Source organism: Eleutherodactylus coqui, chromosome 13 (genome assembly GCF_035609145.1).
Source record: "Eleutherodactylus coqui strain aEleCoq1 chromosome 13, aEleCoq1.hap1, whole genome shotgun sequence".
Taxonomy (NCBI): domain Eukaryota; kingdom Metazoa; phylum Chordata; class Amphibia; order Anura; family Eleutherodactylidae; genus Eleutherodactylus; species Eleutherodactylus coqui.
This window is the reverse complement of record NC_089849.1, coordinates 12,534,058-12,677,854: the sequence shown is the minus strand read 5'-3', so window position 1 is coordinate 12,677,854 and position 143,797 is coordinate 12,534,058. Positions and strand designations below refer to the sequence as shown.

Sequence of the window (143,797 nt, the reverse complement as noted above, 5' to 3'; positions counted from 1 at the left end):
ATCTGATGGATCTTGCATCCAGCACCAAGTAGCATCACTGAGCAGGGATGGATATCTGCACTTACAGCCCGTCGACGTGGACAGTGGAAACAGCGAGTCGATTATCGTGCGTTTCTGTACTTTCTGATAACCCAGTTTTTGTTCTTCAGAAAGCTGGCGTTTTGCCCATCAGGCTCTTCCACCGTTCTGCTTGAGCGCAGGTCATGTGACCACTAATAGCAGGACTCCCGGCAGGCGGCACTCGGTCGATTTTATCACTTTTTTTTTTTTTTTTTTTTTTTTTTAATACCAGAAGGACCATCCGTACATTCGTTGTTTCAAACACACCCCAAAAACAGTTAGAGAATGGCAGACTTTACACTAGGAAGCACGGGGAGGGCGGGCGGATGACTGGTCAGAGAGCAATGTGACATCTGAAAATAAACTATTCTGTACAGAACACAAGATATATTGGGGGTTCACCATTTTACCTCATGTCCCCCAGTTTCCTGGTGATGGCGGTGCCCATCGTAGACAGCGCAGCGGTGGTTTTCTGACCGGCAGTTGAAAGAGTCTCCTGAGTCTTCTTGTAGCTGAAAGATGCAGGAAATATAAATGAATACAAATGGCAATGACAGGAGGAGCAGCGAGAGGCACAAAGACCTTCAGGAGCCAAGGAAGACTGCCCTCAGCTCATCAATGTAGCCAATAGAAAAAAACTCCCCTCGGCTCCTGAACGTTGGCCAAGCCCAATACAGACAGATATGGTTGAAGCTGCTCTGACCACCCGGCCACCATGCTAGTTGGAGTAGTCGGTTAGCAAAGCAAGTTAAGCAGCAGGTTAGTGTAGTAGGGCAGGTTAGAAGATACAGATGGAAAGTCACCAGCCGTCACCTACATGGCACCTGCAAACACAACATTCATCCACCTGCAAACACCGAGCTTTCTTTCCAGGCGCAATACAAAGCATTCCATCCACATACACCTTATAGACCCCCATCTAGTAGCTCGTTGGACCTCTTTGGCCTTCAGATTTGCAGCAATTCGTCGCAGTGTAGATCCCATGGGGTGATGACATCATTCTGCAGGAATACTGGCTCCTACGGACAGGAAGCTTCTTGTAGTCGCTGCAGATTAGATGGCGGTGCTGACATGTTCTGACAAGCTGACAGGAAGGGGTCAGCGATTCATGCTGCTTGTGCCAAATTCTGAAAATGGTTTCCATACATGCCCCGCCCCCACAGTTCAACCCTATACTGCCAAATCACACCACAATCGTACAGACTGTGCCACCCTACATGGCGAAGCATAAGTAACGCACTTCATTCGCGAAACGCGTTTTGCGGCCACTACTAAGGGAGGGGGGGCAGCAGCTGCAGAGGGACTCACACATCAGACTGCGTCATTTTCTCGTTCCACTCTCCAAATTTCTCTGATGTTTTAACGTAACTGAAACAAAATGGACAGCGGGATCTTAATGAGAAAGCCGAGTACCATGCAGACGTGTCGCCCGGCTCGGTGTGCGGGGGCGGACACTGAGTCTTCACAAGGCAGGGGGTGGAGGATCAAACACGTGCGCCGCTGCGTCGCAGTCAGAAGCGCAGGACTTCAGTACTGCGGCACCATAAATCATGATACAGGTCAGGAGGGAGAGGCTCGTGCAAGAAACCGGCCAACACCGGGGGAAATTCACACGCAGCAGATAAGTCGCAGGAATCTCCGACTGTTCTGATCATCCAAATGCGGCTCGTAGAAACCACTGCAAGAACGGCCACACGGACGGACGGACGGACGGACGGGGTTTACAGCCCTTGAAGTTTCTGCAATGAAATCTAACGCACGGAAATATCTCTAAAGTCGCCCAAAAGCTTCCAACCGTCGGACATAAGAGCTTTCAGTCAGTGAACGCTACTGCATAATATGCGGCGCCTTTGTCCAGTTTAACCCCTAATGGACCGGACACTTCAGGGATTTTACGGACTTTTTCTTCTTCCTTCAGCTACCAAAATTATTTCTGCAGCGTTTTTTTCTCCGTGACCTATAGGGCGTTTTTTAAAAAAAAATATATAGTTTTTAATAAGTAGTATATTTACGCTAAAATAAAGCATGGGTCTGGGTACCTCATTGTTTTGGATGTTTTAATATATAATATGTATAGATTTTGATTACAGGGCGCATCGTTTCGGTTGGCATTGGCGGTCGGTCATTTTTATTTTACTTCTTTAGACTTTTTTTTTTTTTTTTAACTATCTGTGTCCCCCATGATGTCATAAGACCCCTGGGGGTCATTCATATTGTATTTCTTTTCAATTTCATACATTTCTCCTGTATCATCCATAGGAGCCCCAGTTACAGGGGGAAAACATCCCCTGTAGTCATATTTGCTAGGACCCTGCAGCTCTGATGTAACAGGGGGCACCTGGTGGTCATGTGATTGGTGGGTCACGTAGTGGAAGCAATACTTCCACTCTTTAGTACATAGCACTCATCGAGTGCTACGTCGCCTCGAAAAGGAGAAGGCGGAAACTGTTAAAACAGCTTCTCCCTTCTCCTCCGGATCCTCGGCCGTGTCTGACAGCTGAGGACCCAACCTGCTCCTGCTTGATTGCAGAAGCAGAGGCTTTAATACCTTGCTGTACTTCTGCTATCGGCCAGGATTAAAGCCCAGGACCAAGCGTTGTATATTTACCATGCTTGGATCTTAAGGTGTAAACTAGGGCCACAAGACCACATGCTGCACGATATCACGTTTTAGAGCTCTTTTGACACGGGACGAGCTATCGGGCGCAGATCATGACCGGTCGTCCCAGAGATAAACGTTAGGCTACGGTGCCTAAGGGGCAGGGAATGTGAAGTCCGGGGATGTGCTTTTTATACTAAGGGCCCTTTTACACGGAACGACCTGTTGGGCGCAGATGCTTATACATGCAGGAAAGAGCAACACCAGTGAATGGAGGCGCAGTGGGCGGGGATTGCTCCGGTCCGCCCACCTCCATTCACAGTAAACAGGCCATCGTTCATAAATGAATGACTACATGTTTACACGAGCCGATCCGTTCTATGCATGCAGAAACTGAACGAGAAGTGAATAAAATACTAACTGAAGTCGGGGCGGCACTTACACTGAACGATAGTTAGATTCCCTCAGGGTCAGGAATCTGCAGGAGTTATCGGTCCGTGTAAGACGGCCCTTACATCTGCAGAACCCCTTTAAGGAGTCATGTGACACTCCAGGGACAACTCACGCGTTAGACATTTGGACTTCATGCAGACTCTTCGACAGGTTGAGCTTGAGTTGGTTGAGGGGCGTCTGGCCCAGCTTTCTCTTTAGCTCCGCTGCGTGACGCTCCTTGGCCCCCAGAACCTGACGCAGCGTGAGGATCTCCTCCTCCACCTGCAGAGGAAAGACAACAACCACCATCAGACATCTAAAGGGGGAGGGAAGAAACTCCAAAGAAATGCAGATTATTTACTACAACGTCACCTCCATAACAAACCTCCAATGACTTGAGGGTCTCTGATAGAGGACGTCTGGGTGCAATGTGTAAAATGGCCACTAGGTGTCAGACTCTTACATAGACAAGAAGACTTCTACTACGCTGTGGAGGGGGGCGCTAACTTCTCAATCATCCCATCAATCGAGATGGTCCGTGTCCGTCACATCGCAGTCCAACCAGCTTCCAGTTACCATAGTGACCCCCGACCCGCATTATGTACAGTACATACACAGTCTAGTCGGGTACTGCCGGGAGAGGCAACAGTGGACTCCACCCAAAAGCAGCAAGTCCGGCTTCCGGGTGAAGCCCTCCTTTAACCCCTTCACAACTGCCGGCTATAAAAAAACTTACAATTAGGCAGTCATAAAGGGTGTACGGAGCAGAGTCCGCCCCACACTCAGCTGTCTGACGTAGCTGATAGTCGCCGGTAACTGCTGATCGCGGCAGGTTATCCTTTAGATGTCGCTGTTAAAGCTGACCGTGCGTTTAAACAGTCCGTAGGGAAAGGAGGAGGGGGGGGGGGGGGTCCTTCCCTGCCCCTTCCCTGTGTGATGGGGGGAGGTCCAATGGGCTAGCATGGCCCCCCGGAATCTACTGATGGCTTCCAGGGCAGCAATGCACAGATGCCCATCAAGTCCTGCCCGTGCCAGTGAAACATTGGTACAGCATGTAATGCAACTATAATCGTAGTGACCCACAAAACGAAGTTCATGTGTCGTTGGTACTGCATTGTGAACGCTGTAGGAACTAAACCCCCCAAAAATGTATTTTTTTCATATTTCTTCCCATTTGAAAAAGGTTTCTCTATACATTATACTCTGAATTAAATGATACCATTAAGAAAACTACAACCCACCCTGCAAAACAAGCAGCGCTCGTACGACCATGTCACTGGAAAAGTTATAAAGTAATGGCCTCTGGAAGGCGGGAATAAAAGAAAGAAAAATCTCCGGTCCTGAAGAAGGGCCTCACTCTACACCCCCCCCCCCCCATCCAAATCATCACCGTACGCACCTTAAGCAGGTCGCTGCGCAGTTCCTCGGCTTCATCTTCGGTCAGCCCCTCCGGCAGCGCTCCTCCTGCAGCGTCAGCTGGCATACGCGTTCCTGCTGGGCACACCGGGACGTCCGTCATGTTGTCCGACAGTAAACCTTTGTTGGGAGAGTTAAGGTTGATGTCTGTCAGGGGAGGAGAAGGAGAGTCAGAGGGAAGGGAGCGAGCAGAAAGCAAGCAGGGACCATCAGAGCAAGCGGCATACAGGTGCAAGCGGGAAGGGGAAAGCGAGAGCAAGCTGGCGATGAGCAAACCCCGTAAGGCTAATAAAATGGACACAAAGCATTCTCCGAATAGTCTCTTCAATGGCGCAAATAAAGAGCCTTCCCCAAATTAGAAAAAAGCCAGTTGTAGTGATTAACCACAAAACTACTCACACACCTGCGGAGGCGAAGAGTAATGGGGAGCCAGACAGACACCATTATAGTCACCAGCGTTCATCTGGCGCCATCGGACAGATCCGACATCCCGTTTTCCTGCTCCGACATAACGGAGCAGGAAAACAGAAAGCTGAACCCAACCGATGACTACTGGCTGCGCCAACCACAAGCTGCGGATCACGACAGCCCACTGGGAAGTGGCAGATGGCCACGTAGGAGGACGAGTGTCAGCCCTGCGCCCCTCCGAATACTGCAATTATTGGCATTGAATACATTAGAACTACAATGCTATAAAAGCTATGGAAACCTTTGATCAAGAATACATAATCTTTATTTGTATAGCGCCAACTTATTTTGCAGCACATTTGATGTATGGGGGCATGTGGGCAGCGGGTGTACATGATGGGCAGGGCACTGAAGTCAAGGGAGTTTGTATGCTTCTTTGAAGAGGTGAGTCTTTAGGGCACGTCTGAAGTTTCCTGCATCAGGGATGATCCAGATGTTCTGGGGTAGAGTGTTCCATAGGGTCGGTGCAGCTCTGGTGAAGCCCTGTAGCTGAGCATGGGAGGTTCGTTTAAGGGGAATGTCTAGTCTGAGCGTGTTGGCGCAGCGCGGCCTAGGCGACATATGGACAGGAGGGAGGTGATGTAAGGTGGCGCGGCGCCATGGAGAGCTCCGTGGGTGAGGGTGACGAGTTTGAATTGAGTTGTGCAATGGATGGACAGCCAGTGCAGCGACTGGCATAGTGCAGAGGAGTCCGAGAAGCAGCTGGATAGGAAGAGGAGCCTAGCTGCTGCATTTAGTATGGATCGGAGTGGAGCGAATCTGGTGCAGGGAAGGCCAATGACCAGCGAGTTGTGGTAGTCGAGTCGGGAATGGATGAGGGCGACAAGTGTTTTTAGCGTGTCCGTGGTGAGGAACGGCTGGATTTGTGTGATGTTCCTGAGGTGCGGGCGGCATGTTCGGGCCAGAGATTGGATATGGAAGGTAAAGGAGAGGTCAGAGTCCAGTGTGACCCTGAAGCAGTGGGGATGCTGTCTAGGGGTTATGGTGGTGCCAGATACTGATATGGAGATGTTGGGGGGAGGTTGGCTGGTTGATGGCAGAAAGACCAGGAGGTCATTTTTTGAGAGATGGAGTTTGACAAAAAGGGAGGACATTGTGTTAGAGACAGCGGGTCAGACAGTCGGTGATGTTTTGAAGGAAAGGTGCAGAGATGTTGTGGGAAGAGGTGTATAGTTGGGTGTCAACAGCATAGGAGGTGATGTTGGAGGTCAAATCTGCAAATGATTACCCCGATTGGGGCTGTATAGATAAAGAGGAGGGGCCGAGGACCAAGCCCTGGGGTACCCCAACAGCAAGAGAAGTAGAGAGGAGATGGAGCCAGCAATACATACGCATCTTACTACGCCCCTACAAAAAAAAATTAAAAAAAAGTTACACTTTTTTTGCATTGAGGTTCCATTCTCATGCATTTAAGAAAGCCTCATACTCTTACATTCAAGTTTCCAGCTTCTGGGTGTTACTGGCACTGATCAGCTGGTTTCTCAAGAGGGTGAACAAGCTCAGCATCTCCTTTCAGAGGCTGTGTAACATAACCACACCCACTCAATACTACACAGCTATCTCTCATCCTCTTGCTGGTGGCCACCCAGAGTGAATTACAGCCCTTTGTAATAGTAGCTTTTTCTCCTCTCCATCCTCCTAATCTCCGGCACCATCATACAGCCCTCTGTAATAGCTTAGTGAAAAGGCAGTAAATGGATGTTCATAACAGGGGAGGAGCCGTCAGTTGACTCTACAGACTGGAGGACTGAAGTCTTAGCAAATTCTGTCAGCGTCTTGGAAAACACTATGAGCTTAGGAATCAAACAGTCAACTTTTATACACATTATATGCTTATTTGCTTTCTATCACATGGTGCAAGATGACTGCGTGAAGACTGGCAACATGTCATTATTTGCATGGATTAAAAAAAAAAAAAAAAAAAAAAAAAAAAAAAAAAAAAAGCAAAAAATACAGATGAAACAAAAAATAAAAAAGCATATATGCAAATATATACCCCCCTCCCCCCCCCAAAAAAATAAACTATGCAGCAAAACCACAGATTTTACGGCCCAAATATGCATTTGCCCGTGTGACTGAGGCTTTAACCTGGCATGCGACTCGTATGCACACAGTAATACGTCTGCCTTCTACACGCACACGTGGCGTCCCGCGCGCTGAGGGTGCGGCAAATAAAAAGCAACAGCATTAAACAAAAGGCAAATAAATCACAAAGTGGAGAGCAGCGAGCGTGCAGGCACAGAAATAAGACAAGGAAGAACTGCCTGCGGCTTCCTTGCGCTCGGCGACACTGACTGATTACGCGCCGTCACATGTATGATAGTTTCCACGTGGATTTGTTCTAGTAGACAGCATAAACTTTTAAAAGTTCATCCAGAACTTTTGAGACTTCTCCCATCAATGAGCCATCCTCAGGATCCCTGCTGATCAGCTGATCGCCGGGACTGCTAACAGTACAGACAGCGCTGTCCATATTACAGTGGTTCGGTTTGGTACTGCAGTCACCATCTGTGCCTCAACTACCAACCTGGCAGAGCTATCTGCTTACAGCACTGTACACAATGGCAGCAGACCCGGTGGGCAGCGGACCCCGACGATCAACTGAGGATAGCTCACCAATGGGAAAGTCTCAGATAACTCCCTTAAAGCAAATCTAAGGCTGCATAAACACGGGCCGGCGCAATATATCAGTCCGAGAAACTCACAACGATAACCGTTCTCAAATCCACGATTTTGCCTGCGAGTGCGATGGATTTGTAAGAAAAACGCATCGCGGCACACGAAAATTGTATGTTTCAGTAGGAAAAGTTTCAAGGTCGCATCACGCTTGCGTGTACACGCACATGCAATATGATTTTTAAGCTTACCTGTAGCAAATTCAATTAATGGGATTGTGGTGGCTTTTTTTTTTGCTTGCGCAAAAGTTACAAAACTTGCACTTGCTACAGTGCTTACGCTCGAGTGACACCGGCTATTTTTCTTGTGCGCTGCAAGGTACACGAAACGCGAATGAAAATAGAGACCTTTATTTTATAATAGGTCTCGTTACACATACAATCTTTCTCTCGCAGCAAGAAGGAAACGTTACAGCGTGTCCGAATTATCTGTGATTCCACAAAAAAAAAACCTGCGCCAATTATCTCCTATGGGCAAGTAAAAAAAAACAAAAAAAACAAAACACACTAACAGTTGTATGTTTCACAAAACGCATCACGCTTGCGCGGTCTCGGTCCGCATTGCTTGGACCAATATCGCGCCCGTCCATTTAAATCCGGCCTAAAGGTGGAAAAAAAGGAATCCGCTCGTGCCGACTACCAAGACACAGATTTTTGCAAACAAAGCACTAACTTTACGACCGCTGCGCTAGGAGTCGCACCCGTCCCATCGCAGACCGTGAACTTCGGGAGCTACCTACATAAACAGGAAGCGGCGCGCTATCCGCAGCGGATATGGAGCGCGGTCTGATGGGATCACGATGGGTCTAACTATCAGCAGACGAATTCTGAGCCACGAAGGAAATTAGATCTCCCTGAATGACACATCCGACAAGACGCAGCGGCAGATAAGAGCAGATGAGCTGACTCAGAACAAAGCCAATGACAGGAAACCGGCGCCGGACGGCGGAGCACCAGGAAGGTCAACCGCCCATTAATATGCTGCTTGCACGCTACAGAAGGACGGGGTGGTTACATACAGTATAACCTCATTCACGGACCCCCTACAGGCTGCAGTATACAGCCAACGTGTTCCTATAGGCCCCGGGACTATATGGTGCCCACTTATGGCGCTATATTGTCCCTCAAGCACGACCAGGGGGCAAATTACAGCTTCTCCATACACAAGGAGGAAAGTTCACGTTTGCCAGCGTATAACACACAGCTGCACTACGGACCGCCAAGTGCAACCCGGAGCTGCGGTTTACAGCATTTAGAGGAATTCTTTACAGCAGCCTCGTGGGCCATACACAGTGGACAGGAGGAGATACATTGACTTCTACCGGAGATAGTTGTGGGCATGCTCTGTGGGCTGTGATATCACCTCGACTTCTATGGGAGAAAGTTGTGGTCATGCTTTGTGATGTGTAGGGAGGGGGAGGAGGTGAGCTGTGATATTACCTCGTTTTCTACGGGAGCAGTTGTGGGCATGATCTGTGATGTGTAGAGGAATTGAGAAGAGGCAAGATCTGACCATCACATATCCACTTCTATGGGACAGTGTTGTGAGCATGCAATGTGATCTGTGTGAAGAGGAGGAGGAGATGAACAATGACCATTACTTACAGACATCTATGGTAGAGTATTGTAGGCATGCTCTGTGCAGAGAAGGGAGGAGGTAAGCTGTGACATCACCTATAAACTTCTATGGGAGAGTGTGGGCATGCTCTGATCTGTGCAGAGAGGAGGAATTGAACAGTGACCATTGTATATAGACTTCTATAGTAGAGTATTGGACATGTTCTGTGTCCTGTGCAGGGAGAGAAAGAGGTGAGCTGTGACATCACCTATAGGAGAGTGTTGTGGACATCATCTGTACAGGAAAAAGGAAGGCGAGATCCAACCCATCATTTATTCAATTCTACGGGGCAGTGTTGTGGGCATGCAATGTGATCTGTGCGAGAACGATGACCATTACCTATAGACATCTATGGTGAAGTATTGTGGGCATGCTCTGTGCAGAGCAGGGAGGAGCGAAGCTGTAACATCACCTATAAGCTTCTATGGGAGAGTGTTATGGACAGGCCGTGTCCTTTGCAGAAAGGAGGAGGTGAGCCAGACCATCCGGCACAGCCCGATCAATGGGCACAGTTATAACAAATATGGAGCGATACCCCGCAGGATACCATACAGAACCTGTATACCTCCATGCTCACCCGTATGACATCTTGTATCCAAGCTAGAGGTGGTACAACAGGGTACTAGAGCCTCCATGCCCGCCTGTATCACATCTTGTATCCAAGCTAGAGGTGATACAACAGGGTACTAGAGACACCATGCCCACCCGTATTACATCTTGTATCCAAGCTAGAGGCGGTACAACAGGGTACTAGAGCCTCCATGCCCGCCTGTATCACATCTTGTATCCAAGCTAGAGGCGGTACAACAGGGTACTAGAGCCTCCAGGCCCACCTCTATCACATCTTGTATCCACTCACTCCCTGATGAAGGGCAAGTGCAGAGCAGAGGCCGGCGTGGAAGTTCGCAGGTAATGTCGCACCCGCTCACAGGTCTGGAGCTTCTGTGTCCATCACTAAAGGGCCCCTTGGCACCGGTCGGGGTACCTTCACAAGGATGGCTATCCCCGAATTATTGAAAGCAAATGCAAACGGCCGTCACTCAGTGTGAACAAGACCCCAACGCAGCGAGCGGCAGTAACACGTTCCGTCACTAGTGTCATTTCAGCTTGCCTATAAAAAAAGGGGGGGGGGGGGGGGGCGTCCTTTGTATTTGAACGACCAGCTAATAAATTGGCGCTGTGTAAAAGCAAACGAGCGGCCGTCTTCGTACACTTCATCGATTATGTGAATATTCGCTCCACGTAACGGTACTGTCACTACAGACACCAGCGGAAGGGATAGGGCCCGTCCACACTGGCTTCTGCACCCTCCAGAGCTCGGAAGTGTGCCCAGCCTTACCTCAGGCCTCTGAACTCGGAGAATCAGACCCATGGTGGGTTCATTCTGCTACATTGTAGCCCTCGTTACGTTGACACACACACACACACACACACACACACGCCCCACCGCTGCCTGTCATCCAGCAGGATTCTCCGCTGCGGCCCCCCAGCTCACAAGAGCAATCACTCTAATCCTCCGCACGGCACTAAATCCCTATCTGTATCCCATCTGCAATCAGCGGCGGTGGGGGGGGGGGGGGGGAAGAGGGGGGACCTTCCAGATTAAAACCCCTCTCCACTACAAGTCACCAGTAAACAGACATCCTCGATGAGCAACATATTCCACGCCCGGGTAAGATGGGCTTCTAGTAAAACTGGGTTATAAGACCCTCCTGGAGTCCTGAGCAGCAAAGCTGCCTGGTTGTGATGTCACACTGCTATCAGAGCATGCTGGGAGTTGTAGTTTTATGACAAAGTGGCATAGATAGAAGAAGAGTGGTTTAAAGAGACCTTCTGCTCTTAAAGGGATTGTCAGGTTATAAGTTATTGGTTGGTTATCCTCAGGATTGGACATCATTCGTCAAATGGCCCCCAGAGCAATTGCACTGAGCAGATTCCTGCAGGAAGCTGACAACTCCGTTCTTACTGCAGTGGCCAGTTGTGGTATTGCAGGCCAAGTTCCCATTTATTTCAACAGGCACTTGGCCAGCAATACCAAGCCTGGCCACTGCAGTGGGAACAGAGCCGTCTGCTACCTGCAAATATTAGCTCAGTGGATGAGCGCACGAGCAATAGTAGACTTCTGATTGCTGGGGGTCCCAAGGGATAGACCTCCGCTGATCTACAGTTGATGAATTGTCTTTAGGATAGCCCACCAGGACAAAAACTGGAGGGACCTCTTTAAGTGCCTTCTGATAGGTCAATGAGATATTAGAGACGCCCGTTACCAGTCCAAACACCCTATAGGGGAACTCTAAGTTAGTACACGGGCCCCGCAGTCAGGGCCCTTTTCTATCAGCCAGCGAGGTGCGCAGCTACAAGGCGAGTCCCTGAAGGGTCCGCATGTCTGCATCGCAGGGGGACCGTGTAATAACGCACTAGGGAAGATGAAGCATAATATAGTCGGCTTGTAACATCACAGAGGTGAGATAACGCTGCCCTGCAGACGCCAACACCCAGGGAGCCCCGCCCTGATAGTGCGACAACACCCTCCGAATGTTAGCACGGAGCAAACCGCCGGCCGTAGTACAAGCACCGCGTGCAGGGAGGATCCTCAGGATGAACGGACAGCACTTTGGACTCCCAGCAATCAGCTGTAATATGTGGGCAAAGCCAGCAGCGCCCCCACAGGGAAAGGGAGGCATGACAAGGTGATCAAAGAAATCAACGGGTCGTCCATGGAATGTAGAGACGCAGCGCGCTTCTCAGCTCCAACGAAGGGAATTTGTAAACCAGACAAGACACTTATTGCTTGTGGGGTCTGCATGATGGCCGCCGGACCCCAAAAAGAGGTGAGTGGGCTGATAGGCTGTGAAGACAATGATGTGAGCGGGAGAGGACAGGCAGCGGTCAGATGGGAATGGGGTAGCGGAGTAAACCAGTGGAGATGCCCCCCAATATAATGCCACCCCTACAAAAAAAAAAACGACATTCTCCATTATGACACCCCACAGCCTCCCCTCTGATGTCACATGGCCCTCCTAAAGATCCCCCATCCAGAGCCCCCACCACCATCACATGACACATCTAGAGCCCCTCCACTAATGTCACATGACATGCCTCCCCTACAGCCCCCATCTGCCACAGCTCCCCTTCATGCCACCAATCCAGTCACATGACACATCTAGAGCCCCCCCCCCAGTCACATGACACATCCAGAACCCCTCCACCATCACATGGCACATCCAGAACCCCCTCACCAAAGTCACATGACACATCTAGAGCCCCCCCCCCAGTCACATGACACATCTAGAACCCCTCCACCATCACATGGCACATCCAGAACCCCCTCACCAAAGTCACATGACAAATCTAGAGCTCCTCCATCTGACACAACTCCCCTACATATCAACCCCCCAAAGTTAAAAAAATAATCACATGACCCATCCGGAGCCCCCTCACTAATGTCACATGACATGCCTCCCCCCCCATCTGACATGCCACATCTAGACCCCATCACATGACACCCCTACAGCCCCCAGCCTATGTCACCTGACAGCCCCGCATCCCATATCAGGACACAGCTCTAATGTGACAGCTCCCCCCGTACAATGTCACCCGACTCACTAATCCGCCTCCCCGCCAGGCAGCTCCATGTATTAGGTGACTCCCCGCAAAGCAGCCACAGCGCCCCCAACCGCAGTGGTGAGGCCAGAGCCAGCGAGCAGCCCCCCACCTCCTGCTCACCCTGCCCGCCGGGATCCATCGCTCCGCTTCGTTGACCGGAAGTTGTTTACAATTCTGGGCGGACCCGGGCGACGGAATATTAACAGCTGAGCGAGTGTCGCATGTCTATGACGTCATGCCTGAGAGATGTCGCCGAGCAGGGAGCAGAGACGCCATTGTCTTGGTTGTTTATGTCAGTGATTACAGGTCGGTGGTGTCTGTAGGACGACCCTGACAAAGCAGTAACATCTTTATAACATGTTCTATCCATCTGACAACTACTAGGCCCCCCCAATAACACTACATAGCACCTCCATGTAGTCAAATAAATGTACCACCCCTCCCCCACTGAGCAGATGAGCTGTAGGCACAAAGATGGCCGTCTTATCAGCCAAATATTCTGATACATACCTATTATATGCAGCATGACATCCAACTGAAGGAAGGTATCCACAGGCCAGTGTTGGCGGCCATCTTGTCCTGCATGATGCTTGTTGCTAGGCAACTCTGAAGACTTGTCTTTTGTCTAACAAGACTTATTCGCAAAGACTACAGACTCCCTGTAAATATTTCTGTTCAGAGACTCCGCTTTCCTTTACGAAATTTGCACAAGTTGCCCTAAAATTGTTGCCATAGTGCGGCTTCAGTCCCTTGACATGGAAGAAGAGAATCGCGGGAAGACATCCTTACCGGTGGATAAACGTCTGACCACTGGGACCCCCAGCAATCTTGAAAGCGTCACACACAAATGCCCCATGTGAACAGAGAGTGGCGGTGCGTATGCTCAACAGGATGGAGAGAGAATGACGAGCGCCTTTTCTCCCTCCATCCAATAGAAGTGAATGGAGCAGCAGTCGGACATGAGCGTCATATCTCCATTGGGGCATTCGGTAGGCCGTCGTGGGATTTCTGGTCTCCCAGCGGTTGGACCCCCAATGATAAGACATTTTTTTTCTATCCGGTGATGGGATGAATGTCTTTATTAGGAAAACCCCTTTAGGGGCCTTTTCCTAGGGGGCGACCTGTCAGGCGCAGATGCTTGATAGGTCGCCCAGCAATACACAGGAATGAGTATCTCTCAGTGAATGGTGGCGGAGCGGACCGGGGATCACCGCAGCCCACCCGCCTCCACTCACAGTTTACACAGCTAATCCCTCGTTTTGTTTTCAACATGTAGAAATGCCCGAACGCTGGATGTGGGAGTCTAAACGATGTATTGGGCCGTGTAAAGGAGCCCAAAAGCCATCCTTCAGTTTCGGGCCAAAATTCTGGAGGGTGAAGGGGTATACAGGGTTATTACTGATGATTTCCCGATGTGAAGCCCCCATAACTCCTGTTTGATGACTCTCAGATACAGAAGTTTAATATCCATGGAAGCAGAAACTCAAAAACATTTCTTGCACAACATCAAAAATGTTTTCCCTATCAGATGTGTCAATGTGGCCCCCTTTGTCACTGATCACACATGGAGTCTGTAGTCTGGTACCTGCCATACATGTTGTAGCGGATCCAGACTGACGGATGCAATGACTTCTCGGATGCCGCAGATCATGGTGGGCGGTAAGGAGGGCAGGTAGACTCTAATCACAAGGTGTAAAGTTCTGGGAACGTGTAGGCCGAGGAAGAAGTTCACTATTGTCAACACCGACACGGCCGATCCATCTGTTTGGTGGTCAACGCTTACTTCTGATTCCATTGTGACAATGGCGGGCACCCTGTCCAGTTGTGATTTGCTGTTTTGGCAGCAGCAGGCGCCATATCTGTAGCGTCCAGGTACGAAATCCCCAAGATTGGTTCCTCATGAATTGAGAAGGGGTCAGACACTTTCCTGCAGGTTATAGCGCAAAACACATTCACCTTGGGGAAGTTACCCGGATGCTCCACGTAGACCGGTGGGTTCCCCTCCCTCACATTCTGACGTTAAGTTTGTTGCCTGCAAGGTGGACGGTGACTTCATCACTAAAGACTCCATGAAACCGTTGCTTTCCATTACAATCCACAGACTCTCGCAGAAAGAACGTCGCCGCGCTTTGTTGTCCGTTTTTTAAGGCCGTTAGCAATTGCAGTCGGTAGGGATAACGTTGCAAACATTTGCGCAGAATCTCCCACACAGTCGGCGGCGGGATGTCTCATCTCCACTTGCTCTGATGAAGGATTTCTGAAGACTTCATGTGTTACTTGCATGGATGCGCCGCTATTTCCACGCTTACTGGTGGACGGACGGAAGATTTTTGCTTACAGATGCAACCTTTTTCCTTAAAATCGGAGTACAGCTTACGAATTCTGCATCTACTGGGCGGCACTTCATCAAACTGTGTTAAAAAATGACATTGCACACTAATAACAGACTGGGAGACGTGAAACTCAGGGACGCAAAACGCTCTACTGTCTTCTTTGGCAGCCATTTTGTCTCATATCCCCCTAGCGATGACTACGGCAGAATAAAACTTTTTGGGCATCATTTAGCAAAACGGTCTACCAGTAGGACGGTTCTTGTTCTAGCAACCAATCACAGCGCAGCGTTCATTCTACCTGAGCAGCTTGAGAGATGAACGCTGTGCTGTGATTGGTTGCTATGGCCAACAAGAACATCTTACTGATAGACAGTTTTGCTAGATGAAACTTTTTGAGTTTCTGTTTTCATTAATATCAAATTTCTGTGTCTGAAAGTGATTAAACGGGTGTTATGGTGGTCACATCGGGGGGGATCATCTATAATAACCCAGTATTACCTGTAATCGTCTCTACGGTCTCGCCGTTCCTCCGGTTCTGAGTCCCGTTTCAGACTGCCACCATCTTCAGACTACTATCGGTATTTACCTACAGTGCATAGGTAGTATTAGGACCTGCTCTCTGATTGGAGTGCACTGCTCATGTGAAGATCCCTAGCCAATCACAGAGCAGTGCATAGTGTAGTTAAGGAATAGCGTCAGCCATCTTGGACAACCGAAAACAGGACCTGGAACCGGAAGAATGGAAGTACAGCCAAGAAGATCAAGTAGAAGTAATATACTTCCTCCTCCTTTGGGTCCCATAAACAAATTTTGTACCAAAATTCAAGGGCCACTTTAAGGCTAGTGCAACATGGGAACTTTGGCCTTGACACATTTTGCGCAATAACCTGATGCTACATGTCAACTTAAGGGCGCATTCACATGTACTGGATTTGGTGCGGATTTTCCAAATGTGGCTCAACAGCAGACTTCACACCTTCAATTAAAACAGTGAAATCTGAGGTGGATCTGGATCAAAATCTGCACCAAAATCCACGGTGCAAAATCTGCTGTGGATTTTGATGCTGTTCAGAACCAAAATCCACCACATGTGAAGACAGCCTTGTGAAAGCCGATGAGGTTACATTGTAACTTACAAGTTACCGCAACCCAAAAATCCTAAGAAATCCAATACCACATCTGACGCTTCAAGACACAATTTTATTTTCTACATGGAATCCATCATTCATATTTGTCAAGTAAAATGAAAGGCACGAGGAGATACAGCATAGGCCCATAAATATACTTTACTTTCCTCACCACTATGGGTGGTATGTGTCTTCTTCACTTTCGGGTCCTCTACCAGAGGCCTGGGAGTTTGACAGTTTTGTACAGAATCTTGGCTTTTCCTAGTAGTTCCAGATTTGTTCCTAGATTTGTTCCAGCCGTTCCCCCAGCTTAAGAGTTATAGCCCCAAGAGCTGCCGACCACCACTGGGACCACTTTGGCTTTCACTTTCCACATCTTCTCTAGTTCTTCTCTCAGGTCCTGGTACTTCTCCAGCTTCTCATACTCCTTCTTCCTGATGTTGCTGTGGCATAGTACTGCTACATCTATCACCACCGCTGTCTTATGGTCCTTGACCACAATGTCTGGTTGGTTGTCCAATATCTCCTTGTTTGTATCTGGAAGTCCCACAGGATCTTAGCTCTGTTATTCTCCACAAATCTCTGTAGAGTCTCCAATCTGGATTTGGTAGGTTTAGCCCATATGCTGGGCAGATGTTCCTCTACACAATGCCCGCTACTTGGTTGGGCCGTTCAGTTGGTGCTCCTGCTTGCATCTTACCACCATGTGTCGGACTGTCTCTGAGGCCTCTCTGCACAGGCTGCACCTTGGATCCTGTAGATCCCTGTTTTCATGGAACTGGAGCTTAGTGCATATTCTTCTGCTGCTATGATTATTGCCTCAGTGCTGTCTTTAAATCCGGCCTTCTCCAACCACTGGTAGAATTTACCAATATCAGGCACTGATCTTGACATGGTCCTTCTTCCATTTGTTCCTCCTTCCATGTGTGCTGCTGCAGCCTCAGGCATTCTCTCATCAGTTCATCTTATTGATGTTCTCTTGGATGTTCTACGTTTCATTTAGGATGGTGGCTTGGACCCCCATCAGACCCCGTCCACCCTCTTTCCGCTTGGTGTACAGTCTCTCGGGTATCTGATGACTGACAGGGCATACATGTTTATGACATGGATCTTCTTGCCATTGAGCTGGTTCCTTAGGCCCTCTCTTACTCTTTGGTGTTCCTTAGATGTTGCTTGGATACAAGATGTGATACGGGCGGGCATGGAGGCTCTAGTACCCTGTAGTACCGCCTCTAGCTTAGATATATGATGTGATACAGGTGGCATGAAGGCTCTAGTACCCTGTTGTACCACGCCTACCTTGGATACAAGATTTGATACAGGTGGCATGGAGGCTCTAGTAACCAATTGTACCACCTCTAGCTTGGATCCAAGATGACATACGGGCAGGCATGGAGCTCTAGAACCCTATTGTACCACCTTTATCTTGGATTTAAGATCAGATACGAGCAGGCACGGAGGCACTAGTACCCTGCTTGGCCGCCTCTAGCTTTGATACAAGATGTGATACGGACGGGCATGGAGGCTCATGTTCCCTGTTGTACCGCCTCTAGCTTGGATACAAGATGTGATACAGGCAGGCATGGAGGCTCTAGTACCCTGTTGGGCCACTATAGCTTGGATACAAGATGTGATACGGGCAGGCATGGAGGCTTTATTCCCCTGTTGTAACACCTCCAGCTTGGATACAAAATCTAATACGGGCCGGCGCGGAGGCTCTAGTAACCCTGCTGTACCACCTCTAGCTTGGATACAGGATGTGATACGAGTGGGCATGTAGGCTCCAGTACCCTGTTGTATCACTTCTAGCTTGGATACAAAATGTAATACGCGAGGCATGGAGGCTCTAGTTCCTTGTTGTAAAGCCCCTAGCTAGGATACAAAATGTGATAGGGGCGGGCATGGAGGCTCTAGTACCCTGTTGTACCACCTCTACCTTGGATAAAAGATGTGATACGGATGGGCATGGAGGCTCTAGTACCCTGTTGTATCGCCTCTAGCTTGGATACGAGATGTGATATGGAGAGCATGGAAGCTCTAGTACCCTGCTATACTAGCTTGGATATAAGATGTGATATGGTGGGCATGGAGGCAGACATGTTACATATGGTATCCTCCACATTTGCTGTAACTGAGCGAACAGTTGGTCCCAGATGGTACGATACATGTTCTATTGAAAATAAATCTTGCGACCAGCAGCCATGGAAGTGTAACAATGTTGTGGGGGCTTCCTGTGACCCCCTTGTGTGCGGCCGAGCATTATCCTGCTGCCTCTTGGAAGCCAAAATGAGAGACAATTCATGTGGCTAAAAGATGTCCTGAACATATCGCTGAGGATTGAGGCACTCACCCCGAGGTCTCCAGAAATGAAAACGGCCATCGTCAGCGGCCAAACAAAACCTGGACTCATCGCTGAAGACAACCCGGTTCCCCTCCGTAGCGTCCAGTTTCATCGTTCACGACATCACTGTAAACGGGGGGCGACAGTGTAATGGGGGCCATGAGATGAAATGTCCTTCAGTCAAGTGCCTGAAAATGGTTCCGACAGACACAGGGGTTTAACAATGGCGCCCCCTGTCTCTGGATGGCGGACAATGAAACAGATGGAGCTGCTGGTGCTTGTCGGACGATCAGACGCTCCTCTCTGCTGGTGGTCTGTAGGGGGCATCCTGAGCCTGGTCACCTTGTGTGCCCTCACACATCCACTGGTCCCAACACCCCCTAACAGTCTGGTCAGATGCTCCTCTCTACTGGTGGTCTTTAGGGGGGTCCTGATCCCGGTCACCTTGTGTGCCCTCACACATCCACTGGTCCCAACACCTCCTAACAGTCTGGTCAGATGCTCCTCTCTACTGGTGGTCTTTAGGGGGGTCCTGAGCCTGGTCACCTTGTGTGCCCCCATCCACTGGTCCCAACACCTCCTAACAGTCTGGTCAGAACGGATGGTGGGGGACAATTCATCGCTATGACCATCCAGCTTCTCACATCCCAATAATGCGCCCCCGTCTGGTAATGGGGTGAAATCTCTTCTCTGCGTTGTAGAGTTGTCTAGTGGTCAACAAGCTCTACACAAGCAGAAGAAGAGGTCACTACACACAAGGAGCCTCCGAGAGCCTCTTATAGGCCAAGGGGGGAACCACTTTTAGGGCTGCAGGTGACAAGACCGTTCATCGAATCACCACAACTCTCATCATTTGTATATCCCCTTGAGATGGAACCGCAGGACGGGTTCTTCTTCGAAAGGGGAGGAGTTTACAAAGAATTTATATTAGAAAGCTGGAGAACTTTTCGGTCTTCAGTGATTAATCCTTATTAACTGAAAACGAGACAATCGTTCTACCATCTCTGAAGGTTTTTCATCATGTCAGCCCTTTACCTGGAGGCTACAAGTGACATTCCTCAAGTCATCTACCGTCGCACCTGCTTTATGTTTATTCCTCAAGATGATATTCTGCCTCGTCTCCTTAGAACATCCTGACGTTCCTGACGTCCAAGGCTCGTTTCCTGGATTTTTCTATATCTGAGGTTCCCTGCCCTAACGCCACTATCAATAACAACACTCACTACTGAAATATACCAGCTTTAACCACTAGAGGGCGGTAGAGCAAAGAGAATGGCGTAACATTATGGCTCTCCTGTCTCCATCACATCTCTGGGCGTAATTGTCAAGAGTTATATTTTGCAACTACAGATCAGAAGTAACCACCGGCGAAATTTGTAATCCTATAGCGCATTTTATACAGTTGCCGCCATTTTGAGCAAAATTCAACAGTTTCTTGCAAACTGCATCGGAAATCAATTTTACCAAAACTTTGGGAGTTACTTTGACTGATGTTTATTGGACCTGTCATTGCCTCCCTAATGAGTCCCCGGACGACTTCTACCAGGCAAAGCAGGGTCGGCATTTACCAGTTTGATTCTTTTTTTGCGGTTGAGATAAGCGGCGCCGGCATTATTTGGAAGCCAATTGTTGTTTTTCCTCTTAAAATAGAATGCAATGATTTTAGTACATAGGCTATGGCAGAAGAGCTGACACTCTAATTCCTGTAAAAAGATAGGAAATAGGAATTATCGTCTTGTGGCAGTGAAACGATCGTCACGCTGGGCTTTTATATAACGGCAAATATAAGTTCCTCATTCTCTAAGCAGGTGAAGAAGCGGGGGGTGGATGGGGGAGACGCAAAATGGGAATAAGCTGTTCCTCTTTAGGCCTTTGCCAGCCCCAGTGTTCATATCCACATGGTCTAACCGAAAATCCACCTTCCCCTTTCTGGCGCCCTAAAAAAAGAAGGTGACAGCAGGTGGGTGGTGGCGAGTTCCTCTTCTCTGTTCCCTCACTTCTCCATACTGGAGGGCCGGGTACCTGCGCTAACCCCTTCATTGCTGATCACACGCTGGACTTTTTTGTGCAAGATATTAACATGGTACCGAAAGCGCTGCGGAATAAGTTGGCGCTATACAAATAAAGATTATTATTATAAAGATTATTATGGTAGGTCATGTATATCTGGCATCGTGAGACCGTGTCGTGACAGTCTATACCCACCACCATGTGACCCTGCCGTGACAGTCTATACCCACCACCATGTGACTGTCGTGACAGTCTATACCCACCACCATGTGACCCTGCCATGACAGTCTATACCCACCACCATGTGACCCTGCCGTGACAGTCTATACCCACAACCATGAGACTCTGTCGTGACAGTCTATACCCATCACCATGTGACTGTCGTGACAGTCTATACCCACCACCATGTGACTCTGTCGTGACAGTCTATACCCACCACCATGTGACCCTGCTGTGACAGTCTATACCCACCACCATGTGACCCTGTCGTGACAGTCTATACCCACCACCATGTGACTGTCGTGACAGTCTATACCCACCACCATGTGACTCTGTCATGACAGTCTATACCCACCACCATGTCACCCTGTCGTGACAGTCTATACCCACCACCATGTGACCCTGCTGTGACAGTCTATACCCACCACCATGTGACTCTGCCGTGACAGTCTACACCCAAACTCAGCATGACCACCTACACCCATCTCCCACCTATCCTAATCATGATCATCCAGCCATTTATGACCATTTATTGATAAAATATACACCAAGCAGAATGCAGACTATCATGACCATCTCTACTTGGTACTATGTAACCCCATTCTGGTCTGCCCTCCCATCCCCACAGCTTTATCCGCCCCTGTGTAAGCCCATCCTGATTATATACACCTGGCTCCATTAGTACACATCATGTTGATGGCGGGAGGCTGATGCAGCACATTACGTGCAGCCGTATCTATATTCTGCTCCTAAATATGACTGAATGAGTCCTTTATTCCGTAGTGTTCAGCACCGGCCCACCTCCCCCTCCCCACGTCCTGGAGGTACAAATCCTCCTTTGACCCTGAGAATTCCTGACCTGCTCCCCTCCCTCCAGGTGTGCCCCCCCCCACCCCGTGCAGAACAAAGGGCAAAGCCCGCACCACCCCCACACCTACTGCCGCCATAGGTGTGTCCCCCTCCCCACACTTCACCTATTGATCTCTATGAGGGTGCATTGAGGCTTTACTTACATGGTCAATTTTATTGCGCAAGTTGTATACATTGCGAGACGCTCAAAATTCGCATGAACTTAGCAGCCATTATTTGCAATGGGTCTAGTTACATGGATGTTTTCATGCTTTTGCAGAGATGCGATACGTTTTTCTCCTAATCGCAGGGAAAATATCGCAAGTGCGATATCAGTTTCTGTGCGCATGAAAATCATGTTCGTTCTATAGCAACTTTCATACTTATCCATCTGCTGCCCGAAAATCTTAGGCGCAACTTTTTAATCATCCGTGTGAAAGTAGCCTAAAGGGAAAAATAAAAAAAATCGCATAAAAAGTGTGATATGATTTTTTTTATTGCTCCCATAGAAAAGAATTATCCGTATCGCCCTAAAAAAACGGACATGTTGTGAATTTTCTATCTTGCAGCAGTATTGTGAGAGCAAAATCGCCCATTTAAATGCATGCAGTACAAATAAGGCCGGGCTCACACGGATGGATTTGATTTGCGTATTCCGTGATTGGCATACGCACGGACGATACGCAGTAATACGCGGCTATTGAAAGACATGCAGTTTCACAGATTCGCTCAGATGTGGTGGGTAGGAATTGCGTATTCTGTGAGCGGAAGAAAAATCGCAGCATGCTCTATGTTATCGCGGATTCCGGACAGACGGCCCCCCATTGAAGGTAATGGATGCGAGTGTTCCGTCGCCCAAACACAATTAATATTGCGTATGAGCGGCAGAAACACTCGCAACTTCAAATACGCTTATGTGAATGAAGCCACTGAAATCAATAGGTTTTATTCACTGCATATTGCGCAAGCAAGACAGGAATTAGGCTGGGTTCACACAGGGTGGATTTGCCGCAAAAAATCCGTGCGGGATTTCGCTGCGGCAAATTCTCCTGCGGCCGCTAATCCCTGGGTTAGCCGGACATGTGGACGAGATTCGTCAGATTCCTCGGCCGCAGCATGTCTATTTTCTTTTTTTCCGTTGCGGTCAAACTGCTCTTTATGGGAGTGCCGGCCGCAGCGGAAAAGCATATGGCCAAGCAGCTCCAAAATCTGCGACTAAGTGCCGCGCGTCTTGAAGTTGCGTTTTCCCAGCCGAAATCTCGCGGTTGTTCGCTGCGGCAAGACTGCAAGATTTCCGGCAGGATTCCGCCCTGTGAGAACCCAGCCTTAGAGTTCCAGGAAATCTGTTACAGAATTTCTGTTGCGTTACTGCAGGTGGGAGGAGTTAATAAGCTTAGCGCAATTTGCTGCATTTATTTATTGCTATTTTTGAATATATATTTGCATTTTTATGTATGGATTTTCCGCTGCGGAATGCGTTGTGTTATTGTGATTCTGTAGTTCCTGCTCTGAGGTCAAACTGGCAAACAAACATCATTAAACACAAATCTTCCAACTGACTAAAGTGGAATTCACGCATAAAATCCCGTAGTGAACTGAGCTGTGTGAACACACCCTTACACATGGGGTGTAACAGAATAGCAACCACAGATGATTGGGGCCGCAAGAAGAAGCGCATGCTGACACTTGGGGTGACATTAAAAGGATACGCTGATAGTTGAGGGACAATGATGTCTGACACATTTCGGGGGGACAAAGAAGCATTGACACTTAAAAGGACAAGGATGCGCTGACACTTGGGGGGCTGGGCAAAGATGCACTGATAGTTGGTAGGCAGGGACAGGTGGACACCTGGGGGAGAAAAACATAGAGTGACTCTTGGGAGATATGACTCACTCACAAATAGGGGGAAAGGATGCGCAGGCTCTAAGGGTGGACAAGAAAGACTGACTCTTGGGAGGAGACAAGAAAACACTGACTCTTGGGGAGAACAACAAAGCGCTAACTCTTGGGGAAGACAAGAAAGTGCTGACTCTTGGGGAGAACAACAAGGCGCTGACTTTTCGGGAAGACAAGAAGGCGCTGACTCTTGCGGAAGACAAGAAAGCGCTGACTCTTGGGGAAGACAAGAAAGTACTGACTCTTGGGGAAGACTAGAAAGCACTGAGTCTTGTGGGAGACAAGGACGTGCTGACTCTTGAAAGAGACAAGGAAGCGCTGACTCTTGGAGGAGGAATAAGGAATTGTGCACGCTTGAAGGACACAAGGAGGCAGTGACTCTTGGGGGGATAAGGAAGCACTATTGCGGGGGAGGGACAAAGAAAAGCTGATTCTTAGGGGAGACAACAAAAGCGATGACTCTTGGGGGGAGACAACAAAAAAGCACTGACTCTTGGGGGGGACAAGAAAGCGCTGACTCTTGGGGGAGACAAAGAAGCGCTGACTCTTGGTGGGGGACAAGGAAGCTCTGATTCTCGGGGTAGACAAGGAAGCCCTGACTCTTGGGGGAGACAAAGAAGCGCTGACTCTTTGGGGGGGGGGGAGGAAGCTCTGACTCTCGGGGGAGACAAGGAAGCCCTGACTCTTGGGGGAGACAAGGAAGCCCTGACTCTTGGGGGAGACAAGGAAGCCCTGACTCTTGGAGGAGACAAGGAAGCCCTGACTCTTGGGGGAGACAAGAAAGCCATGACTCTTGGGGGAGACAAGGAAGCCATGACTCTTGGGGGAGACAAGAAAGCCATGACTCTTGGGGGAGACAAGAAAGCCATGACTCTTAGGGAAGACAAGGAAGCCCTGACTCTTAGGGAAGACAAGGAAGCCCTGACTCTTAGGGAAGACAAGGAAGCCCTGACTCTTGGGGGAGACAAGGAAGCCATGACTGTTGGGGGAGACAAGGAAGTGCTGCCTCTTGGGGAGACAAGGAAGTACTGACACTTGGGGAGGGACAAGGAACCACTGACTCTTGGGGGGGGGGGGGTGCTGACGCTTGGAGGAAACAAGAAAGCCCTAAATCTTGGGGGACTAATGAAGCACTGACTCTTGGGGTGGGAAAAGGTAGCTCTAACTCTTGAAGGAGACGAGGAAGCACTGACTCTTAGGGGGGGACAAGAAAGCACGACTCTTGGGGGAGACAAGAAAGCGCTGCCTCTTAGGGGAGACAATCAAGCCATGACTCTTAGGGGAGACAAGGAAGCTCTGTCTTTTGGGGGAGACAAGGAAGTGCTGACTCTTGGTGGGGATAGGGAAGCACTGATTCTTGGGGGGAACAAGGAAGCCCTGACTCCTGGGGGAGACAAGGGGGCGCTGACTCTTGGGGGAGACAAGGGAGCGCTGACTCTTGAGGGAGACAAGATAGCGCTGCCTCTTGGGGGAGACGAGAAGTGCTGCCTCTTGGGGAGACAAGGAAGTGCTGACTCTTGGGGGGGGGGACAAGGAACCACTGACTCTTGGGGGGGAGGAAGTGCTGATGCTTGGAGGAAACAAGAAAGCACTGACTCTTCGAGAGATAATGAAGCACTGACTCTTGGGGTGGGAGAGATAGCTCTGACTCTTGAAGGAGACGAGAATGCACTGACTCTTGGGGGGGACAAGAAAGCGCTGACTTGGGGTGGAAAAGGAAGCGCTGCCTCTTGTGGGAGACAATGAAGCACTGCCTCTTGGCATTAACAAGAAAGCGCTGCCTCTTAGGGGAGACAATCAAGCCATGACTCTTAGGGGAGACAAGGAAGCACTGTCTTTTGGGGGAGACAAGAAAGTGCTGACTCTTGGTGGGGATAGGGAAGCACTGATTCTTGGGGGGAACAAGGGAGCGCTGACTCTTGGGGGAGACAAGGAAGCGCTGACTCTTGGGGGAGACAAGGGAGCGCTGACTCTTGGGGGAGACAAGATAGCGCTGCCTCTTGGGGGAGACAAGCAAGTGCTGCCTCTTGGGGAGACAAGGAAGTGCTGACACTTGGGGGGGGGGGAAAGGAACCACTGACTCTTGGGGGGGAGAAGGAAGTGCTGACGCTTGGAGGAAACAAGAAAGCCCTAAATCTTGGGGGACTAATGAAGCACTGACTCTTGGGGTGGGAAAAGGTAGCTCTAACTCTTGAAGGAGACGAGGAAGCACTGACTCTTGGGGGGGACAAGAAAGCACGACTCTTGGGGGAGACAAGAAAGCGCTGCCTCTTAGGGGAGACAATCAAGCCATGACTCTTAGGGGAGACAAGGAAACTCTGTCTTTTTGGGGAGACAAGGAAGTGCTGACTCTTGGTGGGGATAGGGAAGCACTGATTCTTGGGGGGAACAAGGAAGCCCTGACTCCTGGGGGAGACAAGGGGGCGCTGGCTCTTGGGGGAGACAAGGGAGCGCTGACTCTTGGGGGAGACAAGATAGCGCTGCCTCTTGGGGGAGACAAGGAAGTGCTGCCTCTTGGGGAGACAAGGAAGTGCTGACTCTTGGGGGGGGGGACAAGGAACCACTGACTCTTGGGGGGGAGGAAGTGCTGATGCTTGGAGGAAACAAGAAAGCACTGACTCTTCGAGAGATAATGAAGCACTGACTCTTGGGTTGGGAGAGATAGCTCTGACTCTTGAAGGATACGAGAAAGCACTGACTCTTGGGGGGGACAAGAAAGCGCTGACTTGGGGTGGAAAAGGAAGCGCTGCCTCTTGTGGGAGACAATGAAGCGCTGCCTCTTGGCATTAACAAGAAAGCGCTGCCTCTTAGGGGAGACAATCAAGCCATGACTCTTAGGGGAGACAAGGAAGCACTGTCTTTTGGGGGAGACAAGAAAGTGCTGACTCTTGGTGGGGATAGGGAAGCACTGATTCTTGGGGGGAACAAGGGAGCGCTGACTCTTGGGGGAGACAAGGAAGCGCTGACTCTTGGGGGAGACAAGGGAGCGCTGACTCTTGGGGGAGACAAGATAGCGCTGCCTCTTGGGGGAGACAAGCAAGTGCTGCCTCTTGGGGAGACAAGGAAGTGCTGACACTTGGGGGGGGGGGCAAGGAACCACTGACTCTTGGGGGGGGAGAAGGAAGTGCTGACGCTTGGAGGAAACAAGAAAGCCCTAAATCTTGGGGGACTAATGAAGCACTGACTCTTTGGGTGGGAGAAGGTAGCTCTAACTCTTTAAGGAGGCAAGGAAGCACTGACTCTTAGGGGGGACAAGAAAGTGCTGACTCTTGGGGGAGGCAAGGAAGCGCTGCCTCTTAAGAGAAAATGAAGCTCTGCCTCTTGGGGAGGACAAGAAAGCGCTGCTTCTTGGGGAGACAAGGAAGCGCTGCCTCTTAGGGGAGACAATCAAGCCATTAATCTTGGGGGAGACAAGAAAGCGCTGTCTTTTGGGGGAGATAAGGAAGTGCTGACTCTTGGTGGGGATAGTGAAGCACTGATTCTTGAGGGGAACAAGGAAGCACTGACTCTTGAGGGGGATAAGGAACCGCTGACTCTTGGGTGAACAATGAAGCCATAACTCTTGGAGGAGACATGGAAGCACTGACTCTTGGGGGAGACAAGGAAGTGCTGACTCTTGGGGGAGACAAGAAAGTGCTGACTCTTGGGGGAGACAAGAAAGTGCTGACTCTTGGGGGAGACAAGAAAGTGCTGACTCTTGGGGGAGACAAGAAAGTGCTGACTCTTGGGGGAGACAAGAAAGTGCTGACTCTTGGGGGAGACAAGAAAGTGCTGGATCTTGGGGGAGACAAGAAAGTGCTGACTTTTGGGGGAGAAAAGAAAGTGCTGACTCTTGGGGGAGACAAGGAACCACTGACTCTTGGGGGGGGAGTGCTGATGCTTGGAGGAAACAAGAAAGCACTGACTCTTGGAGAGATAAAGAAGCACTGATTCTTGGGGTGGGAGAGATAGCTCTGACTCTTGAAGTAGACGAGGAAGCACTGACTCTTGGGGTGGACAAGAAAGCGCTGCCTCTTGTGGGAGACAATGAAGCGCTGCCTCTTGGGGTTGACAAAAAAGTGCTGCCTCTTAGGGGAGAAAATCAAGCCATGACTCTTAGGGGAGACAAGGAAGCACTGTCTTTTGGGGGAGACAAGAAGTGCTGACTCTTGGGAGGAGACAGGGAAGCGCTGATGCTTGGGGTGGACAAGAAAGTGCTGACTCTTGGGGAGGACAAGGAAGTGCTGACTCTTGGGGAGGACAAGGAAGTGCTGACTCTTGGGGGAGACAGGGAAGCCCTGACTCTTGGAGGAGACAAGGAACTGCTGACTTTTGGAAGAGACAAGGAACTGCTGACTTTTGGAAGAGACAAGGAAGAGCTGACTCTTGGGGGGGACAAGGAAGAGCTGACTGTTGAAGGAAGCAAGGAAGCACTGACTCTTGGGGGGGACAAGGAAGTGCTGACTCTTGGGGGAGACAAGGAAGCCCTGACACTTGGGGGAGACAAGGAATCGCTGACTCTTGGGGAGCAAGGAATCGCTGGCTCTTGGGGAGCAAGGAATCGCTGACTCTTGGGGAGCAATGAATCGCTGACTCTTGGGGAGCAAGGAATTGCTGACTCTTGGGGGAGACAAGGAAGTGCTGACTCTTGGGGGAGACAAGGAAGCGCTGACTCTTGGGGAGCAAGGAATCGCTGACTCTTGGAAGAGACAAGGAACTGCTGACTTTTGGAAGAGACAAGGAAGAGCTGACTCTTGGGGGGGACAAGGAAGAGCTGACTGTTGAAGGAAGCAAGGAAGCGCTGACTCTTGGGGGGGACAAGGAAGCCCTGACTCTTGGGGGAGACTAGGAAGCCCTGACTCTTGGGGGAGACAAGGAAGCCCTGACATTTGGGGGAGACAAGGAATCGCTGACTCTTGGGGAGCAAGGAATCGCTGACTCTTGGGGAGCAAGGAATCGCTGACTCTTGGGGAGCAAGGAATCGCTGACTCTTGGGGGAGACAAGGAAGTGCTGACTCTTGGGGTAGCAAGGAATCACTGACTCTTGGAGGAGACAAGGAAGCGCTGACTCTTGGAAGAAACAAGGAAGCGCTGACTCTTGGGGGAGCAAGGAATCGCTGACTCTTGGGGGAGCAAGGAATCGCTGACTCTTGGGGAGCAAGGAATCGCTGACTCTTGGGGGAGACAAGGAAGTGCTGACTCTTGGGGGAGACAAGGAAGCGCTGACTCTTGGGGAGCAAGGAATTGCTGACTCTTGGAAGAGACAAGGAACTGCTGACTTTTGGAAGAGACAAGGAAGAGCTGACTCTTGGGATGGACAAGGAAGCCCTGACTCTTGGAGGAGACAAGGAAGCCCTGACTCTTGGGGGAGACAAGGAAGCCCTGACACTTGGGGGAGACAAGGAATCGCTGACTCTTGGGGAGCAAGGAATCGCTGACTCTTGGGGAGCAAGGAATCGATGACTCTTGGGGGAGACAAGGAAGTGCTGACTCTTGGGGGAGCAAGGAATCACTGACTCTTGGAGGAGACAAGGAAGCGCTGACTCTTGGAAGAAACAAGGAAGCGCTGACTCTTGGGGGAGCAAGGAATCGCTGACTCTTGGGGGGAGCAAGGAATCGCTGACTCTTGGGGGAGCAAGGAATCACTGACTCTTGGGGAGCAAGGAATCGCTGACTCTTGGGGAGCAAGGAATCACTGACTCTTGGGGGAGACAAGGAAGCGCTGACTCTTGGGGGAGACGAGGAAGCGCTGATTCTTCAGGGAGGCGAGCAAGCCATGAATCTTGGGGGAGACGAGGAAGCCCTGACTCTTGGGGAGACAAGGAAGAGCTAACTCTTGGGGGGGGGGGGACAAGGAAATACTGACTCTTGGGGAAGACAAGGAATCGCTGATTCTTGGGGAAGACGAGGAAGCCCTGACTCTTGGGGGAGACAAGAAGTGCTGACTCTTGGGAGGAGACAGGGAAGCGCTGACGCTTGGGGAGGACAAGAAAGTGCTGACTCTTGGGGAGGACAAGGAAGTGCTGACTCTTGGGGAGGACAAGGAAGCGCTGACTCTTGGAGGAGACAAGGAACTGCTGACTTTTGGAAGAGACAAGGAACTGCTGACTTTTGGAAGAGACAAGGAAGAGCTAACTCTTGGGGGGGGGACAAGGAAGAGCTGACTGTTGAAGGAAGCACTGACTCTTGGGGGGGACAAGGAAGTGCTGACTCTTGGGGGAGACAAGGAAGCCCTGACTCTTGGGGGAGACAAGGAAGCCCTGACTCTTGGGGGAGACAAGGAAGCCTTGACACTTGGGGGAGACAAGGAATCGCTGACTCTTAGGGAGCAAGGAATCGCTGACTCTTGGGGAGCAAGGAATCGCTGACTCTTGGGGGAGACAAGGAAGTGCTGACTCTTGGGTGAGACAAGGAAGCGCTGACTCTTGGGGAGCAAGGAATCGCTGACTCTTGGAAGAGACAAGGAAGAGCTGACTCTTGGGGGGACAAGGAAGAGCTGACTGTTGAAGGAAGCAAGGAAGCGCTGACTCTTGGGGGGGACAAGGAAGTCCTGACTCTTGGAGGAGACAAGGAAGCCCTGACTCTTGGGGGAGACAAGGAAGCCCTGACACTTGGGGGAGACAAGGAAGCCCTGACACTTGGGGGAGACAAGGAATCGCTGACTCTTGGGGAGCAAGGAATCGCTGACTCTTGGGGAGCAAGGAATCGCTGACTCTTGGGGAGCAAGGAATCGCTGACTCTTGGGGGAGACAAGGAAGTGCTGACTCTTGGGGGAGCAAGGAATCGCTGACTCTTGGAAGAGACAAGGAAGCGCTGACTCTTGGAGGAAACAAGGAAGCGCTGACTCTTAGGGGAGCAAGGAATCGCTGACTCTTGGGGGAGCAAGGAATCGCTGACTCTTGGGGGAGACAAGGAAGCGCTGACTCTTGGGGGAGACAAGGAAGCGCTGACTCTTGGGGGAGACGAGGAAGCGCTGATTCTTCAGGGAGGCGAGCAAGCCATGAATCTTGGGGGAGACGAGGAAGCCCTGACTCTTGGGGAGACAAGGAAGAGCTGACTCTTGGGGGGGGACAAGGAAATACTGACTCTTGGGGAAGACAAGGAATCGCTGATTCTTGGGGAAGACGAGGAAGCCCTGACTCTTGGGGAAGACAAGGAATCGCTGATTCTTGGGGAAGACGAGGAAGCCCTGACTCTTGGGGGAGACCAGGAAGCCCTGACTCTTGGGGGAGACCAGGAAGCCATGACTCTTGGGGGAGACCAGGAAGCCATGACTCTTGGGGGAGACCAGGAAGCCATGACTCTTGGGGGAGACCAGGAAGCCTTGACTCTTGGGGGAGACGAGGAAGCCATGACTCTTGGGGGAGACCAGGAAGCCATGACTCTTGGGGGAGACTAGGAAGCGCTGACTCTTGGGGGAGACGAGGAAGCGCTGACTCTTCAGGGAGGCGAGCAAGCCATGAATCTTGGGGGAGACGAGGAAGCCCTGACACTTGGGGGAGACAAGGAAGAGCTGACTCTTGGGGGGGACAAGGAAATACTGACTCTTGGGGAAGACAAGGAATCGCTGATTCTTGGGGAAGACGAGGAAGCTCTGACTCACGGGACAGACGGAGAACCCCTCCCTTTTGGGGGAGACGAGGAAGCCCTGACTCTTGGGGGAGACGAGGAAGCCATGACTCTTGGGGGAGACCAGGAAGCCAGGACTCTTGGGGGAGACAAGGAAGCCATGACTCTTGGGGGAGACGAGGAAGCCATGACTCTTGGGGGAGACCAGGAAGCCATGACTCTTGGGGGAGACGAGGAAGCGCTGACTCTTGAGGGAGACGAGGAAGCCTTGACTCTTGGGGGAGACGAGGAAGCCATGACTCTTGGGGGAGACCAGGAAGCCATGACTCTTGGGGGAGACCAGGAAGCCATGACTCTTGGGGGAGAAGAGGAAGCGCTGACTCTTAGGGGAGACGAGGAAGTGCTGACTCTTGGGGGAGACGAGGAAGCCCTGACTCTTGGGGGAGACAAGGAAGAGCTGACTCTTGGGGGGGACAAGGAAGTGATGATTCTTAGGGAAGACGAGGAAGCTCTGACTCTTGGGACAGACGGAGAAGCCCTCCCTTTTGGGGGAGACGAGGAAGCCCTAACTCTTGGGGGAGACGAGGAAGCCATGACTCGGGGGAGACAAGGAAGCCATGACTCTTGGGGGTGACGAGGAAGCCATGACTCTTGGGGGAGACGAGGAAGCCATGACTCTTGGGGGAGACGAGGAAGCCATGACTCTTGGGGGAGACAAGGAAGCCATGACTCTTGGGGGAGACGAGGAAGCCATGACTCTTGGGGGAGACCAGGAAGCCATGACTCTTGGGGGAGACCAGGAAGCCATGACTCTTGGGGGAGACCAGGAAGCCATGACTCTTGGGGGAGACGAGGAAGCGCTGATTCTTCAGGGAGGCGAGCAAGCCATGAATCTTGGGGGAGACGAGGAAGCCCTGACTCTTGGGGGAGACAAGGAAGAGCTGACCCTTGGGGGGCACAAGGAAATACTGACTCTTGGGGAAGACAAGGAATCGCTGATTCTTGGGGAAGACGAGGAAGCCCTGACTCTTGGGGGAGACAAGGAAGAGCTGACTCTTGGGGGGGACACGGAAATACTGACTCTTGGGGGGGACAAGGAAATCCTGACTCTTGGGGGGGACAAGGAAGTGCTGATTCTTAGGGAAGACGAGGAAGCTCTGACTCTTGGGACAGACGGAGAAGCCCTCCCTTTTGGGGGAGACGAGGAAGCCCTAACTCTTGGGTGAGACGAGGAAGCCATGACTCGGGGGAGACAAGGAAGCCATGACTCTTGGGGGTGACGAGGAAGCCATGACTCTTGGGGGAGACGAGGAAGCCATGACTCTTGGGGGAGACGAGGAAGCCATGACTCTTGGGGGAGACGAGGAAGCCATGACTCTTGGGGGAGACAAGGAAGCAATGACTCTTGGAGGAGACAAGGAAGCCATGACTCTTGGGGGAGACAAACAAGCCATGACCCTTGGGGGAGACAAGGAAGCCATGACTCTTGGGGGGATAAGGAAGGCATGACCCTTGGGGGAGACACGGAAGCGCTGACTCTTGGGGGAGACAAGAAAATGGTGACTCTTGGGGGGAACAAGGAAGAGCTGACTCTTGGGGGGGGACAAGGAAGAACTGACTCTTGGGGGGGACAAGGAAGAACTGACTCTTGGGGGGGACGCGAAGCGCTGATTCTTTAGGGAGGCGAGCAAGCCATAAATCTTGGGGGAGACGAGGAAGCCCTGACTTTTGGGGGAGACGAGGAAGAGCTGATTCTTGGGGAAGATGAGGAAGCTCTGACTCTTGGGGGAGACCAGGAAGCCTTGACTCTTGGGGGAGACGAGGAAGCCATGACTCTTGGGGGAGACCAGGAAGCCATGACTCTTGGGGGAGACTAGGAAGCGCTGACTCTTGGGGGAGACGAGGAAGCGCTGACTCTTCAGGGAGGCGAGCAAGCCATGAATCTTGGGGGAGACGAGGAAGCCCTGACACTTGGGGGAGACAAGGAAGAGCTGACTCTTGGGGGGGACAAGGAAATACTGACTCTTGGGGAAGACAAGGAATCGCTGATTCTTGGGGAAGACGAGGAAGCTCTGACTCACGGGACAGACGGAGAACCCCTCCCTTTTGGGGGAGACGAGGAAGCCCTGACTCTTGGGGGAGACGAGGAAGCCATGACTCTTGGGGGAGACCAGGAAGCCAGGACTCTTGGGGGAGACAAGGAAGCCATGACTCTTGGGGGAGACGAGGAAGCCATGACTCTTGGGGGAGACCAGGAAGCCATGACTCTTGGGGGAGACGAGGAAGCGCTGACTCTTGAGGGAGACGAGGAAGCCTTGACTCTTGGGGGAGACGAGGAAGCCATGACTCTTGGGGGAGACCAGGAAGCCATGACTCTTGGGGGAGACCAGGAAGCCATGACTCTTGGGGGAGAAGAGGAAGCGCTGACTCTTAGGGGAGACGAGGAAGTGCTGACTCTTGGGGGAGACGAGGAAGCCCTGACTCTTGGGGGAGACAAGGAAGAGCTGACTCTTGGGGGGGACAAGGAAGTGATGATTCTTAGGGAAGACGAGGAAGCTCTGACTCTTGGGACAGACGGAGAAGCCCTCCCTTTTGGGGGAGACGAGGAAGCCCTAACTCTTGGGGGAGACGAGGAAGCCATGACTCGGGGGAGACAAGGAAGCCATGACTCTTGGGGGTGACGAGGAAGCCATGACTCTTGGGGGAGACGAGGAAGCCATGACTCTTGGGGGAGACGAGGAAGCCATGACTCTTGGGGGAGACAAGGAAGCCATGACTCTTGGGGGAGACGAGGAAGCCATGACTCTTGGGGGAGACGAGGAAGCCATGACTCTTGGGGGAGACCAGGAAGCCATGACTCTTGGGGGAGACCAGGAAGCCATGACTCTTGGGGGAGACGAGGAAGCGCTGATTCTTCAGGGAGGCGAGCAAGCCATGAATCTTGGGGGAGACGAGGAAGCCCTGACTCTTTGGGGAGACAAGGAAGAGCTGACCCTTGGGGGGCATAAGGAAATACTGACTCTTGGGGAAGACAAGGAATCGCTGATTCTTGGGGAAGACGAGGAAGCTCTGACTCACGGGACAGACGGAGAAGCCCTCCCTTTTGGGGGAGACAAGGAAGCCCTGACTCTTGGGGGAGACGAGGAAGCCATGACTCTTGGGGGAGACCAGGAAGCCATGACTCTTGGGGGAGACGAGGAAGCCATGACTCTTGGGGGAGACGAGGAAGCCATGACTCTTGGGGGAGACCAGGAAGCCATGACTCTTGGGGGAGACCAGGAAGCGCTGACTCTTGAGGGAGACGAGGAAGCCTTGACTCTTGGGGGAGATGAGGAAGCCATGACTCTTGGGGGAGACCAGGAAGCCATGACTCTTGGGGGAGACCAGGAAGCCATGACTCTTGGGGGAGAAGAGGAAGCGCTGACTCTTGGGGGAGATGAGGAAGTGCTGACTCTTGGGGCAGACGACGAAGCACTGACTCTTGGGGGAGACGAGGAAGCCCTGACTCTTGGGGGAGACAAGGAAGAGCTGACTCTTGGGGGGGACAAGGAAATACTGACTCTTGGGGGGGACAAGGAAATCCTGACTCTTGGGGGGGACAAGGAAGTGCTGATTCTTAGGGAAGACGAGGAAGCTCTGACTCTTGGGACAGACGGAGAAGCCCTCCCTTTTGGGGGAGACGAGGAAGCCCTGACTCTTGGGTGAGACGAGGAAGCCATGACTCGGGGGAGACAAGGAAGCCATGACTCTTGGGGGTGACGAGGAAGCCATGACTCTTGGGGGAGACGAGGAAGCCATGACTCTTGGGGGAGACGAGGAAGCCATGACTCTTGGGGGAGACGAGGAAGCCATGACTCTTGGGGGAGACAAGGAAGCAATGACTCTTGGAGGAGACAAGGAAGCCATGACTCTTGGGGGAGACAAACAAGCCATGACCCTTGGGGGAGACAAGGAAGCCATGACTCTTGGGGGGATAAGGAAGGCATGACCCTTGGGGGAGACACGGAAGCGCTGACTCTTGGGGGAGACAAGAAAATGGTGACTCTTGGGGGGAACAAGGAAGAGCTGACTCTTGGGGGGGGACAAGGAAGAACTGACTCTTGGGGGGGACAAGGAAGAACTGACTCTTGGGGGGGACGCGAAGCGCTGATTCTTTAGGGAGGCGAGCAAGCCATAAATCTTGGGGGAGACGAGGAAGCCCTGACTTTTGGGGGAGACGAGGAAGAGCTGATTCTTGGGGAAGATGAGGAAGCTCTGACTCTTGCGGGAGACCAGGAAGCCATGACTCTTGGGGGAGACCAGGAAGCCATGACTCTTGGGGGAGACCAGGAAGCCATGACTCTTGGGGGAGACGAGGAAGCGCTGACTCTTGGGGGAGACGAGGAAGTGCTGACTCTTGGGGGAGACGAGGAAGTGCTGACTCTTGGGGGAGACGAGGAAGTGCTGACTCTTGGGGGAGACGAGGAATTGCTGACTCTTGGGGGAGACGAGGAAGTGCTGACACTTGGGGGAAACAAGGAAGCCCTGACTCTTGGGGGAGACAAGGAAGAGCTGACTCTTGGGGGGGACAAGGAAATACTGACTCTTGGGGGGGACAAGGAAGCGCTGATTCTTAGGGAAGACGAGGAAGCTCTCAGTCTTGGGACAGACGGAGAAGCCCTCCCTTTTGGGGGAGACGAGAAAGCCATGACTCTTGGGGAGACGAGAAAGCCATGACTCTTGGGGCAGAAAGGAAGCCGTGACTCTTGGGGCAGATGAGGACGCACTGACTCTTGGGGGAAATGAGGAAGCACTGACTCTTGGGGGAGACGAGGCAGCCCCGACTCTTGGGGGAGACAAGGACGCACTGACTCTTGGGGGAAACTAGAAAGCGCTGACTCTTGGGGGAGAAGAGCACGCGTTTACTCTTGGGGGAGATGAACACGCGCTGACTGTTGGGGGAGACGAACACGCGCTGACTGTTGGGGGAGACGAGCACGCGCTGACTCTTGGGGGAGAGGAGCACACGCTGACTCTTGGGGGAGACGAGCACACGCTGATCCTTGGGGGAGACGAGCACACGCTGACCCTTGGGGGAGACGAGCACACGCTGACTCTTGGGGGAGATGAGCACACGCTGACTCTTGGGGGAGACGAGCACACGCTGACTCTTGGGGAAGACGAGCAAGTGCTGGCTCTTGGGGGAGACGAGGAAGCACTGACTTTTGGGGGAGATGAGGAAGTGCTGACTGTTGGGGGAGACGAACACGCACTGACTCTTGGGGGAGATGAGCACACACTGACTCTTGGGAGAGACGAGCACACGCTGACCCTTGGGGGAGACGAGCACACGCTGACTTTGGGGGAAACGAGCACACGCTGACTCTTGGGGGAGACGAGCAAGCGCTGGCTCTTGGGGGAGACGAGCAAGCGCTGGCTCTTGGGGGAGATGAGGAAGCGCTGACTTTTGGGGGAGACGAGGAAGCGCTGACTCTTGGGGGAGACGAGGACGCGCTGGCTCTTGGAGGGGAGACGAGCAAGCGATGGCTCTTGGGGGAGACGAGCAAGCACTGGCTCTTGGGGGAGATGAGGAAGCGCTGACTTTTGGGGGAGACGAGGAAGCGCTGACTCTTGGGGGAGACGAGGACGCGCTGGCTCTTGGAGGGGAGACGAGGAAGTGCTGACTTTTGGGGGAGACGAGGAAGCGCTGACTCTTGGGTGGGGACAAGGACGTGGTAAGCTAAATTTTGAATAAACTTCTAAGACAGTCCGTGTTGCAGACCCCAAATCCCCCATATATTGTCACTCCCTGCTTATAGCTCATGTGCTCTGAGGCAAAATGCAGAACTCCTTGCAGCTGACCCCCAGTGTTTGTCATGTCTGCGCCATACAGCAGAGCTGACCTGGTTTTCACTGTGTGATAGAGGAATGTAGCACTGAGCTGCGGAGACACCTTTACAGGCTGGAGATGGCAGTGCCAAGGAGGGGAAAGGACGTGATGTTTGCAGCTAATGCCAGTCCCCCACCCACCACGGCATATTGGCGCTACCCCCCACCTAGTGCACCCTGTGAAGGAAACTGCAGGGTTGGCAGCAAATGGAAGAAGGGGGTCAGCAATGCAAGCTAAACCAGGAATAGAAAGCCAGGCATGAGGATGGGAGGGGGCTGCTAGGGGAAGGAAGGGGGGAAACAGCCCCAGGGAGAGATAAGAAGGGGGTGGGGAGAGGAGAGATATTAGTAGAAAGGTCAGAGAGGGGAAGAGAATGGGGGAAGGTAGAAATGGGAGATGAATTAACCCCTGCCAGTCACCAACCAGTCTGCCTCCACAAAGATGGGGGTGTAATGCAATTAGCTGGTGTCTGTCTATGGGGAGGAGGAGGGGGGAAAGGGAGTGGAGGAAGGACAAAGGAGCAGAGATAATATCCAGATATAGAAAGGTGAAGTAGACAAAGGCTGCAGATACAGACATAGTCAAGTGTCCCCGACGCCAGGACAGGGGCGCTTCCACAGTCATCATTTATTTCCCAGCATATATACGTAGTATTCACCGCTGCACCTGTTTAGCTGCACAGGACCAGTCTATACATACTGAACCGTCACCACCAGGGAGCAATTATATAGGTGGCTGTCTGCGTATACAGTATCCCCCATATATACCGTATTATCACCCCCTCCCCTATATACAGTATGCCCAACACATACCCTATCATCACCCCCTCCCCTATATACAATATCCCCATACATACCCTATCATCACCCCCTCCCCTATATACAGTATCCCCCAGCTTGATACTGTCAAAGCTGATACTGGCATGGATATCAGACAACTGAAAGAAGCAGTGCAAAACCGAAAAACATAGAGGGAGCGCGCCTTTAGTGTCGCCAAGGGTCGTGAATGACTAAACGGGTTAACAACAAGAACAACCATACATACCCTATCATCACCCCCTCCCCTATATACAGTATCCCCCATACATACCCTATCATCCCCCCTCCCCTATATAATAATAATTATCTTTATTTGTTTAGCGCCAACTTATTCCGCAGCGCTATATACAGTATTCCTCATACATAGACTATCATCACCCACTCCCCTATATACAGTATATACCATAGGTGATCAGAGGTCACCGGTTCATATCTCCTGTATACAGTATTCCACATTCATAGCCCTCCTATCAACCCCCCTCACATACAGTAGCTATACCACAGCCAATCTGTATGTGGTATCCTCCATACATACCTTTGGAGATATATCAATCTCCCCCACCCTATACACAATATCTTTAGATCAGGGATATCAATTTCCTTTTACACTGAGGACCACATCAGCCTTATGGTTGTATTCAAAGGGCCAATTGTAATTGTAAGTCTGCATAGTAAGGGTTCGTTTACACAAGCGTATTCGTGCAGCGATTTTTGGTTGCACAAATACGCAGTGTATTTGCATAAGGTGACTAGACGTCCTGATTTAGGCAGGACAGTCCCGCTTTGGGACCCTCTGTCTTGACAAACATTTGTCTTTTGGGAATTCTGGTCACCATTAAAGTGATTACCAGGCGTGGTGCCATGGCTCCCCGGCCGGTAATCACTCTGTCAGTGTGCGCCACAGCCGGATGCGCACACTGACAGCAGTGTATGCATCCGGGATCCTCCTCCTCTCCTCCCCTGACCTCTTCTCCTTAGTTCCACAGGAGAAGGGAGGAGGCGCTGCTGTGGGTGCACAAACTTCTACCTGCAGCAACACTAAGAAGAGGAGTGGCGGCCCTTGGAAGACCATGAGAAGGTAAGTATATGCGGGGGCTCTGTTACTACTGGGGCTACTGTGTTTGGGGGGGGGTCACTGTTACTACACAGTGGCCTCAGTAGTAATGCTGATCCCATAGTGGTCTCATTTGTAATAGTAACCCCCACAGTGGCCTCAGTAGTAATATTGACCCCCACAGTGGCCTCAGTAGTAATAGTGTCCCTAACAGTGGCCTCAGTAGTACTAGTGTCCCCTAAATCAGCCCCACTAGTAATAATATTAGTACTGAGCCCACTGCAGGGGTAACTACTACTACTGAGGCCACTGTTAGGGATACTATTACTACTGAGGCCACTGTGGGGGTTACTATTACTACCAAGGCCACTGTGGTGAACACTATTACTACTGAGGCCACTATGGGTGTCACTATTACTACTGAGGCCACTGTTGGGGTCAGCATTACTATTGAAGCTACTGTGGGGGACACTATTACTACTGCGGCCACTATGGGGATCAGCATTACTACTGAGGCCACTGTGGGGGTCAGCATTACTACTGAGGCCACTGTGGGGGTCAGCATTACTACTGAGGCCACTGTGGGGGTCACTATTACTACTGAGGGCCACTATGGGGGTCACTATTACTACTGCGGCCACTATGGGGATCAGCATTACTACTGAGGCCACTGTGGGGGTCAGCATTACTACTGAGGCCACTGTGGGGGTCACTATTACTACTGAGGGCCACTATGGGGGTCACTATTACTACTGAGGCCACTGTTGGGGTCAGCATTGAGGCTACTGTGGGGGACACTTTTACTACTATGGCCACTGTGGGGGACACTATTACTACTTAGGCCACTGTGGGGGTCCACATTACTACTGAGGGCCACTGTGGGGTCTCTATTACTAAGGGCCACTGTGGGGTCAGTATTACTACTGGGGCCACTGTGGGGGTCACTGTTACTACTGAAGCCACTGTGGGGGTTGCTATTACTACTGAGGGCCACTATGGGGGTCACTATTACTACTGGGGTCACTGTGGGGGTTGCTATTACTACTGAGGCCACTGTGGGGGTCACTGTTACTACTGAGGCCACTGTGGGGGTCAGTATTACTACCTCACGCCCTATATCTAGTGCCGCCATATAAATAGATGACCATAGATGGCGACTAATAGTCCTTTACACGGGCCGAATTCTTGGCTCTGTGTCATGAGTGCCAAACAACATGCATGCAGATCAGCGCTCGTTTCATTTCCTTATACGCAGTCTGACATTCGGCTTATCTGGACGAACGCTAATATGATGTCCGTCCCCAGAGGCTGTTCTGCTTCATACGGGGGGATGTACCGCCAATCAAACAGTATGTTTATGCTTGCAGAAATGAGCAGCGAATGAGCGTTTCCTTGTTTTTCAGCTGATTGTTCCTCCCTTTTCCACGGACTGATTGTTAGGCGAATAACAGGTGTTTACAGGCAGTACGGGCGCAAAAATTGGCTGGCATAAAATGACCGTAGATGTGATGCAGCAGGCATGGAGGTTCTAGTACCCTGCTGTACCGCCTCTAGCTTGGATACAAGATGTGATACAGATGGGCATGGAGGTTCTAGTACCCTGCTGTACCGCCTCTAGCTTGGATACAAGAAGTGATACAAGCAGGCTTGGAGGCTCTAGTACCCTGTTGTACCACCATTAGCTTGGATACAGGATGTGATATGGGCCGGCATGGAGGCTCTAGTACCCTGTTGGGCCGCCTCTAGCTTGGATACAAGATTTGATAGGGGGGCATAGAGGCTCTAGTACTCTGTTGTACCACCTCTAGCTGGGATACAAGATTTGATAGGGGGGCATGGAGGCTCTAATACCCTATTGTATTGCCTTTAGCTTGGATACAAGATGTGATACAGACGGGCATGGAGGCTCTAGTACCCTATTGTACCACCTCTAGCTTGGATACAAGATGTGATAGGATGGGCATGGAGGCTCGAGTAACCTATTGTACTGCCTCTAGCTTAGATACAAAATGTGATACAGACGGGCATGGAGGCTCTAATACCCTGTTGTACCACCTCTAGCTTGAATACAAGATGTGATACAGGAGGGCATGGAGGCTCTAGTACCGTGCTGTACCGCCTCTAGCTTGGATACAAGATGCGATACGGGTGGCCATGGAGGCATACAGGTTCTGTATGGTATCCTGTAGCTTATCGCTCCACATTTGCTATAACTGAGCCCCTAGATCCTGCAAACTCGTAGGCTGTCACAGTTTGCGTCCCAGATGGTCCCATACATGTTCTATTGGTGATAAAGATATCGGTCAGGCAGCCACGGAAGTGGGACAATGTTGTGGGGGCTTCCTGTAACCCCCTTGTGTGTGTGGCCGAGCGTTATACTGCTGGAAGCCGCCATGAGAGGAACACATGTGGCTGCAGGATGTCCTGAACATATCGCTGGGCTGTCATTGTCCCTCGTACCACTACTAGCAGAGATCGGCTGTCGTATGCGATGACCCCCCAGACCGTCACACCAGCAGGGGGTAGTGTACCGCTCCACAGCAAAGGCAGGATTGAGGCGCTCACCCTGAGATTTCCAGACATGAACACGACCGTCTTCAGTTCCCAAACTAAACCTGGATTCATCGCTGAAGACAACCCGGTTCCTCTGTAGCGTCCAGTTTCATCCTTCATGACATCACTGCAAATGGAGGCGACGGTTGGTGTCAGAGGCCGAACATGTAATGGGGGCCAGGAGATAAAATGTAAGGCCAATAGGACATTTAGACGCAGAGGCTGCATGTGATCCAGGAGTTAAATGGTTAATATAGTTGTCTTGTTACCTGGATTAGGAAGGTGCTTGTGTAACTTACCTGTTCTGAGAAATCATTTCAGGGTCAGCGGAGGAATCCTGGAGCACTTTCCAGAATATTTGCCTGGATCAGGTGGCTTGGTGACAGCGCTGGATTGGCTGTCCAGCAGCTGGCGGGAAAATCTGCAGCCCATAAGAATAGGAGAAACGAGACCCCGGCATCCAGAGGTGGATTGAAGACTGGACGTCTCTCAATGCCATGGGGGACCTCCTCAGGCAGCTGATCATCCGCGCTGAAGAAGCCGGTGGTGGAGAATGTCTGAAACAGTGCTTAGTGGCGCCACTTCTCCCCCTGCAGGAAAGCACCAGAGTTGGCACTGGGACTTCGCGGAGGTCGGTGACCTGGAACCAGAGGTAGATGACTTCTGCATCGAACGTGCTGAAAAGAGAGTCAGGGGAGAACTGGGCCAGGTGAACACCCCAAGAATGGTGAGATCCCTGGCGGTAAGTTTCCGTCCGCTGGCAACGCTATTTCCTCCGCTGTTCCTACTACCGTGTTTCCCCAAAAATAAGGCACCCCCGAAAGTAAGACACATTAAGAAATTTGCAGAAATCGCAAATATAAGGCACACCCCGATAATAAGGCATACTAAAGTGTGCAGCCAAGTCGAGAGGCCTGTCCCCTACTGCCATCACTTCAGTACACTTGCAATCAATGGGAAACCTTGCATCACACTCGCATGCACCTTGCACGCCGTGCTATATGTTTTCTGGCCCTATTGAAAGCAATGGGCAAGGCGTTTAGAGGGAACACCCAAAAATAGGATATGCTGCTCATGTGTATGACCCCATTCAAAAGAATGGGGTTCATATTCGTGCAAGATTTTCTCAGCCATGTGAAAATGTCCTTAAGCTAATTTCATATGGGTGAGTGCGATATTAGGTTTTGAAACTCAGCCCAGTATTGCGCTCACCAACATGCGATCTCCCCATGGATGCAAGGCATTTTTGTGTCAAAAATGCCTCTCAGCAATTCAGAGAAATAGCGATCCTCCGGCATAAAGACTGGTAAGTGTTTCCCATTGTTTTCAATGGCAGACCTCGCACACTGTACAATGCTTTTCCCGGACCCATTGAGAACAATCGGTGAGGCGGTCCAGGGGACGTGCTTCTCTCATCCGTGTGAAGGTTCTTGGTGTAGTCGGCAAAAGAACTTGCGACAAAGTCCGACCAGGAAAATGTGGTGGATATAGTATATCTTGACTTTAGTAAAGCATTTGACAAAGTATCTCATACCATACTTATTGAAAAAATGACCAAATCTGGGATTGACAAGGAACTGTTAGGTGGATTCACAACTGGCTGAGTGATCGTACTCAAAGAGTGGTCATAAATGGCTGCACATCCAAGTGGAAGAATGTATCAAGTGGGGAACCACAAGGCTCTGTCCTAGGCCGAGTGAAGGTCAACATTGTTATAAATGATCTGGAGGAGGGAATTGATTGGAAACTGATCAAATTTGCAGACGACACAAACCTACACAGAGAAGCTGGGTGTAAAGTGGCCTTTGCTGGTTTCTGTAAAATTGCGGATATTTTTGGTATCAATCAGGCACACGAGAAAACAGTCTTCCCATCTGCTTGTTTGGGATTTTTCGGCATTGCTATTGATAGGCATACAATGGAATTTCTTTCGCCACAAGACAAATTACCGCAACTACGTAATATCTTGAGTTCAGCACTATTTCGTAAAAAGATTACGTTAAAACAACTGCACTCTCCCTTAGGCCAATTGGTCCGATTGTTTATTTCTACTAAGGGCCTTAAATCTTCTTGTGCATTTGTCTCGTATCTTGAAGGAGGACTTAGCAATTTAGTTAGAATTTCTGTCTGATTTTAGCAGTCATTCAGTTCGGCGGCCTTTTTTTCGGAAGCTTCAGTATGACATATATTTACTGCTGCATCAGATACTCATGGATATGGCGTTTTCTGGGATGGATATTGGTCGACCGAGCCATGGCACATTTTCTGGGTCAAAAACAGTGTGACTAAGCATTATGTCTTCCTAGAGTTACTTCCTGTGGCAGCGGGGGTGGTCCTTTTGGGGGTCAGGACAAGCGTATTCTGTTAAATAACAATGACAATAAAAGTGTTTTTGCCATTCGCTGTTTTTCTCTATCACATCAACTTTTTAAGATACAGGATACCCTCCATTTTTCTCAAAAACCATACAAAATGTACATACAATGGAAAATCAAAAAATTACTTGAATATAATGTTTATTTACAATTATCTTTTCTATAAAGGATATATTCTTTTCTTAGCAGGTAAGGTAAAAATTTACACTTACAGCTTTTCCTGCAGTGTTCAATCTGTGGACAATCTCACCTGATGTTCCAACAATAGTCGGCCATCATATGTACAATCCATCCAGACTGATACCGGCCCTCCATGACCTTCAAATCTTGGAGGAAGCCTTCACCATGCTCATCACTGATTGCACCAAGGGTTGCCGGGAACTTATTCTTTTGTAGTTCTGACATTGTCCTGAAATGTTCATCTTTAATGAGTTGACGAATTTGTGGACCATGAAACACATCGGCTTTTATTTTTTCAAATGACCGGCTAGGAAATGCCAAAATGAGGTACTTGAAACAGTCTCCTTCAGTTGGCAAAGTTTAACAAATTGTTTCATGAGACCCAGTTTCATGTGCAGAGGTGGGAACGTAATGTTCTTTCTGTCAACAAGTGGCTCATGTAGAAGGTTTGGATCACCAGGTTTGAGGTCAGATCTTGGAGGCCAATTCCTTTCCACCCAATGTTTCTCACAAGCTCTGCCGTTCCACAGGCACAGATAACAGGGATACTTGGTGTAGCCACGTTGCGGACCAAGAAGGAAGCAGACCATTTTAAGGTCAACACAGATGATCCAGTTGTGTTTGTGATATTGCAACAACTCAATGACTTTCTTTATGTCTCTATATTCTTCACAATGAGAAACTGAATGGCCAATTGGGACTGCACCGAATAAATTGCCATTGTGGAGGACGACACACTTTAAGCTCCGCTTTGAGCTATCGATGGAACATTTTCCATTCAGTTGAGTTATAGATTGGATTTCCCAACTCCAACATTAAACCATGATGGCAATACACAAAGCCACTGTCACTTCTAAAGTATTGCAGAAATGCAACTTCTCTGGATGGAAAGTAGGATACCTGCTCTCCTCTACCAAGCAAGTTTTTCTCATGCAGTCTTGATGCTAGGAGTTCTGAAACCTTTTTTGATAGTCCCAAATCTCGTGCCAAATCATTCAGTTCATGCTGATCAAATCCCCTACGAACTAAGTCATCTTCAATTTCAAAATCTTCATCATTGCTGTCACTTCGTTCTTCACCATAATCATGTTCTTCAAGAGAGTCTAGTTCAACGAAAACTGACACTGGGATTTCAGCTGAGACACTGGACACGTACAGCTGAGGGTAGACTAGGGCGTACAGCTGATGGTAGACTAGGACGTACAGCTGATGGTAGACTAGGACGTACAGCCGATTGTAGACTAGGGCGTACAGCTGAGGGTAGACTAGGACGTACAGCTGATGGTAGACTAGGACGTACAGCTGATGGTAGACTAGGACGTACAGCTGATGGTAGACTAGGGTGTACAGCTGATAGCAGACTAGGACGTACAGCTGATGGTAGACTAGGACGTACAGCTGATGGTAGACTAGGACGTACAGCTGATGGTAGACTAGGACGTACAGCTGATGGTAGACTAAGACGTACAGCTGATGGTAGACTAGGACGTACAGCTGATGGTAGACTAGGACGTACAGCTGATGGTAGACTAGGACGTACAGCTGATGGTAGACTAGGGCGTATAGCTGATGGTAGACTAGGACGTACAGCTGATGGTAGACTAGGACGTACAGCTGATGGTAGACTAGGATGTACAGCTGATGGTAGACTAGGATGTACAGTTGATGGTAGACTTGGATGTACAGCTGATGGTAGAATAGGATGTACAGCTGATGGTAGACTAGGATGTACAGCTGATGGTAGACTAGGATGTACAGCTGATGGTAGACTAGGACGTACAGCTGATGGTAGAATAGGATGTACAGCTGATGGTAGACTAGGATGTACAGCTGATGGTAGACTAGGATGTACAGCTGAGGGTAGACTAGGACGTACAGGTGATGGTAGACTAGGATGTACAGCTGATGGTAGAATAGGATGTACAGCTGATGGTAGACTAGGACGTACAGCTGATGGTAGACTAGGATGTACAGCTGATGGTAGAATAGGATGTACAGCTGATGGTAGACTAGAACGTACAGCTGATGGCAGACTAGGACGTATAGCTGATGGCAGACTAGGACGTACAGCTGATGGTAGACTAGGACGTATAGCTGATGGTAGACTAGGACGTACAGCTGATGGTAGACTAGGACGTACAGCTGATGGTAGACTAGGAAGTATAGCTGATGGTAGACTAGGGCGTACAGCTGATGGTAGACTAGGACGTACAGCTGATGGTAGAATAGGATGTACAGCTGATGGTAGACTAGAACGTACAGCTGATGGCAGACTAGGACGTATAGCTGATGGCAGACTAGGACGTACAGCTGATGGTAGACTAGGACGTATAGCTGATGGTAGACTAGGACGTACAGCTGATGGTAGACTAGGACGTACAGCTGATGGTAGACTAGGAAGTATAGCTGATGGTAGACTAGGGCGTACAGCTGATGGTAGACTAGGACGTACAGCTGATGGTAGACTAGGACGTACAGCTGATGGTAGACTAGGATGTACAGCTGATGGTAGAATAGGATGTACAGCTGATGGTAGACTAGAACGTACAGCTGATGGCAGACTAGGACGTATAGCTGATGGCAGACTAGGACGTACAGCTGATGGTAGACTAGGACGTATAGCTGATGGTAGACTAGGACGTACAGCTGATGGTAGACTAGGACGTACAGCTGATGGTAGACTAGGAAGTATAGCTGATGGTAGACTAGGGCGTACAGCTGATGGTAGACTAGGACGTACAGCTGATGGTAGACTAGGATACTCTATTTCACATTTATTTTTCTTGTTACATCCTGAAGTTTTCACTATATAACAGTAACAGTCACTGGAATGATCTCTCGGCTCTCACTCAATCATACATATACCAAATGCCAACTTATCACATGTTCCCTTTGTGCACATCTGTAAACTCTCGACACACTGCTTGCTCATCTTGTGAGGGGCACAAGACTTAAAGGGGTTGTCCCGCGAAAGCAAGTGGGGTTATGCACTTCTGTATGGCCATATTAATGCACTTTGTAATATACATCGTGCATTAAATATTGGCCATACAGAAGTTATACACTTACCCCCTCCGGTGTTGGCGTCCCCATCTCCATGGCGCCGACCAAAGCCGCCTTCTGCCTGGATTAGACGCGCTTGCGGAGTCTGCCCTCTTCTGTCCGGCTCCGGCATGCTCGCGCCGCAGAGGTCTTCTGCACATGCGCAGAAGACCTGTGCGGCGCGAGCACGCCGGAGCGGCCCCTTCAGCGCAAGCGCGTCTAATCCAGGGAGAAGGCGGCTTTGGTCGGCGCCATGGAGACGGGGACGCCAGCACCGGAGGGGGTAAGTGTATAACTTCTGTATGGCCAATATTTAATGCACGATGTATATTACAAAGTGCATTAATATGGCCATACAGAAGTGCATAACCCCACTTGCTTTCGCAGGACAACCCCTTTAAGGCCCCTTTAGACGCAACGATCATCGATCAAATTTCGTTGAAAGTCTCGAAGGTGAGTGATAGTTCTGCTTTTAAAGACGACCGTTTAAACATAACGATTATCATTGAAAAATAGATGATAAACGATAATTGACGATTGCTTGAATGGTGTGTGCATCAGTGAAGGTAAAAAAAATAAGGTAGAAATCCTTAAATGACTGAACGATTTTCATTTAAACCAAACGATAAGCGAACTAGCAAACGATCGATTTTAAGTGGACTGAAAGACAACGATGATCCTTGCGTCTAAATGGCCTTTATCTTGATCACCAAGTTTAACTTTGAACTATGCAAATCAGCTTGCTGGACAAATGCTCTGATGTTCGCCCTTTGACTGGGAATAGTGAGACTGCCACAGATAAAGCAAAAGGAATCTGGACTGTTTAGGCACTTACAACAAGAAGTAGTGGATGCAGACATGATCTGAAGGAAAGGAGAGAAGTGTGTAAATATAAAAATAAATGGTACTAATTGATTATATAGAGCGGCACACAACTCCTCACCACACAGCTTAGACCAGACCTGGGCAAAGCACGGCCCGCGGGCCACATCCGGCCCGCTGAATAGCTCGGACCGGCCCGCAAAGAGTGTCCTGGTGACTCACCAATGAGTCCGGTGTCAGCAACGGGAAGCAGCGAAACTATGCACTCCGAAGCCTTGTCCATTTTGTTCACTTCTGTGCTGTGCTAATAGTTATTCAGGCCTTACTTATTCAAGCACCTCTACCAATGACGTAGGCTTGAATAACTTTATTAAACAGCACATAAGTTAACAAAATGGACAAGGCTTCGGAGTTTGTAGTTTCACTGCTTCCCGATGCTGAGTAAGTGATGCCACTGTAACTTCTGAGTGCCAGGATGCTCGTTGCGGACCTTGGGGAGTGCCAGGACAATCGTTCCACACTCGTCATTGGTAAGTGTCAGGACTTTTGGTCTGGCCCTCTAAAACCATTCCAATTTCTCATGTGGCCCCATGGGAAAATTAATTGCCCACCCCTGGCCTAGACATATAACCATCGGTCATCAAGGTCATTCTCGATCCGCTCCCCACTCGAGTGAGGTTCGCTCTCAGCCAGTTGGAGAACACAAGTGCTCCACTAGACCCAGGCTTGAGTAATCGCATTAGGATAAGCTGTAGATAAAAAACCTGACATGATGGAAGAAAACTAACTGCATTTTTGAAATCAGCATGCCTATTTTAGTCGAAATCAACAAAAATTTTGTTCAAAATCGTTCCCTAGTGAATCGGTCACTCTTAGATGAGGGCTTTGGAGAGGAGCTATATGGAGAATCTTGCACTGGATGGCTCTAGATTTCACATTTTTTTGGGAGCGATGTTCAAGGTTTAACATGGGGCAGGGTTTTAGCTGAGTTTAAGAGTAAGAGGGGGATCTGGCCCAACTTTGCCATTTTAATTTTGCACCCTTGGGGAATATGAGATTGGTGAGGGTCATACGTTGGAACTCTTTGGGAAATTAAAAGAGACTTCTCAAATCTTAAGGCTATTTTTCCACAAGTTGTATTTTGTTTTTCTGTAATTGACCCCATCTGGTTTGGTCCTTTCCTGACTTCTATCTGATTGAGAATATTTGGAAATGATTGAACAGGGCAATTAAAAAATTTTTGCTATCCTGTGGAGGTTTTAGTTTTTGGTACTATGAGATGAAAGAACTTTTGCCTGGCTTTTACAGAAGCGACTGAGTCCATTTATCAGACAGCAATAGATATATGTAATGTCGATCTTCAAACTATAATTGAGAAGGTTGCGATGTTGGGGGGGGGAGGGGGGGTGGACTTGCTATTGTTGTTGTCCTGGCTGGTGGTAGGTTGTTGCCTGCTTTACGCAGGTGAACATTGTTTCAATAGTTTAATTCAGTTTTGGACTTGGCAATCTTGAGTGTATATGTCCGAGTCTCTGGACAGTTTTATATGTTATAGATAGATAGATAGATAGATAGATAGATAGATAGATAGATAGATAGATATTGAATACTAATAAAAGCTTGGTAACCATTTAAATAAATACTGAGGCCTTTTCTAATCCAAATTTTGGGGTTTGTGTGTTTAATACTGATTATTGGTATTTTATTATTCATGCGTCATGATGCATAGGATCCCATGTCCATCAACCAAGTAGCTGGAGATGGTTCCAACAGACATAGCGGCCTTTAATGATGGCGCCCCCTATCTCTGGATGGCGGACAATGAAACAGTTGGAGCTGCTGGTGCTTGTCGGGCGATCAGACACTCCTCTCTACTGGTGGTCTATAGGGGGCGTCCTGAGCCCGGTCACCTTGTGCGCCCTCACACATCCACTGGTCCCAACACCTCCTAACAGTCTGGTCAGAACAGCCCGGTGGGGGACAATTCATTGATATGACCATGCAGCTTCTCACATCCCAATAATGCGCCCCCCTCTGGTAACGGGGTGACATCTCTCCTCTGTGTCGTAGAGGCATCTAGTGGTCAACAAGCTCTACAAGCGGAAGAAGAGGTCACTACACACAAGGAGCCTCCGAGAGCCTCTTATAGGCCAAGGGGGGAACCACTTTTAGGGCCTCCGGTGACAAGACCGCTCATCTAATCACCACAACTCTCATCATTTGTATATTTGCCTGAGATGGAACTGCGTGCCGAGCTCTGCAGCAAAGCAATAACTTCTTCTTCGGGCGGGATGGTTTTGACAAGGAGTGTATATATCGTAGATAATCATAGACTACCTAAGGCAGTGATGGTGAACCCTTTAAAAACAGAGTACACAAACCGCAACCCAAAACACACTTATTTATTGCAAAGAGCCAACACGGGGGGTGGGAGGGAGCTTATCACGGCGTATGATTTTACCTAGGTTGTTATTAAAAGGACAGGGCTGCTTCAAAATACAAAGGAAAGAACTCCCTGTGTTTTCTCCGTAGCTGGAGCGCTAGAGTACCATTGGTGCGGATTTTGACTTGTAAATCAGCCGTGTACCCGCAGCTGATGTCATACTATGCGGCGTACCCCTCACCTCCTCTGAGGGCTTCCTGCTGTTGGCGCTCCCCGTCTTCTGGTACCCCGCGGCCTGTAGTATAGATTTTGACTGTTTTTGGGATGCGGAAATGCTGCGGAATTTGACGTGGAAATTTCCGCTCTGGACATTCCGCAGCATTTCTGCCACATGTAAACATACCCCAAGTCAGCTTGGGGAATGCTGCCACGTGCAGAGTGGCCTCAGTAGTAATAGTGACCCCAACACTGGCCTCAATAGTAGTAGTAGGGTCCTCTATATTGGCCCCAGTAGAAATAGTGTCCCCTATATCATACCCAGTAGTAATAGTGTCCCCTATATCATACCCAGTAGTAATAGTGTCCCCTATATCAGCCCCAGTAGTAATAGTGTCCCCTATATCAGCCCCAGTAGTAATAGTGTCCCCTATATCAGTAGTCCCCTATAGTGTCCCCTATATCATACCCAGTAGTAATAGTGACCCCCACAGTGGCCTCAGTAGTAATAGTGTCCTCTATATTAGGCTTAGTAGTAATAGTGTCTCCTACAGTAGCCCCAGTAGTAATAGTGGCCCCATAGTAATAGTGTCCCCTACAGTGGCCCCGTAGTAATAGTGTCCTCTACAGTGGCCTCAGTAGTAATAGTGTCCCCTACAGTGGCCCCATAGTAATAATGTCCCCTACAGTGGCCTCAGTAGTAATAGTGTCCCCCACCGTGGCCCCAGTAGTAATAGTGTCCCCCACAGTGGCCCCAGTAGTAATAGTGTCCCCCACAGTAGGCCCAGTAGTAATAGTGCTCCCCACAGTGGCCCCGGTAGTAATAGTGTCCCCTATATCAGCCCCAGTAGTAATAGCGCCCCTCTGAAACTAATTTAGTTACCTCCTGCTTGTTTTTAAAGCACTGCTGCTCCTCTTCTCAGCGCTGCTGTGGGCCGAAGTGTGTGCGCCAGGACTCCTCCTTCCTTCTCTCCTCCCGTGGAATCAATGAGGAAAGGTCAGGGGAGGAAGCTCCCAGGTGCACACACTGCTATTAGGTTGTGCACCTCTAGCAGTAACACTGAGTGATTACCAGCCGGGAAGCCATGGGACCTGGCTGGTAATCACTTTATTGGTGACCCGATGTCGGCATGTGTGCCCAGAGAGGGCTCCGAGTGCACCCTCTGGCTCGTGTGCTACAGGCTCACCACCGTAAATTTAAGGCCTTATTTATCAATTGCTGTCCATAGCAACCAATCACAGAGCAGCTTTCATTTGTGAAACTGTGGAGGTGAAATGAAAGCTGTGCTCTGATTGGTTGCTAGGGGCAACAGACGGGTTCTCTTGTAGGGTATGATCACATGTAGCAGAAATGCTGCGGATTTTCTGCAGTGAAAACTTCTGTGGCAAAATCCGCAGCATTTACACACCAAAAACTCCGTCATAATCTGCAGCATTGATTGACATATTGACTTGAAATCCGCTGTGGATTCGCTCCTCTCACCTCCCGATACAGAGAGCCGCAGTATCCTGAGCGCAGCGCCACCGGCAACTGTTGGGCCGCTCTCACACTGCGCGTTTAACTGCGATTACCGTAGTGTTTTGAACGCCGTGATAATCGCAGTATAACGCTCCCATTGATGTCCATGGGGCCTCGCAGACATGCACTCCATTTTCTAACATTTTTTGAGCGCCGTCTGCTCTACTTTACCGCACCTCATCACCCAACACAATGATGGGGTTCACTAAATTCCACTGCCAGAGACAGGAACCTGCGTCCAAAAACCAAAGTAAAATCACGGCAAAACGCAGCGATCTAAATCGTGGCATTTTGCCGGCCGCATTTGTGTGAGAGGGGCCTAACTGAACACCGCTGCCGGCGTTCATGCGATGCTCCAGTCATGTGATGCCGCAGCGCTCAGTAGCAGTTGCTGGTGTGCTTGGCGCTCCGGGTACAGTAACACGCAGTCTTAGGAGACGAGAGGACTGCAGGGCAGGCTGAAATTAGTTGCGGATTCGCAGCGGATTGTGGGTCAAAATCCGGAATTTGATGGGGATTCTGATGCAGAAATTATGTAGATTTTGCGTTTTCCGCTGGGGAAAATTCTCAGCATTTACGCTGCGTGTGACCAAACCCTCCGACAGTTTTGATAAATGAGGCCATATTAGTGTATCAGGCCACTTTTAGAGATTCCGTCACAGATCCGGCACAAAATACTGGAAAACGGAACCCCCAATGCGGACGTGAAAACAGCCTTCCCCCCACTATAGTATCTCCAGTACCTCCAAATGTACAGCAGGTGACTGCAGATTGTGAGTAATGACCCTCTTTATATATGGTAGATGATCCGACTATGACTAAGTTACTACCCCACCACCACTTGTCCTTTTTGCGGCTTCCTTCTCGCGCGTCGTCTCAGTCTTCCCCTAAAGGGACCTTCCCAAAGTCACACGTCTGTGACTGTGACGATAAGGTGTGGGGGTGGGATGAAGGTCATTTTATCATCAAAATCCCCCTCCTGCTACCCTCCACGGTGAAGCCATCCTCTTCACAACGTCTCCATACCAAGAAACTGGAACCAGATCCTCGTACATTAACCCTTTCCGGGTGTAGTAGGTCACATATGGGCGGACAATGAGTTGTATTTTTTTTAATTTACGGGGTTTTTGTTTTTTTTTGCCGTCGTTTTCATGGTAATGATGGAGTTAATGGGGAAATTGCGTTCCCCTCCATCTGGTAGAGGTAAGGCCTCCCACTTCTCCTTGCAGAAGGGGGTTAGTTTCCTCTCTCCCCCACCTCTCTTCTCTCTCTCTCAAGCCATCTGTCATATAGAATATCTTCCTAATCTGCCCTCATCCTGGCACCTTCTCAGTCCCTGGCGATTAACCCTTCTGTTGCAGGAGGGGTAGATCCTATATTTGGATCCTTCTTCTTCGTGTTAATCGGGGATTGCATGTAAACGCTGCATTCGTTTTTTTTCCTTATTGCAGCCTATACAGAAAACAAGGTTAGTCCCTTATAACGCATCCTAGGGCTGACTCGGGGGAAAATAATGGCCGTAGGCGAGCAGGTCGGTCCACCGATGCAGCCCGTACTGAGCGCTGCTAGCATTAATCCATGCTTCCATGGAAATAATTCATTCCCAATCTGTTCCATTCGACGGCGGGAACATTTGTCAGTCATCGTTAAGAAGCATTTCACTTTAGGCTACATTCACATGGCATCTTCACCTCCGTTCAGGGATTCCATCCAGCATCTAGACGGAGCCTTGGACGGCGCTATAGCCTGTTAGAAGTCAAATGAAGACAAAAGCTGCAAGTTTTGGTCGCACTTTTAGCAGATTACCATTCGATTCTGACATTTTGGCCAGACAGAATAATGTAGTCAACTTTATCAACATCTCAATGTTGGGTGATGGCCAATGATGGCAGCGATGGAGCGCTCATGGAGGATTGTCATCCCGTCCACCAGATATCCTCATGCCATAATACATTCTATTCCGGTATATGCAGGTACCGATTAACCATGACATTAAAACCACCAGCCGACTGGTCTACAACTTTGCCAAACCATATAGGCAAGCTGCGATGTCCTGCATGATCTGACACCTTCCCAACATTGCCCGCAGGGACTTTATTAGTAACTTGTCCTACAGTTGCTTATTAGTAGGATCGGACCAGATGGGCTAGCTTTTCCTACCTTCGTGCCTTAATGAGCCTTGGGCGCCGGTTTTACTGGTTGTCCTTCCTTGGATCACTCTTGGTAGGTACCAACCATTACATACAGGAAATGCCCCATAATAACAATTTCATCCTTGTCAGAGTCGCTCTGTTCCCTACGCTTGCCCACCCCTTGACTGGTGCCATTATACTGAGCATTTGTCACTGCAACGAGGAGATGCAAACATAGTCAATTAGGGAGAAATGCACAAGCCCAGTTTGTGAATATAAGGAAAACTGACTACTACTTCTGGAGGGGGGAGTGCAGGCCGAAAATGGTAACCTGATTAAGAGAGAGGTGACGGACAGATAGAAGACAGGCCAAGGCATCAGAAATGAGTGGATGAGAAAGTCTGGTTGATAAGCCATGTATAGGGGCTGTGTGCCTAATGCTGACCATATGTGACATGTATAGTAGATGTGTCAACCAGGTCACCACTCAATGCTCCACTATGAAGTGTATAGTTGTCGGGTAAAGTGCATGTGGCTGAGGGTCATCCTAAAAATAAGAGTGCGTTACTTGTCACCACATGGGGTTTCCCACTAAATACAATTATAACATATCAGTAGGTTATGCCATAAGTGTTTTACCTTGGGGCTCTCAAGCACTGACACCCCATCCAATGTATGGTGGCCTTCCACCTTTGGCCATGAGCTGTTTGCTTCCAACACGTCCTTACACAAGCACACTCAGTTTGGCTATACATACATGTGTTCAAGAGGAAGAAGGGAATATGCTGCCTCCATCCCCTATGGTGGGTGGTTTAAGGTGCTTTTACACAGCTACCCATGCTAGCTTCTTTTTGCCAATATCTGCTCTATGGAGAGAGTCAGGATACCTCCATACATCAACTTTTTTCTGGTCCGGTGGCCTCATTGTCACATTGAACCGCACCCAAGGGCCACAAAAATACTTAATGGGATCTTACTGTCTGAGGCACATATGGTCAGATATCAAAAGTATATGACATAAATGTCTTGTAGGTAGCAGTTGTGGAAGTGGAACCTGCTCCTATCGAGATAATGGTGGTTGTCTTCTTCCCCAATCAACACTCTTGAGAAGAGGGGGCCCCTTCTATGGTTGTGGTTCTCTCCATTGTAGATAATGGGTCTTGTGGTAACTGGCCAACATTTCACAAACGCTATAAACTGCAATGGAGAGCCGCTTGTCTAGATGGCCACTGGTAACTCATATGCTGCTTTCTGGAGTGCCAAACAGGGATCAAGGGATCCTGTTCCATTGATATAAGGGGGCCTAGAGATGGTTACACCAAGCATCGTTAGTACTTGCTGTTCTGTCCATGCTCTTGAGCTGTGTGACCTGGAAACTACCTGTGTCCAGATGATTGGGGGCCACACAGAATGGCATCCTGGGCCAAATGTGGCCCAAGTTATGCACCCTTGGTCTAAAGTGTATGGCCACCTTATGATGAGCTTCTTTGAACAGTTCCTGTTGTCCATGCCAAACATCACTAAGGTAACTCAAGATCGGCCTATGTGCTGTAATGGGCAAGCACTTGTTTCAATTGTCCTAGCATGGTACAAATCATTGCAGCCATGATGAAACAATCATGAAAGCTCGTAGTTTGCTCTCACAGCCCGTTATGGAAATGACTGCAACAGTCAAACAAGTTTTTTTCTGCAAGCGATTATCTAAATTTTATTACCTTGTTTTATTTAGGTCCAAAATTCTGTGCTGATTAATTTCTTATTGGAGGAGTCAGAGCTCCATTTTTTCATACAGACTTCCAAATCCCCCATATAGATCTAGAGTTACATGATACAATTCTCACTACCTGCAGGCACCACTAGAGGGAGCTCCCTGTATACTGTGCTATTATTGAATTCAATTTTATAAATCTGTATGCAGTGAGCTCCCCCTAGGGGTGACTGTGAGCAGACAAAATTTTATGATGCAGCTTTATGTCTATAAAGGGGATTTGGAGCTTTTTACTGCTATAATAAGAAATGACTCCACATGAAAGTAAAATGGTGGGGAGGTTGGACGTTCCCTTTACGACAGAAATGAAGAAAGTTGAGCAACTGGTGAGACCTTTTTATGACCTGTTTATACCCAGGACTGCGACGGTAACAAGAGGACATCTGCTAAGTCTAGAAGAAAGCAAGTTTCATCACCAACACAGAAAAGGGTTCTTTACTGTAAGAGCAGTGAGACTGTGGAACTCTCTACCTGAGGACATGGTGATGGCAAAATCCATAGAGGAATTTAAGAGGGGACTAGATGTCTTTCTGGAACGGAAGGATATTACAGGATATGGATTTTAGGGGAGCAGCGGGTTGTTGACCTGGGCCTTACAGACAAGTAGGAACTAGATGGACGTTGTCTTCATTTGGCCTTACATACTATGTTCCTATGTTCAGCAATATCTAAATTACTTACCAAATCTAGTATCTCCCCCCATTTAGCCATTAAGCTGCTCCATGGGCTCCCTTGCCAGCATTTCTCTCACTGTGCCACTCTTCAAGCAGTCGCCGAGATGGACCTCACAAAGAGGAAGGGTTTTACTTCAGGGTTTTACTTCATAACATATTTCCCTTTAAATAAGAACTACCCCAAAAATAAGCCGTACCCTGATTTTTCTGGGAGACTTGAAATATAAGTCCTACCCCGAAAATAAGACCTAGTTCTTCACATCGAAAAAGAGATAGATTACCTCACAGGCTTGGTCCGCACTTCTCCCGCTGCTTCCCGAAACTCCGGCAGGCTTCCTGCAGTTCTCAGCCGCCCACAGAAGATCGCTTCCTGGTTACGGAATTCATAAATCCCACCTCCACAACATGATGGCTGTGATTGGTTCATCCAGCGCTGCATTGATTGGCTGAGTAGTGCGTGAAAACCAATCACAGCCCTCGCTTCCTGGAGGCAAGATTTATAAATTGGCCAATCAATGCAACGGCTCAGCCAATTCATAAATCCCGCCTCAACAACGCGATGTCTGTGATTGGTTCATTGAGTGTTGCATTGATTGGTTCTCAAGCTCTGCTCAGCCAATCACAGCCATCGTGTTGTGCAGGCGGGATTTATGAATTGGCTGAGCCATGGCATCGATTGGCCATTATTTTGGGGGCAAAAATGTATATAAGACAGGCTCTTATTTTCGGAGAAACACAGTAGTTGCAACTTTACAAATACTTTGCCTTAGGGCTCCTTCACATGAATGTATGGTCACAAGCGTATTATGCATGCGGTATATGCGTGCGTAATACGCTGTACCAATCTGCCATAGGCTCCCATGTTGCCGTTCGCACATATTGCGCAGAATATGCACCCAATAACGATCACAGCATGTTCTATCTTGGTGCGTTGATGTGCATGGCGATTGGCATCGCCCAGCAAGTACGCAATGTCATTGCGTAATTATGCGCCGTGCAACTGTCAAGGAGGCGGTACGCAGCGAGTTACGCTCGTGTAAAGCTGCCCTTAAAGGATCTCTTTCAGGATACAAGTTATCTTATGGTGCTTTCATCCACACCAAAATCTGAATGTTTAACCTGCGGATTTTGATGCAGAAATGAAAATGATGGGATTCTTCCAGGAATTCTGCGTCAAAATCCACATTTAGACCGGCAGATTTGCGTGTGGATTTTGACAGCTAAGTATTCCACGGCGTCCTGCGTAATATTCTGTCCCCTTCAAACGGGCAATAAGCAGAGAATAGCACCCACTCATTTGGGCTTATTCACATTTCCATATTTTTCTAGCGCATTTAGGTCGCAAACAAAATGTAGCACACCAAAGGTTCCCATAGAAGTCAATAGGGGGAGCAAAAATGTGCGCGCAATACACAAGGAGATGCGTAATACTCTGCATACCCATCTGGAAATCATTAGACTAATTAGCCATCTCAAGCGGAGCGTCCTTGCAGGTGGAAAAATAATAGTATAATAAGCCAATACGTGCACAAAAAAGCCTCGATCAGTAAGCAAAAAAGTTGCGCAGAGTCCGCGCAAATGCTCATGTGAATGGACCATTAATCAGGCCAGACATTTTAGAGCGCAGTCAGAGCGGAGCCGCGTTCTTCTGCCGTAGAGTTGTACATGCAGGTGCCAATCCTTTAGGGCGGCTTCAGACGAGTGGTGGCACAGTTACGCTCTTGTTTGAAGAGCCGTGTAATCAGGGTGCTGAACGCATTTCAGCTCTTATTACTGAACTTTTTGCGCACGCAGGGTCAGCTCACACGCGCATGATACTATCTTTCCATGTAATTGACTGCCTGCTAAAGCATGCAACGGTCCAGCCGTCTTCTTTTTCTGCATTTTGCGCAATGGAACACCCTTCCTCTTGCATAATTTCGCCCCAGCCATAGACTTTTGCACAAAATGCAGGATAATAGAGCAGGTCCTATTTTTGTGTCATCCGCATTGACGGTAGCGTAAAATGCTACAGATTCTCTGCATCTAACTCTGCTGCGTAAAATGTGCAACATTTCTGCTCCGTGAGATCAGACCCCAAAGTACTTGTCTGAGAATGGAAGCCGAAGGAACTGGGATTTTCCAAAAAGCAAAATAAAAAATTCCAAGGGCACGGATCACGGACACGCAGGCTGCTGCTCTGCAGAGCGGACTGGGAATAACCTGCCAGGGGTCCCTCAGGTGAGGAGCGGAAGCCGTAAACAAGCCACCGCTCCCTGACAACAGACACCCCTGTGTACGGTACCAGGATCAGCCCCCAAGGGTCAACGCACCTCCTAGAAGAATAGTGTTTTTGTTACTGGACCCACACATTGTCAACCATTGTCTGTATATACCCGGACTGACCGCCCCTTTATCAGCCCCCGTCTAGTAGCGCGTTGGACTCTTCTGACCTTCAGAACCGCAGCAATTCATCATGCTCTTTTGCCCGCTGGAGTCTTTCTGTTTCTCTTAGACACAATGGCGCTGGAACTGGTCATCCGCTGTTATACCATCCGTGCGGAGGAACGGCGAGTTGTGCGTTCGGACACGTTAGTTGGAGCTCCAGTGTTGTATTCAGCTGACTGTGCAGCCTGTTGGTCAGAACGATTCCTGACATCCTCCTCCGACCCCTTTCAGTGATGAGTTGTTTCCGTCCGCAGGATCCCCTTTGGTTGATATTTTCCTTGATCGCGCCATTCTCGGTATACTCCCCACACTGTTACATGAGAAAACCCCCCGCGGTTGGCAGTGAGCCCCCAGCTAGTCTAGCACCGATGACCCGGCCTCGTTGGAAGTCGCTCCGATCGCTGGATTTTCCAATCTAACGTGGATTCACACTGAAACTGATCTACGGAAAACTTGTCACGTGATTTTATGCCGCACTCCGGGGTCACGGGGAGAATTACCATACGGGGAATCCTGAATGGACCCCGAGGTCTAATAAAGGGCTTTTAATAAGTGTCCATTCAGTGTATATGGCTCCTCTCTGTGATCAGCGGCGCTGGAGGGAGTTCAATAACATCGGGGGGAATTGCCGATGTCTTTAGGGCTCAGTAGGGATCGCCGTGTATCTGTGGGGCTCTTGGGAGGTTCGTTATCTCAGTTAAAGGGGATTTCCAGCACCGGAAATATTTCTAAATCCGCGACTCTCTGCACTCCGCAGGCGTCCGTCATACGGACCGCAATGTACAAGACACGAAATTCCAGGGAGTTCACCGTAAAAATCCCATACAGAGAACTTCTTGAATCCTCAATTGTCAAATATTCTGTTCAGCCTCCTCTGTTTCTGGGACAGCTGAGTGATAGCCATAGAGCCTCTCGGGATGCGACCCGGCTTTCCTGGAGTCCTGAAGGGTACGCGGCCGATTTGGAGAGGGGACATGTGGCGGCCGCTCAGGATAGCAGTAGGGCCATGTTCATACGGGGCGGATTTGTGTCCGCAGAAAATCTGCAACGTCTCCCTGGGTAAAATTTGCTTAAGGTCCCCCTGTACACGCAATGCAATACGCAGAGCATAGAAACCATTGATTTCAATGGGTTTGCTCACAAACACATATTTTCCTGCGCATTTCGGTTGCGCAAAAAACGCAGCAAGCTCTATTTCACCTGCACACACAAAGTCATTGGGGATGCGCAAATGTGCGAGCGATACGCTAGGGGATGCGAGAAACATATCCGGAACTCATCAAACTAATTAGCTATTTCAATCGGCGCATATTTTTTGGCGCACACAAATGAACATGGCTTGCGTTGTGTATGGATAGCGCTACCCATGGAGAACAATAGGGCTGTTCGTGCGTAATACGCGGTGAAATAGAGCACGCTGCGATCTTTTTCACGCTCGTGACTACACGCAATATATATACGCTAATGTGAATGGATCAATGAAAATCAGTGTACTTTTATTGGCTCAATTCATACGAGCGTATGCGCAAAAACGCTTGCACCACCGCAACATATTTGTGCATGAACGAGCTTGGATGAGGTACATTTGTGCGCGTTTCTGCCCATATTACTGTACTTTTTGCGCTCACATGGCCAATACACACCCAACACACCCTTTCCGGGGATTAATAGTCTACTTAGCCTAATGAGCTCCAGATGTGTTCTTTTCCCCGCGGTTTTGCGCAACGTTTCACGCTTCCCCTTGAATATTTGCGCTCCTCCCATAGACTTCTATGGGAGCCTTAGCTGCTCAATTAAGACAGAGCAGGTCCTACTTTTTTCCATGCCGCAAAATATGCGTACAGAACCCGCTGGAATCAATTCGGTTCTATTTTCTGCTTATGCGCGCAAAAGCATGCACAAATACGGTTGTGTGAAGAAGCCCCACGTTGCTGCGACTATAAGGGCTTCCAAACATGGACGTATTTATGTGCGTATTTGCGCACGCAAAATATGCATGCAGAATATGCAGCGAACAGAACGCATTGATGTTTTTTTTCCACACGCATTTAAATCGTACGAAAAAAGCAACGTGCTCTATTTTAGTGTACAATTGCGCACCGATGGCCCCCGTCTGCACGATATCGTGTCTTGGATTGGCTGGCCCGCCTACTCAAAAATGGCGCTCTCGGGACAGCGCTGATGTGAGCGGTCCGGGAGTGAAAAAGTACAATAAGTAGCTCAGATACGGGCATGATAGCACATGGTCACATGCCCTGCATAGTGAATATACGTCACGCTATCGCGAGTGTACATGCCCTTACGCCCGTTTGCGTCCGCCCTAAATGGATTTCTAGTGTAGAAAATCTATGCAGAAAAATTTGCGCCAAAATTGCCCACATGACCACGGCCTCCGCGCGTCCAGTGACGGTCAGTGGTGCCGCTTTGCGACCCAACACGACCGTGACCCCACAATGGCAAAAAAATCCAGCTTGGTTGCATATTCCTTGCGCGTCGACTTTTCCGTCTGTTTTTTCTTAATCGCCTTATCACGTCAGTTGCGCAGCAGCATGTTGCAGACATTTTTTTGTTGTGCTTTGCCGTGTAGCAATAGCCCAACGGTGGCCATCATGGCGGTCACCCAGCTTTCGATAGTATGGAAAAATAACCGGGCGCCGTGATTTACCGTGCAGCTTTATTCTATGGAAGCCGCTGTCGCGGGCGCCTGTTCTTCGCCTCGGTGCTGATCCGTGCGATATTCTGTATCATCTCACCCCCCCTCGCTCCCACCATGTGACGGAGCGGGGAGGTGGGAGTCATTAAAGTTCCCCTCTGGATATGAGATGTCGGGGAATAGGGAGGATCCCGGCCATCTGGCTGCCAAGTCCAAAAACCACCTTTTTAATTTTGATACTGAGGAAAGCGGCCCCTCACCCCCTCCATGTTACCTCCTGGGGACCGAAGAGGAAACCGCTGCCAGCTTATGGGGTGGAGGGACAAGGAAGGGGGTCAGGAGGGGTGGAAGCTGAGAGGAAAACCCCCACAGCAGGAAGAGAGTGGGGGATGTATATATATATATATATACATGAAGATGGACCGCGCACGTCTCATAAGACATATAGTCCATAAACACCCGGCAGCGCAGGGTGGTCTTTCCTCTTATTACACGCCAAACCCAAAAATAACCGTCCTTGGAGGAGATGGGGGGGGGGGGGGGTCTTGGCTGATTATAACAGGAGACATAGCGCCGAGAGGAGCGGATGATACTCTAATACAGATGATACACACAAAGCTTCCTTTTTCATAGCATCCTCTGTTAACCCATTCGCAGCCTCAGACGTACCCCTAAGGGGCTCGTGTAACCTGGAAAGAATAGGATGAGGGAGGGGGTGGACATATGGTTGGACTAGGATAAGCCTGGCGAAGCTCGCAGCCTGTTACAGACCCCCTCCTCTCTGTAAACCCCATCCCTTCCCCCTCTAGAAGCTTCCACGGTTACCTACGGAGCCTAAGAGGTAGCACCTGTGTTAATTGTGTATACAGGTGAGGGGATATAGACGGCGCACTCACCTGTATACAAAGGACCTGCTAATAATTGATGAAGGGGGTCCGGAGGAGCTGAAGCGCACGGAATACCCGGACTATATATATGGAGGGACCGTTGGGTGCGCCAAGGAAGGGTTCTTTGAAACGGAGTGACTTGCTCTGGTGGACAAGTGTTGATCTATGAGATCGGTGCTTCTTCACACGGCCTTCACATCATTCCCGCCATCGTATCGGCGGCACGTCCCCAATTCACATGGGGGGATACACTATAGATGCGAGCAGACGATGAATGAGCATTTGCGCGCTCGCTGTATCGTGTGCAGTTTTAGGTTAGCGTTAATGTTTTCCGTTCTTCGGAGCCGAACAGAAAAAACGGAAAACTGGATGATGACTACAACAGGGCACATCGGCTTCGGACGAACCGGCAAAAAGTTTCCCAAAGTAGGACCGCATGCTGCGATATTTCATGCTGGGTCAGCGGTGGAGGCTCCGAACAAATCATCCGACACACATGTAAACATCGCCGGTCAACGACTAGTCGGGCATACGAGTGTTCATAGGAATGTTCGCGCCCGATTGCCCGGGTGTGTAAAAGGGTGTTAATGAGGTTGCCAGTGGAGTGATAATAGTAGCCGTATTCGCCTGTTTGCTCCCTCGCGTCTTTTGTTTACAAACAGCTACCGCCTTACCGCTGCAGCCAGTCAGAGGATGCGCTGGTCATGTGCCAGTCTCGTGGCATTATGGCTGCCGGCGTCTGAGCTGCGATCTCAGGAGAACAGCTCGTAACCGCTGCAGCAGTAAGGTGGCGGCTATTGGCGCTGGATGCCAAAGGAACGTAAAAAATGACCCCCATCAGGACATCCCCTTTAAGACCCTGTTAACGGCTGCATTCGAGGTTCCGTTTTTAATGGATCCGTCTACATGAAAGAAAGGTTAACTAAGTTCTATGGTTTTTTTTTGACGGATCAGTTAGACCAATCCTTCCAAAAACGGAGAGATTAGCCTCAGTTTGGCGTCGGATTTAACTGATTTTTCTAGTTTCTTCTTGATTATGCGCAAAAGAAAAAAACGGATCCATTAAAGAGAACAAATAACAGATACCAATGGAAGCGTTTTCATTCGTTCCCAATTGACAACGATGTATAAAATAACAAAAGGCCGCTCTGACTCCGTTTTTTTTCCCCTTTGGATGAGGAAATGGCGCGGCAAAATACACTATTTATGGTGAGATGGAAAAAAACGGAGGAAATAAACGCGAACGGGGATAAACTTAGAGCGCTAAAAACCCATCGAAACAAGTGGGAAGTTAAACGGCGACATTGGTTTACGTTTTTCTGTCTACATCATGAGACAAACTGGGCGCAGGTGTGAACGGCGTCTGAGGGGGCTTCATATGGGGCAACTAGCAGTCAAAAAAAATCACGCAAACAAGCGATTTTCATCGACGGCCGTCTCATGTACCGCGGGACCGGATACGGTGCTGCCTGTTCGCAGGGAATGGAGGCGGCTGGAAGAGATCTAGCGCGCTCCGCCTCCGTTCTCTGAACGACTATGGCTCCCGTGTAAAAGCATAGGAGTGATGGTCGTTTAGAAGCGCAAAAGTGCCCAACAGTCGCCCCGTGTAAAGCCGCCCTTACACCATGGGGGATAAAACATTTTCAGGGAGATTTACCAAAACCATTGCCCCCGGCTTGTGTCCTGAAATGTGACTTTTCTGGTCTGGTCGCCGTGCGCCTGATTTACGAACCTTGCGCACCTGTATATTAGGTCGCGCCATTTTCATTTCAGTGTAAATGTGTGTTTGCGATTTACGTGTTGCGGTCGGTTTAGACCTGGTTGATAACGTGTGACTAATTCACATAGACTACTCCAGTGCCAAGGAGGCATATTTTCAGCACCCAACTTCCCATCACGGACAAAGGAGTATTTGCGCCTCATATAACATGCTGTGTGCGACATTTCGAAGAACTGCGCACATCTAAGGCAGAAGCAGAGCCAAAAAGCTGCAACAGATAACTGCAACTAAATAGCGGATGTGATAAATCCCCCTCTTTATGCCACTTTCTGGTGTAAAAAAAAGTTACAAAACTTTATGCAACTTTTGGCAGTTTGCGCCATCGCCCAGCACTTTCCCAAAGGGTGGCACGTTGGGAGGGGGCGTGGCCACACTTATATATAGTTTATACCAGAAATGTACAGCAGCTCAGACCCATTTCTGTATGGGCGCACAGATGCACCTAATAAATGACGCATGCACCTCGTTATATATTACGTGCATCGTGACGCTCTTAATAAATATCCCCCAAGGCGCGCAATTTGACCTTAATTAACTGGATTTTTCAGACCCCCCCCCAAAAAAATTATTTTTGGATCACACCGGTCAGGATTTTGCTTGGCGACAGCGGGCGACACCATAAAGTGACGTCCCTGATCTCTGAAGTGTGGTTACCATTACGTTTTTTCATGGTGCGGACAGGATGGACATATGTATGTGTGTATATATATATATATATATATATATATACGTGCTCTGCAGCTCGCTGGCATCATACAAAGGATACTATTATTATCATGCACACAGGTGGGTTAAAGGTGGGTATGTGCTCATCTGAAGCTGGTAATTAGCCTGGCACACCCTCTCCCCTCCCGTCAGCCCTCTCTCTCCCTCGGCGCTCTGGAAAATTACAGTTGTATGTGGCCCTCCCACAGCCCCAGGAATCCACAGTGATCCCTCCAGTCTCCAAACTACCCCCCAGCTCCCACCCTGTAACCTTTCTCCCACCCCCCACCTCCCCAACTACTCCCAGCGCTCAGTTAACCCTCGGTGTTCTGCTGACGCTGCCTGGAGCCCGGGCCAAAAATACTATTTACACAGACACAAAAAGCCTTGTTACTTGTAAGCAAGTGCAAGCCGCGACCTAAAACACGAGATCCTACAAGCACATACGGTGCGCAGGGATCCTAGACGTGATCCAAAACGGATGCGTGTAATGACGGGGGCTCTGGGCTAAGGCAGAGTATATGTATTCAGACCATGACCAAAGAAAACCCCAATATTTAGTCCAGATATCACTTTCTTACGCGTTTCGAGCCCTTAATTGTCGTGCAACAATGCACTTTTTTAGCAAATGAATGCAGATATTGAAATAGTTGGTAGTTAAAGGGCGTTTCCCCCAAAACATAGATGACATATTGGTTATGTCATGCAGATGGGTGTGAATCCGCCTTGCCGCACATCGGTTTGACTTTGGGCTATCTGTGTGGGCGGTAGCACCTGGGGAACCCCATTTCTCACCCTTGACCCCTTGAAGCAGGATTTGGTCTTTGCTGTGGGGTCTCCAAGCCATTACTCGCACGGACAGTGGTGTGGCCGCTGGTGCTGCGCTGGCCGAGGCGCGTTACCTGATGGTGTGAACAGGTGCGTATCTAGAGTACCAGCTATTGTCATGGCTGGTGCCACAGGCGCAACAATAAGGTCCAGGCAGAAGGTCAGTGCAAGCAATGAGGAAGTCTGGAACCGAGGTCAGGAAGCACAGAAACCAGATGGTCAGGAGCAGAGGCAAGGGTCAGAACCAGATGAACCATACAGGGGCTTTATATCACAGTGGCTAATGAGACCAATTGCCTAATCATCCTCCATAGGGGGGAAGGATGTCTAATATAGCAGGAAGTGGTTGGTGGGGACCTGTTAGGAACGCGCGCACTGGCAGTTTAAGTGAAGGGGTGGGATCGCCTTTGCATATGGGCAGACAGCAGGGTGCCAGCGGTGGAGCAGTCGCAGCGTGTAGGCCGATCCAGCAATCCCTTTCTTCAAAGTACCAGCAGGTGTTCCCATCCATTGGGCCATTTTTGATAACTAATGTATCATGGCGCTCCCCCATGGACCCAGCAGCAGGTGAGCTGTGGGTGAGGCAGCAGCGTACCGTGACAAGTTAGTTAAGATCTATAAGGGACCAACCAATGGGAACCCCGCTGACACCCAGAAGGAATGGACTGCTGCATTGGCCTTTTTGGCTTATTTCTTGCAAAGGACCAAACTGCAAGGCCGGATTCACTGTGTGCATCACACATAGCACACACACCTCTGCTACATGTGCATCGCACACAGCACAGGAGGCTGTGCTTCATGCATGTGACACACAGCACACACTGCTCTGCTACATGCGTGATACTCAGCACACACTGCTCTGCTACATGCGCGTAACACACAGCACACACTGCTCTGCTACATGCGTGACACACAGCACACACTGCTCTTCACATGCGTGACACACAGCACACACCGCTCTGCTACATGCGCGTGACACACAGTAAACACTGCTCTCCTACATGCACGTGACACACAGCTCTGCTACATGCACATCACACACATCTCTACAATATGGGCGTGGTGCACACTGTTCTGCTACATGCACGTGACACACAGCTCTGCTACGTGCGTGTCACATACGGCTCTCCTACATGCACGCGACACATAGCTCTGCTACATGCGCATGACACAGCACACACGACTCTGCTACATGCGCGTGACACACAGCACACACGGCTCTGCTACATGCGCGTGACACACAACACACGCGGCTCTGCTACATGCGCATGACACACAGCACACACGGCTCTGCTACATACATTCTTTATTGGTCTGTGCTGGTTTAGGATCTGTGATGACATCACCATCATGTGATAAGGGGGATGGCGCTAAGAACGGATGACTGATCACATGAAAGTGACATCATCACAGGTCCTGTCAGCACACGACTGCTGTCTGGCTCTGCTGTTTTTTTATAAAGTGAAGCACCTGTCATGACGTGACAGCCATGATCAGCGGCGGAGCTAAGAGCTGGTGACTGATCACATAATGGTGACATCATCACAGCGCTTGTCAGCACACGGCCGCTGTCAGGCTCTACGTTTTATGTGCTTTAGGACCTGCGATGACGTCAGCGTCATGTGATAAGGGGCGGATCATGTAACTCACTCACGGACAAGCGGTCGTTAGCACTTTGATTACTTGCCCTATCCAGTCCTGGAGCAAATTTTGTCCCTTTGACCAGAGGGTCACTTTATGTTGGATCACTTTGATGATATTCCCCATGAAACCGCTGGAGGGACATCCCATAAATTCAGCAGGAGAGGGGTTGCAGGATGAACCTGTTATGTCTTCGAATCGGGCCAGTGGTCTGCAACTTTGAGAAGTGCGACCATTGAAAGCAGCGGAGTCCTGTCTCGGAAGAAGCAGTGACTGTCAACCTGCCACATCACATGACCACAACAATGCTACCTGGGCAAGCTTGTCACGTTGCTATCTGTGTGGTAGACCACCATCCCGGTGGCAATGACTGCAGAAGGCCGATGTGATAATTACACATTGCGGTTTGGTCATTTTTTTTTGCCAATCACGGCAAAAAAAACCGAACAAAGTTGCACTGCATGATGATGCTGAGACACCGGCGTTGTTGAAGGACCTTCATAGATACCACATGACCATGTCTAGTCCGGTCCTCAAGCAGAACAGCTACACAGAGGGTGACAAGACGTAGGGTTGTTCTACAGTGAAGAGTGTAGGGACCTTGAAAAGTAACTGCACTTTTTAAAAAACTTTTAACGCCTCTGAGGCACATGTCAAAAGTTTTGATCAGAGAGGGTCTGGGGAAAGGGGGCGGGGTTGTAGAGATCTCCGCTGATAAGGGGCGGGCTGCAGCGATCTCACAAGCATGCTGCGCCCCTCTGACTGTCATCGTTGCTTGTTGGCATCTCTTGCAGCTTACGATGGACCTGTAGAGATCTGTAGACATCTCCACATACATCTTCAGGAGCCGACAAGCTGGTCCGGGGTCTGGCTTCATTTATGGGGTCTGCTAGTTTGTAGTTATTTTGGGGTCTGTATTTACTGTCTGGTGTGAGGTGTGTAGTCTGGGGTCTGTACTTATTCTGGGGTCTGTAGTTATTTTGGACTCTCAGGTCTGCAGCTATTTTGGGGTCTGTAGTTATTTTGGGTTCTGTACTTTGCATTTATTCTGGGGCCTGGTCTAAAGTCTGAATTTATTTGGGAGTCTAAGGTCTGTATTCTAGGCAATGGCAGATTACCATAGAGCACCTTGAGTAGCCTCCTGGGGCCCTAGCTTCATGAGGGGCCCATGGTCACCCAGAATGCCCATCCTGTGCCACTGTGCTCTTTTTTGGTCTAATAGATATCAGCCAATATACTCACCCTTCTCGTTTCCTGGATCCTCTTCAGATCGGCGACCGCACAGGGTCTTGGTCCCGACGCCGTCCAGCATTAGGCTGTAGTCCGCGGCCGCTGATCTGGATTAATTTAGGATTCTGATCAGTATTTGTGTCACTGTGCAGGTTGAAAGATGGTTGCAGAGGTAAGAGGACAAAGCTATTTTGGCCGCAAACTTGTCGTGGTGGTCTGGGCCAGATGGAGGAGAAAAGGAGAGAACATCCACAAACAGAGGTGAGGTCATTGGTGATTGCTGAACTAGTTTAGGTGTCTTGATTTGAGATCTATATTTGTATTGCTATGCAAGTTAGAAATGGCTGCGGAAGTGAGAGGACAAGGATATCGCTGCAGCAAACTCTGCAGTCATCAGAAGTTGTCATTGTGGTCTGGGCCAGATAAAAGAAAAAGAGAACAGTGATGACGTCATTGGTGATCGCTGGACTTATGGAGGAGCCATGACATGATTATAGACCTGGCATGGCAGGGTGGTGAAGGGGGCCCAAGTTTGAGTAACAGCCCCGGGCCTAATCCCCCTGGTATAGGATCTGTATTTTGGGGTCACTAATTACATATGGTGCCATGACCCCAGACCACACCCATTTTTCCCCACTCATATTAACCCAGATGGTGTCTTTTGACGGAAAGGTGAATGCGACTGCAGGGCTACAGGCTGCCACGAGGAGCCGCTGTGGTTCTGTGCCACCCTGCGAGCCCACAGATGGCGCGTATCGCTGTTTCGGCAGATCCGTATGACGTAAGGGCGGATTCGCACATGGCATACTCATTGCGGAATTTTTTTTGCGTAAAAAAAAAATCCGCCATTGATTCCTGCAGCTCTACGACTGCGCACCACAGCCGGCGCTCACTCAGCGCATCCCATGACGTGACATGACATTCGCACTCCGTAGAACTCCGTGGAAATCGCATCTCTTGTTGCCTCTTTACAAATGGCGTTCCTGTCCAGGGAGGGTCATCAGCGAGAGTGGGGGCAGCTCCCAGCGATGGGGCACACAATGACCACGACTGCTAGGCGACACTGACCCTGAATGGCATTTCCTTAGTCACGTGCTCCTTCTCTCCCCCACGTGGTCTTGATTCCCGGCTCCCGCCCCTTGCAGACAGCTCCTCCTCCCCGAGCGCCTGACACGTGGGCGGGTCTATGAGAATTAGCCCGCTGCTTTAGCCAATAGAACGCAGTACGTGGGCGTGCCAGCAACTCGGCCGCACCCTTTAGCTGCTTAGCCACGCCCTGTTACCTACTTCCCTTCCTTTATTGGGCGGAGATGAAAAGCGTCTAGGGGAGGGGCTTTCCGTTCTGTCTGATTCTGTAGACAACACGCCCCCTGCCGGCTGTAAGGGGAAGCCCCGCCCTGGTCTCCGCCCCCCGCGCCGTCTGACAGTGTCGGGAGCGCGCAGCAGAGACAGACACCGACTGACCGGAGACTGGACACAGGTACGGGGGCAGCGGCGGCGCGGAGAGGGCGAGACGGGCTGCCGGGGTGGGAGCTGCGATCGCTGGGGCCGTGCTGTGCAGAGTCACACAGCCATGTATATGGGGACATATATATATATATACACACGGGGGGCAGAGCGGGTTACTATATATATATATATATATATATATATATATATATATCTATATATATATCTATCTCTGACAGGCTGCTCTACAGATATATACCGTATAGATACATATATGCAGGTGTGTATATATAATGTATATATGTGGCCACCTGTATATGCTATATATATATATATATATATATATATATATATATATATATATATATATATATGCATGCTTGCTGCACTTTCTATACCGCCCCGGGGTTGCACACGTATCGCACACCTGTGTCTCCCCCTATATGCTCCCTTCCTATAGGCGCTGCTGCATTCTAAAGAGATGTACGATGACCCCCGGTCACCATTGCCGGTCGTAGGAGCTGCGTACGTTCACCTGCGTTCCATTATTGGGGGGGCAGGTGTCTGTATACTCTGCTGTATACCAGGCGTCGTATAGCGCCAAGTACTTTGGAGCAGAGTATGGATTCTATATGCAGCAGAGCTGAGTTTGTCATCTGTCACTTTCTATCTGCACGATGCAAGATCCATACCCTTCTATGTGTGTTTGTAAATATATATATATATGTTACACACCGGTGGGCGGGGGTCTGCCGCCCCATAGTGCTGCAGAGCCCCCTGCAGTCTGTGGGCTTCCTGTGAGGGTCTCGAGGTACAGTTGGGTATTTTGGGGGGATGTGGCCTCGCTGTGACGTTATATATTATATCGTTCCTCTTGATGTATTTCTGCACTTGTCGTCGCTAATCCCATCGATATTATGTGCTACATCTGTGGAGATGGCTGATAACAGAGAGCAATCAATGGTGATCCCCTTGTCCTAGTCGCCTCTTTCCTGCCCTAAGATGGCTGATAACAGAAAGTAATAGACCGTGATCACCTTGTCCTAGACACCTCTTTCCTGCCCATAGATGGCTGATCACAGAGAGCAATAGACCGTGATCACCTTGTCGTAGTCTCTGAGATGGCTGATATCAGGGAGCAGTAGCGCATCCAGCTGCACAGTAGATCAGCAGCCCTTTAAGTTGATACAATGTAACACTTTAAACCGAATGGAAAGTTTGTGGCGACCGGGGCTGCGGGGGGGTCTCTGCCCGCGGGTCGCCGTATACTGTCTATTCCACCGTGAGAGAGCGCCTGTTATACGCAGACCACTTTACGAGGGGCACTTACAGGGTACTGAGACCCCCGTGTTGCCCCCTTTCAGGACGCACGGATTGTCGGGTGCCGCTGCCAACTGCACGTTATTGGCCAAGTGTATAGATCACACTTATTCCCCTCCCCGGACATCTGTGCCAGCTGCAGGGCATGTGGGCACTGTGTCAGTGTGTTGGTGTGACAGCGGGTACAGGTCCAGGGTTGGCACCACCTGTGCCCTCACATGCAGAAGTTTGCGAGCATCTATTTTTGGGGCGTTGAGAAAGGTGTTGCCTCCCTGGGCAGGGCACTGAATGCTGCGCTTTGTACAGAGGTGGTTGCGTGCCAGGGCAGAACCTCCTCCCTCTCTTCTTCCTCCTTGCCCCCCCCCTGCCCGCACAGCCCCCCTCTTTACTTTCACCTTTTCCCTTGTTTCCTCTTTTGTCTCGGTGTCTTCCTTACCCTTCCTCCCCGTCCTCCTTCCCTCCTCCTTCCTGTAACCTCCAAAAGGGGAGTCTGCGGAGCTGCGCCGCACGCTGTCCCCCAGGGCTGCGCAGGAGAGGGGGGCACCTAAGCTGCTGCCAGCGGAGAGAGCAGATCTGCAGAAGCCACACAGGTGGGGGCGCTATACATGGAAGCGCTAGTGGCTGACAATGGAATGACACAAAGTATCCGAGGAGCTTAGATATGTTCTCAAATGCTCGGATACTCCATTCACTGGTGAGCCCAGCCGAAGTAAGAAAGTTGGTAAAAGTACACTTCCCCTTTAAGAGCTGCTATTTGGTTGCAGCGAGCCGCCCACGGGGCAATGTGGGGGAAAAGTTGCTGATGATTTGTGACAGTCGCCAGAATTTTGGCCATGGTGCCATTGTTGCTTTCCTTGCCGTATGTCGGCGCGAGTTTCCCTAATGGCGTTATTTTACCACAACTCACAGGTGGTCAAACAATGTCTGATCTGAGGGGCCTGGAAGCCCCCCGTACCTGAGTGAGGGGGAGCGCCAGGGAGGAACGGGAAATGCCGCGCTCACAAGACCGTGTGGTATACAAATCTACCCCTATAACAGATGGCGGGCTGTATACTTATATACTCGCCCCTATAGCGGATTGTAAGCTGTATAGGTATACACGCAACCCTGTGGCGGACGGCGGGCTGTATACGTTTAGTATAGCCACCCCTATGGCGGACGGCGGGCTGTATACGTTTAGTATAGCCACCCCTATGGCGGACGGCGGGCTGTATACGTTTAGTATAGCCACCCCTATGGCGGACGGCGGGCTGTATACGTTTAGTATAGCCACCCCTATGGCGGACGGCGGGCTGTATACGTTTAGTATAGCCACCCCTATGGCGGACGGCGGGCTGTATACGTTTAGTATAGCCACCCCTATGGCGGACGGCGGGCTGTATACGTTTAGTATAGCCACCCCTATGGCGGACGGCGGGCTGTATACGTTTAGTATAGCCACCCCTATGGCGGACGGCGGGCTGTATACGTTTAGTATAGCCACCCCTATGGCGGACGGCGGGCTGTATACGTTTAGTATAGCCACCCCTATGGCGGACGGCGGGCTGTATACGTTTAGTATAGCCACCCCTACGGCGGACGGCGGGCTGTATACGTTTAGTATAGCCACCCCTACGGCGGACGGCGGGCTGTATACGTTTAGTATAGCCACCCCCCTATGGCGGACGGCGGGCTGTATAGGTATACATGAACCCCCATAGCGGACGGCGGGCTGTATACGTTTAGGATAGCCACCCCCCCCCCATAGCGGACGGCGGGCTGTATAGGTATATACTCACCTCTGTAGCGACTGTGAACCATATAGGTATACACGCACCCCTATAGCGGACGGCGGGCTGTATAGGTATATACTCACCTCTGTAGCGACTATGAACCATATAGGTATACACGCACCCCTATAGCGGACGGCGGGCTATATACATATATACAACCCCCTATAGCGGACCGCGAGCTCTATACGTTTAGTATAGCCACCCCCTATAGTGGACGGCGGGCTGTATACGTTTAGTATAGCCACCCCCTATAGCGGACCGCGAGCTCTATATGTTTAGTATAGCCACCCCCTATAGCGGACCGCGAGCTCTATATGTTTAGTATAGCCACCCCCTATAGCGGACCGCGAGCTCTATATGTTTAGTATAGCCACCCCCTATAGTGGACGGTGGGCTGTATACGTTTAGTATAGCCACCCCCTATAGTGGACCGCGAGCTCTATATGTTTAGTATAGCCACCCCCTATAGTGGACGGTGGGCTGTATACGTTTAGTATAGCCACCCCCTATAGTGGACCGCGGGCTGTATACGTTTAATGCTGATCCCTGTCACGGACTGTAAATCACATTTGCAATGCACTCTGGGTAATCTATGTTGGGAATGTCTATAAGACTGTAGGCTCCTGTGTGCGTTCCTTCACCTATAGCTCCTATAATGGACGCCTAGCAGTGGTCTCCAGTTGTGCTGTCAGGCCATGCTGGGAGTTGTAGTTCTGTTACGGTTGGAGGCCGCGGGTTCTCGCTGCGCCTGGATGTTTCCTTCTCTTAGAGCAGGTGGTCATGTGACCGCGGTGTCTTCTGCTGCGTTTTGCCTTTTCCCGGTCCTTGTCCCGGCTTGCATGGCAGGCAGCTGCCCGGGCAGAAGGGCTGTCCTGGGTGTGGCAGCTGCTGGCTGTGCCCTGGCATCTGTATACTATGATTTAGGCAGTGGATTGCCAGGCAGGCATCTTGTGCCCGTGTGTCGATGGCTCTCCGGTGGCACTACGACCCCTACCGATGTGACGTCCCCTCGCCTTATCAGCGGTCGGCGAATGACTCGGGTGAGGAGACATTTTTAGAATTCCTCTAGATAATGGCAACACTTTGCGGGCAGAACAATGGCTCTGATTGGTTACGAGGGTCCCTTCTTGGCGGTTGGTAAACACTGGGCGATTTCCCCCCCCCCCCCCACCTCCCCACATGCGTTGGCCATAAACATATCAGCGAAAGCCTAGTATCGCCCTCCGTTCTCCATCGACGACTACATTCCACGTGTGTCAGCTCGGCCGAGCAACAGCGATCAGTGGCGTGCGGCTGGGACCGCGTCGTACATCTCCAATGAAAACAATGGCCCATGAGAAGCTGCGCAAAATGTATTTGTAGTCTGTAACCATGGCAACACATAGTTCTGCACACAAAACAGGAGGTTTTTCAAGATTTCTTCCTTTTTTGTATATACGACTCCCTAGACAAAACCTATATGTCTCCATGGTGATAAACAAAACCCCTCCAAGTAGGTGTGGAATAACACGACTGCAAGATCAGACTACTCGAGTTTATTTGTAGTCTGTTACCATGGAGACACATAGGTCTGCTTCGGAGCTGTACACACATTTTGTTTATACAGCCCCATGACAAATCAAAGCCTCCGAGAAGAGGGAGAGGAGTAACAAGACCAGACTCCATTGGGTTAATTTATAGTCTGTAACCATGGAGACACATAGGACTGTATAGGAGCTGTATACACAGAACGGAAGGAGATTTTTCAAGAACTCTTAGGCTACTCTCACATTGCCGTATGTAAAAACGCACAGTTTTACTGTTTTTGTGCGCGTTTCTGTTTTTACTGTGTTTTTTTGCGCAAAAATGATGCAGGCAAGCAACTGATGTCCCAATTCCCCCCCCACCCGTTGCATAGCAACCTGCGTAAAAAGTGCAATAAAATGCAGTATTGCAATTGCATATTTACTGTGTTTTTTTTACGCATCCCATTCACTTTAATGAGCGATTTCTACACACTAAAACGCCAAAAATAGGACCCGCTGCGTGTGTAAAATACGCGGCGCAAAAACGCTATTGAGTGGCCTTACTGTTTTGTGTATACGGCCCCTAGACGACGACATGACAACAAACACAAACCCTCCGATTAGAAGGAATGGAGTAACACCGAATCAGACTACGCAAAGTTTATTTGTAGTCTGTTACCATGGAGACACATAGACCTGCCGTGAGCTGTAGACACAAAACGGAAGGAGATTTTTGTAAATCTGGTCAGGTCTTATTTTGGAGGCGTTACACCTCGGAAGTCGTTCCACCGCGCTGTCCGCACATGTCGGATTCTTCATTCACAAGGGTGGACCTAAATCTGCGTGGTTACCTACAGGTCTACCGGGCCTTGAGGCAGCTGTGAACACGCCACGTTCTGCGGTGTTTATAGCGTTTTCGAACGCGTTCAGCGTTGCAATGGGTGACGAAGTGCGTTTAAAATGGCCGAAGCGCACTAAAATAGAGCGTTAGAAAATCGTGGCGTTAGAAGCGCCGTACTCCAACGCTTGTCTGGGAGCCATCATTAAAGTCAACGGCGATGGTTTACAGCGTTCAACGCGGCATTTGAAACGCCTCGCTAAACACGTAAAAAAAAGTCCCGTGTGACAGCGGCCTCACTGTTGATGACCCGCCCTCACAGTAGACCATGATTGGTGGGGGTCCTCCTATGAGTTCCCCTGGCCTGCTGTCAGCTCGCTGCGCGGACCCCTACCAATCAGCCGTCCATCAATAGTTACTGCCCGGAAAACCCCTTTAAGATACAGAATCTGTGTCAAGTACGCGATACGTCGTTTTTTTTCGGTTTTTTTTACCACACCGCGTTTGGTCGGCTGCGCGGATTTTTCCCCCGGCGGTTTGTGGTGATATTCATACCCTACTTGTGGGGTCTCTGCTGTTAACCCCGTCATGCACCTGCTCTTCTCTGGCGGATTGGACCTGGACGGAGCACGCTATTAGGGCGGAGACGCGCCGGAATAAGCGACTTTTCCTCGGGTGCGTGTAACGGCGACTGCCGGTTTATAGATCCATAGAGCCTCGTACGGGGATGATGGATTAAGTGGATTGCGGTTTGTAAGCGGAGAGGAAAGTGGGCCAATTGCGCGGCGCGGGGCGGATATCTGGGGCACTTTGTTCTCTGATGGTTCCTGTAATTTTCCTGCTCTGATTCCCTCTTATATTACGACGCATCCTTAAAGGGGCGGCGCGCACACGGCTGATATCGGGCTGGAAAGTAACGTGTTGCATGAATCCTCGTTTCCTGCCAGTCGGGATGCGTCAGATTACATGTTGCGCCTCAAGAGAAAACGCAACTGAGCTGAAGGGGGCGGCCGCCATCTTCCTTTCCATGCAAGAAAAAAACCCCACAAATGCTTTATATGAGAAAACCTTTTTAAGTTCCGCTCGTCCGCAATGTGATATTTAGCTGCTGACAGAACTCGGCGGCCATATTGGTTGTTGTCCGCTTCTAGGAAAGCTGGGTAACAGAGGGATGTATTTTGTCTCTACGACCCTCCATATGTAACAATGGCGCATATTTACTTAGATCGGCGTTTCATACAACGGTCTAGGTAGCGTTTGCGCCGGCGTAAGTGCGACAAATGTATTATAAGGCGTTCGCCTCTTTATACTTCTGTCATGTCTGGTGGCATCTGCGAGCTAGAGTTGTGTTTTTTTTGTTTTTTTTTTGCTGTAATTTATGCAGTTTCTGGTCCATGAGGCCACTCCCACTTTTAGAAAAGTGTCGTAGGCTGGCGCAAAGAGTCCAAAAGTCATGAATTATGGTTTTGTAGGTGTCGTAAATCCACCGCAATAACTCGACGGTCTCTCTTCTCCACTTACTGAATGTAATCTATTGTTCCCTGTTATCAGCCATCTCAAGCTGAGCATTGTAGTATTCTGGACTTCCTGTCTCCCATTGAAAAAAACGCTCCCTGACCGCCATGATCACTGCTACCAGTGACTGATGTCAGCCACTCCTCTTAGAGCGCTCCTGCACTATTATAAAACGATGCATTAAAGGTTACCGGCCCTTTAAAAAGATCCTCACAATGTGCTGCGTCGTCGTCCTACCTGAATGACGCACCGCGTCTCATTCTGGTCACACAGATCTCGGCATAGACTTTCAGTTCTCTTATGTCGTAGGTGCCGGCGGCGGTCGGTGAGTAATGATATAATACGTGGGAGGACGAAGCCTTTATAGTGACGGTATAAACGTCCGTCCGCGGTGGAGCTGCGCCGGCTTTCTTCCTTGCTTTGCGGCGAAAGTGTTGTAAATACTGCGCCATTGTTATTTGCCAGATGTTGTCTGTGCCTGTTATCTGCTCTGTGATTGGCTGTTGCTCCTGATGATGTCATATATTAATACTGGCTGTTCTTTCCAGGGGTACGGAGACCTGCCGCTGTCTCGGACATCATGCCCGCTGCTCCTCTGTCGCTCTGTCACTGTCAAGATTGCTAAGGAGCCGTGAGATTACCTCGACGCACGGTGAGTCCTTGGCGTTTACGCAGTTACAGCCCCCTAAAACTCCTGGGCTGTCGGAGCATGCTGGGAGTTGTAGTTTCACAACGGCTCGGGAGCTGCGGGGTGCAGACTAATGTCAGACTGCTTTATTGGTGGACTGACGGTAAGTGTGTGCGACCTCCATTCCATTCACTTCTATGGGGTGAAGGGAGAATTGCCGAGTGCATCAATCTCCCTACGACCCATATAATGGAACGGTGCTCACGTATACGTACAGCCGCTCCATTCGCACAAGGGCACCCATTTTGGGCTCGCTGAGGGTCCCAGCAGTTGGACTCTCAGATATCAGATCGAGAGTAAATGTCTTTTAAAGTGACAGTCCAACATCCTTACAAGTACGGGATCGTGTGGCAGGCTAGGATTTTCCTGCACTGCTGGTTTATCCCTCCCAGTGGCTGATAACAGGGAACAATAGATCGTATCAAACCTCACGAAAAGTGCATTGGATTTAGTATCTTATAGCTCCCTCCAGTTTTTGGGGAAGTCATTATGACTCTTGGACCCTATAAAGGGCTCCTATGGAATTTCTTTGTGAGCCTGTAAATGGTCAGACGTCGTGCCCATGCTCTCATCTTGGCACCCTGCCGCCATAACCCCAATGCACCGACCCACCTCCGCTCTCGGCACCAGCTGCATCTCACCTTCCTCTATTAATAGTGCAAATATCATTTACACCATCGGTGCAAAGCATTTCCACCAAAAAGCCCTGGCGAGGGAGCCGCCTCCACCCGCAGAAGTGCGAAAACCACGGTGACTCATCCAGTGACCAACGTGCTCTGCACACCAGCAACGCTTGTGCCCCCCTCGCCGCACCCTGTAGGTGTTGATGGTGGGGAGGTCTATAAATAGGAGGGTTGCCTTTACTAAGGTGGGCACTTACCCCTGTACCTACACAGTGCCATGTCTGTGTATAGCTCCTTACTCAGTGGGGTATTGGTTCTCATTGAGGAGACATATATATTTTCTGGCAATGCTTCTTGGGGGGAAATTATGCAAATTAGCTAATGTTAGCCTTTTTCTTTTAAAGGGAGAGTGACCCATTTGTTGACAACATTGTTTCGCGTTCTCACCCCTCGTCGGGTAGATATTTAGTCCTGGGCTAGGTGGTGAGGGTAGCTGTCTGATGCCTGGTGGGCGACTAATTACAATCTCTAAAGGGTCCTAGAACACTGCCCCAACATTGACTTGTATGGCCTTTTATAGGGTCCTGAGAGGGAGAACCCCCCCCCCCCTTCTATCTACAGGGGCTTTGTCTCAAAAAAGGAAACCCCCCTAGCTATCGATCGGGCGACGTGGATCTGTCAGCCCCCTGCGCTTGTGTTTTCTTGGACTCGTCTCTCTACACTCGGGGATTGACACTAATCTCTGGGATTATTGAGACCAGGATTTCACCGCCGCCCAAAGCAAACCCCAATAGGGTGCGGGTAGAGTAGCGGGGGAGGGGGAGTGACCCCTTTGATGTTCTCTAATGTGGAATGTCCTCTGAAGTTGGATCCAGCCTCTTCAGCTCTTTTTGATCTTCAAGGGGAAAGATTTGTGCTTGTACACCGGAAACCATCCCCCTCTCCCTCCCTCCCGCCGCCGCCGTACACCTTGCGTTTTTTTTTTAATGCTTTTTAACTTTTTTGTCTTTCCACTTCTACATAGAGCATGCTGAGACTTGCAGTGCACTTCATGGAAAGCCACTTTCAAAATGATGTAAGAATAGAATGCCAAAGCTCCAGTGACTACTGACACCGTCCCTATTTCTGCTCTCTTTACAGTTTTGTGGGGACATTTAAAAACCAAAGACGTCCACAAATGAATAACCGTAAAGAGGACATGGAGATCCCGTCCCATTACAGGCAGCTTCTGAACGAGCTCAACGAGCAGCGGCAACATGGAATCCTCTGCGACGTCTGCATCATCGTGGAGGGGAAGATCTTCAAAGCGCACAAGAACGTCCTGCTGGGCAGCAGCCGCTACTTCAAGACCCTCTACTGTCAGGTACAGAAGACGTCCGAACAGACGACAGTCACCCAACTGGACATCGTCACCGCCCAGGGCTTCAAGGCCATCATAGACTTCATGTACTCGGCCCATTTGGCGCTGACCAGTAAGAACGTCATCGAGGTGATGTCGGCGGCCAGTTACCTCCAGATGACGGACATCGTCCAGGCCTGCCACAGCTTTATCAAGGCCGCCCTGGACATCAGCATCAAATCCGAGACTTCTGACGAGCTGGTAGACTATGATATGGGCGCGCCATCCAGTAGCGCCGAGGCCTTGCTGTCCGCTGTGGTGGCCGGCCGTAGTATTTCACCTTGGCTAGCCAGAAGGACGAGCCCGGCCAACTCTTCCGGAGACTCCGCCATCGCCAGCTGTCACGAAGTCGGCAGCAATTACGGCAAAGAGGACGCCGAGCAGAAAGTGGACAGTCAAGACGAGGTGTCTTCTGTGTGGCCGGGAGACGTGTGCTATGGACCAATGCGGATCAAGGAGGAGCAGGTCTCCCCGTCCCATTATATAGGCGGCGGCAAGGGGGATTCGGGAAGCATCTATATCGACCAAGGCGACGGCTGGCAGCACTCGGGGCGCAGGAAGAACCGCAAGAACAAGGAGACCGTTAGGCACATCACACAGCAGATGGTGGAGAACTGCAGAACAGGGTCCCCGGAGCCGTCCTTCATCTCCAGCACACAGTGGCAGTACAGCAACCAGGACAACTCCGGTAAGTTCTGCGTCGTATGGTGGTGTGCCACTCTGCTGCAGAGAGGGAGCCCCTCCGCTGCAGAGAGGGAGCCCCTCCCACTTGTATCATTGCTGCTTTGTACCTGTTGGGTGACAAGTGATGTGACAACCATTATGGCTCCCACAGAGGTGAACCAACCCGTGATCATTGGGGTCTGTATGTATAGGACAAACTGCAATACCTTCTGTGGAAACCGTGAAGCTTCTCCCACGCTGTGTGCTAATTGGGGGTCCCAGAATTGAACTACCCACCTATCAATTTTTTTTTTTTTAAGCAACCCCCCCCCATTCCAGGATGGAATTTGTCTGGGGATCGGGGGGGTGGAAATTACATTACCCGGTGCCGTCCTCTTTGCCCCCAATCCCCTTGTTCCTGGGGCAATTCTTCCATGATGGCCGTGGCGATTCTTGGGGTATGTCCAGCGTGGCGGAATCCACGTCCGAGTTTTCTGCGTGGATTACGAGCGCCAAGAAAATGCAATAGGTGAAAATATGCACTGAAGATGCGCCAATTTGGTGCAAAATTGCGCTGAATGTTTACGCAACAGAAAATGGCTATGCCTGTGTGAATGCGCCCTTTATCTGTGTTGGAAATCCGTGGCTTAAACAGTGGAGTTTGCCGTGCAGAAACCACGACAGGTCAGTGGATCCGCATGTGCGTTTATCCCTAGCTATGGGCAAAATGCGCTTACGGAATTTCTGACGTGGATCCTTGTTAAGCGACGCGTCTTTCTCTATTTCTTGATGCAGATTTGAAATCCACGGTGGAGTAATCTGTCGTGAAGACGACGCGGCGGCGCGTTCTAATGACTGGGACATGTAGTGTAAGGCATCTGTGCCTAAATCCGCTCTGTGGACTTATAGTTACGTTACGCTTCTGCGGCAGAGTTCGGATTTTTCTGCATGGAGTACGCCTCTGAAAACCGCAACTCTGCGCGTCTGCACCGCAAATGTACAAAATCTGCACACGGCAAAAAAGCTATGCAACTTAACATATTTTATCTTTCACTTCCTTGTTTTTCAAGATCTCTGCTTTCTGCCTGTGAATGGTCTGTTCCTCACATTAGTGTAGGGTTATTACACTGTAACGAGCCCCGCACCTGTATGAGCAGCGCATGACCCGGTTTTCAGTCTGTAGTTGTACATGTTAAATCCATCCACTGACCGCAAGCAGAGATCTTTAAAAGGTGAAGGATTAAACTACGAGTTATGTCAAAGTTTTGGCTCTTGGACGTGTTTGGTCGCTACATTATGGTGCGCGGTTAGCGGCGAGGGGTTGGCGCGCTCAGTACCGGTCGTGCGGCTCTGCCTGTTCTGCTTCCTATTGTTGCCTGGTTATCCGGTTGCGTCGTCTTTCGCCAGGCAGCCGCTCATTAGTAACTGTTACTAAGTACTTCTTGGACGCTCTCGGTATCCGCCTGTGGACGGCACGCCGCGCTCAGCCCCCGGGTCACAGCGACCTTGCAGCTCTCAGCCTATTGGTTTCCATGGAGATTCGGAAGCCTCGGGCGGCGTGTTCAGCTTCAGATGTTACAAGACGTCTCCGCAGGGCTAGTTAGTAAAGTTCTTCTCGGGGATCTCGTTAGGATAATGCACTGAAATCCCAGGATTATGTTGCTAACCAGGGCTGCGCAGGGTTTAGAGAGGATGGGCAGGAAGACTTGGGTGTCCTCTACGCCCGCCACCCATCGCCCGACCTCCCTCACCCTCATTATGCCAAACGAAGAGTAAATGAGACTTGCGTGTCTGGAGACTGATCCGTCCCCAATTACTGCCAGTCAAGACGCTCGGCTCCAATCCCTAATCCCTTTACGTATGCTCCTCTCCGGCCGGGAAGGCTTATTAGTGATTTTCCGAGGGTCGGTGTGCCATCCTAACAAACCCTGCCTCACTTCACCAAGTAGATGGTGGTCAAGCGCCCCCATGCAATCGGGATCGGCCAGTATGGGCTATGCTTGGGCGGACCCCCTGGAGACCAGCGCTGTTCTTGCCCTTCTCCCGTTATTGCTGGTGGAGCCTTGATCTAGCTTGTTAGTAAAGATTCTGATTGCGCCATTCCCCGAGTACCCTGTAGGCATCCACTGATTAGTAGGGTGTTGGCTGGTAGAGGGCATTTTTAAATAGTTGCCCTTTAATGAGGGGAAACAGTTACCCAATCCAGTACGGTCTAGCGGTGCCGTCACCTCCAAGTTTCTACACCCAGTAATGCGGTATAGAGATTTCTCTACCTTCCCGGTGTTGGTGATCTTATCGGATGCCAATATTGGCACTTCCAATCCGACATCTGCTACTACGGTATAGAGCTTCCTCCACCCTCCGACCATTGGTGACATCGGAGGTGAAATATCCGGTCTAACGTCTCCAACACCTCACTTCCAATCCAATTCCGACATCAGGTAATGCGGTATAGAGCTTCTCTACCTTCCCGTCGTTGGTGATGTAATCGGAGGAGAAGTACCCAGTCCAACAGTGATGGCACCTCCCACTTCCAATCCGACTTCTGCTAATATGGTATAGAGCTTCCTCCACCCTCCCAGCATTGGTGATCTCATCGGAGGTGAAATATTCGGTCGAGCGGTGACTGCACCTCCCACTTCCAATTAGATTCCGACACCGGGTATTGCGGTGTAGAGCGCCCTCTACCTTCCCAGTGTTGGTGACATCATCACAAGGGCTGGTTTTGTTGTTGACATGAAGCCAGTTCTCCGTGGTGATACAAGCGCCTGGAAGTGATGGTCGCTCCCCTTCCCCCCACTCAAGAATTAAAGGGGTTATCTAGAAAGGAAAATATTCGGTCCAGCGGTGACGGCACCTCCCACTTCCGATTCTGACAGCTGGTCATGCGGTATATAGCGCCCTCTACCTTTCCAGCATTGGTGACATCATTGAAGGGGACTGGCTTTGTTATTGACACGAACTTGAAGAGCCAACCCTCTGCAATGACGTCGTAGCACTCGGAAGGTGGTGGTCATTTCCCTTCCCCCACTCAAGAATTAAAGGGATTATCCAGAGAGGGAATGCATTTACCAGATCCAGTGGGGTTACCGGTCGCAGCGCCTCCACTTCCGTCCTGAATTAAAGGGGTTATTCAGAGAAGGTAAATCTTCTATCCGGTCCAGCAGTGCTAACCCCCTCACACCCCCGGCCTGGTTGTGAGACGTGATATAGAGCTCCCTCCACCTTCCCTGGGGGCTGACATTGTTATTGAAATGTGCTGACTAGCCCCCAGCGATGACCTTACCGAAGTTGGAGGGAGCTGTATTCTGCGGGCCGGACCTGGCGGTGTCAACACTGCTGGACCAGGCTGGATCAGATGTTTCCGCCCTCTGGATCCTACAAGAATTTAAAGGGATAAACCCTTTAATTCTTGAGTGCAGGAACGAAGTGAAGACCCCATTCCACTACACTGCTGTATGGGGGTGTGTAATGCATATATATGTACCATAGGGGTAGTTAAAGTATTAATGGGTGGTGAGAACCTGCGCTGGGATGTGGTCTGCACAAGAGCCACAGCGAACGAGAGTGTGGAGAACATATTTCTGTCCTGGCTGGTTAGATGTCTGCTGGTGTCAAGCAGCTTCTGTAAAGGGCCTAATTTTTTATCGTTTCTCAGTCCTGTGTCCATATCGTAAACAAAGTCGTCTCCCTCATCAGGAATATTATTTGTTTCACTGTAACCCTCCTGAATTTCATCTATCTGTCTTTAAAACTGGCCACTCATGAATATTCATTAGGGGACCCTGCCATTTGCAATATATAATTTAACTTCCTGTCATGTGCTGAGCAACAGTAAATGTGAATTTTTTTTTTCTTATTTAACCTCAAGCACCACCCTGAGGCTTCCCATTAACTGCTGAGCAACAATAAATGTGATTTGTTTGCATGTCCACTTGCTCCGCCCCTGAGGTTTGCTTGGTGTAGCTGGACCGCCCCTGAGGTTTGCTTGGTGTAGCTGGACCGCCCCTGAGGTTTGCTTGGTGTAGCTGGACCGCCCCTGAGGTTTGCTTGGTGTAGCTGGACCGCCCCTGAGGTTTGCTTGGTGTAGCTGGACCGCCCCTGAGGTTTGCTTGGTGTAGCTGGACCGCCCCTGAGGTTTGCTTGGTGTAGCTGGACCGCCCCTGAGGTTTGCTTGGTGTAGCTGGACCGCCCCTGAGGTTTGCTTGGTGTAGCTGGACCGCCCCTGAGGTTTGCTTGGTGTAGCTGGACCGCCCCTGAGGCTTCCTATTCACCGCTGAGCAACAATAAATGTGATTTGTTCTTATAGAATGTCCACTTGCTCCGCCCCTGAGGTTTGCTTGGTGTAGCTGGACCGCCCCTGAGGCTTCCCATTCACTGCTGAGCAACAATAAATGTGATTAGTTATTATTGAGCATGTCCACAAGCTCCGCCCCTGAGGATAGGTTGGCAGCGACTGTCCAGCTCGCTCATGAAGCTTCCAAATCCTTGCTGAGCAACAATAAGTGTGATTTGTTCTTATTGAGCATGTCCACAAGCTCCGCCCCAGAGGATTGGTGCAGCCGCCCCGCCCCTGAGGCTTCCCATTCACTGCTGAGCAACTGTAAATGTGATTTGTTCTTATTATGTGTCCATAAGCTCCACCCCTCAGGCTTTCTCGGCGGTAGGCGGACGGCCTACCACTCGGACACCCAAAATGCAAGGGAAATTAATGGATTAAGCACAGTAAAGGGAATATATTATAGATGGACTTTCCTAATGATTATAATTAATACCTTGTAGACAGTGGAGGGGGGGGGGGGGGTCTGCGCCTTTAATGAGGAAGGATGGCATTTCTCCCAGGACTTTAGACCCTTTTTAGAAAATCATTAAAAAGTCATTGAGTTGGAGGCTGAGCCTATTAAATCTAGTTGGATTAGAGGAGCTGTCTGGCCTAAGGCTTTTTACGTTTCACTACCTCCAGCAAATCCTCCCGGCAACGGGGTTCGTTGAGAACAATTATCCGGCGTGTGGGAGGTGGGAGCCGATGTCACTCGTCCGCTGGTGTCGGGTGGAGTTCCTGTTTGTTTTCTCGGTTTCTAGTAATTACTTGGGATTTTTTGCCATGCTCATGACTTCCTTTCTGTTGCCTTCTTAAAGTCCAGGGCCGTCCGGAGAAGAAAACGTAAAAGGGTCATCGCCCTATAACGTTCTGATCACAACTCCTGTGTCGTTAGGGGGGATTGCACTTGTTCTGCTCTTTGCATCCCCTTCTCCCTAATGCCAACTGTCAGTGTCACCTCTGCACCCCCCAAGGCCAACCTTCTGTCTCCTCTTCTTTCGCCCATTATCCCTAGCACCAGCCCCAGGCCACCTCCTTTGCACCCTCTTCACACCCCCTTCCCCTAATGCCAACCAGTGGTCTCGCCACTGCACCCCAAGCGCCAATCATTAGTCTCCTCTTCCCTCCCCATTCCCCTAATGCCAACCGTCAGTCCCCTCTTTGCGCCCCCTTACCCTAATGCCAACCGTCAATCTCACCTCTGCACCCCCCCAGCGCCAACCCTGTCTCCTCTTCCCTCCCCGTTCCCCTAGCACCAGCCCTTGGTCTCCTCTTTGTGCCCCCTTCCCCTAATGCCAACCGTTGGTCTCGCCTCTGCACCCCCAGCCCCAACCTTCTGTCTTCTCCTCCCACCGCTTTCCCCTAGCACCAGCCCTCGGTCTCCTTTTTGTGCCCCCTTCCCCTAATGCCAAACGGCAGTCTCGCCTCTACACCCCCAACGTTCTGTCTCCTCTTCCCTTCCTGTTCCCCTAGCACCAGCCCTCAGTCTCCTCTTTGCACCCCCCTTCCCCTAATGCCAACCATCGGTCTTGCCTCTGCACCTCCAGCCCCAATTTTCTGTCTCCTCTTCCCTCCGCATTTCCCTAGCACAAGCCTTCGGTCTCCTCTTTGCGCCCCCTTTCCCTAATGCCAACTGTTGGTCTCGCCCTCTGCACCCCCTAGCATCGGCCCTCGGTCTCACCCCCTGGCAGCGGCCCTCGGTGTCTCGCCCTCTGCACCCCCTGGCAGCGGCCCTCGGTGTCTCGCCCTCTGCACCCCCTGGCAGCGGCCCTCGGTGTCTCGCCCTCTGCACCCCCTGGCAGCGGCCCTCGGTGTCTCGCCCTCTGCACCCCCTGGCAGCGGCCCTCGGTGTCTCGCCCTCTGCACCCCCTGGCACCGGCCCTCGGTGTCTCGCCCTCTGCACCCCCTGGCAGCGGCCCTCGGTGTCTCGCCCTCTGCACCCCCTGGCAGCGGCCCTCGGGGTCTCGCCCTCTGTACCCACGCCCACATAGTGAGCTGATCATTGACCATTCACTTCTATGGATGTGGTGTTCTCCTATAGAAGTGACTGCTGAGAGCCGCATACATGTGACTGTTCCCCACCAGGTGGGCCGGGACCCCTGATCTGCAGCTATATGTGGATGGGAAGACCCCAAAAGCATTTCCACAGCCAGCAGATTCTTCCTGGATGGATCTAATCCCTGAATTAATGATCCGCTGCGGATCTGACCGGTAATCGGAGGGTTCTGTCTAAATACATGTGACTCTTCCACGTTTGGGGCCGGTGCCTCTGCTCGCCCGCCGCTGATCCCCTCCTGCTGCACTCGCAGATGGAGGGAATTTGAGGGTTTAATTCTGTTTTCCTATCCCCACCCTACATTGCTATTCCCCCAGGCTCCAGATCTGCCCCCCCCAGCTCGCTCCGCACCCCCTCCCTCTTTTCCCTATGGTAACCGCAGTGTCTGCTTCAGCCGCTTTAACCCTTCCACGCCCCTATTGTTGCACCTGAGAGGCACTTCCATCATAGTCCAGCTGCGGAGTCGTATCTCCATACTGGATTGCAAGCTCCTCGGTCAGCAATGCATGCTATGTGCCTGTAACACGCCCGGCAAGTGATGCGCTCCGGACCGCCGCCATCTAACGCACGTGTAGCTGCAGACTAGGAGTCGCTGCAGCAATCGTTGCCCCCCATAATGCAGTTGGCACCCATCTGTCAGTTTTCGGCTGGTGCTAAACTATAACCCTCGGCATGCTGGGAGTTGTAGTTTTGTAACTGTTTGCAACTTCATTTCTGAGATCTGCAAACTCAGAACGCGTTGTGCCACATGGGCGAATATATAGATGGCTGACCAGAGCCGAGGAGTGGCATTAGTGACGCGATGTGCCGGGCAGATATGGTCTGGCACAATTTTGGTCGATGGACCGCGCCGGCGTCAATCCCTCCCCCGTCAGATAACCAGATGAGACCTCACCTGCCGCTGGGCCAGTAGGCTGGTAACCAGGGCACAGGTGAGATATACCTGCCCAGGTGTAATGAGCAACTTGGCCCCACCCTGGGTGACAGGAGATCTTATCTGAGGACGGGTGGATCTGCCAGATGCTGGGTGCCTGTAATAACCCATCCAGTTCTCAGCTTTGTCTGTATTTTTCCTACTGCACGCTAATACGCCCGATGCCATCCACTAATAGCTGGCATCACTGTGCCCGTTGGAACATCGCAAGAGACCATAAATATCCGTAGGATGCTCAATTGCGCCCTCTTGTCTTCTGCTCTGCTTGTGTGTCAGTCTTTACTGCATTTCTGATGTTCTATTCATGAACCAGGATGATTATATTGTGGATTTGTGAAGTGCACAGGAATCGGGTTTATCTCTGTTTGCAGATGAGAGCGGGCACACCAAACTGGGGGTCATTATTCTAGGGTACCCTTGTGGGGGGTTATGTATATTGCAGGCTGCCTAAACTGCGACTTATTTCCCAGCCCTTCAGGGTCTTTGCTGTAAGGTGGGGGGCGGACAGAGCGCTGATCCTAAAAAGATAAACACCAACCCCACATTCCTGACCCTGAGAAATCCTCCCTTCCCACAGACCCCCCAGCGCCTCCCACAGGCCGTTCTCACATTCCCCGCCGCTGGAGCGCAGTACGCCCGTCCTCTCTCACCTGCTCATCATTCCTGTAGGGCGCCCCCTGCAGGAGGTCTGTCTGCAGGTGGAGAAGCTGGGGTGTGGAGCTGCTCAGGGATTGTCACCCAGAATAACAGGTGGTGATGTGTGTCCCAGCCGCTCGTTGTGGGGGTCCCCGTGCTGCCGCTGCGCCGCTCGCCTGCGCCGCTCGCCTGCGCCGTGCTCCCATCTGAACATGATGCAAATAAACTTATAGACAGATAAGTAAAACAGTGTAAGGTTGTGACTGTGGGGGTGTTGTACCCCCAAATACGGCAAGTTTGTAACCTCATCTCCCCCATGTGCTTGTATAGATGTTCCCGTACCCTCAAATCCCTGTCGTACCCCCCACTTGCGCCCCAGCACCTTATGTCCTTGCCCCGGTATCATTAATCTTTTTGGCTTCCACTTTGTCTTTGAACCTCATCTCTGAGCCCCTCTGTAGCCATCGTCTCCCCGAACTTGTACTCCCACTTTAACCCTCAACCCCATATTTACACTCTGCCTTAATACCCCATCTTTTACCTTTACCCCCAGCTATACCCGCGTACCCCAATTCCAACCCTCAGTCTCTTGTACACCAACATTAACTATCAATTGCTTCTCTGCGCCCCAGCGCTAGCCTGCAGTCGCTTCTCTGCGCCCCAGCGCCAGCCTGCGGTCGCTTCTCTGCGCCCCAGCGCCAGCCTGCGGTCGCTTCTCTGCGCCCCAGCGCCAGCCTGCGGTCGCTTCTCTGCGCCCCAGCGCCAGCCTGCGGTCGCTTCTCTGCGCCCCAGCGCCAGCCTGCGGTCGCTTCTCTGCGCCCCAGCGCCAGCCTGCGGTCGCTTCTCTGCGCCCCAGCGCCAGCCTGCGGTCGCTTCTCTGCGCCCCAGCGCCAGCCTGCGGTCGCTTCTCTGCGCCCCAGCGCCAGCCTGCGGTCGCTTCTCTGCGCCCCAGCGCCAGCCTGCGGTCGCTTCTCTGCGCCCCAGCGCCAGCCTGCGGTCGCTTCTCTGCGCCCCAGCGCCAGCCTGCGGTCGCTTCTCTGCGCCCCAGCGCCAGCCTGCGGTCGCTTCTCTGCGCCCCAGCGCCAGCCTGCGGTCGCTTCTCTGCGCCCCAGCGCCAGCCTGCGGTCGCTTCTCTGCGCCCCAGCGCCAGCCTGCGGTCGCTTCTCTGCGCCCCAGCGCCAGCCTGCGGTCGCTTCTCTGCGCCCCAGCGCCAGCCCGCGGTCGCTTCTCTGCGCCCCAGCGCCAGCCCGCGGTCGCTTCTCTGCGCCCCAGCGCCAGCCCGCGGTCGCTTCTCTGCGCCCCAGCGCCAGCCCGCGGTCGCTTCTCTGCGCCCCAGCGCCAGCCCGCGGTCGCTTCTCTGCGCCCCAGCGCCAGCCCGCGGTCGCTTCTCTGCGCCCCAGCGCCAGCCCGCGGTCGCTTCTCTGCGCCCCAGCGCCAGCCCGCGGTCGCTTCTCTGCGCCCCAGCGCCAGCCCGCGGTCGCTTCTCTGCGCCCCAGCGCCAGCCCGCGGTCGCTTCTCTGCGCCCCAGCGCCAGCCCGCGGTCGCTTCTCTGCGCCCCAGCGCCAGCCCGCGGTCGCTTCTCTGCGCCCCAGCGCCAGCCCGCGGTCGCTTCTCTGCGCCCCAGCGCCAGCCCGCGGTCGCTTCTCTGCGCCCCAGCGCCAGCCCGCGGTCGCTTCTCTGCGCCCCAGCGCCAGCCCGCGGTCGCTTCTCTGCGCCCCAGCGCCAGCCCGCGGTCGCTTCTCTGCGCCCCAGCGCCAGCCCGCGGTCGCTTCTCTGCGCCCCAGCGCCAGCCCGCGGTCGCTTCTCTGCGCCCCAGCGCCAGCCCGCGGTCGCTTCTCTGCGCCCCAGCGCCAGCCCGCGGTCGCTTCTCTGCGCCCCAGCGCCAGCCCGCGGTCGCTTCTCTGCGCCCCAGCGCCAGCCCGCGGTCGCTTCTCTGCGCCCCAGCGCCAGCCCTCAACTTCTGCTCTGCCTTTCCGCCTCAAATCTAACACTCTTCCTCTGGGCCCCCAACTCTGAACTTAACCCTTAGCTCCCCCTCCTCTACACCCCTTTCTGCCTTCTATCAAGTTTTTTGCAGCCACCCCTGTGACTTCCTCTCGGCAGACCTGTTGGCGTGGTGATGTGGCGCTCCCTGCCTCCTCCACCCCCTCGGTAAATCCGGTTAATCCCTAATTGCCCCCTTTCTTGTGGCTCACACCCAGAGTGTCTGCTTGTCGCCCGGAGCTCGCCTTCCCTCGGAGGCACCTGTGCAGCTCTGTTACCTCCCTACAGAGAAACTCTCCAACATGCTGCCCCCCTGGGGGGAAAGTAACTCCCACCTGCGGTTCCAACTTCCTAATTATAGACTTGGCCGCCTTACAAGCCCCAAATCCCCCAACGTGTAAAAAGTTCTACTTCACGGAGAACCGAAGTGCTAATTGGCTCCACCGTTTGCTACAATGTATCGTTTATTACAACTTTGTTTCATCTTTGTTACTTTTATGGTTTTAGTTTTGTGTTGATTTTATTAGACTGAAGTTCCTTTTAATTCGGCGTTTGATGGTCCAAAAACCCGAATAATCCGGCGTTTGTGTTGGCGCAAAACTACAAAATGCGAAATGTAAGAATTGGCGCAGAAGACAAAGCGGAGACAATCAGACAGCAGATTGGCCTTTGTCCTTTCAAGTTGGTTATAAGGAGTTTTCTACCTTCATCCTATGATCCAGACCGTCTGGTAATCCGCTATCTACCGGCCGCCATTGCTGAACTAAAGGGAGTTCAGAAGTCTATGGAAGGTGCATCAAACCGCGTTCACGTACACTTGGCGAATGTATCCTTGATCAGAACGCATGCAATCGATTCATCTGTTAGGAACAGCGAGGCATATCATGCCTCATGCCTCGCTGGCAACTCTAGCAAATTGGCTAGTCTCCGTCGCGTTGAGGCGCCCGTTTCCTTTCCTCCTCCTCGTGGAGTCCGCTGGCGGTCGGGAAGAACGCGGCTCGCTATTTTCAATCTACCACGAGGATGAGCCGCCCCCTCTCTGCCGTGTATCATGTACCTCGCGCTCGCTGCTTTAATGGGCTCGGACTGTTCTATAATTCATGGCTGAACTAATCTGACCAGAGCTATCTCCGGTTAACCCTTGCCTACCTGACCGTGAAATGCGCCTGAGATTCTCCGAAGGCTTGCGTCATGTTTTATGTATATTGTTTCCTGCTGCACAAGCAATAGGAGAACTTACGGCAAGTCCGACACGGGCACAAATAAATGGCGTAACGAGATAATGGCGGCAAGGGAAAGCTGACAATACAGTGATACGACGCACATTCCCGTTCTCCCCCCTCCCCCCAATACAATAACCAGACAAGATGCGAGTTCTTGGTGGATTTAGTTTTGGTCTTCGACATATACAGCCTTTTCACGGCCCAAAACTGTATTTCCTGCATTTTTTCCCCCCTCGCCCATGGCAAGTAATAGGCGTGTTTTCTGCCAAATATCAGAAAAATAGAAAAATCGCACATGTAAATGGACCCATTGAGAACATTGGGGTCCGTTTCCTTACGGGTTTTGCGCATCTTCCAATGTGTATGGGAGACTCGCCCGTGTAAACACAGCCTAATGATCATGCCAAGATCCGGGACATTTGACTCTCCTCACCCATCCTACTCGAGGGGCGTGACGAAAGGCGGGGTTGAACCAATCTGGGCGCCGGGAGGTCACGTGTGTAGATTACATGACGTAGGCGGGGTATTTGATATCCCATGAAATTTGTAAGCAGAGGTAAATTCTAGACTCTGGGTTCTTGAACGAAAGAACCCAATGTAATTTCCATACCATGCTGCAGAATATGTTGGCACCATCTCGGAGAGTAATGAGAGTTTACATATTCGAGGTCTGGGTTGCAGTAGTCCAGGTGGGAAAGGCCAATAAGTCTTCTCAGGGCGTCATATAGCATTGGATAATCGGGAAACCAGAATAAATTGGGCACCGTATGCAAATACAGCAGCGCTCTCGCCACGCTGAGCCTGCATGTGACCGCACAACTAGGGGAAATGTTGACCAGGAAACTCTATTGCCCGCATTATCCACCATGAGACCTCGAGAGTCATTTACATTCAGCACACGCTTCGTTCTGGTGCTCATTGAGGCAGGGCAATCTGTACCCGATATGGTGACTCTTCCCTTCTCTTGCTTTAACCTCTTCCTTTCTTGCTCTCTTTCAGGTGATGACGTGACCGTGATAGAGCCGGGCAGCTCTGACAGCCGGGAGGAACGTGTAGACTTGTACTCCCAAGGAGAAGAGTCCTTACAAGGCGGGGAGCCCAATTACTTACCTCACACGCTGAGTCTGGAGAAAGACAATCACCCACGGGTCACCAGCGTCTCCAACCTGCGCAGCGCCCTCCTGAGCAAAAACAGCCTGCTGTCTCTCAAGGCCGATGTCCTGGGCGAGGAGAGTTCTTTGCTTTTCGAATACCTGCCCAAAGGTACCCACTCGCTCTCTCGTAAGTTCCTCTCTTCTTTCTCTGTCCTTCTCGTCTTTTGCTAGATCAGTGGTGCGTAGGCCAATCACAGGGGGTCTTGTCTCCATTATTAGCGGGTCCCTGGTGAACCTCTGTAGTGGACCAGTAATTCAGTAAAGGGTTTATTGGTGTTTTGGAGGTATACTCCTGATGCCTGCAGCTCCTTTCCTCCTGTTTCCCTATGACAACACTTTTCACCTTTTTTTGGTATGCAAGCTAATCGCAGGGCTCCTTGTAAGAGAACCCTTGCAAGGACCCCTGTGGTAACTGGGGGACCATTAGATGGTCACCGAGGGACCTCCTGTAACAGATCAGTCCCTTTAACTTTAGATTAAAGGGGTTATCAGTGTTTGGTGTTACAGTCCTGATGGCTGCAGCTCCTTTCTTCCTATGACAACACTTCTCAGCTTTTAGTACATCAGTGGTGTGCATTTCAATTACTGGGTCCTAGCAAGAGAATCCATCCTCCTCCAATATTAGCTGGTGTATAGCGCCAATGTTAAAGGGATTATCAGTGTTTTTGAAGTATTCTCCTAATGCCTGCAGCTCCTTTTCTGCTGTTTCCCTTTTACAACACTTCTTGTCTTTTACTAGATTTGTGGTGTGCAGGCCAAACTACAGGGGGTTCTAGTAAGCGTATCCCCTGTTCAGTATTAGTTGGTCACTGGCAGACCTTTGTAGCAGACCTACCCCTTTAATTGCAGGTTAAAGGGATTATCCGTGTTTGGGGGTATACTTCTAATGCCTGCAGCTCCTTTTCTCCTGTCTCCCTATGACAACTCTTCTTGTTTTTGCTCTGATAGCTCCATGTTCTCTTAGGGATCCAAACATCCATTCAGACCGGGTGCTCCGATGCGACTATATTGCTGCAGATGGTGAATTGGATCCACACAACCTATGACAGGGCTGAAACCAGGAAGTGTTGTCATGAGGAGGCTGCCTGCACCGTATAGAACTGTTTGTGACTCGGCTTTCCTCTCTGATCTTTAACGATGTTTGTGAGGTCATTGAGTTGCTTCATTTTAAAGTTTGGGTTTCCCCTCCCATCGTTTACTCCGCGGTTCGCCCCGTTGGGCTTCAGTGTTTGATGTGGGCGGCTCCGCTGATGGCGTCCGTGTTTAACTAGTAATTCCCTGATGACAAATAGTTATAAAATGTTTATCATTCTGCGTCTGGAATGAAAGGGTTAATGCGCCACCAGCTCTGCGGAAATGTCCGCTTCCTCTTTGCTTTTGTGGGTGGGATAATGCTGTGTGCTCTCTCCCAACTGGAAACCCAGGCTAATGCTGAGGGGCTCATGAGGCACCAGGGGCCCCGCGCCGCAGGCGTGTAGGAGTGCCAGGGACTGGCCAATGCTTCATACTGAGAACGTCGGCTGACGTGCGAGCGGTGGCTCATCTCCGTATATGAACACTTCATGTGTGAGGAGGATTTTCCCGAATAACAGGAAATCCCCTTATAGAAGTCAGCAGGTTCAAATGCAAGAAGGAAGAGCTCACGGCCCCTATATAATCCAGTATAGAATACAACGGGGGGCGGCGTATGGCCCGGCGTAGAATACAACGCGGGGCGGCGTATGGCCCGGCGTAGAATGCAACGCGGGGCGGCGTATGGCCCGGCGTAGAATGCAACGCGGGGCGGCGTATGGCCCGGCGTAGAATGCAACGCGGGGCGGCGTATGGCCCGGCGTAGGATGCAACGCGGGGCGGCGTATGGCCCGGCGTAGGATGCAACGCGGGGCGGCGTATGGCCCGGCGTAGGATGCAACGCGGGGCGGCGTATGGCCCGGCGTAGGATGCAACGCGGGGCGGCGTATGGCCCGGCGTAGGATGCAACGCGGGGCGGCGTATGGCCCGGCGTAGGATGCAACGCGGGGCGGCGTATGGCCCGGCGTAGGATGCAACGCGGGGCGGCGTATGGCCCGGCGTAGGATGCAACGCGGGGCGGCGTATGGCCCGGCGTAGGATGCAACGCGGGGCGGCGTATGGCCCGGCGTAGGATGCAACGCGGGGCGGCGTGTGGCCCAGTATGCAGATACTGACATGGGATGTAATGGGTCCTCCCTTTTGGCTGTAAGCGGGGAGGTATAAAGACATGATGGTCGCCCCCTGGCTGCAGGTGAGCGTGCGGCAGCGCAAGCTGACCTCCGTATCCCGTCCAACTACATGAAGAGAGGCAGTGACTCTCCACTTCCTCCTGGCTGTAAGCATGAGGTAGCCGCAGGTGGTGGTCCTCCTCCCTCTTCCCGGCTGCATGTCAAGAGTGACCTCCATTTTTGCTCTATGACCCGACTAGTCGGCTGCACGGTGACTTCCCTCTTGGCTTTATGCAAGGAGGCGGTGGCTGTATGCAAGCTGGACGTTCCCCCTCCCCTACGCTTTCCCTTGGCTGCATGGCTAGAGGCGGCAATGCAAAGTGACCCCCCCCCCCCCCCATACCTGGCCGCATGAAGGGAAGTGGCAGTCTATGGTGGCGCTATGTGGGGGGGGGACTGCTTTCCTGACCCCACCCTTGGCTGTATGCAGGAAGGTGATGGCTCCATTGATTTTATGGCGGGAGGTGGCTACACAAGGTGACCCTTCCCCTCTTGACTGCATGGATGAAGCAGCTGCAGAAGGGGACTCCCATCCACCTTCCTGGCTGTATGGAGGGATATGGCAGTCTAGGGTGACCTCCTTTTTGCTGTATGTAGGCGGGTGGCTCCCGTGACAGCACCTGTGGCTGCATGCAGGGAGGCGGTGGCACATGGTGGCCCCCTATATGGCTGCATGCAGGGAGGCGGTGGCACATGGTGGCCCCCCGGGCTCGCTCCTTGCATTGCAGCCATCCTGTCCGGTTATCTGAGGACACTGATTAGGCCGGCGCGGTGTGTGATGTCAGACATGGCATCGGGCAGAAGATGGGAGGGGGAGGGGATGTCTTGATGTATTACTGGAAAGCTCCAAGACAATGAGTATTAAAGGGTCAGTCTGTACACGTGGGCCAGGTCTGCTCAGCAGCGCTACAGTACTGTACTATATACAATGCATGTGTGGCGTGTTCCGGTATTGCAGTTGACCCTGATCCGCCTCCCTCTCCTGCAGTGAACGAGTTCACGGTTATCCGGAAGAAGTTCAAGTGTCCGTATTGCAGCTTCTCCGCCATGCACCAGTGCATCCTGAAGAGACACATGCGGTCGCACACAGGGGAGCGGCCGTATCCCTGCGAGATCTGCGGGAAGAAGTTTACAAGGAGGGAGCACATGAAGCGCCACACACTGGTAAGAGGGGGAATTGAGCGGCGGGCTGTTGTCCCTGCTGCATGCTTATGGATGTTTATATTGTACGGTATGAGGCGGAATGTTGGAAGTGCTCATTATTCTATAATGTGAGAGCAGCCCCCCCCCCCCCCCCCCACCAGGAGAAGTGTATGTAAATACTTGTTGATAGGAGCAGTATTATAGTAGTTATATTCTTGTATATAGCAGTATTATAGTAGTTATATTCTTGTACATAGGAGCAGTATTATAGTAGTTATATTATTGTACATAGGGAGCAGTATTATAGTAGTTATATTCTTGTACATAGGAGCAGTATTATAGTAGTTATATTCTTGTACATAGGGGGCAGTATTATAGTAGTTATATTCTCATACATAGGGAGCAGTATTGTAGTAGTTATATTCTTGTACATAGGGGGCAGTATTATAGTAGTTATATTCTTGTACATAGGGGGCAGTATTATAGTAGTTATATTCTTGTACATAGGGAGCAGTATTATAGTAGTTATATTCTTGTACATAGGGGGCAGTATTATAGTAGTTATATTCTTGAACATAGGGGCAGTATTATAGTAGTTATATTCTTGTACATAGGGGGCAGTATTATAGTAGTTATTTTCTTGTACATAGGGGGGCAGTATTATAGTAGTTATTTTCTTGTACATAGGGGGCGGTATTAGAGCAGTTATTTTCTTGTACATAGGGGGCGGTATTAGAGCAGTTATTTTCTTGTACATAGGGGGCGGTATTAGAGCAGTTATTTTCTTGTACATAGGGGGCGGTATTGGAGCAGGTATATTCTTGTACATAGGGGCAGTATTATAGTAGTTATATTCTTGTACGTAGGGGGCGGTATTAGAGTAGTTATATTCTTGTACATAGGGGGCGGTATTGGGGTATATTCACAAGTAACAATCACTTTCTTGAGCCAAAACACGTGTCCTCTCACCCCTCTCTTCCGGGCAGGTAGTATATGGTGTATTATTCAGCAGGGGGTGACAGTGAGTAGAGGAACAATCCCGCAGTGTAAGTGGAATGCGACATCTTTGCTCCATCTCTGATTATCAGATCAATAGTGACTGAAATGAGGAGAAAAAAAGTTAGCAAGGAACAAACTAATGTTAACCCTTAATTTGCTGCTTTGCTGAGTGCTCAGTATGTGGCCCCGTTTTCCACTAATGGTGCAGGAAGCAGCTGCCCGGCACGGCCTACTTCCAGCCTTTTGGTCTCAGATTTTAGGTCACTGGGAGGAAATGGTCAAAACCCTTCAATTTGGGCTCGGTGCAGCTCTGCAACCTCATCGAGCAATCCTCTGTCTAGCTGCCTTGCACAATAGGACACATCCTTACTGCGCCGCTTGTCAGGCTCGCGGGATGCGTCGGCCCACGTTCCCAGGAGGCTCCGCCGCCATCTGTACCTCCTGCAATCACTCGTTTCCTCGGCTGCAGTTTTTATTGCACTTCAGCCCTTTTGCACAAGTATTTGCACTCGGGGGCTCTGGTGCAAGTCATCTAGATATGTGACCCTTGAAATTCGGCTGCTGTTTCCATGGCAACCGGACAGTCACGATTTTTATGAGCTACTATGGTTATATGGTCAGCGTCTCGTTCATTGTGCAATTAAAAATCCCTCATTATGAGCCGTGTTCATGTCTGGCCATACAGAGTCCCGTTATTACGGAGGAGTCGGCGACCGGGCGGTTGTCTCTACATCATTATAATCGCAAATCATCTGCCACATTATATCCTCGACCCTACAGGGGCCCCCTGGGGCCAACTGTGGACCGAGGATGTACAACGCATGACAGCAAACCCAGCAGCCCCGACATGGGTATTACTTCAGCATGTGTCCGCGTCAAAGAAGCGGTGAAGAAGCAATGTCCCAAACGAGAAGAAGCCTTGTTACTGCATTCAGAATCTGGTAAAATGGAGAATCGGCTCGTGTTTTCTCGCACCAGTATTCAGTCCGGTAACGAGGTCTGTGGCGTACCGCGCATTTTTCTGAGCGTTTCGGTATTTACGTGGTCACGATGGATTCGATGCCCTGGCTGTGGGCACCCGTCAACGAGCGTAATTAGAAGCGAGCCACATGGAGATGTTCCTATAAGCTTCCACTGGAATTATCGCAGTACCAGATGCTACAATTATGGGGTGCGAAGTACGCTCATTACGCCGTAAAAAAAGTGGAACATACAAACTCCCTGAACGCCATTGGGCGGCTCCCAGGCAAGGCCGAAAATCCAAGGCCCAGCAAATGGATGACCGTAATTCGGAGGAGCGCGGTTTCCAGGTACAAGTCGTCCACAGTTGTTTCTCCGGCGTCTCATCAGTTTGGGCTATGTCCCCGGCCGGCCGTTTGAGCCTCTGGAAGGGCCGGCAACAGACTTCCTGCATGTCATTTTTGCAATCTATTACCGTTTTTCGTTCAAAATCCCTTCCTTCAGCGTCGCTTTTGTTTGCTTCAGTGATGCATCTTATGCGCGGAGATGCAGAACGGCTAAAGCGGCCCTTATGGAAATTTTGGTACGTGATTTTCCACCGCGGCCCGAAGGAGCGCAACTCTGTTTTTGTGATGCCGCACGGATTTTGCCGGCCTGATTTTTTCGCACTATGTACGGCGACATCCTTCATAGTCTTTTCCGCCGTTCGCGCGACACTTTGTTGCTGGATGAGCAGCACCGCGGCATCCATTGGTTCCCAGCAAGCATTGCTGCTGCTCAAGATGCTCATTAGAAAGGAGCGAGTATAAGCAAACGGCGCAGCGGATTCTTCCATAGCGATCATAGCCCAAAATGCAAACATACCAGCCATGATCTAATCAGTACAAATGATCTGAAAACAGTCTTTGTTGTCCCTAGCAACCAAGCAATCGGGTGCTAGATCAGCTTCGTTGCTAGGGGCAACAAGGACTGTTTTCGTAAGTCACAGCTGACCTCCCATTTTACCATAGACACATGCTGTAGTAATACCCCTAACCTGAGTGGGATGCATAAGGGGTCGGCATTGTATATTGCACCCCGTTAGTCTCTCTCTGCCTGTTGCACCCCCCCCGTTACGGTGGCTCTGTTTCTGCCTGTTGCACCCCCGTTACGGTGGCTCTGTCTCTGCCTGTTGCACCCCCCGTTACGGTGGCTCTGTCTCTGCCTGTTGCACCCCCCGTTACGGTGGCTCTGTCTCTGCCTGTTGCACCCCCCGTTACGGTGGCTCTGTCTCTGCCTGTTCCCCCCCCCCCCCCCCCCCCGTTACGGTGGCTCTGTCTCTGCCTCTTGCACCCCCCGTTACGGTGGCTCTGCCTCTTGCACCCCCCGTTACGGTGGCTCTGCCTCTTGCACACCCCCCCCCCCCCCCGTTACGGTGGCTCTGCCTCCTGCACCCCCCGTTACGGTGGCTCTGCCTCCTGCACCCCCCGTTACGGTGGCTCTGCCTCCTGCACCCCCCGTTACGGTGGCTCTGCCTCCTGCACCCCGCCGTTACGGTGGCTCTGCCCCTTGCACCCCGCCGTTACGGTGGCTCTGCCCCTTGCACCCCCCGTTACGGTGGCTCTGCCCCTTGCACCCCCCGTTACGGTGGCTCTGCCCCTTGCACCCCCCGTTACGGTGGCTCTGCCCCTTGCACCCCCCGTTACGGTGGCTCTGCCCCTTGCACCCCCCGTTACGGTGGCTGGCTCGCTCTGTCTCCCCCCCCCGTTAGGGTGTGTGTCTCTCTCTGCCTCTTGCACCCCACCCCCCCGTTAGGGTGTGTGTCTCTCTCTGCCTCTTGCACCCCCCCCCCCCCCCGTTAGGGTGTGTGTCTCGCTCTGCCTCTTGCACCCCCCCCCCCCATTAGGGTGTGTGTCTCGCTCTGCCTCTTGCACCCCCCCCCCCCCCCCCCGTTAGGGTGTGTGTCTCTCTCTGCCTCTTGCACCCCCCCCCCCCCCATTAGGGTGTGTGTCTCGCTCTGCCTCTTGCACCCCCCCCCCCCCCGTTAGGGTGTGTGTCTCTCTCTGCCTCTTGCACCCCACCCCCCCGTTAGGGTGTGTGTCTCTCTCTGCCTCTTGCACCCCCCCCCCCATTAGGGTGTGTGTCTCGCTCTGCCTCTTGCACCCCCCCCCCCCCCCGTTAGGGTGTGTGTCTCTCTCTGCCTCTTGCACCCCCCCCCCCCATTAGGGTGTGTGTCTCGCTCTGCCTCTTGCACCCCCACCCCCCCGTTAGGGTGTGTGTCTCTCTCTGCCTCTTGCACCCCCGTTAGGGTGTGTGTCTCTCTCTGCCTCTTGCACCCCCCGTTAGGGTGTGTGTCTCTCTCTGCCTCTTGCACCCCCGTTAGGGTGTGTGTCTCTCTCTGCCTCTTGCACCCCCCGTTAGGGTGTGTGTCTCTCTCTGCCTCTTGCACCCCCCGTTACGGTGTGTGTCTCTCTCTGCCTGTCGCGAGCCCCCCGTTATGGTGTCTCTGCATTGCACTGGGGACTCATGACCCCTCCTCCTCCTGTGTTGCATGGAGTGTGATATAACCTGCATGCACCCCCCGGTTACTCAGGATATCACTCACATCCACCCACGTTACCCTGCGGAGGATGCATGACATATAATACAGGATCCTTTCTGGGTCACCGGCTCTGAAGCTTCGTGGTCCCTTATTGTAAGTAGAGACTTCGCAGAAGCGAGCCGGTGACTGGGACCGGTCTGACCATTTCCTCCTCACTGACCTACAACCCGCCATGTCCAAGGCCTGAAAATGGGTCATTGCTGGCCGCTGCTTCCTGTTTAGCAGATGGGTCACATGGAGACGCTGCCATATCCTGTGCAGCACTCTAGGGGGCTCCACCGCTCGCACATCATGCAGGAAGTCTGAACAGACCCATTTTTAATCATGCTTGTGCCCACGGAGACTGCCGGGCATCGGAGTGGATCTGCCCCCCTATTGTTTGTGTGGAGAGAAACCGGGGTGGTTCTAGTAAACTGAAGGCCTCATAAAAGTGCCACGCCCCTTTAACCCCTTCGTGACCGCAATATGCCTTTTTACTGATATCCCTAATGGGCTTTAAACCTGCACATACATCTCTTTAAGGCGGTGGCTCGGTTGACTACGGACAGCCAGGCTCCTGCTCAAACAGCCAGATGCTAAGAAACCTCAGCTGCTGGTATTTTAACCCCTTACCTGCCGCAATCTATGGCAACTGCAGCATCTAAGATGATGGGGAGGAGGCTCTTTCTATCACCCATCCACACCATGCAGTGGGATTGCAGTGTATTATTGGGTTTCCATGGTAGCTAGAAGCCTGACAAAGGCCACCCTGTCTGCCATGTAACTCAGCCTATTAGGCCCCACCTCCCAGTCTAATAAACTGCTCTCATAGGCTTAGTAGAATGCACTACATAAGTAATGCAGTGTACTATCACAGCCGTCTGAATGCTGAGATCTTTAAGTTTCCTCCGTGGACTAAATTGAGTCAAAAAAGCTCAGTTTTAATTTAAAGTAAAAAAAAAAAAAAAGTTTAAAAAATAAATAAATTTCCCCCCAAAGACCTGATTTTTTTAAATGGATAAGATACAAATTTTTATTTTTTTAAAGTAGCACAAGTGGTATCACCAGGTCCGTAACGACTCGGACAGTGACGATAATTTATTTAGCGCACATGGTGAACACTGTAACGCTAGAATTGTTTTTGGTTTGTTTGCTTCCTGAAAAAATGTAGTTTTTGAGGTCCATGTGACTTCTGGATTGGCTTTTTATTACAACTCTTCCTGCAAAAAACAAGCCCTTAAAGAGCTCTGAGGCCGGAAAAGTAAAAAGGGCCCTTAGGCCCCCGGCACACAGGCGGAAATTCCACAGTGGGATTTCCCGCAGAATTTCTGCCCGTGGAAGCTGCCATAGGATTGCATTAGAAAACGCAATCCTAGGCAGACGGCCGCGATTTGTCCGCGTGAAATCACACGCAGAAAACACATCGTGGCGTGTTCTATTTCTGTGCGGGTCTCATAGAGCCCCACACAGATGTCAGTAATGAGGGGCCGGCTCCGCTCTGCGCATGCGACTGATGGCTGGCAGCCAGCGCATCGGAGCAGGTGAGACCCGCACAGGTCCCTGCAGGGGCGCGGTTCGGATCTTGCTGCGAGAATTCTGCAGGCGGCCTTGGAATGCAGCGATGCCGAGTCAGTTGTTTTCTCTTTCAAAACATGTGGTTTTTTTTGTAAAAGTAGTAAAAAAAATCTAAAAATAAAAAATGCAAAAAAAAGTTCTACACCCCATTATATGGACCCCGGAGTGCGGCCATTAAAATATACAACTCCTCCCACAAACGAGCCCCATGCGGCTGTCAGCGGGTTATGGCTCTCGCAATGCGACGATGAAAATCGCTTGTTCCTTTTAAGGTTCCAAATAGGCCGGTCACGAAGGGGTTAACTGCGAGGCGTCGCTTGCAGCAGGTGCTTTAAGGATGTCTCCTCTTTACATATAATACAAGTTCTGAGTCTTCGGAGGAATCCTGTTCTCGGAAGGACGCGACCCAGTAACACCGTTCCCAAACTGGAGGAGTTATTAATATCCGCGCGGCCTGATTCCTGCGCTTCGGGGCGACGGCCATTTATAAAACGGGATATATGCTGAATAATAATATATCATTTATATCCGCCTTACCCTGGGAGGAAGTCTGGTGCTCGGTGTCGCCCCCTGCTGACTGCTGCTCGGGTGTAGGGCGCTCTTACATGGGACGTCTCTCGCTCTTATGAGTGGAGGCGGACCGCGCTGGAGATGCCTTCTCCGTTATCTGTCGCCATTCGCTGCGAACAGGCAGTTGTGCATCGATGACGAAAAGTCGGTCATTAGTCATTTCAGTGAGCAGCTCCTCACTCGGTATGCTGTTGGCTGCCACTCCTGCTTCAGACGACTATCGCTGGGAAGTGTTTGTTTGAATGATTTTTTTTTTTTTTTTTTTTGGTCGACAGTCGGCCCGTGTAAAAGTCCTCTCTGCTCAGGATTGTTGATGCTCATCAAAACCATTAAGTCCTGACTAAATAAATCTTTAATGTGCTTATAATACTAAATATAGGTCCTATAAAAATACCGCCGCCCCGGTGCAGCAGAGCAGCGCTCCTCTGACGCCGCCCCGGTGCAGCAGAGCAGCGCTCCTCTGACGCCGCCCCGGTGCAGCAGAGCAGCGCTCCTCTGACGCCGCCCCGGTGCAGCAGAGCAGCGCTCCTCTGACGCCGCCCCGGTGCAGCAGAGCAGCGCTCCTCTGACGCCGCCCCGGTGCAGCAGAGCAGCGCTCCTCTGACGCCGCCCCGGTGCAGCAGAGCAGCGCTCCTCTGACGCCGCCCCGGTGCAGCAGAGCAGCGCTCCTCTGACGCCGCCCCGGTGCAGCAGAGCAGCGCTCCTCTGACGCCGCCCCGGTGCAGCAGAGCAGCGCTCCTCTGACGCCGCCCCCTATGGATAGAAATATGGCGCTTACTATCTCACTACTGCTGTCCTATAGTGATATAACAATGATGTACTTGAATAGGAAGGCGTGGATGTGCTACCAGGTGGTACTACTCATGAGTGCCTGGGGGCCCCGGAACATGGATTTTGATTGTGTTGTGGCCCCTGCAAAGTTGAAGAGCAACAGAAATCCGCTTTCTGTGTTTTAAGTCCTGTGGGACCGCAGCTATGACTGAAGTAAGGGAACATAATTACTGATAGTATGGCTTGTGCGAATGTGTACTCAAAAGGAGGCCCAACGCAGGTCGGCACCCGAATCTCCTGCACACTACTTCCTGAATGATCCGTCCCCATCATAGCAGAAGGAGACGCCTTCAAGAGACGTGGAAAGAGGATTTCTGCTTCTCACATGCTGATCTTCAACTTTGCAATTAGGTTTTACTCTCTTACAGGGGCCAAAACGCAAGGTTTGAAATCTATGTTCCGGGGCCCCCAGGGGCCATATAATCATGTACTACATCCATGTCTTCCTATTCAGGTACGCTGCTGTTATTTCAGTATAGGACACCGGTATGGAGAGAGTGATGGATCTGGATTTTTGACTACATGCTGTGTAGGAGAGTGATTAGTCTTCTAGATTAGCTCCTTCACTTCTGCTAGTTTATACCTTCTCTACGCTCTTCTACCAGAAGTTATTGGACACCTGAACAAGAATCAAAAGTAGTCTTTTATTGCCATATGCTAATACTTACTGCGGCTCCTTTGGCCCTAATGACATCAGATACTCTCCATGGCATACTACTACTAACCTCTGATACATTCAGCTGGTATTTCCCTCCACTCATCCTGCAAACATCTAGTGAGGTTTCTCAAAGAAGATGCATCGGTCCGTCTACATTGGGGCAATGAACGTCGTCATTGGACATTTGAACAACGGAAGAACGCTCTATGGAGTGATGAATCGCGCTACTCAATCTTCACATCTGATGGAGATACCTGTGTGTGGAAGCAGCTTGGGAATAGTCTTTTGCCCTGAGTGTCTTGTGCCAACAGTTACATACGGCGGAGGTTCTGTTGAGTTACATAGCATGGTCTCAGTCTGTTGGTTGTAATGACGAGCCATGAACACTGAGGTGTACCTTAAATTCTAGACAATAATGTGCTGCTGACAATGTGGCAATACTCTGGGAATGGTCGGCCATACTTACAACCAGACAACACGCCTTGTCACAAATACAACGCCATTTCCCATTGGTTTTGAGGATATGGATGTTACACGATTGCACCGGCCTGCATGGAGTCCCGACTTGAACCCTATTGAGCATCTGTGGAATGAACTGGAATGTTAGGTCAGGAAATATAAAAAGCGTCCATCTTCTTAGAGAGAACTTACAGACATTTGCAGGTTGAATGGAGGGAAGCAGCAGCTGAAGTGCATGACATGTAGAAAAAAAATATGCCACGAAGAGTTTCCAATGTCATTAGGGCCAAAGGAGCCGCAGTCAGTATTAACCTATGGAAATAATGACTACTTGTGATTCTTGTTCAAGTACTTCTGGTAGGATGGTGTATATGGTAAGTACAGTCCTGTAAGTGCAGGTGGATCTTCAGACCTCCGGCTCTTGGTACATCGGCTCTGTAGCGTCTTGTGGGGGGCTGTCCCGCATGCCGTGTGTTGCTGGTGGGGTTCACCTGAAACCTCGTCCCTTCCAAGTCTCTAAAATTGATCCAGTTCAGCAAATGTTGGAATCTGGTCAGGTAAGGGACATGAGGAGTGGATGCTCCTCGCACGCATGCTAGCGCCAGAGGGGGTCAGTAAGGGATACGATGCGGGAGAGACGAGGTTAGAAGAATTTATTCACCTGATTCATAGAGAATTGAAACGGTGAGTAAATGGACGCTGCCCCTTTAAGACAAACTAGTGAAGTGAAACTATGTAGTGCGGAAAGTTATGGGTCAATCATTTATGCGCCGGGTGGCGACGGCCGCCATAACAATGGAGTCTTGGAGACGCAGAGGATTTGAGAAACGAGCTAATGATTAATCTGCTGCGGTGACTCCCTCAGGTGCAGGGCGCCAGACACACCTTACTGACTGCCTACTGCCCCCTGCTGGTGCTGGGCTGTGATAAACGGAGAAATCATAAGTATACGTAAAGATAATTAGTTCTGAAATTAGCGTGAGGGGAAAATGGTGGCGTTTCCCATAGCAACCACTTAAAGTACTACTAAACTGGCACCTTATCTGCTCTCCATACGGAGAGTCTAGCCCCGATGACCGGCCTTGTTGGAATCGCTCCGATCGCTGGATTTTCCATCTAATGTGGATTCACACGGAAACGGATCCACGGAAAACTGGTCACGTGATTTTATGCTGCACTCCAGGGTCACGGGGAGAATTACCATACAGGGAAGCACCAATCGTGAGAGGGTCAGGGGCTCCACTAAAGGGGCCATTCAATGTATGTATGAACCGAGCACTAGGGGGCGATGTGCATTTCATGGTATTAATCCAGATTAGTAAAGCTCTGTAGTCAGACTGCTCCCACCCTGCACTCATCTATTCCCTTGTGGGGGATGGGAAGTGACAACCTCTTCCAAAAATTGGCCTTGTAGACGAGGGGTAACTTTGGGCGCTCCCCGATCCGCAGCTCTCGCCAGGGTGGAGCCGTTCTCTTGCTTAGATCCATGTCTGACCTGAGCTCTTGCTGTAGACGGCTCTGTCTCTGCTGCCGTTAACCCTTCTCTGCCCACGTCTCAGGGACGCGGCCCCGGTGCCACTTCTCTAGACTCATTACGGAGCCCGGTCTCGTGGTTGCTATGACAGCAGTGTGTCTGCTCCTTCTTAGTGTCCTCTGCTGTCATATAATTGCACAACCATCTGTCTCCTTATCCGACTGAGCCACGTCTCGTTCCCATGTAACCAGAGCCAGGCCGGGGGAATCATCTCCTCGGCGCTCTTCCTCCAGGGGCACACGCCCATCTGTCTGTAGGAGAGAACACGGCGAGCGCACGGCCATATTAATAGGTGTTATTACATCTGATGGGGTTACTACTTTTTACATCTGCCCTTTGTTTCTGCCTCCACCCAGGTCCACAGCAAAGACAAGAAATACGTCTGTAAGGTGTGCAACCGGGTCTTCATGTCCGCAGCCAGCGTGGGCATCAAACATGGCTCCCGGCGACACGGAGTCTGCGTGGACTGTGCAGGTCGCGGGGTGGCCCGGGGAAGCCATTCCCCAGACGCCATGTACTCAGGAGAAGGCCACTACCTGGAAGACGTGGACGAGCTGAAGGTGGACGAAGACATGGGCGGGGAAGAAGAGGAAGACATTAAGTGGAAAGACGAGGCGGAGACCTCGCAGGACGACGTCATACTAGAGGACGATGAAATCGAGGACTGTACGCCGGACGTCAGTCGGGGACCAATCAAGGAATTTACTTGGATAGCGTAGGCTGGATGTCCGGGGGGGCTAGAGATGGGATCCCCTAGTAAATCTGACAGAGGGATGATGGAACCCACAACCCCTTTATACCCCAATGTGATATCACTGGAGCGGGGCTGCTCATGTGATCTTGAAGGGTCCACGTATTCCAGGCCTTTTTTTTTTTTTGTCGCTTGGGCAGGAAACGGTTAAGTAAAAGCCCCGCGCGGAATCCAGGAAGAGTGATTTAACGCGCCCTTCCACTTCTATTGTCCACAATGTACAAAGTCCCATCTCCTCCGTCTGTCATGACACCGGTGGTGGCAGAGGGAGCAGCCGGAGACATTCCCAGCGAGATGCCATCCCAAATACCACTGCTGCCGCGACCCTGCAACCCCACCCTGCATGCGCCATGCCCCTGCTGCGGGCATAAAAGCAGACTTTTTTTTTTGCGAAGCTGAGGTTTGTAATTGCTGAACACAATCAGTGTACGTGGCGCCCCGGTGCCACCGCTATCCCCTCCCGTTCTGCTTCCTTTGGCAAAAAACGTGCAATCGCCCCCATATCGTCATAGCGAGCTGCAGCCCTGAGTGAGACGATGGCTGCAATGCCCACCAGCTGAGGGCCGGGCACACAGGCCAGTAGATTTCGCTCCCTACGGGTACGACGCATGTGGTAATAACACAGGAAAGGAACCAAAATCGCCGCCCTGGGGAGTCGGTGCGCTCTCTCAGCCCTTCCCCCGTAATTACATAATAATTATATTACCAGCTCTTCGTTAGGTGCAGCTGGCCGACCACGTGCTGAAGATTATACTCTTCCTCAAGGAAGATCAAATGGGGACTACGGGGAGGGTCCAAGATGGCCGCAGCAGCCGCGGTTCTTCCAAGTCTATTTATAACAATTTCCCCTTTGCACATTTTTTTCCCTGTAGCCAGTAAAAATCCCCCCCACCAACCCCCTCCCGTCCCGAGCCGAGCGCCCCCAGACAGCGAGGGGGAGGAAGGATGTGCGTCTGCTAATGAGAGGTTCCTGAAAACCACAGGAGCAGCCGGCCTGACACCACCCGAAACCCCCCCCCCCCCCCCCACAGCCAGGCTTCCTGCAATTTGCTGGGATGTGTAGTGCAGCGTTGGGTTAAATTGACTCCAGAACCAAAGTTTAACCCCTTGGAGTCCAGTTTCGTAAAACAATGCAAAAACTGGAAGTTAAAAAAGAAAAGAAAAAAAAAAAAAAAAGAATTTTTATTGTTGGGTGTTTTTATTCTTCCAGGATCTTATATTCTATTTGGTGGGGGAGGGGAGGGGTGGGGGGGTTGCTACGAGTGCTGCGTGTATGCTTTTCATATAGATTTTACATATATTATTTATTGACCCCGCCCCCTTTTCACACACATTTCCAAAAATTATAAAAAGTTTTAGATTTTTTTTGTTTGTTTTTTGCAGGACCGTGCAATGTCTATTTCTAATTATTTTTGGTTGGAATATACTATATTATATTGAACTTTTAAGAATTATTATAAACTTGTGTTTGTGACCTTGGAGATGTTTTAATATTTGGGATCGGTTGGGTGGGAGCTGAAGAAAAACAAAAAAGAGGGGGGAGGGCTGGATGGCACTGACGAGGGTGTCATTCCTGGTCTCGGCAGTCAAAGGTTTAAACTGGCCGGATTTAGATATAATCGCAAAAAAAAAAATCAATCAAAATCTGTCTAAATAAAAACCACAAAACTGCTGCTACCTCGGCCTGTGCTGTGTGTCCGTTTCTGGGGGCGAGAGGACGATACGGGGATGTTTACTGCATCGGCACCTCCATGATGAGACTACGTAAAGCGCTTCACAGACGGACTAGGAAGCGCGATGCGGTTGGGTAGGGCAGGATTTAAATAAATAGAGCCGAGATACAATACCAGACATGGCCCATGAACGGGAGTGGCGCTACAGCTGGTTGAAGAGAAGGATCACTTACATGGCGAAATTTACTAAGCTTGGCTTTTCCATTGTGGATTTGCATCCTTAAAGGGGCTGGACCAGAATTACAAGGGGATAACTTTGTGATTGGTGGTGGGGTCTCACCGATCCTGAGAACAAGGGTCCGGTCCCCCCACTGTGGACTTACTGCACCTCCGTTCACAGTAAAGGAGCGGTTCCTGTTGACGTGACCCGATGGTCGCTTGGCTTTCAGTGCCGCTCTGTACCGTGCCGGCGGCCGCTGGTCCACGTGACAATTGCCACCCAACTTAGTGGTTTCCAGTGCTAATCACCCCGTGTAATGGTACTTTTACCTACTATGTTGTAGCGGCACATCTCCCCGTGTGAGCGGGGGATGTGCTGCTGACAAGGAGAACCATCGGGGCTGGACGATCAATTAACCATTCATGATGCCTGTGTGAAAGACAAATAAGCACCGAGCTCCTTGATTGGTGCTCATTACGCAGCTTAAAGTGAGCCATCCAACAAGGCCTTTAACCCGGGACACCCGTCAAACTCCAGGCCCACGGGACGAATCCGGTGTGCCACGTTATTTTATGTCACCCACAAGCTCCGGACGTAGAAAAGCCTTTTCTAGGTTGGAAGGCCCTAAGTGGTTCTGGCGCACTGTGGACTTGCTCGCTGCCTGTCGCTGGGTCCCGGTCACAGTCTTGGTCCTAAACTGTGTCGTTGGGCGCATGCGGCCTGAGCGTTGTGGCAGTTACTACAGCCCCCTGTCTGCTTCTCCCGCTGACCCTGTCCTGTAGTACAGCACTGCTCAGACCGTGAGGCGGCTTGTACATTCTGGCTGGTCCTCGCTACCATCCTGCAGAGGACAGTCCGCTACTTACCCCAGTGAGTAAGGACTCTGCCCTAAGGGATTTTTTGGGAACCTTTCACCAGGTTCTACTAAGGCCGGCCTCGCACATCCATAAGCGGAAACTGCTGCAGGGCTCCCACGGTATTTTACAGCTGTGACGCTGTGTTCTGCACATGACCGCGCCGGCAATCATGCGCACTGCACCTGTTTTTTTTTCTTTATATTTCCCGCACTGTCGCTTAGCGCTGAAACATATATCAATTACCTAATGTAATGGCGTATGGACTGCGGGTATATACACGACAATGGAGAACAATGAGATCTGTCATGTATATATGTGGCAACATGCTGCATTCTATTTCCCGCTTGCGGAGCACACAATTCTGGCGTGCTAATGTGAGTATAACTGCGTAAGGCAATGCAATTGATTGCCAGCTTATCACACGGGCAGATAGAGACCACAGAATACGCAACCTATACGGTTGTGTGAGCCCGGCCTAACATCAATACGGGTTTTTTTCCCTTTTCCCAAACACTTGACTCTAAACTGGCAGGTTATCTGTGTTGGGGGACTTGTGCCCAAATTTTAGGACTTGCTCTAGTCTGTCTGACACCCCCCCCCCCCCCTTTCCTTTTCCCTTCAGTATAGCCTTTAAAATACAGTCCTACAATTACATTTGGGCCTTTGAAGGCGACCACTAATGCTGAGGTGGCCCTCTGGAAACATGAGCCTGACCCTCCCAGCTTAGAGTTGGATGTCAATTTTGGCCTCCATTACAGATCGGTGTAGCTCCGCCATTAACCTTCATGGAGTTGCAGTGCAGCAAGCACACCATTATCGTCACAGTAGTACGCCCTGCTTGGGTTATCTGCAGTCACCGTGCCCTGCAACGCCGTGGAGCTTCATGGCCATCGGATCTCTCGGTGCTACACAGTCACCTTTGGTCATGTACAGTGTGTTGTGCTCCCAGCAGGCTGGGGTCCACCGACAGGAGTGTTGTGCCATGCTTATAAGATCATGGCCATTTGCGTGGTGCTGAGCTGTAATTCCAGACCCGGCCACGGCCGAAAGTGGTGCTGTTTCTGGAAAGAATGATTTTTTTTTTCCAATCTCATACAGACGGTTTGCGTCTTTGGTAGATAATGGATGTTGAACGGGGTCCCTTCTCTTCAGCAGTGATTGCCAACAGTTGCATAACTACAGCTGCCAGCTGGGTGGTGGCGTTGTGGAATAGAGAGCGCCAATCACTGCTGTCTCTACTGATCGCAGGTATAAACAGACATTTCTCTCCCCCAGTGATGGGAGGACATTACGTCTAACAACAGGCACAAGAAGTGGCCTTCTGGTCCAGCTTGATCTTAATCCGCTCAGTCAGCGCAGCACATTTCAACAAGCCTGCAGGCGGGCACAACGCCTATGCTGCTGCTTCATGGTGGACGGGTCCCTGCGCTCCGCAGCCTGAAACATGAACAGAGAAGGTTACTCCATATATATATCTCTGCGAGTCCACACGACTCTGCAACCAAACAGCACGACTTACCCATGATGCCGCTGTCTTTTCTGACCTTGTATCTGTCCCGCTGCCGCGTCTTCAGGACCGTTTGCTCATTAGGAAGAGCTTTGTATGGAGATACACATGCCGCAATTACGCCTTTTTTGAGTTTTCTAGAGCCAGGTGTAAAAGTGGGTGGGATCTAGTTTGATGGGTGTGGCCAGCAAATTTACCATCATTTGTCAGAAATCAGTGTAAGGGCCCTTTTACGTGGAATGACTATCCTTCAGTTTAGCGCTGGCTCGTGCGAAACTCAACACTAATCGGTGTCAACCATGCCAGTGACCGCTGAAGGGAATTCATTTGCTTTTTCAGATTGTGCCTGCGGAAATGTCAAACAGCGATCAGCCCGTGAATACAGGCAACCGTTCACTAACTACTGCTCGTTTACTCTGAATGGAGGCGTGCGCTTGGAAGTCATCTCCGTCGCGCTCCAGCTCCATCCGCTAAACATTAGTCACTCCTCTGTGAAAGCGCAAGAGTGATAATGGTTGAGACAACCGTCATGCCGTGTAAAAGGGCCTAAATGCTATCAGAATCCTATTCCAGCTCAGAGGGGCCATAGGTTTAGATCTAGCAGATTGATCTTGCTACATTTGCTGCTCTGAACGCAGCACATAATTTGCTTATAGCGGCGTATGAAACACCGGTCAAATATACACTATTGTGCTGGACGTGAACAGGAAGTCTTGCATGCCGCTGTGACAACTTTATATAGTTTATCAAACTAGATCCAAACTTCTACACAGAGGTACAATAACAAGATTCAGGCTCCTTTAGCCACCACTAGAGGGAGCTCCCTGCATACAGATGTATAGATTGGATTTTGTTCTATGGGAACTTTATAACTTGATATACAGTGAGTTCCCCCTAGTGGTGGCTGCAGGTAGGGAGAAGTTTTATCATGTACCTATATAACAGGGGACTTGAATCTCTGCATGAGAAAACCAGAGCTTCGACTTCTCTAAAGATATAGTAAGATCCGCAATGAATTTTGAACCCATAGGCCAACACATTCTCTTTAAATGTGTGCTTGTTTTGCCCTCAGGGTTCAAAATTCAGTGCCAATTTCTTTATGGTGGTCAAAGCTCTGGTTTTCCTACACAGACCTCCAAGGCTCCTGCATACATACAGTGGATAGAAAAAGTCTACACCCCCCTGTTAAAATGCCATATTTGCCATTTTAAAGAAATCCAACAGACTAATCATTTCAGCCTTCCGTGTGAGCGTCTATCTGTACAATGCCATTGGAAAACAGGTTGAAATAACAGAGTGGAAAAGTTAAAAATGCGGTTGCATAAATATGCACCCCCTAAAACGGATACTTTGTTAATGCACTCTAACTTTATAACAGCATTCAGACGTTTTGGGTTGGCGTCTATCAGCATGGCACACTTTGACGTGACAATCTTTGCCCACTCTTCCTTGCAGAAGTGCTGTAAAAAATTTTTTTTGGTCCAACACGGAGTCTTCCTCCAGGTGGAGTCAATGTTTAAAGTCTTGTTCCCATCGTTGTATATGAAGAAATTTGCTTTGAGGAGGGCGGGGGCAAAAAAAAAAAAAAAAATCAAAGATGGAGCTGCCCGAGTAGGCAGAGAAAACAAAATTAAATAAAAGCAGATTTGGAGAAAGTAGGTCTGTTACATCCCGGGATTGAAGAGCGTGGTGCAGTCTTAGAAAGGCAGAAACCATATTATGGGTTGTGGAAACTATTTACAAAGTGTAGGAAACTCTAATCTAGAAGGATTGTCACGTAAATAGTCAGTGTTCCTGATGCCCAGAGATCCCTGAGCTCCAAAGTCAGGGAGGATGGAGGCTAAAAACCGTAAAGGACGGACAGAGATCGGAACCAGAGATACTGATGAGGAAACATGCTGGTGCCAGAAACGAGGTCTGCAATCTCCGTAAGGAGCAAGATAATAAAGGGGGAGACTTGACCTCCAAAAGAGGAATCCGAGGGCTCCGAAGACCGCGGACGCAGTCAATCCCCACCTTTATTCGAAGAGGATGTCCACCAATGTTTGATTATCCAAAATTGCTTGTGTGAAAATAACATTTACTGTCAGGGCTTTTCATATCACCTATTACATAGGCTGAGCTAAAGTGGGAAATGTAATCCTGGCCCGAGTGCCGCCCCAATGGGAGTGTTCGGAATAGTCGGAAGTTTAGGGAAGGTGTTTGGGATAGAAATCGCTACAGTTCTAAAAACAAAGAATGTGAGGCAAAACCATCATGTTACCCGCGCCTATCCTCCCCGCTCAGGAAATAAAGCCTTTACAGAAGTTATCGAATGGCTCTCAGAGGAGTGGATTACTGCTTGAACAAGCGACATCCTTGTTCTCGTTGAGCCCGTTTATACAGCAGATACATCGTTGGCTCAAACGAGAAATCGTTTAGCCTTTTGCTGTATAAGTGATGACCAGGACTGAACGAGCGCCGCTTAGACCAAGCGATGAGCGAACGAGCCAACGATGGTGTTTATGCCTTCATAAAATGGACAAGCGAAAAGGTCGTTGGTTCACGTTCGGACCCGATGATAATCATTCACTTTGGCTCATTTGAATGCTTTACGAACAATAATCGTTCCATCGTGAAGCCCCCTATGATATGTGCAATGTAGTTAAGAAAGGCCAAATACTTTTTAGTGACTGTATTGGATGGAGCAAAGGCTTGTTAAAGGAATACTTCGATAAGGTATGGACCGGTCTATGCATTGTGTTGCCTAGTTTTATTATCAATCCCAACAACTGAGATCTTGCATGGTCTACTCTACAATATGAACATTTTTCCAAAATCAGAGATTACAGATTTGGCCTATCTTGTGGGGTCCGTTCCAGCTGAGATGACGCCATCTGCACAGAGTTGTATTTTGTGTCCCTGACATCCTAATTTAAATTCCTTTGATATTATTTGTTCTCATCTGTACGGCTGGAAGTTCTAGAAGAAGAGCGAAAATAAGTGTCGTCCCGAGAGAGGACATCCCTGACGAGGACCATTAGAAAGTGTAAATGCACCCAGATGAGGAAACCCCGAGCCGAATACAACGACAAGACCGCAACTAGGACCAGAGAAACCAAATTTCCCTAAAATAACCCTAGTAAATCCGATCAGACGCCTTTTCTGCATTTTTGCACTCGGAATAAAGAAAGTATACGAAGTTCAGCAGTTTTATGGAGATTCAGGCAGCAGCGGTTCCCGGCGAGGGCCTGGCGCGGTGGGACAAAATTGACTTGATCTGCAGTAACCAACGTTGGGAAAGTAGAAAAAGGAGTCGGCCGTCAAGGATCTTGGCGTACGTTTTTACACGGGTAGTCAATAAGGAAATGGGATGAAAATCAGCGGCGAAAGTAGTTTCTTTGGCAGGTTTAGGTAAATGGACAAGAAGAGCCTCGTTAAACACAGTCACTAGAAGGGAAGAGTATGTTTTATAGTAACCATTAGAAGAGCCATCCGCACCCAAAGATTTCAGAGGCTTTGATGACTTCGACGTAGAGATGGGTGGAGAAAGAGAGGCTAGTTGGTCAGAGGACGGGCACCAGAGATTAAGGTTCTGGAGAAACCTTTAAATGTCTTTTGATTGAGGGTGATGCGTATTTGTATCTTCTCTGAGATTATAAAGAGAGGAGGAATATGAGCAAATACATTAGCAATTTCTTGGGATGAGTACTTATGCCCGTCAGAGACTAAAAGATTTTTAATCCCTTTCCGTAGATTTAAGACATAAGGTTTTTGGCCAGTAGTAGTCGTCCCCCCCCCCCCCCCCCCCCGCCCCGCCCGCCTAAAGAGTGTGAAGCTTAGCCCACCACCTAAGTATCACTGCTGTTCTTTGAGGTGTGGGATTAGCATTATGTAGGGAGGCAATGGTATTAAATATTTGAGAGAGCAGGGAAGGTAATTCTTTCTCTTAGCCCAAGAATAGTATTTTTTAAATAAACCTCTCATATTGGCTTTGTGGATATTCCACAACAAGATGATGCCAGAAGCTGTCAAAAAACATTTCTAATTCGGTTTTCAAGTTAGATTCATGTTGGGGGTGGGGAAAAATTGTTTTTTTTAAGTCTCCAAGAGAAGCAAGGAGATTAGGGAAACTTCTCATGTAGTGATAGAGACACTGGGGCACGATCCGACTGAGGATCTGATCTCGATCCGTATAACCTCCATCAATCATCTGGCATCCAAGAGAAACAGATCAATTGTTGAATAGGAAGAATAAGGCAAAACTAAAAAGCGCCAAACATGATACAGTTCTCGCTCTCTGCAAAAGTGAGACTATAGTGGAAGGTAATCTAGATCAGAAGTGGAATCCAGAGTTGAATCCATAACTGAATTGGAGTCGCCCCCAATTGGCAAACTGCACTTAAAGGGGTTGTCCCGCGCCGAATCGGGGTTTTTTTTTTCAACCCCCCCCCCCCCCCCCCCCCCCGTTCGGCGCGAGACAACCCCGATGCAGGGGTTAAAAAAGATCACCGGACAGCGCTTACCTCAATCCCCGCGCTCCGGTGACTTCTTACTTACCCGGTGAAGATGGCCGCCGGCATCTTCTCCCTCCGTGGACCGCAGGGCTTCTGTGTGGTCCATTGCCGATTCCAGCCTCCTGATTGGCTGGAATCAGCACGTGACGGGGCGGAGCTACACGGAGCCCCATTGAGAAGATAAGAAGACTCGGACTGCGCAAGCGCGTCTAATTTGGCCATTAGACAGCGAAAATTAGACGGCAACCATGGAGACGAGGACGCCAGCAATGGAGCAGGTAAGTGAAAAACTTCTTATAACTTCTGTATGGCTCATAATTAATGCACAATGTACATTACAAAGTGCATTAATATGGCCATACAGAAGTGTATAGACCCACTTGCTGCCGCGGGACAACCCCTTTAAGCATCTTAGCTGTTTCTTAAAAGAAAAAAAATACTAATAGCTTGCTGCTTATATGGGAATGTCACAGGCAAAAATTGTAAAATGACTTAGAAGGTCCAACTCCTACTGGGAAAAGGATATTTAATTACTAAATTTTAATTAATATATATTTTAAAACAATTTTTTAATCTGTGTTAAACAAGAAAAAAAAGTGGGAGTTTCAAAATGAGAGTTCGGGGCTTTTGTCCCTTCTAAAATGCGTTGAGCACAGAGTACATGCACGTGGAGCCCGAGGGCCTCGCACCACAGCGAACTGCGTTTCAATGGACGGTTCTGGCCCTTAACATTTAACGAGGAAATAGTAATAGGCATGATGTAGAAATAAACAAAAAAAGCTGCGCCGACTTCATGGCGGGCGGAGAGCGGCGGACACGGAGCATAAAGAAAGACCGCTCATTAGTATAATAAAAGTAACACAAGAACACACAAAAAAAACTGAAAAGCAATATAATAGTGTTCAGCTGGGGCCCACTGCACAAGGGGAGAATAATTGGGGGTATTAACATATCGAAACATCATGAAAAGCTTCAGAATGCAAATAAAGTATTAAAAGTAAGAAAAGATTTGAAAAAAAATAAAATAAAAACACTACAAAAAAAAACAAAACTACTTTAATAATAATGTTACCTATCAGTTAGGTATGACGACCATTCTTGTGTAATCCCAGGTTGGCGCCTACTTGTTGAAGGTCAGCTTGGTCAGCAGTCCGCCCATCACAGAAGCTGCTACAGAGCATGCCCCATTTCTTGTGATGAGAAGCCCCATCTATTTTTCAGGTTTGCAACTCCGAAGACAAGTCTTATCACTTCCCTCTGCTCTTCTTGGTGCCGTTTCTGGAGAGCGATCGGGGAGCACAAGTGTGGCATCATGGTGGTCTGGTAAAAGGTCCTCTTTGCTCGAATCCATTTCTATCAGATCAAAGAGAAACTTCTAAATGAAGGAAGGTGAAGATGTCCCGTGGAGCAGCTTCAGGACGTTTGTGAGCTCCATCTGCCATATATCAGTTGGAGATGGAAGTAAAGTTTGTAAGAGCTGGAGCAGGTATTGAGGAAGGTCAGCAGGGGATACTTTATGTCGGTTCTTCGTGGACCATCATTAAGGTCTATAACTTTTTCACGTAAACGGAGATCCCGTCTTCCAAGACATTGGGAGCATCGACCAACTCCCTGTGGGCAGTGGAGAATTCGCCCAGGTTTTTGTTCCACATGGGCTATACGTGTGACAAGGTGGTCCAGATTGGATTGAAGTTGATTGAACATTTCTCAAGATATGCATAAAAAATAAAAGTGACAAAAAGCAGCTTCTTCAGTGTATTAGTGGTTGGAGGATTGTCTGTACCTGGACACGACTAAAGTTTAAGAGGGGTTCTCCATCTTTAGATCATCCCCAGTGGTAGAAGGAGTTCCTTCTTTGAAAGAAGAGCCTTCAGAGTTTGGGGAGGCTTGTCGAGAGCCCGGATTACCTCTAGTGACCTCTCTGGAAGCAGGGCTTTGTTCCACTGTCCCAGATGAGGAAGAGCCAGTGGAGGACCGTCATGATGGAGAACCTCATTCCTGAGAAGTCACCGTGTTTGTTCCAGTTCTGAGCTTTGATTAAAAGAACCTGCACCTCCACTGGCGCCGTGAGGGCCAAAAAGGACAAAAAAAAAAAAAAACTGTACGTTTCCTAGGAACTGCAGATTTGGTTTGCTTTCGGCACATTTTAGGCTGGGTACAGATATTTTTGTAGATTGGTAGTGTTCCCTTTGTTGCTTATAGAAGGATATTTGTCTCCAGCAAGTTCCTCTCGTGGTCCACAAATAGGAGTCAAGAATGTCCCATATACAGATTGCAAAAAAAAGACAAAAATTGATTTGCGCGGTCGGGTTAGGTGTCACTTTGGAGTCATAAATTATCAAGAATGCAGGTTTCAAGCAACCACGGCGTTATGTGATGTAGTCTCACCCACGGCAGCTTAGCAAGTAAGTGTCTCTCAATGTGGGCTGAAAACCGTATCAGAATATACAGAGAGCAGGATATTTGCAGAGTACACCAATCAGCCGATGGCCCACCGAACTCCGCTACCAGACAACAGCCAGTGTCCACCAATAATGCCAAACACAATCAGTCTGTGCCAGTCAGCGCCAGGCAGCCGATCAGCACGAACACTCCGCTGCCCAGGAGAAGAGGCAACAGTTCAGAGGACTCCTCAGCGGACAAAACTCACCCGTTTGAGCTGAACTGCAGGTCCTCGCAGCGGATATTGTGGAGAGAAGGTCCTCGCAGCACTTCTATATCCCTTCAGCTCCACCAACAGGCAGATGGAGAGCAGAGGCAGACTACACTCTCCACGGGCAGCAGACAGTCCCAAACAAGTGGCAGAGGCCCTCCCAGCAGTTATAGCGTACCTCTATCAGGAGGAGATTGGTAAAGAGCCGTCTCTAGAGGCGTCTGTCAGATTTTTTTATTTTTTTTTAACATGACAAAACCTGGCATAACTGTAGTTACATGATAAAAAACCACCACTAGGGGGAGCTCATTGTATATCAAGTTACAGAGTTCCCGTGGAACACAATGCTAGCTGTAGACAGGGAGCTCCCCCTAATGGCGGCTGCAGGTAGAGAAAATTTTTATCATGTAACTCTGTATGCAGGGGACTTGGAGAAAGCTGGAGCTCCGACCCCTATAAAGATATAGAAGGAAATCCGCAGTGAATTGTGAACCCTCGGGGCAAACCAAGTACACATTTAAATGGAAGCTGTTGGGTCCCTTAGGTTCCTGGGCTGCAGCCAGCACCATCTAGTGAAAGATATGGCAGTTATACAAAACCTCAAACTTATATTTGAACGTTTGTGGTGCGGGGCAGAGACAACCCTCAGCAGCCCCTTTAAAAGGGATGTCTCAATAAATGCGTAGAACTCCAGCGCTTCGTTCTGCTTCTAGTTCCGGTCGGCGCGACGGTCTATATGGAAGGAAACGTGGTAAAAACCAGCAAGTATAAAAAGAAAAATCTTTATTGTTTTTTTTTTTTTCTTTTTTTTAAACCAGGATAATTGACAAAAGGTTTAGCTCTGTGCTTGGCACATTAGTCTCCATGAGGTGGCGCTGTGTACACTGTCAGACAGTCATAGCTGCGCGTATGGAAGAAACAGTTACACAGTCTGCACCCCTTCCACTACATTTCACAAGTACGGACCCCCCCCCATCCCTCCCCAGGACGCTACTGCAGGAGCGGGCACTACATCCTCCTCCTCCTCCTGTGCACAAAGAACGTAGCGCCCCCTCCTGCAGGCTACAATACCCCATCCCTAGTGCATGAGAGACCCCGGACCCCACCCCCCACCCCTGTATCTATGGCAGGTTTCTCTAGGCCAAACTTAGTGCAAGAATCTGTATAAAATAAAGCTTATATATCGTTCGGTTTTTTGCTTTGTGGAACTTTGGAATGTGCCGTGGACGCCCCCCGCCGCTCTGCCCCTCTGTGCAATATCCGCGCCAATGCCAAGCAGCTCTCCAGCACAATGGCCCACATCACACATGGCATGATGGCACTATACATCGCCTGGGAAGAATACATCCAACATTGCCCCCTGCAGGCTGGTTTTGGCATTGTGACCACAAAAAAAAGGGAAGATTAATGCAATAGAAGCCATCACCGCGCAATTCGTGACCACTAGCATGGATGCAGCTAGACGTGCAATAACATCCAGCTATGGGGGGCATATTCCAGAGGCATGGGGTAAAACGAAAGTGATCAGGGGAGCTGGCAGCGCCTGCAGATTGGGTGGCGATCCACTAAGGTCAGTGAGAGGCCAGGGCTGCTCCACTCTACCCATAGCATTACCAACACCACCATCTAGTGGCTGGAAGCAGGTACTGCTAAACAATGATAGTTGTGCAAGAATTGTTCCCCCCCTCCGCCCTCTTCCCCCCCCCCCCCCGCAAAAAAAAAAGAAGAGCAAAACCAAAAACAGATGCCAAGTGCCATCAGAGGCTGAAGGGGTTACACTGGGTGCAAAAGACCCCCAGAATCTAAAATCATTTAGCTCAGAGTCCCAAAAATCAATTTCACCCCAGCCACAAACCATCCCACAGTGCTTCAACCCATCCACAGTCCCCCCCCCCCCACCTCCTTGTGACCCCAAAGTCTACCCAAAAAGTTCCTGAAATCTAGAACCACGACTGTGCAAAGGTGATGTCAAAGATGCAGATTGTCCCGGGACCCCCCCCCCCCCCCACAAATAAAAACTAGAGCTAGTCACATGATTGAGTGCAAATTCATTAAAGCATTGTGTAGCTGCACATACCTCCAGCCTTCCCTTGGGTGATTGTTTAACACTGCGCCCTTGTGGCAGAGTGGGGTATTGCTCAATCCAAATCAATGCATCAAAACCACCCTGATGTGCGTACGTTCCTGTGCTTGTGCCTGAGCACGCTCGTCTTGCAGCCCGTTTACACGTAACGATTGCCGCTCAAAACTATGTCCAAACGCTCCCCGCTCAGCGGTTCAAGTAGGGAGGTGAAGCGCTGAGCGAGAAGCGAGCGATTCTCAGCGATCATCTTCCTGTCTAAACATTCTGCGCAAACAACTAGCGGTGACGTCATTCGCTCGTTTAAACGAGAATCGCCCCGTGTAAAAGGGGCATTAGAAGAGCCCAGTATTACAAGTGCAAAACATTTCCTTAAAGGGGACCTCCACTGTAAACCGTTAAAAAAAAAAAAAAAAAGGCATCCCTCTACGTACTGGAATTGATTGTAGCGGCCCTGCGACGTCCCTCAGGCTGCGGACAGACAGGGACCGACGAATGCACCAACTTCCAGGGGGATTTTAAAAAAAACCAAAAAACCACAAACAAGCGGTGCGGCACATTGGACGCGGTCACCTGATCCCTCCCTTTGCCCATCTATACCACACGGATAACGTTCCAGACCGTGCTGCTATGGAAGCAAACCTGTAAGTCGCCGTCTGTTGCCGCAGCTTTCTTTGGGGTTAGAGATTATGAAAAATATGTAGTATCACAAAAGCGAAGGCTCCGCCCAGACCAGCCAATCCGATCACTGCTACAACCACCGGACCCCCGGTCCACACAGGCACCCCCACCGCTTTCACGTAAAGTGCACTAATTACATGTTCTGTGCGGATTAATACATTTCTCGAGGAGTCGGCGCTCCGTTCTACGCCGGCGACACTCAGGCCAGGATGCACATCAGGCTGGAGTCACACGGGCGAGCACAAATGTGTTGGTCCGAGAAACTTGGACCAATATCACACTTGTAAAAACGCGATTTTCACGGTAAGTGCAATGCGATTGGTGAAAAAAAAAGTTTAAAAATGCAATTTTCCCGTAAGACATGCTACATTTTTTCCGTCTCGCAGAATCGTTAAACGCATCTGTAAATAGACGCATTGAAAGCAATGAGTTCTACTTCCGTGTATCTCGCAATGTGCAAGACTTGCGCAAAAAACTAAAAATCGCCCATGTAAATAAAGCCTTATGGACACAAAACGTGGCCAAACTATGGTGGTGTGTCACTGGCCAAATACAGGAGCGCCAACCTCCCTCCCCTTCTCTCCTCCATACAGATTAATTAGAACATTCTGGCTGCCCGCAGTCACCACTAGGGGGAGCTTACTGAATACAGATTTAAATTGCTACTATTGAACTCAACTATAAACCAACTTCTGCATGCTCCCCCTAGTGGTGGTTAAAAAAAAATGTTTAAGTCAGCACAGACATCTGAATTTCTCCTCGCATTTCGTTCGCCTTCTTTTTCACGCAGCATTTTCCCTATTGAATTAATGCATTAAAAGAGCGACGAACCGTCATAGATGTGCTTACGTTAAGAAGGGTCCTAGTCGCCAATGTTGGGTAGTCTGAGGGGAGGCCAAGGAAGGTTTCTGCCCCTGGCACCAATACTTCTTACCCCTGAGAGGTTACAGAAGGGGCGGTGAAATGTAGGACACTATTATATTGCACCGGGCATGGAGGGGAAGGGTTATACAGGTGCTCTTACTACAGGTGGCACTGCGCACCACTCTTCCTGTGCGGTACGGGAGAATCACCATTCTTCTATGTGGAGACAGTAAAAATTATTATTCATACCAATAAAGTCTGACAGCAGATAACCGCGCAGTGCGGCCGCGTAATGGACATTTCACAGGGCAGAGAATGGACGCTGCAGGGAGCGGCTCTACTGGCGATAAAAGGTAGCTGCCATTTTTGCCATCGAGTATTTAAAAAAAAAAAAAAAAAAAAAAAAAAAAAAAAAAAGAAGGATTGGCTTTTATACAAGAAACAGCGCCCCGCTAGTCCACAGGTTGTGTCTGGTATTACAGCTCAGCTCCATTCATTTAAATGCAAGTGGAACTGCAATACAGGACACATCCTGTAAGAGAAGGTGGCGCTCTTCCTGAAGGGAGAAAAAAAAAGAAAAAGGCTGATCCTTTTTTCTGTGCAGGACAACCGCAGTACATACAATCCTAATCGTATTTCATGACGAAGGAGTCCTGGACAGGGACAACGGCCGCTCATAAATTGGATCGTCTTATACTTCCCTTGATTTTTTTTTTTTGGGGTGTGTGGAAGGGGTTTAAGGACAAGACAGCGGGGCGGCCATTTCCGAGTGGAACCAAATTCATGAGGCCATCGAGCAGAGCAGAAATTCTCCTGGGGTCGTTCACAGATTTTGGCGCAGATCTGAACCTTTCAATGGCATGGGTGAAGTCTGCGAATCCACATCACCATCCGCCACGTGTGAACGCGCCCTTAAAGAGATTTTCTACATCGTGCCAATGAAAGACCCTGTTAGATGGGGGTCACTTTCCCCTTTATGTCCCCTCAGCCCGATGTTAGCATTTCTCCCCTACCTCCAGGTTAAAAGGTAACGCTCTGACCCGCATGAACCAAGATGGCCGCACCGCTTCTGACCACCTTGCTAGCTGTACGATTTCACCTGGGATTTTCGCAGGAGTGACCAACAGAACCCCGGTCAGCCTAGAGCTGGTGAAAGACTAGCGCATGCTGGACCCACTTCTACATCCGTAACATGGACGGACACGCCCTCCGGGCTACGGAGGTGCAAATGCAGCCAGAACGCGCTAGTCTATCACCGACCTAAAAATGCTACTCTGATTGGTCAGTGCTGCTCACCAGCATCATAGACTATCAATACACAGTGTGCATCAGGTAGTCAGAGAAGTGGGGCGGCCATCTTGGTTTGTCCAGGATCGGCAGGTCGCTTTAAGAGCCATAAAACACTAGTAAAATTTGCCTGTATGTCCTCCCCCCCATGTCCACACAGCCTCCAAAAAGTGCAAAGCATAGTGCAGCGAGGATTTAAGACCACCCTGGAAAAACGGGGAAGAAAGAATTAAAAAAAAAAAAAAAAAAAGTTTAAAAACCACACATCACCCCTCCCCTCCCCCGAACATCCCGGCCCCCCCATCTCATAATATCAAAAATAAATCTTGTCTTCTCAAGCTCACTGAACAATCCACCAAAAAAGGAAATTGGTGGCGCATTACCTGAGAAGAACCTCCTCATGGCCATCTAGGCGGGGTCCAGCCCACTAGGGGGCAGCTCCAGACCATACAAAAAGAAACGCAATCCATGTATAAAAATATGGGGAGTATAACAACAGTCCTGAATCGTTGGGCTCTTTCACAAAAGGCGGGGAAAAGAAAAAAAAAAATTTCAAATAAAAGCTCAGTTGCGCCCCCTGGGGGCAGTTGAGGTTTAGCGGCTGCAGCCCTCAGTCTATGAACCTCTGACAGGCCTTCTTCCAGCGGCAGGCGGTGCACCACATGTCCTTCCGTTCCATCCCGTACACCTTCCGGCACTTCTTGGCTTCCCCGCGGGGCTTCCTGCGGAAGAGGGAAGAAGGCGTGGCCTGGATCAGAGGCGGACCTCCGATGCTTGCCCGACACGTAAAGCTTTTTTTTTTTTTGCATGACAGATCAGATCAGCCCCCTGATCACCCCAGGCCAGGCACACCAAAACGCACAATACAGACATAGACGGAGGGGGCTGCTCACCGAGTCCCGGGCACTTGCTTTGAAGTCGGCGAGGCGGTCAGGATCTGCGGCCTTTTCTCACAGATGTTCAGTGTGGGGCGAACCTACGGCAGAAAACCGGTCAATATAAGTGTCAGGAGCGTACAGGGCAGATACGTCCACACACCCCGTTATAAGGCCAGCGGGGTCATGTTAAAGAATACCCTCGGTGCGGCCGGGATCTGGGCAATCCATGGGGAACGGAAAGCTTATAGGGTGGAAATATAAAAGCAAAAGCCAAAGTAATGTGTTTGTATAAGTGTGCACACCCTCTTATATCCGGGGTGCGGTTGTGTTCAGGATCAGCCAATCACATGTCACCTCCTGATAACTAGTAGTCTGCACTCCGCTGCCGTTACTTACAGGGATTCCGGGCCCCCATATAAAGTTCGGCTCTTCTAGGATTTTCCTGACATTTTCTTAGTCGGTCCATAAAAGATCTTCCAGAACATCACAGGGGTCCGATTGTTGGAAGGAGTCAGTCAGGAGGAGGAGCCAAAACATCTCCAAGACATTACATGTACCATGGGGGACAGGGGAGACCGTCAGCAAGAAGGGGATTAATGACCCAACAGTAACATCACCAAGAACTGGACGGCCCTCAGAAATGGATGAAGACCAGAAGAACATTGGTCCAGGACAGAAGACTTCTCTAACAAAGAAGAACATCCAAGCCCGGCCATGTTTTACCAAAACCTCCATCCTGTCTGCCTGAAGTCCGTGGAGAAGGTGTTCTATCTGAGGAGACCGAGGGGGAATGCCAGTAGGTGCCAACCCTGTCATCACCAGAAGACGCCCAGACCGCAGTGACGATGGTGGGGGCAGCATTATGTGGGGGCTGTTCTGCTGCTGGAACTGGGGCTTTAGTCAAGGGGGAGGGAATTATGAGCAGCCCCAAATATCAGTCCATTGTGGCCCAAAGCCTTCCAGCCTCGGCTAAAAAGCTGAAGATGAAGAGGAATTGACCTTTCAGCCCAACAACAACCCAAAGCAGCCCGACAAATCACCAGGAGAACGGCGTCAGCGGAAGATCACAGTCCTGGAACTGCTCAGCCTGAGCCCAGACTCGAATCCCACTGAAGATCTCTGCTTGACCTGAAGAGGGCGCTACGCATGAGATGCCCCTGCAATGTGACAGATCTGGAACACTTTTGCAAGGAAGCGTTCGCAAAGATTGCCAAGTCAGGATGTGCCAACCGACCCAAAAAGACTGAACGCCGTCATAAAGTCAGAGGGTGCATTAGCGGATTACTTTTAGGGTGTGCATATTTATGCAACCACTTTTTTTTACCTAACCTAAAAGACTCAGCGCGTTTTTCAATGGGATTGTACAAATAATGGGTCATACTGAGGGGAAAGAATCCTGAAAAGTCATCTTTGTTTAACTTGACAAAAACCTGGCATTTTAGACTTTTTCTATGCAGTGTACATGCCTGCAGCACGTAATCCTGTCCCGGGTTCATGCTGCCCGTGGTTTGTGCTGCACAAACCTGGTAAGAGGTTCCCTGTAAATATGACGTACACAAATTTATCATGTCGCAACAATCTACTGAGCTGATCAGAACCATTAAAGAGGTTGTACCAGCACGGACCCTCAATGATCCTGAGAACAGCAAAGGGGGCCGCGCAGATTAATACCGTGCTCCTTTGGCCTTATTGACTTTGGATACTGTCCATGATATACTTTCTACTAATATCTGAAACACCTTAGCTGTTTCCCTCCATCCGTCCTGCAAATGTCTGGCAAGTTCTCTCAAAAGGTATGTTCATCTGCTGTGAAAATGGAGTAGCACGATTCGTCACTACATAGAACGCTCAACTGCCCAATGACGACGTTCCTTGAACCATTGTAGATAGGCCGATGCATCCTTAGAGAACTTGCCAAATGTTTGCAAGATGAATGGAGGGAGCAATGGCGCAAGGAGCGTCATTAGATAGTTGAACAATAGAAGAATGTTCTATGGAGTGACGACTCATGCTACTCCATCTTCACATCAGATGGACATACCTTTGAGAGAACTAGCCAGATGTTTGCAGGATGAGTGAAGGGAAATACCAGCTGCAGTGTATCAGATGTTAGTAGAAAGTATACCACGGAGAGTATCCAATGTCAATGGGGCCAAATGAGGCCCAATATGGAAATAACTACTACTTTTAATTCTTGCTTAACTTTTGTAGGATAGTGTACCGGAATGTGCTCCCAATCACCCGGCAAATGCCCACTCATTGGGAACATTGCAAATTTTATGCGGCGCACAAACACATACACAACGTATTAGCAGCACATTCTCCTGTGTGACCAAGGGAAAACGATTTTCCCCTATGGGAACAAGTTAGTGTATTAACAGTCCCATAGTCTGAAGTGGCCTGTGTAAAGGCCAGGAAGACGAGCGCCGATCTCAATGATCAGCGCTGTGCAATCAAGTCATGTTAAAAGGACCCCAAGTTTGTTCTGTCGGTTAGAACACTTTAGTAAATCTGCCCCAATGACTTACCTTGTAATGTCCCGAGGGGCAGAGCATGACCCCTCGTTATGCTCCACCCCTTCAGGCCCTAAAAATGGATGGATTGGTTTTTCTTAAAGGGTTCCCTTAGCAACAATCCACCATCTGTTATATTCTGGGAGAACCCCTTTAAGAATTGGGGTCAGGCCGGTACTTACTGGGGGAGCTTTGATGAGCAGCGGCGGAGGAGACTGCCAGGAGAAGCTGACCTTAGAGGTGATGGATACGCTGACAGGTGAGGGAGCCTGTGGGCAGAGCAAGACAGGGCATGAAACGTCTACAAGGGTCTGTAAAGCCAGGGCACATAGGAACACAGAGAGGAAGATTGCAGCAGTGCTGGAAAGTGACGAGCGGCTTAGTGGTGATCTATAGATAATACATATGGGCTGTGGAGACATACTCACTTGATAGGCGTGATCGGTGTGCACGTGGCAGAGGGTGCTGGGAGCGGACAGACTAAGCGGGGATACCAGAGGCAGCTCTGTGTTATTGGAGGCTCCAAGGGACCCCGCACAAATGAAGGGAGGGGGCCCGGTGGTGGTCGGAGAGGTGGGAGTTAGGCTGGACAGTCCGTCTGTCAGTGTGTCCACGTTCACATCCATCTCTGTATAGTAGAAGTCTTCTTCACCGTCGTTGTGCTCTGGTCCTGCACAGGGTCTGCGGTACAGAAAACGGAGGGGAGCAGACTGATCACTTGCATTATGCGTTTAGGACCCGCAAAATTAGTTAGTTAATCCCCCTTTAGAGGGGTTTTCCTATGACTTAGAATACATTTCTTCAAGCCCTTCTGTCCTTCCTGGTTGCTGCTGAGAACATGTGACTGCTGCAGCCAATCACTGGCTATAGAAAGTCACTGCGGCGGCCAGCAATTGGCTGTAGTAATCACATGTCCTGCTCAGCAGCAACTAGGAAGGACAGAGGTGCGGTGGAGCAATTCTAACCCATTAAGGGCCAAGCACAGTAAATTTACAGGGCTTGGTCCTGGGCTTTAAACCCAGCAGGTAGTAAAAATACTGCCGGTTTAAAGCCCCTGCAATCAAACAGGAGCATGCCAGGTTGTCAACGGTTAGTCACAGCCGAGAACCCGGAGGAGAAGTCAGGAGGGGTTTTTAAACCTTTTTGCCTTCTTCTTTCCCAAGTACACAGCATTCATTGAGCGCTATGTACTAAAATGTGGAAGTATAACTTCCATTACACAAGCCGGCAGTCACATGACCACTGGGATCCCCTGCTACAGCAGAGTTACAGGGTCGTAGTTGACCCCGATCAGCTCTGCCAGTGACTTTTGTCACTACAGGGGATGTTTTCCCTGTAACTGGGGCTCCTATGGATGCCTCAGCTACAGTGGAAAAGTGTGAAATAAAAAAAAATAAAAAATGTGACAGTCCCCCAGAGGTCTACTATGACGTCACGGGGGTCATGGATGGTAAAAAAAAAAATATATAAGAAACAAAATTACAGAATAAAATAAAAATATATACATAACAAAAGAAAATAACCCAAAGCCGACGCTGACCAAAACAGTCGCCATATGCGCTCTGTAATCCAAACCATACATATTATATATCAAATTGAGGAACCCGTGCCTAGACTTTATTTTAGCGTAAATATACTAATTAAAAGGGAAAAAAAGTGTCTGGTCCTTAAGGGGTTAAAGGGACACTGTCACAATGGAACAGCATGATGGTAGGTGGCATGGAAGCAATGTGTTATTTTATACACTCTCGACTCCCGCTGTGACCTCCAATCACGTCTGTGCGTGGTCTGAAAATTTGACTCTTCAGATTGTTGTGCACGTACTATCCTATAGAAGTAGAGATGAGCGAGTATACTCACTAAGACACATTACTCAAGCGAGTATACTCACTAAGGCTAACTACTCGAGCGAGTAGTGCCTTAGCCGAGTATCTCCCCACTCGTCTCTAAAGATTCGGAGGCCGGCGCCGGTGACAGGTGAGTTGTGGCGGGGAGCGGGGGGGGGAGAGAGGGAGAGAGAGATCTCCCCTCCGCAGAGGTCTGAGAAAAGTCAAGCTTTTAGACAACGCACTGACTTCATGAAGAGAACTGCGGGAGTCAAAAAAAAAAAAAGCAGTCCATTTACACGTAAGGATGATCGCTCAAAATGCGTTCAAACGGCTGAAAATGAGCGATAATCGTTCAGTGTGAATGCAAAAAAGAAAAACCGCTCACTATTAGTTTGAAAGTCAGCGATAACTACTTGTGAGCAGCTTAAAAACCATCTTTGGCTTCTCCTTCCATATAAATGCTCCTGGCTTAGCACTTCACATACAAGGTAATGCACTGAGCGAGAAGCCAGCGGTGAGGTCCGCGTTCGTGCAGTCGTTTAGCCGGCTGTCGTCCCATGTAAAAGGGCCACAAGGTAAAGCAGCAATTGCTGGATTAAGGAATTTGATGATGTACTTCTACATCGTACAGGTGGCAGGGGGCGTTGGTAATCCTGACAAATCTTGACTTTTGGGGGGCAGGGTTGAATACTTTTGCAAGCCTCTGTATTTAAAGGGGTTTTCTAGGTGAACACTACTGAGAACGTATCCTTAGGATAGGTCGTCAATGGCAGATCTTCAAGGGATTTGCTGCTTGGGACCCTTGATGATCAGCTGATCTGCTGTCAGACGGCAGGAACGCTCAGTGCTGTCACTTTATCGGTGGTCTGCTTGGGTATTGCAGCGCTCTTCCATAGAAGAGACAACCACGGCTACCATACGCTTCTGGACGAGCCATAGCTGGATCTTCCGCATGTCCGGTAAAACCCCTTTGTGATACAACCCCCTTAATGCATGGCACCATACATTTGATGGGACGACGTGGATGTATGCAAGACACCCTGCTGAAATAACCGGGGTCGGAGCTCGCTGCAGCACCATAATGATTTTTCAGAGGTACAGGGATCCCACTGCAAGTCTATCGGTACACCAATGATGCAATATCAGGGTTCAATGAGCTGCTATGGCGATTTGGGTCCAACAAAGCTCCCAGGAACAGCATGTACAAGAGACTATTAGGCCCTGAAATTTATGGCGCTGAGCATGCAGTACTATTCCAGGCCCCTAGGTGCATCACACATTGGTGGGAGTTGTCTCGGCCCCCCACTGATCTGATATTGATGACCCATCCTGAGGATAGCTCATCAGTAATCGTGTCCCCAGAAAACCCCTTCAATACATTATATGTCATCCTGCAAAGAACTAGGTCCCATAATACTACCGTATGTGGACCCATCACCACGCAGCACCCCAATTGTCACACTCACCCCAGATGTGCCGTACGGATATGCTTCTGTATTGCAGTCGACGTGCTGAGGACCTTCCCGCAGTTCTTCCATAGGCAGCGGAACATGAGCCTCCCCGAATTCTGGAGGAACAGAACGGTCTGTGTGACATTTACATAACCAATGAGGAATGGGAGAGGTAAAGTAGAAGCGCCCGTACCTTCCTCTTCCGGGGCACAGGTTCACCAAACAGGAAGTGAGTGGTGTCGGAGTCCTCTAGGCCGCCGTCGGCGTATGCCAAGGAGGGTGCGGGCTGCAGCGGAGGAGACGGCGTGGAGGGGATGGACGTGTAGAGCTCACAGCTGTTAGAACTGCTTGAACTTGATGAAATGGCGTTCTCCGGGCACAACTCGCCGTGACGTCCTGCGAACACGCCAAGGATGCAGCCTATTAGTCATGTGTAGTCAGGGAAAGTAAACCTATAACCTTCAGCCAGCAGAGTTGGGGTCCTTTTAGACGGGATGCTTGTTGAGTGCTTAGGTCCCCGACAGTCATCCCAAAGTGTCTAAATCATATCACAGCCATTGGGCAAACGAGCAAATGTGGGCTTACAAAATGCCCGTCTGCCGCACATCCACCCTGTGAAGACAAGGGACGAATGCCTTTGTATGGGAGTGATCCACCGTATTAGAAGGGGTTGTCACACTTCTAGCTGCTGTCAGACATCTCCATACATTGCGCAGTGATCTAGGCTGATACTGAAGTGAATGGGACTCAGCCTGCAGTACCAACTCAGACCACTGCACAATGTACGGAGCCATCTGAAAATAGCTAGAAATGAGGCAACCCCTTTAATGATCATTAGTTGCCATGCAAGCGATGCTCTGCTACATGTGGACGGCAGTAATGAACATGGATCAACATGCGACTTGTTGATGGGCACGCCTCACACTTATAGAGAGCCTGCCTTTGTAAGAGCGGTCCTAAGAGGATAACCACACTTTTGTTGCATCTGTTACGTACGGACTTTGGAAGTGCATCCCGGCCAGACTGCAGGGGCCAAATTAAGAACATAATACGCGTGTGCATATGATGCTTCGGGATCGGGGACCAGAGACCTGCGGTTAGGCCGGGCACACCACCGAACGCCATACGTAAAACTGATGCAGCAAAAGACAGTGTGGTCATCCCCCAAGACACTGGTAGTGCGGGGCACGCTGCCCGGAGCCCCATTTAAAGTGGTGGGTCCATCCCAGACTTTCATGGCAAATCCCAAGTCTTACGCCCAATGTCCATGGGCGGATCTGATTTGCGGAATCCACGCAGATGACCTGCAAATCAAGCCGCCATAGTGATATATGGGCGTCCGCTAATGAAATGAAGCATGCGGATTCGACTTGTGGACGGCTTCTAAATCAATTGTGGACGAGCCGCGGATTCTGCGTATGTGAGGCAGCGCTTCCGCGCACATCTGCAGGGAAGAAAATGAATACCTGCAGGGTCCTTGGCTGCGGGCAGAGTCGGATTCCGCCGCGGGTTCCCGCAGACGAAATCTGATCCGCCCGTGGACACGAGGCCTTAGGCCACTCACACAGGAATTTGTAAAAACGCCACGTTTTTAAACATGGTCGGCAATGTTTTTAATGCCCCCGATCATTGCAATGGGTGCATTAAAAAGTGACGCATCGCTGAAAAATGGAACATACAGCGTTCAATTTAGCCTTGATTAGAAACGCTGCGCTAAAACGCTTGTCCGGAGGCTCAGTGCAGCGTTTTAGGCGGCCTTTTCAAATGCCCACTTAAGTCTGTAAAATAGGCCTGTGTGAGAGGCGCCTTATAGATGCAGGTCCCAGAGGTGGGAACTGCAACCCATCTATTCCCCCCCCACCCCATCCCCTTTCCACTGCCCTTGGCCCATCAGTATGTGGTGGCCGGGACTTAGTGGGCATTGCCACGCTGTTTCCACAACTCCCATAGAGAAGTCAACAGAAGTTTTTTGGGAGTGGAGAAGAAGTGTAGTGATGCCCGCTTGGATTGTGCTGACAACTCCCAGTCACTGAATGCAGAGACCACAACTAGAGATGAAGGTCTCCCCTCTGGTACCTGCACCCATCAGACTATATGGTGGATGGGCCATTACAGTCTCAGATGGGGATACCTCTTTAGAAGGAATGCAGTTGTTATGCAAGTTACCCCTAGCAACAAGCCAAGATGAATGTATTGGCACAGTACAGAGAAGGGGCCTGGCAGCGGTCGCCAGTACTGCTGATGACTGCCCGCCATGTCCAACGCCCGCTCTGGTTAGCGTGAAAGTATTCAGATACCTGTTCCTGCTCCCAGTACCAAAGGTCCGGACGACAAGCTGGTCAGAGCGGCCGCAGCGATCGCCTCATCGAGCCTGGAGGGAAGACACAGATGTGTGGTCAAGAATCACCCTAACATTTATGGTCACCCAAGATAGAAGAGGCTGCAGTACCAACTAGAGGTTTAAAGGAGTTTCCCCATTACAGACAGTTCTTCTCTAGACCACATATCAAACTCAGGGCCCGCAGGCCGAATTCGGCCCACGACATCAATTTATGTGGCCCGTGAGGTCCGGATGTAGAAAAGCTTCTTCTAGACTGATTGGCCCAGAGCTGTGCTGTAAGACCCTCCGTCGCACTGTGGACTCACTTGTGGCCCGTCGCTGGGTACCGAGATCGCGGCCACCATCATTGTCCTACATGCGGACTGAGCGTTGCAGCGGTTACTGCAGCCCCCGGAGCCTTTAGTGGGCTCGCCCCTGTCCCGCAGTACAGCGCTGCTCACCGGGGTCCAGACGGGCAGACAGCTTATACATCCCAGCTGGTCCGCGCTACCGGACTGCGAGCCTGCTGCACGGATCAGAGAGGACGCTGTGTTACACCGCTACCCACCCCAGTGAGGAAGGGCTCTGCCTTAAGGAATATTTTGGGAACCCTTCACCAGGTTCTGCTGGCTCCCATAAGGTTTTCCTTTTCTAAGGGACAGGAGGCGACGGTGCAATCAGCAATCTCCATCTGCTGCACAGAAGGGAATGGCGATTGGGCGTGCGCACCGCTGCTCTAGTCACATTAGGCATTTTGGTGCACCGGTTTTGGGATTTCTGGGGTCACAGCAGTCAGCCTGTGATAAGCGACAAAGGTCTTTAATAGGAAGACCCTTTTAACCCTTTGCAATCCAATTTTGGATTCAGGGTTTCCTAGGGGGCTTTCTCTTTCTGCCATTATACAATGGCGCCATCTGCTGGCTAGAGCCGGTACTGCAGTTTAATTCCTTCTCAGCTTTAAACGAAGCAGGGAGATGGAAACTAGAGCAAAATACTCATGTGAATGAGCCCCAACAGACACCGCTGTCACAGTGTAGCAGATCCCTCTTGTAGGGGACAGGGAGCCCAACAGGGCAGGTTTTCTGGATTTCCTCAGTATTGCCACAGCTGTTCTTAGTGTACGATATCCTGAAAACATGACCTGTTGGGGCTTTGGGGACTGAAGTTGTGCACCCTTGCTCTATCAGAAAACAGTAATTCCCTCCACTGACAGCAAGCAGAGATCTGAAAATAAAAAAAATGCTATAAAAGGTCAATACTCATATTAGAGAGAGCTGCAGGAACACAACTAAAACTTAAAGCGACCCTCCGGTCCCGCAGAAGTAAAGATGCCGCAGCGCTTCTCTGCCTACCTGGTGCACAATGTGTATCAGCATGCATTAGTAGTGCGAGGCCGGGCTCACACGGGCGGACTGGAGGCCACAGTGGATTCCGGCTGGTCACGCAGCGTACCTGCTTTTTCTATAATGTGGATGACTGTGGCGGCTCGCCGTCAGTCATGCGCAGTACACTTTCCCCCACCTCACCCGCAGCCAATATGCCATGTTAATTGCGTATGGGCAGCGAGTCGGGCGGCTTCCTTTCGCTGCAATGGAGGCCGTCCACATTTAGTCCGCTGCATAATAGAGCAGGTTGCGATTTTTCTTCCGCTCGTGGAATATGCGGTTTGCATGAAGGAAGAAATTGAAAGCTCATGCCTTGCAATACCCACGTTTTGCCACGGATCCTCCAAGCGGTCGCTGATCGCAGATTCCGCAATTGGAATCCGTTCGTATGACACCCCCCCCTCCCCCTTAGACACTACATGCTGCTCTGACTGGTCATGTGGGCAACACTAGCCAATCAAAGCAGGGGCAGTCTTCTACTAATGATGAATACTAATACACAGTGTGCATCAGGTGGTCAGAGAAGCTGGTGCGGCCATCTTTCTTTCTCCAGGCCCGGAGGGTGGCTTTAATGCATCGATGCCGCTCTGCAATAGACTTGGGTCATTCCTGCGTACAATGAGGACCGCGTGCTGCAGATACTGGGGCATCGAGCGCCGTACGTGAGCGCCCCACCTCCTAACCTGTGGTTGAGGGGAGGAAGAACAGCGGACAGCGCCGGTTGGGTTCGGCTTTGCACAGGTTGGGACGCCGACGCTGCCGGCTGTGGGTGCTGCAGGGCTCCGTAGAAGCTGTCCTGGAACTGCCCGATTTGTGAGTTGTCCAGCATCTTGCCAAGGTGGAAGGATGTTCTGGCGTTGCTGTAGAACATGGACACCTGCAGATTAAAAGAGAGAAAATGACACAAAAGTCATGCAGGTTGAACTTGGGGGTGTTCAGAATGGGAAGAGCGCCCCCCGGCCCTCACCAGATGTAATTTATTGTTTCCTATCTGCTGTACTGTAATGCATAAATATGGAAGATGGGTAGGGGGCGCTGTAGCAAGAGATGTCAATCATTTATCTCAGACATTGTGCTCTGCTGCCCTCCGGTGGCCACATGGCGTTACAACAGATGGGTGATCTGTACACCACAGTCATATACTATACATAGGGTGGCCTGAAACACCAAGCAAGAACCAATAAGATGGGTGAGGGGTCCTCTAAACGCTGGCGTAAGGGGGCCGTCCAGAGTAGGACAACAACTTGGTGGAAACAAAGAGAAACCACCAATCTATACTAATTAAAGACTCAATTGCCGTCCATCACCCCCCCCTCCCAGAATGCCGATGGGTTGAGGTACATTATACCACCATCTAAGGGTACCTTTACACCCAACAATCACCACAACGACTTTTGCCTCTTACTGTCATACAGGAGTGAGAGCTGTTGGGGTGTAGTGTGTTGCTTCGAAATGTCAGCAGGGGGCGGTAGTTCCCAGGTGACAGTACTAGAAGGCTTGCAGGTGTTAGTGACCAGGTGTAGGGTATTATTCCAAGGGGTCAGTGTTTGGAGGCGGTGTAGTGTGTGACAGTGAGGGATGCCCAGGTGTCAGTGACCGGTGTAGCGGGCGGCTTGCAGTTGTCAGTGAGGTGGTATAGCCGACGGGTGTCAGTGACCGGTGTAATGGGCGGCTTGCAGTTGTCAGTGAGGTGGTATAGCCGACGGGTGTCAGTGACCGGTGTAATGGGCGGCTTGCAGTTGTCAGTGAGGTGGTGTAGCCGACGGGTGTCAGTGACCGGTGTAGCGGGTGGCTTGCAGTTGTCAGTGAGGTGGTGTAGCCGACGGGTGTCAGTGACCGGTGTAGCGGGCGGCTTGCAGTTGTCAGTGAGGTGGTGTAGCCGACGGGTGTCAGTGACCGGTGTAGCGGGCGGCTTGCAGTTGTCAGTGAGGTGGTGTAGCCAACGGGTGTCAGTGACCGGTGTAGCGGGCGGCTTGCAGTTGTCAGTGAGGTGGTGTAGCCGACGGGTGTCAGTGACCGCTGTAGCGGGCGGCTTGCAGTTGTCAGTGAGGTGGTGTAGCCGATGAGTGTCAGTGACCGGTGTAGCGGGCGGCTTGCAGTTGTCAGTGAAGTGGTGTAGCCGACGGGTGTCCGTGACCGGTGTAATGGGCGGCTTGCAGCTGGCAGTGACCGGCTGTTGTGTACAACTCCCAGCAGTAGTATGGGGTTGTAACTCCCAGGTGACAGTAGGAGGCGGTGGAATGGATCCTGGGTGACAATTATCAGATGTAGCATCTGATTTCTGGGTGACAGGGTGTAGTGTGCAGCTCCTGGGTGTAGCTGGTGGGTGTCAGTGACCGGAGGCGGTGTACTCCCTGAGTGTAGCTCCCAGGTGTTTGGTGTTGTACCATGTAGCCCCCAGGAGGCAGTACTAGTAGGGGAAGTAACTTCAGGTGTCAGTGAGGGGGTGTAGTTTGCAGCCCAGGCGCTCAGAGGGGGTGTAGCTGACGGGTGTCAACGATCTGATGCAGTGTGCAGCTAATGAGTGACGGTACTAGAAAGGGAAGTGTCAGCAGCGGGGTGCAGCCCCCAGTCATGTGTAGCCCTCAGCTCCGGGGGGGTTCGCTGTTGCCAGTTTTCAGAGGCGCCGTGTATTGTGTGGCCCCCCCAGATAATAGGGAAGGGCTGTAGTGTGCAGCCTGTGAGCAACACGACTAGGAAGAGGAGGAGGAGGAGAGGTTCTGGGTGTCATGTGCAGCTCCCAGGTGGTCGGTGTAGTCAGTGCTTGGGTGGGGTGCAGCTCCAGGTGTGTTGGAGGGGGAGTTGTTCCCAGGTGTAGTCTGTAGTAACTCCTTGTTGTCAGTGCTCGGAGGTAGGTGTACCAAGCAGTCCACAGGTGTCAGCAGTAGTGGCTCCTGGGGGTCAGTGAGGGGGTGGAGGGTGTTAGTAGGGGGAGTGGTCCCCAGGTGTAGTATGTCAGAGGTTCCCAACTGTAAGGTTCAGCCCCGGGATATCAGCGCTCGGAGCAGGAGTAAGTGTGCAGCTCCTGGGGCAGTACTAGTGGGAGGAGCGGTTCCCAGGTATCAGTGATCGTTCAGCACAAGGGGGAGGGGCTCCCGAGGGCAGCATCGCGGGGTCCGTCCTTGGAGGGGCTCCCGGGGGCAGCATCGCGGGGCCCGTCCTTGGAGGGGCTCCCGGGGGCAGCATCGCGGGGCCCGTCCTTGGAGGGGCTCCCGGGGGCAGCATCGCGGGGCCCGTCCTTGGAGGGGCTCCCGGGGGCAGCATCGCGGGGCCCGTCCTTGGAGGGGCTCCCGGGGGCAGCATCGCGGGGCCCGTCCTTGGAGGGGCTCCCGGGGGCAGCATCGCGGGGCCCGTCCTTGGAGGGGCTCCCGGGGGCAGCATCGCGGGGCCCGTCCTTGGAGGGGCTCCCGGGGGCAGCATCGCGGGGCCCGTCCTTGGAGGGGCTCCCGGGGGCAGCATCGCGGGGCCCGTCCTTGGAGGGGCTCCCGAGGGCAGCATCGCGGGGCCCGTCCTTGGAGGGGCTCCCGGGGCCCGTCCTCGGAGGGGCTCCCGGGGGCAGCATCGCGGGGCCCGTCCTCGGAGGGGCTCCCGGGGGCAGCATCGCGGGGCCCGTTCTCGGAGGGGCTCCCGGGGGCAGCATCGCGGGGCCCGTCCTCGGAGGGGCTCCCGGGGGCAGCATCGCGGGGCCCGTCCTCGGAGGGGCTCCCGGGGGCAGCATCGCGGGGCCCGTCCTCGGAGGGGCTCCCGGGGGCAGCATCGCGGGGCCCGTCCTCGGAGGGGCTCCCGGGGGCAGCATCGCGGGGCCCGTCCTCGGAGGGGCTCCCGGGGGCAGCATCGCGGGGCCCGTCCTCGGAGGGGCTCCCGGGGGCAGCATCGCGGGGCCCGTCCTCGGAGGGGCTCCCGGGGGCAGCATCGCGGGGCCCGTCCTCGGAGGGGCTCCCGGGGGCAGCATCGCGGGGCCCGTCCTCGGAGGGGCTCCCGAGGGCAGCATCGCGGGGCCCGTCCTCGGAGGGGCTCCCGAGGGCAGCATCGCGGGGCCCGTCCTCGGAGGGGCTCCCGAGGGCAGCATCGCGGGGCCCGTCCTCGGAGGGGCTCCCGAGGGCAGCATCGCGGGGCCCGTCCTCGGAGGGGCTCCCGAGGGCAGCATCGCGGGGCCCGTCCTCGGAGGGGCTCCCGAGGGCAGCATCGCGGGGCCCGTCCTCGGAGGGGCTCCCGAGGGCAGCATCGCGGGGCCCGTCCTCGGAGGGGCTCCCGAGGGCAGCATCGCGGGGCCCGTCCTCGGAGGGGCTCCCGAGGGCAGCATCGCGGGGCCCGTCCTCGGAGGGGCTCCCGAGGGCAGCATCGCGGGGTCCGTCCTCGGAGGGGCTCCCGAGGGCAGCATCGCGGGGTCCGTCCTTGGAGGGGCTCCCGAGTGTAGCATCGCGGGGTCAGTACTCGGAGGGGCTCCTGAGTGTCAGTTACTGGTTGTACTGTGCAGCCTCCGGGGGTCAGTACTTGGAGGGGGAGGGGCTTCCAGGTGTCAGTGAGCGGGTGTAGTGTGCAGCCTCTGGGGTCAGTATTACGGGGAGCGGCTCCTTGTGTAGTTCCCGGGGGTCAGTATGAGGAGGGAGGGGGAGTGGCTGCTGGTGTAGCTCCATGGCGTCAGTTACTGGTTGTACTGTGCAGCCTCCGGGGGTCAGTACTTGGAGGGGGAGTGGCTTCTGGGTGTCAGTGACCAGGTGTAGTGTGCAGCCTCTGGGGTCAGTACTATCAGGGGGAGGGGCTCCTGGGTGTAGCTCCCAGAGGACAGTTCTAGGAGGGGGGAGGGGCTTCCAGGTGTCAGTAATGGAGGGCGTGGCTCCTGACGTAGCTCCAGGGGCTCAGTACTTGGAGGGGGCGTGGCCTCCAGGTGTCAGTGCGCGGGTGTAGTGTGCAGCCTGCGGGTGGCAGTACTACTGGGCAGTTCCGTGTAGCGCCGGGGTGACAGTACTAGGAGGGGGCGTGACTCCAGGTGTACTCCGCAGCCCACTGTGTCAGTGCGCGGGTGTAGTGTGGAGCCCCCGGGTGGCAGTACTAGGGGGCGTGTACCGTGTAGCCCCGGGGGTGACAGTACTAGGAGGGGGCGTGGCCTCTAGGTGTCAGTGCGCGGGTGTAGTGTGGAGCCCGCGGGTGGCAGTATTAGGGGGCGTGGTTCCTGGTGTAGTTCCCGGGGGTCAGTCCTAGCAGGCAGTGTAGCTGTGGGTGTCAGTGACCCCACGCAGTGTGCAGCCGGCGGGTGCTCGGAGGGGGTGTGTACCGTGTAGCCCCGGGGTGACAGTACTAGGAGGGGGCGTGGCTCACGGTGTACTCCTCAGCCCCCGGGTGTCACTGCGCGGCTGTAGTGTGCAGACCGCGGTTGTCGGCGCTCGGAGGGGGTGTGTACCGTGCAGCGCTTGTCCCTCGCCCCTCCCCCCTACCTCCGCTCTCTCCGCACAGGCTCCCAGGTTCTGCAGGGACGTCTCGTCGGTCCGGGGGGTGAGATTTGCTGGTGGATGGCGGCGGAGTGAACCCCCGGTGCTCCCTGCCGCTCTGTCAAGGGCTCCGGTGCTCAGCGCCGCCATCTTCTAGGGAAGAAGGGGGGGGAGGAGCAGAGGAGAGAACCGACCAACGGAGAGCGCGCACCGGGACCCCGCCCACACTGCCGCCTTCACCACCAGACACGCCCCCCTCCGCCTGTCGAACGCATCCCGTTTCTTATTGGTTGCAGAACAACAACAAGATCCCGCCCACCCTTGCTCTCTGGCACGTGGCCAGACCCTGCTCTCCCATTGGCTGCGCCTTGTTGTTGTTCACCGGCAGGGTCACGTGCTGAGGATGGAGGCGTGGTGGGCTCTTAAAAAGTCTTAACCCTTTCATGTGCAGGAGGGGGCGTGGTGTGGCTGTCAGTCTTGGGACTGTTTGTTGACGGCTCTGGAACTGCCCGTCACCTGTTTGTGCAGGACTGAGGCTTGCAGAGTAATGTCCTGCAGAGCAGATCCAGTGGGTCCTGCAGAGCAGATCCAGTGGGTCCTGCAGAGCAGATCCAGTGGGTCCTGCAGAGCAGATCCAGTGGGTCCTGCAGAGCAGATCCAGTGGGTCCTGCTGAGCAGCACTCATCTGAAGTCAGGAGCTGCACCAAGTAGGCCAAATTTTGACGCAAATTTTGCGTTGCGGATCTACTGCAGAAGTTGCGCCCCGTGTGACATAATGCTGATGTGCTGCAGGTTTTGATGCAGATTTCACACTTGGCCGCCTGCACATGGCCGGGTCCGATCCCACAGCGGAATCCGCCCCTGCCACCCGCATACCTGTCCGCAGTCTTCATAGCCAGTGCTGCAGATGTGCCGGCCAGCTCTACGAGCCGAAAATCGCACTTTATTCCCTCTCCTGTGGCGCATGCTGTGGGCCGTATTTGCGGCGGAATCCGGAAGCAGACGGCCGTTTCGGATTCCGCAATGCAAATGCGCCCGTGTGCAGCCGGCCTTACGGATGAACTCCATCTGAAGGGTGAAAACAGATCTGCAACAAAAGCTGCAGCACATCAGCAGCGCATGAGCGAGGGCACGGGGCGGGTTTACGGTGGATGTTCCATGCATAAAATTTGCTACTAGTGCAAATGTGTATTTTGCTGCGGATTATCTGAGTATTTTCGAGAATCCGCGTGACTGCCCAGCGCCAGCCTGTCACGCACTGCACATGAGATGCGGCGGACCTGGAGAGGCGAGTACAGGGTCTCGGGGGGCGCCAGATCGGATTCCGCTGCGAGATTTCGCAGGCGGAATTCGACCCGGCCGCGGGACTGAGACCTTAAAAATAATGTGTTGCGGATTTAAATTCTGCACTGAATTATTACGACTCCACATGGGAAAACGCAGAATTGCGCACCCCTCAGCGCAACGTACTTGCGCTGTGAACCAAGAAGATTTTTGCGCGCATCTGCATATCTTTATGTACTTTTTCTGCACAAAATGCAGGGTTTTTTTTGGCGCACGGGAAACAACCGCGCCCGATTTTAAGGGCTATTTAGCCTAATAAGTTCCAAACATGTTTTTCTTTTCAGCAGAATTGCGCCGCACTTTCCGCGCACAAATGCACACAAAAGTAGAGCGTGCTGCGCAATACAGAAATGTATACAAGACCATTGCCATCAATGCGTTCTATTCTCGGCGCGCGCAAATACCCCCGCGTGAAGCCGCCCTCAGTGTGAATTTTTTTTTCTGCGGCGAGCGTGTACGGGATTCTGAAAATCTCGTCGCCATTACTGCTGCTGCAAATTTGCAACACAGAAAATTCGTGCTGTAAATGTGTCCTGTATGAACGCGGCCCGAGGCTACATTCACACCAGCGGAGCTCTCACACGGGTTTTATGCGTTGCGAGACGCACAAATCTCACGCGAATATGAGCTACGTTATTTTGAATGCAGTCATGCACACGAGCGAAGCTGCGAGGTTAAAATAAAAGGCTGTATGTCCTATTTTTTCGCGTCCTTTGGAACTCATTGCCTGTTTTTAATGGGACAGTCAAACATCCCGCGCCGTGCGATTTACACGTGTGACGTGATGTTTCGCACTGAAATCACTTGCCGCTCCTCTGCCGCGCGCAAGACGAGCACCGTAATTCACAGAAGTGATGCGAGATGTTACTGCATGAAAACCGCTAGCACGCTCACCCGTGTGTAGGTAGCCTTAGGCCTCGTGTCCACGGCACGTGCCGATTCTGCATGGGGAACCCACCTGTGCCCACAGCCAGCAACCTGCGTACCTGTCCAGGTCTTCTTTCTTCTGTACTGCGGATGTGTGCGGACGTGTCGGCGCAGTACAGATTTATTTATTTTTTTCACCTGCTCTTCCCACCAAATTCGCAGTCCATCCGCAATTGACTCGGGCCGGGGTCAGATGGCTTCCGTTGACTTTGATGGAAGCCATCCTTGCGGGAACCGCAGTAAAATGGAGCATGCTGCGATTTTGCATCCGCAAGCGTAAACCGCAATTGGTTTCCGCACCAAATGCTGTGTCAAAAACCGCATCAAAATCTGCACCGCATGCCGCGTTTTTTTTTTACATTTGGATTCTGCGCTGTGGAATGTCCAGACCGCGCTATTTGTTCCAGGAAAAAAAAAACTGAAACACAATAAAATTGAAGCAAACTTGAAAGTATTTCGTTTTTTTAAAAAAACTGATTTCAACCCCATTTCTACGCTGAGTGTGAAGCCGCCCGTCCTCGTAACACGTAGACCAGATTTGTTTAAAGGGGTTTTTCCATCTTGGCCAAACATGGCTGCGATGGGAACGCCGCTGAATAGGATTTGATGGGAGTTGGGGTTGAATCACGCGGGCGAGCGCCATATTGTGCTCATAAAATTGCAATGTTTCCTGTAAGCACGATTTATTTCACCGTGCTGAGCACGCTCGCGGAAAATCACACGTATTTTCAATAGGGAAAATTTTTAATAGCGCAGCGCACGCGCCTGAAACACGCCAGTTTATGTGAGCGTAATGCGTTTTTTTTCTCTCTCACCCATTGGAAGCAATTAGGGAGATTTCCGCGGACTCGCAGAAAACAGCTCATGCTGCGATTTTTCTATTTTGCAGCATTCCTGAGATAAAAATCGCACATGTAAATACACCCACTAAAACCAATGGGGTCTATTTCAGCGCAAGTTTTGTGCGTCTCGCAGCACGCAAAAGTCATGCGGGAATATCGTTAGTTTTAACGCACCCTCACGGAAACAGAGTGGCACAGCGAGCTGCGCCGTTTCCACAGTCCATGAGTTACGGATACGGCATAGCTCGCTGTACTGCGCGGTTTGCGTAATTCCTACCGACTTCTATGGGAGTTATAGAAACAGTATAGCGCAGGGCACTCGGACGTTCGTCCCGCTGAAAACCCCATTCAGGGTGGCTGGGAGCAGTGGGACCCGTACAGTGACAAACGGAGCCCGTTATATAGGAGATGGGAGCGTTCACATGCCATCTGTTGGTCAGGACTTTAGGGACGTTGTCATGGGGGACATATTTGTTTTTACTTCTTCCCAGGAACAAATATAACATGAAGCAGCTGCAGACACAAGATGGCGGAGGAGGTTGCCCCTGGCAACCAGTCAGATCACTGTTCTCATGTGCTGTGGAGAAATGAAAGCAGGAATGTGATTGGTTGATTGGTTACTAGGGGCAACACCTCAGCACTGTCTGCCTGCTCTAGTGTTCACACAAAATGGCCTCAAGCAGAAGGAGCAGAGTCCATGGCGGGGACCAGAACCGCTAGGCTATAACTCTCACAGTGAAACCCCCAAAGGACCACCTCTAGTCCGCACAGATTTATTTCTATATAAAAGAATACATTATTATAAAAATCCATTTCACAATTTACCTCTAATTTACATGAGAGAACATTCTCCCCCCGCGTTCTCAGTGAGGCTCGGTCACACGGACGCATTTGTACGTGTTTTTGCGTTGCGAGACTCACAAAACGCACGTCAATATGAACTCCATTCTTTTGAATGGAGTCGTAGACATGAGCGATGCTTTTCCTCACTGCGATACGGTGAGGGAAAAAAATTGCTGCATGTCCGACTTTTTTGCGTTCCTCCAAAGGCATCGCCCATTGATTTCAACGGGACCTTCTAGACATCGCATGCGGTGAAATCAATGGGAAACACTCCCGGTCCGCTATTGCGCGACAGGTTCGGAATTTCACAAAAGGGATACGAGGTGATTTTGCCAGAAATCGCCTCACAGCCGCGGGTAAACCGCAGGTTGGTGAGCGGGATATCGAGTTTCTCGGCCCGTTATCGCGCTTGCTCGTGTGAATATAGCCTGAGGCTGCACTATGTGCCCGCGTGTGATGCCATCATGCAAGAAGAGGGGGGGGGGGAGTGAACCATCAGCCCAAGACCTCGCAACGCCCATCGGAATAGTTGCGGGTAATTTGAATGCAGCGAAAATTTTCAAAAACGCATTTCGTATTGATGGCGGCTCGTTTGGTCCCCCT

At 50.9% G+C, this 143,797-nt stretch overlaps 3 protein-coding genes across 14 annotated transcripts in view; 1 reads left to right on the top strand and 2 right to left on the bottom strand.

The window, feature by feature from the left end:
- Window positions 1–13,073, bottom strand: part of TPD52L2 (TPD52 like 2) — a 23,498-nt gene extending 10,425 nt beyond the window's left edge. For 3 of the 10 annotated variants that reach the window (XM_066587878.1, XM_066587879.1, XM_066587884.1), the window contains exons 1-5: window positions 12,995–13,067; window positions 4,491–4,654; window positions 3,225–3,373; window positions 1,369–1,428; window positions 471–572 (exon numbers count right to left, since the gene is read on the bottom strand). In XM_066587878.1, the coding sequence (XP_066443975.1) occupies window positions 471–572; window positions 1,369–1,428; window positions 3,225–3,373; window positions 4,491–4,654; window positions 12,995–13,013 (494 nt within the window). In that variant the 5' untranslated portion in view covers window positions 13,014–13,067. Of the gene's footprint in view, window positions 1–466; window positions 573–1,368; window positions 1,429–3,224; window positions 3,374–4,490; window positions 4,655–12,983 lie in introns of those variants that run through there. The other 7 variants (XM_066587881.1, XM_066587885.1, XM_066587886.1 and 4 more) reach the window with 5 other exon arrangements.
- Window positions 13,074–70,162: 57,089 nt separating this feature from the next.
- Window positions 70,163–108,792, top strand: ZBTB46 (zinc finger and BTB domain containing 46). Of its 3 annotated transcripts, none has more exons than XM_066587817.1 (6): window positions 70,163–70,236; window positions 77,704–77,807; window positions 79,607–80,553; window positions 92,681–92,944; window positions 96,064–96,239; window positions 106,721–108,792. In XM_066587817.1, the coding sequence occupies exons 3-6, from the start codon at window positions 79,644–79,646 to the stop codon at window positions 107,081–107,083; spliced, it is 1,713 nt and encodes a 570-aa protein (XP_066443914.1). In that variant the 5' UTR covers window positions 70,163–70,236; window positions 77,704–77,807; window positions 79,607–79,643; the 3' UTR covers window positions 107,084–108,792. The 3 variants fall into 3 exon arrangements, with proteins under 3 accessions (XP_066443914.1, XP_066443912.1, XP_066443913.1); XM_066587815.1 differs by having other exon boundaries at window positions 92,681–92,962; XM_066587816.1 differs by lacking the exon at window positions 70,163–70,236 and adding an exon at window positions 74,231–74,337 and having other exon boundaries at window positions 92,681–92,962.
- Window positions 108,793–123,702: 14,910 nt separating this feature from the next.
- On the bottom strand, window positions 123,703–139,443 carry SLC2A4RG (SLC2A4 regulator). Its single transcript, XM_066586379.1, has 9 exons — window positions 139,245–139,443; window positions 134,493–134,686; window positions 132,402–132,475; window positions 130,298–130,500; window positions 130,120–130,220; window positions 127,253–127,505; window positions 127,007–127,093; window positions 124,327–124,409; window positions 123,703–124,155 (listed from the first exon to the last, which is right to left on the bottom strand). Exons 1-9 carry the CDS (start codon window positions 139,386–139,388, stop codon window positions 124,044–124,046), a joined length of 1,251 nt encoding a protein of 416 aa, XP_066442476.1. The 5' UTR covers window positions 139,389–139,443; the 3' UTR covers window positions 123,703–124,043.
- Between the last annotated feature and the right edge of the window lie 4,354 nt (window positions 139,444–143,797).

Coding starts and splice junctions, on each gene's coding strand:
- ZBTB46 (XM_066587815.1), top strand. CDS start 79,644: ATGAATAACCGTAAAGAGGACATGGAGATCCCGTCCCATTACAGGCAG. Junction 80,554..92,680: donor CAGCAACCAGGACAACTCCG/GTAAGTTCTGCG, acceptor GCTCTCTTTCAG/GTGATGACGTGACCGTGATA. Junction 96,240..106,720: donor ACATGAAGCGCCACACACTG/GTAAGAGGGGGA, acceptor GCCTCCACCCAG/GTCCACAGCAAAGACAAGAA.
- SLC2A4RG (XM_066586379.1), bottom strand. CDS start 139,388: ATGGCGGCGCTGAGCACCGGAGCCCTTGACAGAGCGGCAGGGAGCACC. Junction 130,221..130,297: donor CTGTGCCCCGGAAGAGGAAG/GTACGGGCGCTT, acceptor CTGTTCCTCCAG/AATTCGGGGAGGCTCATGTT. Junction 124,410..127,006: donor TGCTCATCAAAGCTCCCCCA/GTAAGTACCGGC, acceptor TTTCTGCCGTAG/GTTCGCCCCACACTGAACAT.